This window comes from Amblyomma maculatum, chromosome 4 (genome assembly GCF_055883805.1).
Source record: "Amblyomma maculatum isolate TAMU_Amacu chromosome 4, ASM5588380v1, whole genome shotgun sequence".
Taxonomy (NCBI): domain Eukaryota; kingdom Metazoa; phylum Arthropoda; class Arachnida; order Ixodida; family Ixodidae; genus Amblyomma; species Amblyomma maculatum.
In genome coordinates, this window is record NC_139347.1 from 78,496,688 (window position 1) to 78,638,748 (window position 142,061).

Genomic DNA, 142,061 nt, shown 5'->3' on the forward strand with positions numbered 1-142,061 from the left:
CCAAGAAACGAACTGCACACCAACACTCACAGGATATTCAACATTAACGCAACAAATATTGGATCCCTACGAAACACCACGCGTAGCCATTTTGGTTAACAATGATATGACCGCGATTGATTGCTCAATGACGCAACATTCACACATTTCACACGTTTTGCTCGAGCTCCTGCCTAGAGAAAGAGGCCATGGCAGTGTATTTGTGTTGAATGTGTACAGTCCTCCCATAAAGGGCAAGAGGGACGTATTTGAAGAGCTCTTTCATGACGCCCTCAAGATTGTGAAGCCACGTGAGAACTCTTTACTAATTATGGGTGATTTCAACGCGTCCCATCCTTCGTGGGGCTACAAAACCGAAACTCCCAAGGGCCGTAAGTTGGCCCTAGCTATTGCCCGCACCCAACTGACTCTTTTGACTGAAACCGACCATCCCACCCGTATGGGCAACAGCGTGAACCGGGACACTAGCCCGGACCTGACACTAGTTCGCACGCAACATCCGTGCACGTGGACCAACCTAGAAGAGTCTCTGGGCAGTGACCATTTTATCCTTGAGACGGCGATGCAAGTGCGAGTGGGCCGCATGTCTGGTCGTCAGCTGCGCCTCACGGACTGGGACGCCTTCCGAAAACAAAGAATTGCTTTGAAAGAAGGCGAGCGACTCCCTTTGGCTGAATGGGTGAGACAGCTTCAGATGGATTTAAAGAACGCCACCTCCGTAGTGAAGGCCACAGAAAAGGCACCTGAGATCGACCCGCACCTCCTCCATCTGTGGGAAGCTCGAAGAGGACTTGTCCGAAGATGGCGGAAGCAGCGACACAATCGCAAGCTACGGAAACGTATAGCGGAAATTACAATTGCGGCAGAGCGCTATGCGGAAGAGCTCACGAGTTCCAACTGGCACAGGCTCTGCACAAGGCTGCAGGGAACACTCGGAACGGCCAAAACGTGGTCACTCCTCCGAGGCCTTCTCGACCCATCCAAAACCAGAGAGGAAACCTCTAAAGCGGTTGCCAAACTCATCCATAAGGAAGCGAAAGATAGCACTGCACTGCTGCATGCCCTGGAGGCTCGCTATATACTGACGGGTCCCAGACCGCAATATAGAGACTACCCTCATCAAAATGAGTATTCACCCCTGGACGAGGACATCACGAAATCAGAGGTTCGAGCAGTACTCGCGAGCCTGAGAAGGAGCACTGCCCCTGGGGCGGACGGTATTACATATAAGATGCTCCAGAACCTTGACGACGAATCAATAACTGCCTTGACCAGTTATTATAATGACGTATGGAAGACCGGTACACTCCCGCAAGAATGGTGTCATGCTGACATAAATTTAATTCCGAAACCAGGCAAGCAGCTCGCCCTTCAGAATCTTCGACCCATATCCTTGACGTCGTGTGTTGGGAAACTGATGGAGCATGTAGTGATCCGGCGGCTGCACCCACACTTGGAAACCAACATCTTCTTCCCTGACACCATGTTCGGGTTCCGGCCGCATCTCTCTACTCAGGATGTTCATCTTCAGCTTAAAGAGGAAGTGATCGATCATCCCGGCAGGACCCAGGCCCGTGCTGTCCTGGCCTTAGACCTGAAGGGGGCCTTTGACAACGTGTCGTACGATGCCATCTTGGAGGGACTAGCGAGTTCACATTGTGGTCAACGAACTTATGGTTACGTTAGGGCTTTCCTCATGGATCGAACTGCTACCCTGGGTATCGGAGACGTACGCTCTGAACCGATACGTCTCACTGGTCGAGGCACCCCACAGGGTTCGGTGTTGTCGCCCACATTGTTCAACGTGGCGATGGCAGGACTTCCTCCGCTGCTGTCAAGAATTCCTGATCTGCATCATGCGCTCTACGCTGACGACATCACGTTATGAATCACCAAAGGCTCTGACGGCCACATCCAAGACAGCCTTCAAGAAACAATTGAGATGACACAGCAGTACGCAACTGAGCGCGGGCTTACATGCGCGGCGGAGAAATCAGAACTGCTTGTGATTTGTGCTCGAGTGAGGACCCAAGTAGTCGACCGGGAAATCGACTTGCATCTCGAAGGAATTCCCATCCCTAGAGTGAATCGACTAAGGGTACTGGGCCTGTATCTGCAGAGCAACGGCAGAGCGACCTACGCTATACAGCTGAAGAAGCAATTCGCGCAGGTGGCGCACTTTATCCGCCGTATTTCCGACAGACGTGGGGGGCTCAAGGAAAGAGATACCATGCGAATCGTGCAGGCGCTATTAATCAGCCGTATGACGTTTCACGCCCCTTATCACAAGTTCAATCGAACTGAACTCAATCATCTGAACATCTTTCTACGATCGGCAGTAAAGACAGCCCTCGGACTTCCCCCGTACCCCTCGACGCATCGCTTGCTTCAGCTTGGCCTCCACGATACCGCAGAAGAGCTGATAGAAGCCCAAAGGAATGGCCAACTCACGCGCCTTCGAGACACTAGAGTGGGCCGGACTGTTCTCCGTAGACTAGGCTACCCGGAGCCGACAACACCGCTGCAACAGAGGTACCATGTCATCTCGCCCAAACTGGCAGCTAAGATCAGGGTCGCGCCAGTTCCAAAGAATATGGACCCCGCACTCCACACTGGTCGTAGGACCGCTAGAGTCAAGGCACTCCTGCGCCAGTACACAGGTGTCCAAACTGTTTTATATGGCGGCGAGATATCCATCGGGCACAGACGCTATGGCACTAGCTGTTACGGACGCCAACGGCTCAATTAAGATTACGGGCTCCGTTCGTGGCAGGAACTCGAGCACGACGGCTGAGGAGACTGCCATAGCGGTAGCACTCACCTTCATACACCACATGGACACATGTTACAAACATCCCACCAATCCGACATACACAATAATCACAGATTCACAAGCTGCGTGTCGCGCCTTCGCGAAGAATACATTATCTTTCGAGGCTTCACGCGTGCTCTCACCTATAAACTATCATACCTTTCCCATTGTTAAAATTGTTTGGACTCCTGGTCGCTCCTCCCTTCCTGGCAACGAGAGTGCGCACGCGCTCGCCCGAGCAGCAACCTTCCGGGCGCTGTCGACGGAAGCGGAGGGGGAAGTAGACACCGAGGACGCCAGCACAGTTCCACAGTCTTACACCCACATTACACTATATTACCGCACACAAAGAAGAACTCTGCCACCGCCGCACCCAACACTCACCAAGGCCGAAGCTATGGCATGGCGACAACTGCAGACTCACACGTATACAAATTTGTACCACAAACATTTGTTCTTCCCCACCCGCTACCCAGATAAATGCCCCACCTGCCAACAACACCGACCTACGCTATACCATTCTGTTTGGGCCTGCCCAAAGCCACCCGGCGGCATTCCACCTGTACCTCACCCCACCCTCTCATCTTGGGAAGATGCCTTGTCCCGCACGGAGCTGGCCGAACAACGCCGGCTAATCGAGCGGGCCGAGAGGATTGCCGTGGCCCATGGGTTTATGGACTGATTTGTATTCTTTCTGAGACCGTTTTATTCGCAACAACCCGCAAGACCAGCGACAGCTGTTCTGGCGGGCCTGCAGGATTGAGGCGGCACATGGAGCCCTGGACTGAGGGCTCCACTCAGGAAGGAAAGGAAGTTTACATAATAAATGTTTTTCCTCCTCCTCCTCCTCCTCCTCGTCTCCATCTCTGCAAAAGACAAAGAAGGTAAAGTGGCGCTTAGGACGCGGAGTGTCGCGATTCTCGGATCGAACTACTTTATGGCCAAAGTTTATTCAGCCCATGGCCAACGCTTATCACGTTTGCGAAATTACAAAACTGCTAATGATGAGTCGCAAAAGTCTGATTGCAGTGTATCTGTAACAGGTTTTAAGTGTTCGCAATAGAAATTTAATTACCCAGTTTACTAGTTGGCATAATTCGCTTGTTTTCTGACGTTTACCAAAACTGGTATTACTTTGCCGAAAGAGCAACCTTTTTAGCTCAAAAAGCCAATATTCAGATATTAGTGGCAGGTTTCCGTTAAACGCATACGTAGTATACTGTTGGGAGAAGCGGATCAAATCGGCTTTTGAGAGGTGTTTGGCCGACATCATTTGAAAAATTATTCTGAGACACGCTTTTGAGGGACGTTGCTAAAGCTTTTGGAAATTGTGTGTGATTTGCCTTATATTATTCGGCGATTCCAAGGGCGGCCTTGCAGTCTATATAATACGCCGAAGGTCGCATTATTGACTACGGTGACGTAGTCTTGACGCGTGCGTTCGCGAACCTGAGGGTCATCATGCGTCTTTCACATACGAGCACACAGTTCCCGTACTTCATATTTCTGCGTCCGTCTTCACTAGCCTTGTATACATGAACTCGACAGGATTCAGTTCGAGTTTATTATCTGAGAGAAAGAGTGAGTTTTCAGAAGAAAATACATGGCTAGTCGTTTGCTCCCCCCTCGATTATTTTACCCTTTGCCTCTAGAAGCTGACCCTACTCGACCTTAGTCGAGTTATAGCTACCATCGTTCCACCGCATCACTTCGCTTGTTCTGCTAAACGCGCCCTGGTCGCCACTGGCTGTCGGGCTGTGCGAGAATATTGTGTAGACTAGAAAGAAGAGAACGGCACTGAAATGATTTATTAAAGGGAGGTGGCTATGGTTGAGGCATGGAAGAAGACTTCCTCCATGGGTTGAGGTGCTGGGTGGCAGTGGCTATTCAGGTACAGTGGCCGCCGCCAAGACCGAACTGTCTATGTCAGGGCCCAGCTTAGCACGCCTGGTGAAACCTGGCAAAGGCATGCCTTGCCCGACCGCGGCGGCCGCGTTTTGATGGAGGTGCACTGAAAAGGCGTCTATGCGCTGTCCTATGTCAGTGTATGTTAAAATTACCCCAGGTGGTCGAAATTATTCCGGATCCCTCCACTGCGGCACCTCTTTCTCTTCTTTCTTGCAATGCCACAGTAAAATCAGGTTCGTTGCGTTCCTCTTCAGCGCACTTTAAAGAACCCCAGGTGGTCGAAATTACCGGAGTCCTCCACTACGGCGTCTCTCAAAGCCTGAGTTGCTTTGGGACGTTAAACCCCACAAACCAAACCACAACCCATCTATCCTTCTGCACCTCTTCAAGGTGTTTGTCGATTTGACGGGTAATGTGTAGTTCACATACACAGTGAGGCGAAGGACGACGAACTTGCAATAACAAGACGAAACGTAAAAATGATGGAACGCGTGGCCTGGACTACAGAGCGCCGCGAAGCGATAGACATCGGGTTGGAGATAATGCTCTCAGTACGCTTACTGCTGCTGACGGTGCGTGGACAGCGTGGATCGGCGCGTGAACAGCGTGCTCGTCACGGAGGTGGAGTGGGGGGACCGATGCGTCTTACCACGAACTCTATTTGTTATTACGGTAGCCAGAGAAATTGCGCGCTAAGTTGCCGCAGTTGGCTCCCCTTGCGAGTTTGGTCCGAATCCTGCGGACGTAACAAAGTTTATGTTACAATAAGTGCGATGCGCTTCCAAATTATTCCTACATAAGGTCATCGGTATTCTGTCGTACCAAGGACGTCAAAAACAAGCAGCAGGGCAAAAACTAGCTAGTGCAGCCAGTGGCAGGAAATAAATCTGCCGCGTGAAATTATGTCAATTATTCCTCATTTCCGCGCTCTTCCACACTGCGCATCGGTTTATTTTTGCAGAACAATTAACCTCGGTGTCCTGCTTTTTCTATTCCGCTATGAGGATCATACATTCAGGCGATGCATGACAAAAGGGTTACGCGTTTCCGGAGCATAAGAACACGTGGATACACTTTCCAATAGTATAATTCGATACCGTAATAGAGAAAAGCGCTAACTTGAGACTGAAAAAAAAAAAATAAGCATGCTGCTTAAGCTATCTAGGAACACATTTTCTATCAGTGCAACGTATCTAGAGAAAAATTCTGAAGGAGTCTATTGCCCTATGGCTATTGCACTTTGCAATAATCTCTAAGTTTTTCCTGCCGCCGCACCATCGTTCGCGGGCAATCTTAAGATCAAGATTAGAAAATGATTCACGTGTGTGCCATATCATTTACGCATGGATCTTTATGAATGGTGTATGGGCTGTAAAGTCGCATAGTGACACAGGCTATTAGTGCCGTCGAAGTACCGAGATCTTGGTTGATCTGGGCTACCCGGGGTTCTTAACAAACGAGAGCTGCATTCGCGCAGCGTACGGGTGAGAAGGAAAAACGTCTGTAACGACGCTGTATGCGTACGAAATTCGTCGCGGGAGAAAAGCAAGGGTTCAGATCAGTTGAATTCTACATTAAACCTTGACACTGACGGCGAGAATGCGTCAAACCATCACAAACACGAGATTGTTTCTAGCTTTTTTTTTTTTTTTTTAAGTTAACAAAAAGAACCAGCGTAGCAGTGTGAGCGATAATACCGCTACAGGCAGGACGACAGGCAATGAAAACATTGTTAGCGGATGATGCCCGACCTTAAGTATAGTGTGAAACCATGAGTTTCAGGATCATTTTCTGAAAATGCCTCGAAGAGTGATCATAGACGAATGTGCCGCCATAGTGCATATGGCTCACACGATGAGCCGAAGTGAAATATCAGCAAGAATGGGGCGGTCCGTTTCTATGATCAACCTCATTATTGAGGCATTTAGTGACAAAGGGAGATTGAAAGACGCTCCGCCTAGTTCTCTGCATGGAGCGCGCAACAACTACCGAACATCTGATTGTCGCGGGTTCAATTGATGATCCATTCCTCACGGCGCAAGAAACGAGCAGCGTTCTGCGCTTACACTTCAGTGAGGAGACTATACTCAGAATGCTCCATGATGCTGGAATTCAAAGCAGGGCAGCCTCGACGAAGCTGCGACTTCACCCGCCGCACCGCCGCCAGCAGCTGGAGTTCGTAGAGGCCCACGAAGAATGGAGCATGCAGAATACTGGTGCTACGTCGTGTTCAGCAATCAATCAACATTCTGCACAAGATGGGACCAGAGCCAGAGAGTTTGGCGTTCTGTAAACTACCGGTATACTTTCGATGCGTCATTTTATGCCAGTTGAGTAGGAAAAAAAAAGATACTCGCTCGCTTTCTATTTTTTTGCTGTTACGAGGAACGGAATACATTTGACGTGCGGTCGAGCGGGCGCACAGCAGTGAACGGGGGTACCGTGAGCTACCAGGGCTTAACCCCTATCCACAAGATTCAAGGCAGAATGTCAAGAGAGGTTTAGGTGCCATATGTGTTCGATATGGGCCGTTTCCGGAAGGCTTCTTCTGGAAGGCTCCAATACACAAGGCTTGATGGGTGCGCAAGCTTTGCTGGGCAATAATGCCGTAATGCAGATGCAGTGGCCAAGCCGCAGTCCCGACCTGAACATAATCGAAAATGTCAGGGGCATGATGAAAGCAAGTTTCTGAAGAGGCTTAGGCTCCTATTCCACCATTTCGTACCTGTTTTGGGTTGTCATTCAAGGTGAGTGGCAGCTTCTGCAGGCGGACATAGAGCTGGTGGACGCGTTTTGTCAATCACTGCCGGAGCGCATGAGGCAGTGAAGAGTACTCGTAGTGGAGCCACTCGCTTCTAGATAGTTTTATGATGATGATGATTACCTCTGTCAAAAGGCACGTACCCACGGCGGGGAATCGGCCAGGGTGCATTGAAGATTCTAAATACATATGGCCCAGCACTGGTGTATTCAGATAAAGATGAGTGTTTGACTAGAATGTCGAAAAAATAAAAAGGAAAAGAAAAAGCAATGAAGTCTCACCTAGCATTGTTTTATGAAGTGCTTTTTGCTTTCTTTTGTTTTCTTCCTCACTTAGCCCGTGACAAAAGTACCTAACCTTTTCTTTCCCTTGCTTAGAATCCGGACTATTTTTTTCTTTGAGAGAGCGAGGGTGCGTGCGTGCGTGCATGCATGCATGTAAACGTGTAAATATTAATACGATGTTAACAAAACTATTTCCTAACATAAAAGATTAATCTGAGTTTTAAAATGTAATAAAATTTTTGTGCATAAGATCTCTTTTTTTACTATTGTTCGAAGATTCGGCATTTAAGGGTTTTACTTAAAAGCGCACCACAGAGCCGAAAACATTTGTTACGTCGGCAGCATTTGAATCAAAATCGCAAAAAGCGCGAGATGCGGCACTTTAGCGCGCAATGTTCGGTTCCCGCGATAAGAAAACTGCGAAGAGCGTCGCCGGGGATGTGGAGTGTGCATAGGCGAGCAAAAAGTGCAAAAAGCCCCCGTGATGAGCGCGCTGTCCACGCGACGATCAGGCACAAGAAAGAAAAAAAACAGTCAAAGCGATCTGCGCATCATCTATCGTCAGCCGCCGTGAACATACCGAGAGCATTATCTCGCACCGATGACTACTGCTTCGTGGCGCTGACGGCAGTCCAGGCCACACTTTCCGTCATCCGTGTTAAGTCTGTGGGCGTCTGTACATACCCAAACTCAGTTCTAGTCAACCATATATGGCCAGAAATGCGATCGGATCAATGGTCATCATGAAAGGAAAGGGGATCACTCGACCACATATGGGAATGTGCAAAGTCACCTGGCAGGACTAAAATTTTAACAAAATACACCTGGAAGACCCTTCTGCGAAGCTCAGACCCAAGAAGAGCGCAAAGAGAAATAGTTCAACTGGCCAATGATGCTGCCTGGGTCCAAGAACTACCGACCTGCAACTAAAGCGACGGTCCCACCTTCCGGGTCTAACCCCCGAAGAGCGGAATAGTCACTCTGTTGGACAATCTCTTTCTCTCTCTGGGGCCAAAGAGGTGCCGTACTTGCCGGATGTTGGTGCACGTTGTAGATCCTCAGGTGGGCGAAATTATTGCGGAGCTCTCAACGCGCACCAACATCGCACAGCAAACTGTCACTACATGTTAAGATCGATGCCTGCGGAAAGCATGAGCGTTCGCGCTTGCTGCTGCGTTAGTAGCTATAAGGAACAGAGGAGCGCGTCTTAACGTTCATTCTTCGCAGCCTGCTACATGTCGAAGAGGGAATATTCTGCTTTATAGCAGCAAGGAAGCGGTAACGGCGATCAGCACGCAGCGTATGATCACAGTGGAAGATTTTTATGCAGACCTCAGCTTTCGGCTTCGGAAGGAGACAACAGTATTTATTTATCAAAAAAGGCAGAAGAAAAGGGGGTGCAAAGAAATCTATTAATAAATGAAGGGGGGGGGGGGGGTATCTTCACTTGCGCTTCTCTTTCCCCGACTTGGGCTTTCTTTCTTTTTCATGCCGAATTTGCGGTCGTCTTTCTGTATCTTGCCGATGACCATCATCGCGACTGGTTGAAGGCACGGAAGCGTCAGCGTATATTTGGCCGGATTCTGGCTGTCTAGCGCTAGTACCTGGCGATGATCCTTTCGCAGTCGGCGGGACCCCCCCAGAGGGTTGCTCGGACCCGTGCTTACTATGGTGATGACTGTGGCGGTGCTTCCGCTTTTGGGAGGAACTGCGCCTCCGCTTGCTGCTCTTGGGAACAAAGTCTGGGACTCGCTCGGGCCCATCAATTTCTTTGCGGGGTATAGCAAACTCGAAGGGAGGAATAGAGAGGAAGTAGTAGTTATCTGGCTCTTGCGTCCAGTCGGATTCAGGGGACGCAGTACTGCTGAAGAGCTCGCTTGGCTGCGGAGGTTCGTACTCGGTTTCCGATAATGACCCCTTTTGTTGGTAGTCGGGAACACGGAGGCCTTCGTAGAGCGTGATCTGCTCCTCGATAGTGTCGAAGTCATCGTCCTCTGCAAAGCTACCTTCTCCCGCGAGGCCGTCTTTTTGCGTAACAGGATGAGTCAGTCTCTCCACCAGGCGCCTGTCCTCACTTCCAGATCCGGTGCTCTCGGTCGTTGCGCTCACAAGCGTGGTGCCCTGATATGTCGTGCTTTCCGACGTCGAACTCTCTTCAGTGGCTAGCGGCTGACGTACTTCTTCCAGAGCAGTTCCCTCTGTCCTCGGGGCTTCAGACAAGACGTCGAATGGCCCGCGGCCCTGAATTTCAGCCAATGGCCCCGTTTTATCCGAACCGTGCAACATTGGCTCGCCTTCATGTACACTGCCTTTCGGCTCCTCCGTTGTAGTCGTATCACTCTCCGGCACTGTGCTCTCGACGGCACTGCTATCCGCTAATGAGCTCTCGGGAAATGTGCGCTCCGGCATCTCAACTATCGCTCCAAGATTATCTACCACTTTACTTTCCTCTACCTGGTCATTTGGTTCCCTGGTTCTAGGCGAAGAGACCTTTAATTCCGCCACCGACATTCTATCTTCTCGTGCTGTTGTACCAAAGACACCTAGGCCCTGTGGGCTGCCTTCGCCCACTGGGGTACCTTCTAGGATTTCAACCATTTGCCCCATGTTTTCCGGTGGTGATGTAAGCTCCAGTAGTTGTCCACGTCTCTGGGTTCTAGCCTCGGGGCTCACTACAGGCGATCTACTTTGCATCGGCTGGGCTTTCCATTCACCTCTTTCCTGCAAAGCAGTTTCCTGCGGCGGTGACGGAACTACGTGTTTGGGGCCAATGGTTCCGTATGCCTGTTTGAACGTGCCCTCACGTGGACTGTACTGGCCTACTGCCCTCGTCGTCATCGCAGCTTGCTGCTCGGCTCCTTTTTTAGGCGTCGTGACTCCGTGTTGTCTGTAAGCGCCCTCTGGTGATTTTTGTGCAGGAAGCTCATAAGGCTTAAGATTGTCTTCAGCGTACTCGACCTTTGGGCGCTCGACCAACCTCCGTTCAGGATCGATGTCCTGCTTACGACCTTTTCTTCCTTCGCTTTCCATGCGAGCTGCAGAGTCCGGCGGTGATGTGACCAAAGCCAGCGGATGTTGTTCCGGCTTCGTCGTGAGACCACCACCTTCGGAAAGTGCGAGTGGCTCAGGGGGGGATTTTAACGCTTCCAATGAGACGATTTGCCTCGATGTATCGGTGTGTTTGATGCTGTCGGGCAGACGGGTGTCTTCGGTGAGCTTCATAGCCTTGTCCGGCAGGTACGGAGGCAATGTTTTCGATTCTTCAGGAAGCTCCTGTTCATCAACCTTCACGGTACGTTCTATTGGGAGCAGGGGTGTTACAATGGTGTCACCCTTAAGTTCGCATCTTTTCTCTTCCGCGTTAAACGCTTCCAGAATATCAGTCTCTTCATTATGTGATGGTGTCCCCGTGTAAGATTCCTCGTGAGAGAGCGTTGGATAGGCGGGATGGTACTCTGCAATCTTCCCGCCGGAAGCAACAGGCGAAGTCGTTTTCGGTTCAAGAGCTTTGCCTTCAGTGCTCTGTTCCTGCAGTTTGTTGACTTTTTTTATTCCTGGAAAGGGCATCTTAGTGACAACTGGGCCGACGCGGCTCACTCTTCTACTCCGCACAAGCACTTCTTTTGGCGACGGTATGGGTGACGGAGTTTCAATGTCTAATTGGTAGTCCTTTTCAGCTCTAGTGGTATGCTTTTTAGAAGCAGGTTTTATAGAAGGGCTATCTGCGGTTGGTGCTGGGAAAAATACCTTAGCAGGCGCTGGTGGCTGGAGGGGCACATTAGTACGTTCTTTGTGCGTTTCGCCGGTTTTAACGTAAACTGGTCTACGTTCTGCAATTGCAAGAGGTTCTTCTTCCAGAGGTTGCAAAAATCGAATTTCTTCTCGTTTGGGCATTTCTTCGGCTCTAAATAAAAGTGAGTTTGGTTCTTGCATTGTACCAAACCGTTTCTCGTCCGGTATTTGAACGATATCAACTGGTTCTGGGGTGAGAGAAACTTGCGTTTCTGGAATTGGTGGCAGTGCTACCGCTATTGGGGCAGGAGGATATCGATTTGCTTCTAGAATCGGCCACTCGCCCTTTTCTTGGTGTGTAGAAAAATCTCCCTGCTTTGAAATCTCGATCGGTATATGTTCGCCTCCCATTCGACGTTCATCCATGATTATCTCCGTAACATTCGCGTCCCTCACCTCTTGACTGTCCTTGGCATAAGGCGCAGAAAACACTTGCACACTCTCCTTTGGAGTCGAACGAGCTCCAAAGAAAAACTCGGACTTTTCTGGAGACCCGTATGTTTTATCATCAGACTTCAGCGTACGACTCCCCCTCTTACCTTTCCTCTGTTTTGCTTTTCCCAAGGTGCGGCCTTCTTCCATGGTATTCTCCACAAAGCCGAGCTCTTCGTGGTCAACTTGAGGCATTTTACCGGCTGTCAAGATAGGTTTCTGCTCGTTGTATTCGATGGGCTTATGCTCAACAGAAGTCCAACCAAGCGGCTCATCTTCGAACAGAAAGCCTTCTGTCGCGTCGGGCGAGCACCTCTTTATCTCCTGCTCGCTATCGCACACTGCCCTATAATGCTCCTCAGGGACAACCAAGGTCATCACTGAATCTTTTCGATACTCTACGTCAGTGAACGCGTCGTGCTGTGAAGTATACAGTAGTGGACTAAGAGTGTTTTTGTTATCGGCTAAAAATGGTTCCGGGGGTGTTGTAGTACCTCCCACAACTTGCAACTTTGGTCCATCCTCAACGTCCTCGGCAAAAGGTGAAGTGCTTGCCGCGAACGGCTTCTTCGAAGCTGTTTTCACTTTAGCTTTTTCCGATGAGGCGTAGCGCTCGGAAGGCGGTTCTTCAACGGCTTGCTGTGCCTTCAGCTCCTCCTTTTTAGAAAACTGAAACTTCCCGATGGGCTTTTCTCTGACTTGCTGCGCTTTCTCTTTTTCCAGTGGAGTCGTCAAGGGCGCCTCCAAAGCTTCGTCGGCGTCGAGGCTTCTCCGAAGACGCTGACGCTGCTTCTTGCGGGCTAGATCAGGTTTACCTTTGGCATAGTCTTCATCCGGCTTCGCGGGTGCTTCCTTGACGACTGTTTCATCAGGAGGGTAGCTTCCTGGACCACTTTGCGGAAGTTGCGAAAACTCCTTCTGTGTCTCATCTCCAATACTTTCTTTCTTTTTCCGCCGTTTTTTCTTTCGTGAAGTGGCCTTTGCATCTGTCCTCTCCGAAGGTTTAAATTCTACACGGTGCTCAAAGGCTGTGGCTGGCTTATCGCTCGCTGTAAGTGCGAACTTCGGCCGTTTTTCTTCGACGGCGATATCTATATCCTTAGACTGGGGTTTTTCAGAACGCGCATTTAGATCCATTATATCATCCAAAACCAGGTCACCCGATGACTCTACGCATTGAATAAACCTATAAACGTCAGACTCGGTGAAGCTCTTCTTGGGGCTTCTGCGCACACGGGACGACGACGAATGGCGCACGCGTTTCTGCGCCGGCCTCTGCGGTTCCGGTCTCTGCTGTGCCGCTATCCAGGCGCCGCGCAGGCTTCTATCGACTATGTAGGCGATGCCTGTCATAATGACGACTTCGGCGCAGATAAAGAAGAAAGGTGTGAGTGGTGACGGTGCAACGGTCACGCTGAGAAAGAAGCTCGCTCGGTCCTGACTGTGGCCGTTGTCCACGAGGCATGTGAACACAGCTTCATCCCGCTTGTCCAGTCGGCGAACGACGAGGGTCTCGTATTCGTCGTTGCGCTGGCCGCCGTACTTGAACTTGGAGTTTCGGTAGGCGCTAAGCAGGTGGCCGTTTCTGTACCAGCGGACGGTCGGCTTGGGATATTCGTCGACCATGCACGACATGAAGCCATCGTGGCCCTCCTTAAAAGTCTTCGAGTGGCTGGTGCGGATGGACACTTTCAGCCCGACCACAATCACCGCCGTCTCGTTGAAGATGCGACCGAGAGCGACGCAACTGTAGTTTCCGACGTCACTCGTCTCCGGCTTGTTGATCACCAGCGACTGGTCTTCCTTGTCGAAGGCGTACTTGCTGCCGGACGACGTCAGAGTGGAGTTCTCCTTCAGCCAGACGATCTTCGCCGTGCGGTCGGCGGGGTAGTCGCACTTGAGACGTAGGGTGTTGTTTCCCGGCGTCAGAGTGATGCCCGAGCCCGGGAAGCCCTCGTTAGTGCGAATCGTCGACTCGAACACGTTCAGTGTGACGTCGCTCTCTGCGACGAGCCGCGCGCAGCGCTCGTGCGATGCTGAGCACCTGTACGAGCCAGTGTGCGAGAGCGACGCATTGTAGACGCTGAGCAACGGGCTCGACACGCGGCTCCGGTCGCCAAAGAGCCAGCTGATCTGGGGTTCCGGATGGGCGTAAGCACGGCATTCGAGCTGCACGCGCGCCCCGAGCGGGGCGGCCACTGGACTCTGCGGAGGCTCCAGTCTCACGGGTGTGACCAGCTGCAAGATGTGCACCACCGACGAATCGTTATAGCGTCGAGGGGAACAGCCGTACGCCCCGGCATCGTCTTCGCTGACCCTGCGAATCTCCAAAGTTTTGCCGGCGGCCACGAACCGGTCGTTGTCGGGAAATAGTTCCTCCTCGTCCTTGAACCAGGTAACACTCTCCACTTCCGGAGAGGAGACCCGGCAGTACAGTCGGAGGGATTCGTTCGGAACCTGCGCAGCGAAGTGCAGTGTTCTCTCATTCATTTCACCAGTAGAGAGAGTTATAGAACTCTGCAGCTATCTGTTATAACGCGACAGCGATGGATCGCACGCTAGACGAAAAGCCCAGGGCATTGGCAATGAAATTCCCTGATTGGTCAACACTGCACATTTAATCCCGATTGCTTGCTTTATAGGATTATAGGGTTTAGCACCCCAGGCGACTAGGGCTATGAGAGACACCCTAGTGGAGGGCTCCGGAAATTTTACCACCTGGGGTTCTTTACCGTGCACTGATTGCACTAATTTCGCACAGTACACGGGCGCCTTGCTTCAGAAGCGGCTGCCTTGGGTTGAGCAGCCAAGTATCTTAACCAGCGAGCAACTGCGGCGGGGCGCAATCACTGTTGTGAAGTTTAGAGGCCTATCTTAGAGCGGATAGCAAGCAGGCATGCATTACAGCAACACCTAGCATCTACTGAGTAGCACTAATAATCAAGACCAGTACTCAACAACAATGCATAATGTCCACATTGCAGTGCTAGCACATCAGCTCTTACGATACTTTAGCGTCCCTTAATATCTGTCGTTGGTTTGCCACCAGCTGCAAGTAAAGAATTAGAAAGGCATTTCATTGAATTGGTTATTGCATGAAGGGATGCGCGGTTCAAAACATGGGTTACACTTTAAATGGCCCATGAAAAGCTATTTACTAAAACTAGAAAACGCTCACCAGCAATGGGTGCTCTCCGCAACAACAAAAAAAAAAAATAAGCTAGCTCCATTAGCACCACGCATATCGTCGAACGAATATGATTCTTCTCCCCTTCCCCCTCAAGTCAGAGCACGCCGGCGCACAAGAAAAAAAAAAAAATGAAAGTCGCGACGGCGCTGACCCCGCTTCGCCAGTGGACGCACCCAGGAAGAACCGATGACATCATTGGATAGCCAGGAGCGTAGCCAGGAGCGTAGCCAGGAGCGTAGCCAGGAGTACTTATTAAAAATATTCCTAAATTATATAGGCTCCACGAAGAGGTTTTAAATTTGACTGGAATACTCAAAATGATCACTTCTATGGAGTTATTTCATTAGGGTGCTAACGCAAGTACAGTGTCAGGGGCCCTTTAATAGAATGCATTCCATAGAACGCGGCTGCACTATCGCCTCTCGTTCGCATCATACATTCAAATATTGGTCCCCAGTTAATCAGGTTTAAACCAACAAGCCTCCGTTCCCTATGGACAGTGTGCCCTTCTCGAAATGGCGGCTCTCACACCCTTAGTCGCTTTGGAACGTTACCCCACAAACCAACAAACGAATCATGCAGCCATCTCGCAACGCGTAGGTCCCGGGTTCGATTTCTTCCCTCACCTAATTTGCCCAATTTTTTTTTTCGGCTTAATTACTTTCCTCTGGTTGCATATACCTCACTCAGAAATCTAGCGTAAATGCGAAATTTTCAATGTCTTCCTAAATTATATTGTTCCATAGTATTTGCCCCTCCGGTCAACTACGGCGACCACGAAGCCGGATTTTCTGCGAGAAAAGCTGTCCCGCTAATACTCCCTGAACACTTCCATTGCCTAATTAACCTAAGCTTTCCGTCACGTCAGCCTTGATAAGCAGTGGCAACTTCAAGCATGGAGGCAGCATTTCCTGAACAATATTAATGCTCAAATCTGACACCTGATTCGGTGAATATAAAGCGAAGTACTTCTGGGCATCTGCTGCGCAGCTAACAACCCTCTTTAGCCGCCCTCTGAAAACGAACCCATGGCAGCATCGATGGCTATAGTGCTTTTTTCGGTGGATTTAGTTTAGCTTATGGAGTTTAAAGGGACACTAAATACACCCAAATATGGTATCAAAATCTAATAAACGGCATTTGGTGACACTGTCACCGCATATAATCGAATTATTAATGAGATATTGCGATAAGAAGTTTAGGTTTTGTTTGTTTCTGCCGGCAGAATTCAAACTGTTTCTTCCTACTACGTAGTAGGGTAGGATGACGCACACTATATGACGCAAGAGGAGACTCCATGATTGCTGGCGCGCGGGGAGCGGAGAATACTTCACAGGTGCGTGCGAGTCATGATCTTCATTCGATACACACTTAGGATAGGCGCATCTGCTGCTCCGAGCTCGTATTTCAGGCGCCGCAGGTCCAAAACACTATCCGAGCACGCACGAAGTGCCTGAGACGGAACATAACCGAAACTGAAATGGGCGCCTGTGGCGCCGCCAAGTATATTTTTATATTTGCCTTGCAACATTTACGTTGTCTTTTCGCCATCGTTTACGTTTTCTAAAAGCATGTTATCATATCCGAGACAAAACCTACTACCGCGAAACGGGCAACGTAATTCTCATTTGTCAGCCTCCGGGATCCCTTGCGCGTCGCGTGATTTGTAGTTGCGAGTCCCGGCCGTTTCGGCTGTGGTGGCGATACCTATATTCCTGTTCCTCTTTACTACCTTATAACTGCTCTGTTTTCAGTAAGAGTGGCTTTTTTGTAATCAAGAACTGGCATTCTAGCGATGCACGCTCACTTCATTTTTCTCTTTAGTGTCCCTTTAACGTCCCAAAGCGACTCAAGCTATGAGAGACGACGTCACGGTGGGCTCCGGAAATTTTTCGATGGCGACCATAAGAACTCCCCAAGTCTTTTCCAGCTCCGGCGTCATTCACTTTTTTAGCTTTAGAACTGGGTATCCCCGTCAGCCTATTCTCCTAGCCTAGGTTCCTGCAACCCCGCCTCAGTCTCGAAAAATGAGTTCCATCATTTTCTTCCGCTATTTCACATGCACTTCGACACTAAACTCTTCCAGCAACTGCCAAATCACCTGCTCTAACAGCAGAGACCACCGAGCAAGACATAATAAATTAAAGCCATTGTAGGTCGCGACTAAACACTCTGATCTGAGATTTTCGGTCCTTTACAAAGTTTTGTTGCCTAACAAACCTTCGCTTTATTTTTTTTTTTCTTACAGCGTTTAATCTTCCATGACTTGACGCATGCACTACGGTGTATCTGGTACAAAGAAGATTGGCGTGGAGATGAGCAATAAACGCTTTATCGTCGCTAAGAGTCTGTCTTGATACAGCAGGCTACAAAAGTCGTAAAGCTTCCTTTGTTCTTGGCTCAACCACTGCGCTTGGACGGCCACTCACAAGCACGTGACAGGCAGGTTGCGTCCCAGCCTCGTCCCGCAGGGCCGTGACCCGAACGAAGTGCTTGGCGGGCGATTCGCGCGAGCAGCTGTAGCCGCCCGAGAAATCAGCGTCGGCTGCGTGCACCTCCAGCCGGGCGACCTTGAGGTCCTCGGTGTTGTATTCCGACACGTAGTAGCCCTGCCAAGGGGACCAGTAGCGCAGCGGCAAGCCGTCCTTGGACCACGAGATCTTGGTTCTTGTATCGGCGAAGCAGTAGATGATGAAACTTTCTCCCTCTTGTACCTGCGAACATCGCATGCCAACAAGCCTAGTGATCAATTGCAGCCTATCCCAAAGGCGAATGTTCATTCAAATAAAGACACAATTGCTTATTAACGCATATCCAAGTACAGCCGCACGCTATAGATAGCAGCTACGAGGCAAAGCTCCGTCTTACTTGAAACTCCTAGTGCGGGATAGATGGATGGAATATAGGAGCGTCCCCTTTGAAAAGGGGTGGTAGCAGTAGCTATCATGCTCATTTTTCTCCCTATATCTTAATTATTGTTTTAGATTGGTTAACTATACCATCATTCTATTTATTAAATTTTTGTTTTTACATTACTAACATTATGTCACTTCTCTGCTTTTAAGCCACCAATCTTCCAGTCGTTTTTTGCTAGCTTCCACCGCCGGTTTGTTCACCCGGCCACTGGTATCTCTAAAACCCAGAGCTTCAGGAACAGTGACTGCGCCTGCATCGACTTCCGGATGGATACAATTACATTCGAGTATAATATGGTCAATTGTTTCACTGGAGTTACCACATACAGCACATGCGTCATCTTTGTTGTTAAATTTCTTTTTGTAGCTGTGTGTTCTAAGGCACCCTGATCTAGCTTCAAAAAGTAGGGCACTGCCTCTTGAGTTATCAAAGAAAGCTTCCTTCCTGATCTGCCTTTTCGACTTTCGGTATAATTCCACACTCTGTTTCTTATCCATCGAATTTATCCAAATTTTACCTTCTGTGTTTTTCACCTGTTGCTTAACGCTCTTTATTTCTTCGTCCTTGTGACCAGCATACTTGCTAGTTAGTTTCCTGGTTCTTTTCCTGCATTGTGGTTCAACGCTTTTTAAGTATAGGTATTTAAATGCTTTAGCTCCCCATCTGTTACTGCCGCATTCAACAAAGGAGCGCCATCTCTCGAAACCGGTTGCTCTACCAAGAAAAGCAGGCAGGACGGCTAGCAGATAGCAGGATGAGGCAGAATTTGCCGTCTTTAAGTAGGAACGATGTTCATTAGTCTAATATGCTCAGGAAAATTCCCCAAAGTGCAGCAAAATTTTAATCAGAGATTACTCACTATATAGCCTCCGACCAAACTTAGCTACAACAAATTGCTTTCCAGATACAATATTTCGCAGCCGTATGGCTAACTAAGATTGGGTGCATACTAATCAGTAATTACCCCGGTAATTTCAGCTCTACACGATGTTAAGGGACTCCCTAAAGCCCATTAAACGAATGTTTGTCTAGCAAGCATCTCCAGGGAGTAGTAGGAAATGCATGTCACTTTATAGTCGGTTGCAATCCTTTAGAGCCCTTTTTCAACGCACAATTGGATATTAAGTAAAGGTTCCCCCTTTAAGTTTACTTTTCTTATACCGAAATTTGGCAGCACTCTTGTCAGAGCTGATTACTCTTGGTCACGCGTAGCGTTAACGCGGGAATGCCTGTATCGGCTTACTGTCAGAGCATTTTAAATGAGCCGCAGGGAATCGACGCAGAGAGTGTGTCTGCTAATTGAATTTATCGTTGCGCTTTCTAGGGACACGTTCGTCACGTATAGTGCCATTGGACGTAGTATTTGTGCCTTTTCGCGCATACCCACATCTCGTTAACTTTTGCTTGCAATGCGTTCCTGACAGGCTCTGCGCATCTAAATACTATCGTGAACAGAAATAAGATACCCTGCCATAGCGCACCCCTATTTCGATCATTATTCTTAACTGCATGCGGCCGCCATCATATGAACCATTCCTGTTGTCGAGACAGGCGCAATCAGCTGATTGACGAAGCACTCTGGTGCAGCACGCCGGTCATGACATCACGAGTGCTGTTGGAGATGGCGCCAGCATGCATTTCGGCAAAGGGTATTGAACACCCTAGATCGGCATAGCACGCGCTGGCAGTGGTCTCATACATTTGCTCACGTTAGTACACGACTGTGGTTGCTTGCCTTTAAGGCCTACCATGTACGCGCCTTCGGGGATTGTAATCAGGCTCATTTCCACTGGCGTATCATAAGCCGTCGCCGTTCTCGCCACTGTCGGCAGACGCCACTGTTGCAACGAGCGTCTCTTCTCCCAGTATATATACTCTCACATCTTTTCCAAATCTCTGCATGTGGCAGTGGCTAAACCGGAACCAATCGAGGGGCCCGTACATTTTCACTTTCATTATTCCTCTGTCTCAACAGCATGGTATGTACATACATCTCGGTTTCTAGCAGCCATGATACAATGGACCCACAGTACTCGAATCCGCGGTACATCTACCAACAGAGGCGCACAACTGCTATATCAACGGGTTTTTACGACAGCGATCTATAAAAATATTCCCGTTTATAACCAACATGCACCCTATCGGTCTCCCACTGTCCGGACCGAGTGTATACGTACAATGTGGCGTCAAGTTCAGACCATCCCGCTGTAATCATAAAAGCTACGCGCGGTCTGCAAGGTCAGAGCTTACGATTTCAACGCGGAAACGACATAGAACACACTGCAAAATTAAATGGCAACGAGATGCGCTACTCTCGGCCCTGTGCCTCGCTTATTCACGGCTTCTTTCGCGCCACTTAATTCTGCCCCTGCGACCAGGTTATGGCACAATCTATATCCACAGGGTAGAATGAGACGAAGGCAAGACAAGTCGCCCAGACGAAGACAAATCCTCTTGTCAAAGCGTTGGCTCAGCTTGCCTTGTTTAGCGCTCTTTCGGTCATAGCCACAGGTATACAAAAACATACTGCACAGATGGTTTCATGCGGCTGAACGAGTAAGGTAATTTTCTTGCTTCCCAGGGCAGCTTACTTCCCTCCTCGCTCAGAATACGTAAAGGTAAAAAATAAAAACCAAAAAGCATCATAATCTCTTTGCGCTAAATTCATTTTCAATTGCAACGTGCTCGCCGCGAAAGAAGCGGACACCTGAACACACTCATGACTAGGGCCACATATACCTTTCTCGTCTTAGCTTTTTTCGTGATCTGCACGTTGCAGCACGCTGCAGCTGTTATATTCGACTAACGTTAATACTACTTCTGCCGCTTGGCTGCTGATCCCAGTGTATTGTGAGTTGGGTTCTCATAGCGGCGGCCACTTTTCCTTTCAGAAATGCGAAAAATCCCATGTGCTGTGCATGTTTTAGGTGCGCTTTAAATGAGACAAGGTTGCCTAAAATCATCCCGAGCCATTCACTACACCTCATATCCCTAGGATCACTTTAGAACATAACGCCCACAATTACCCATTCTTAATGGCACTCCATCGGCCGAAGCTTCTCACCTCCTTGTGGCCATAGTAGCTGATGAACTTGCGCGGCCGGCCTCCAGGCTTCTGTTCTGGTCGGCAGGTGACGCCGGCAAGGAGGCTGCACAGAAGGACCAATGGCCACAGGAAAAGACTAGGGCTTGCGTAGGCGAGGCCACTCTTTCCCCTGAGAGGCATATGCGGATCGGAATTGAGCTTGGGGTCCGTTCCACACTGGCGAGGACGTGGCTCCGCTAAGGCGTCTACTGTCCGTGCCGGTCTCCTTCTTCTCTGAGCGTGAGGGCGAGCGCAGCGTGAGCTCGTGGCAAGGCTCAGTTCTTCGTCGTCTTTACGTGGATACGTAGAGAAAGATCAGGCAAGGTTTCGTTATTGAATTAGGACATTTCAGAAAAAAGCTTGTGAAGAGCCGAGTACATCAAGGATATGAAATGGCAGCGTAAAAAGAGAACAGAATCCAGACAATGATGCTCCAGGAATTTTAATGCAACAGCGCCAAGAAAACTGCAGAGATTCAACTATCATTGAGCCAAGTCTCACGAGCGTTAGCCATCGGCCGCAGACGCATGTAGTCGCTGCTGCCGCTTCAACTTTGGCTCGCTTCTGCGTTTGAAAAGCTTCTCGGCAACGGGCTAGTGTAGCTTCACATTGTTCGATGGTTTCGGCAGCCTGTCTCCTCAACTCCTCAACGAGATGGCGCATGCGTATGGAGTATTTAGTTAGGTTAAACGGAGAGGCGCAGATGGAACTTCATGAAGAAGACGATGTAGTATGTTGCAGTTTTACACGAGGCATGATCAGCTGCGGTGATAGCATTGTGGGCACGACGACGAAGGCGACGATGTTTGCCGCACAGTTAGAGATGAAACAATATGCGGCGCCCAGAGTAACTTGACTCTACGGCGCACTATGGCGCACGAGTACGTGACGCCATCTTTTGAACATAAGACGTGCTAGGTGCAGGAATAACGGGAGTAACGCGAAACCTACAAAAAAGGTAACTCTCTAAAAACGACTAGCAAGATGATAGTTTGCTGTTTCGGCCAGTTAATTCAGCTTGGTCAAGCTGGAACGCTGAATGCAGCGATGTTGACACGGCGAGTTCGAAGAGCTCTACGTCTCTTCAGTGTCTGGTCGCGGGGAGCAGGCGCGTTTGTTTTGCCGATAACAACTCCATTAGGAACTGCATCATAATCAGCCTGACTACACCTCCTGCAGGACGGCCCCTTTGAGAGGCTTATCCAATGATTAAACTCGCTTCTATGCCCGGTATACCGCCAACTTGTCACCACAGACATCCCATAATCTCATCCGCGAAACTAACTTCAGCTGCCCCCTTCCTAGCTTGCACCCTCTTGGAATCCACCCGTACCCTAAATGATCATCGCTTATCTTGCCATCTCATTACATGCTATGCTGCCCACACCCACTTCTTGGTTTCGTCTAGAATATCATTAACTGGCGTTTGTTCCCTTACTCACTCTGATATCTTTCCGTCTTTTAACATTACACCTACCATTTTTAAAATAAGGGAGCGGGGGAGGAGGCGATACTTAAGCTCCGCCTTTAAATATACTGTCACGTACACAGTGACTAAGGATACCAATGATAGCAGGGGGTAGCCCAGACACAGTGGCAACAAGCAGCACAGACGCAAACGCACAAGCGACACTTCGTCGTCCTTTCAACTTCGTCCTCCTTTCACACCATCTATAAACGTTGTTTTACACCTCAGTCATGCGCCACCTGGCAACGCTATGTGGCATTACTCCCTTTCCGAAAAAAAAAAATAGAAAGAAAATGTGGACGGCCGGTAAAAACGGTGTGAAAAGCAAGAGAGTGGTCACAGCGGGTGGTCATACGCTATCGGTGGTAGTACGGCTTCAGCCGCACAATGTCCAAGCTGGGCTTTCGACGTTCTGGTTGTGTGGCACCGTCTGGAATAACTTCATAACTGAGGTCACTCCCACGACGCAACACTTTGTATGGTCCGAAGTAGCGGGAAAGGAGTTTCTCTGACAAGCCTGGACGGCGAAATGGTGTCCATACCCAGACTTGGTCTCCAGGTTTGTAGTCAACCTGGCGGTGCCGGAGGTTGTAACGGTGCGCGTCAGTGGTCTGCTGCCGCCCGATGTGCACTCGGGCGAGCTGGCGGGCTTCCTCAGCGCGGATGGCATATTGCTGGGCATCTGAGGAAAGCTGGTCGTCATCTGGGCACGGGAGCATGGAATCGAGCATACTCTGAAGTTCGCGTTCGTAAACAAGTCGAAATGGTGTGAAGCGCGTTGTCTCTTGTAAGGCTGTATTATACGCAAATGTGACGTACGGCAGCACCTCGTCACAGGTCTTGTGCTGCACATCGACGTACATTGACAACATGTCCGCAATCGTCTTATTCAATCTTTCTGTAAGACCATTGCTTTGTGGATGGTCGCTGTGGTCTTGCGATGGGTCGTGCAACTAAGCTCAAATATGCGGTCGATCAGCTGCGAAGTGAAAGCTGTCCCTCTGTCTGTAATGACGTATGAAGGGGCGCCATGCCGCAAGACTATGTTGTGCATGAAAAATTCTGCTACTTCGGAAGCTGTGGCATGAGGGATTGCCTTTGCCTCAGCGTATCGAGTCAGGTAGTCACTACTATCCATTTGTTTCCCGCCTGCGACAAAAGGAAAGGGCCAAGGAGATCCATGCCAATTTGGTCGAACGGAATACGGGGTGCTTTAACGGGCTTGGGAAATCCGGCAGGCTCCTGGGGCGGTGTTTTACGGCGCTGGCATTCGCGACAGCTTCGTACATAGCGTTTCACAGCTGCGGAGAGTCCGGGCCAGTAATACATGTTGCGCACTCGAGCAAGCGTCCGTGAGCAACCCAAATGGCCAGACGTCGGTTTATCGTGGCAAGGTTCATCGTGGCACAATAGGGTATACATCTTTCTTTGTCACATTATTCAATTTTCGATAGTCGACGCAAAATCGGAGAGTGCCGTCTTTCTTCTTGACCAGGACTACTGGTGAAGACCATGAACTTTACGAAGACTGCACAACACCATCATCCAGCATCTCCTGAACTTGCGTCTGGATCATTTCCCGTTCTTTGGCAGACACACGATAAGGCTGCTGTCGTATAGGGCGAGCGTCGCCATAAGTAATGATGCGATGTTGTGTGATGGGCGTTTGACGAACCTTCGAGGAAGAAGCAAAACAGTGCTTGAAGTCCAGCAGCAGTTGCTCTAAGGCCCGCCGTTTCTCCTTTGACAAGTGGCAGTTAATGTCGATGTTGTCAAGAGATGGCTCGTTAGTTTCTACTGCCGTGGATGCAAAACAGACCGGACGTGCGCAACATGGTCAGCGAAAGCGATAGCAGTTCCCGGAAACAAGTGCCGGTGCTCATTAGAAAAATTTGTGACAAGGAGTGCAGCCCGGCCATTGTGAAGCGACAATAAACTTCGAGCAGCGCAAATGCCTTGAGCAAGCAGGAGTGAATGGTTCGCCTCCGCTACAGCATCACCGGTACGGAAATCGTCACAGGTAACTTCCACAAGAGCACTGCTTCGCGGCGGCAGCGAGACGCTCTCGGCGGAAACACGAAGTGCGGCATTGCAAGGACTGCTACTATCTTGTTCGGCAGATTGTCCCATCGAAAATGTGACGAGTCTATTTCGCAGGTCGATAACTGTTCCGTACTCCCGCAGAAAGTCAATGCCGACGATAAGGTCACGGGAGCAGTCACTTAAAACAACGCAACTAACGACGAACGTACGTACGTTAATCTGAATGCGAGCCGTACACATCCCCTTTGGAGTAACTATATGACCGCCAGTGGTTCGAAGGTACACACCTGGCCAAGCAGGGAGCACCTTCCTCAAAACAGTCGCCATGCGACCACTCAAAATTGAACAATCGGCACCGGTATCCACTAATGCATTGGCCGTAGTGCGACCGTCTAAAATAACCGGAATGTCCAGAGAAACGCTTTTTGCTTCCCTAGGTGACGGTACCAGCAGCTCGCGATCGGATCGAAGCGGCGACGACGGGAGGTCTTCAACGCAGCGACTACCAACGGCCTCGCCCCGCAAGGTCGCTGTTTTCAGTTTTCCCGATGAGGGCTAGACGAGCGGCCTTGGTCCTCTCGCGAGGAACCGTGGGTGAACGTCGAGGAGCGCCTTGGTGAAGGGGAGCGGGACTGACGCTGCGAACGAGATGAAGAACGCTGCTCCGCCAGGTACTCCTCAATAACTCGGGGTCGTTGACCAAACCGGGGAGGAGGCGAGTCGATGCGGAAGCCGTGAAGACCGAGGCGTTGATACGGACAATCCCGGTAGAGATGTCCTGGTTCACCGCAGTGGAAGCCAAGCGGACGGCGGTCAGGCGTGCGCCAAATGTCGGCTTTGCGTCGGGGCAGCGGACGATTGTCGAAGTTCTGTACTGGCTGCACCGAGGGCAGCGGAACTGTAGGTGGCGCGAGAATGGGCGGTGGGGAAGGGGGAGCCTGACTCTGCAGGACTTCCGCATATGTGGGACGGTTGTCGGTCCCCGACAGCAATTGCGGGCTCGTAACTACATGCGAAAGAGGGCTCTTGAGCGCCTGTCGCACCTCCTCCCGCACTATAGCAGAAACGGAAGCTGGCGATTACTGCAGAGGGCTCCAGAACTTGCTTAGCTCTTCGCGCACGACGCTGAGAATTAGTTCGCGTAATGCATCGGGATGCCGCTCGGAAGATGCAAATGATTCCGCGATTGTGCCTGTATGAAAAGGTCGGTCATAAGCCACGGCACGTTGTTGTAGCACCCTTTCCTTTGTGGTGGCCTCCGCAAGAAATCTGTTTACAGTCGACGGTGGCCGGGTTGCGCACAAGGCCTGCGAACAGCTGCTCTTTCAAACCCCGCGTCAAGTGCCTGACCTTTTTGTCCTTGGACATGGCGAGATCGGCTCGCCAAGGCGCGTCATGTCCTCGACGTACGCTTGGACACTCTCATTCGGCATTTGGATGCGAGAGTGAATGGCACGTTCTGCATGCTCGCGACGATCCGCGCTAGTGTAAGCCTCGAGCAGACGACGGAATTCCCGTCACGATGTTAACACAGTTAACACTTGCTCTCGGTTCTCAAACCAGATACGGACGCCATCCTCAAGGCTGAAGTAGACGTTCCTTATTTTGGTAGCATCGTCCCACTGGTTAAAAGCAGCGACACGTTCAAACTGAAGGAACCAGTCCTCTACATCCTCAAAAAGGTCCCCATGGAAAGACGTACCCGAGGGGCCTGCAAGGTGTAGTTACAGGCCGGTGCGACGCAGTTACCTGCTGAGCAGAAGCACTGGATGTCATGGCGGCTGCTAATGGCTGAAGCTCCGGAGACAGTCCCTGGAGCCGTCGACTGGCGCGATGCACTGGGGTGTCAAATGGCACAGGGCTTGCGCGACGTCTTGCAGATGGAGATTCTTGCATAGGTGATCGTTTTACCCCGCACCTCCACCAGAATGTCACGTACACAGTGACTAAGGATACCAATGATAGCAGGGGGTAGCCCAGACACAGCGGCAACAAGCAGCACAGACGCAAACGCACAAGCGACACTTCGTCGTCCTTTCAACTTCGTCCTCCTTTCACACCCCAGTCATGCGCCACCTGGCAACACTAGGTGGCAACATGACGGGACAGAGTTAACGGCTGCCGCCCGCGGTTCCCTTTGCAAATCCTCACTAATAAGGGAGTAATTACTCATTGACACCCACCCACCCAAGCGCAGCCATACGACTACAAAGGAAAGCCTATACGCGGTTTTCTCAGATACTTCGTAGTTAAAGAAAAATTCGTCCTGATCCGGGGATCGAACCCGAGACCACCGCCTTTCCGGGGCAATCGCTCTGCCAACTGAGCTAACCAGGACGGTCAGCCGGGTTAGATCCCCGGATCAGGACGAATTTTTCTTTAACTACGAAGTTTCTCAGAGAGCTGTATAGCTTTCCTTTGTAGCCGTATGGCTGTGCTTGGGTGGATATCACTGAAATCTACTCCCATTTGTAAGATTCCCCTGAACATTTGACTAACGCCATTCCCACTTCGAGTTATTGATCAATTCGCCCTGCTCTACCATCTAATCTGCTGGCCGTCCTGGTTAGCTCAGTTGGAAATACAGTGCATAAAACGCGTAAGCCAGGCTTCGCTTTCAAATGTCAAAGTCGGCAATAAAGAAAAAAAAATAGCTCAGTTGGTAGAGCGACTGCCGCCGAAAAGGCAGTGGTCCCGGGTTCGATCCCTGGTTCAGGACGAATTTTTTTTTAATTATGTAGCAGAATGGCTGCGCTTGGGTGGATGTCAATGAGCAATTACTCCCTCATTACAAATCTAATCCACCTTGGGGGATTCCCCTAAATATTTGATCAAATCCCCACTAGCGTACATGCACACAAGTCCTAACAGAAAGGGCCACCGTTAAATATTCTAGTTACCTGAATAGAAGCTAACAATCAAATTTATAAGGTCAAAAATTTTTATGCATCTGGCTTTTGTTTGTGTGTGAGTAATCAGAAATATACAAACTTAACTGTTCAGCGAAGTCACATACTCTCCACGCATGGCCCGTAGTTAGCTACTAATTTTCACCCGTTATCATCAAATGTGAAGCTTCCACCAAGCTTCCCACGCGTCTAATGCACTAATTTTCTGTACGGGGAAAAAATGCCAGGTTTCCTCTCGCTGTAGAGCTTTAAAAATTTATTTGTTCTTAATTATTTCAAAAAGTGGGGCCCAAGACAATGTATGAAGGTAATGTGAGTTCAGGATGCTACACGTGCAACATAGCCACGGCAGATGCCCTATCAAGCATTTCCTCGGAGGTATGTCATTTCATGGACACGCTGTTTGTAACACAATTCAGTACAAGCCTTCCTCATCGGGACTCATGCGCTTGAATTTGAATGAACACACTACGGCTCAATTATTCGGGTGCCGAGTGCAGTACCACGGCCGCTCGATGGAAGCGCACAGGGTGCGGCCTGCTGCGTCGCGCCGCCGTCAATGGGGAAGCGCGTCCTTAGGGAGTTTACAGTTGCGCCCGCTATTTCTTCTGAGGGCGCCACTGTATAGATAGCCACTGTTCGGGGACACGTCGGGTGCCGAGTGCAGTACCACGGCCGCTCGATGGAAGCGCACAGGGTGCGGCCTGCTGCGTCGCGCCGCCGTCAATGGGGAAGCGCGTCCTTAGGGAGTTTACAGTTGCGCCCGCTAATTCTTCTGAGGGCGCCACTGTATAGATAGCCACTGTTCGGGGACACGTCGCCGCCGGGGTCGCCGGCTCTGAGTGCGCGGTTTACTTCCTTTCTGAACGCGTTCGCCTCGCGTCTGCGTGGTAAACGCAAACTTTTTTGTTTGCGCATATGCAAGCACGGTAACGATGAGACGGGATACGTTTGTTTCTTAAGGCGAAAGCCGTTCTAGGCTCATGGAGCGGAAATTTGTATGCAGAAGCTTTGCCAGTAATCTGTGCGTCGCATCTGTGCACTGGTGTGTCAGTCGCAAAAGCAGACGCGCAAGGAGGGAGATTAAGAATGAAAATGACTGATAGTGACAGGTAATCAATAAAAGTTATAAATAGATATTGATAGAGGTAACGACTAATGCTAATGGCTAATAATGGTTAATAATGACTAAAATGATTTGTAATGACTAGTATATCAAACTACGACATGTAATGACCGCAATTGATTAGAAATGAGTAAACGTGCGTAGTGATGTGTGGTAATGACTATAATAGCTAGGCATGACTCATCATTAATGCTCATGACTACGAAATGACCAATATATGAAACGACATGTAATGACCACTGCTGATTCTAAATGAGTAACCTGCTTAGTTATGAGTTGTAAGGGCTACAATGACTACGCAGGCAGACTCATCATGAATGGGAAACGACCAATATATCAAACCATGACTTGAAATGACGTGGCAAACGATGAGAGGCAAATGATAGAAGAGTAGGCTTTCGCCGTCCTCCGCTTAAGAGACATCGAAGAGACCCTCTAATTTTATCTGCTGAGCACGCTTCAGGTAAAGGCAGCAGCGAGGAGTAGAAATGCACTCACTTCCTCTGAAATGAAAGCAGTGCTGAGGATAAAAAATGCAGATGCTGAAGCATAATGCCCTATAAGCTGCCATTGAATTTACTACAAGGGACAGCAGATTGGATTTGTTGGTGATTAATTATAGGTTAACAGTGCAAACAACGTGACGGGAACACAGGAGAAGAAGACATAACCGGGCTAGTTGTGTCGTCCTCTTTTCCTGCGATTCCGTCACGTTGTTTAACCTATTTAGTTACCAGGGAGCTGGCCAATGAACTAGGATTTTTAAAGATGTGTTGTGAAGCAGATGAACGCGATGAGGTAGCACCAGAAGCTTTTCTCGCAGGTTATGTTGCGAGGACATATCAGAAAATGGTACGAATGTTTTCTTTTTTTTTTTATATAAGTATACAATTTGTTCTAAATTTTGCCGCGCTAGTCTGAGCGGCCTTGCAAGCAAAGGAACCTGTACATACAACATTTGTTTATACTCTTGAGACTCCTTGAGCCGATGAGATAAACTGAAAAGCCACTTTCCACAGAAAATCCGGCGTCCGCTTTGCCGGCGGAAAGTCGGAAAAATACCTCTCTGGTAAGAGGCACTTTAGTTGGTGATATGGCCAGACACCTTTGGAGCAATGAGAACACATGACATGTTCAATGTGGCAGGAGCTGCCAAAGTAGAGAGTCAATAAGATGTAAGGGTGAAATGGGAATTACTGAAAGTGGGACGTTTAGATTCCAAGTCAGGCACACTATACTCCTATAGAGCACGTTTGTACGGCTTCGGTAAAGAGGGGCTTTATATAGCTATGTGTAGGGTGCTATTTCATATAATGCGGTGGCTTAAGGCTGGATTCTAATGATATGTGACAGAGGCAGCAATTACGGGATACGGTGAATAAGCAGGTAGCAAAGTGCGGGTACTCTAATGAGGCTTTGCAAGGAGACTTAAGAACCCCAAGTTTTGTTTATCACTACTGGGTTTTTGCTTAATTTATGCGATATTTGGTAATGGTTTTGAGGCGACATGTCAGTCGTGCAAGAGCCTGTTGCAGGAAATAAGAGTCAACTGGACCAGTTACAGGTTAATGAAAACCAAGGACAATGGAGGCTTGATTTACCCTGCAAAGGAAGTAATCAAGCTTTGTCAGCTTACGAGCACCTTGATGAACTCGTGAAGAGGTGCGGCGAAGTAGCAAGCTGTGTAAACTTTTGATTTCATCATTGTTTTCTCACTGTACACAGTACCTGCAGCTAATCTATGGAAACAATGATCGTGCCCATGCTGAGACGCTATGCAAGATATCATTAAGTTGCTGCATCCACTGATAGTGAGCTGGGCTGGAAATGTCAACTCAACAGTGGAGCGACGTTTATGGCTATGGCATAAACCTCTCTCAAAAAAGGTTTTCCGTCTGCGATTGGTAATTTTATTCTTTTCTGTGCGTGGCCATTTAATAAGCGTACTCGGCTGCTCGCTGAATCTCGGCTGCAGTTGCGCTCTGAAGCGTGAACATTCTTGTGATCGCAGCTAAGAGTTTCATAACAGGAACACTCGATGCGCGTTCTTCCATTGAAAATTGCAAACCACCAAAATTGTATGGGTTTGCGAGCAGCCAATAAAAATAGTAAAAACTTTCGGCGCATATACGTAGCACCTTGAGGCAGACCGGCTCTATGAAGCGCGCTTGGTTTGTCCGGTCATGCAAAATGCGGGAAGCCATGACAGATAGCGTTCAGTGTACAAATTTTAAGGTCTCCAACCGAGTCGAAGATCCCAGGTTATTATCTAGATTTAACCTAATAAACATCTTCCTATTTCTACCGTAACATTTGTCAGAATGAGATAGAAAGGTTGGTTACATGTCGCATTTTCACAAAGGTTGCTCATTGTAGGACATTTCTTTATTGGATGGCGCTGGCAGCTTAGAACAGGTTGACATCAATTTGTGTATAAAAGCTGTATGCAGGAATGAGTAAATGGTATGAAAATGACACACGGAATTAGCGACATAGTTAAGTGGTTATGCATTAGGCTACCATGGCAGCTGAACAGCTTCGAATTGTTCATAGCCGGGTGACATTTTCATGTGACAAACAAATTGATCCGAATGCAACATCACGGTAATGCGAGCTCTCCAATCGAGTGGCCTTGAACCACCGTCACATTAGGTTTTTTCGGGGTACACTCCAGTATACATCCTTGCCGAGCAAGCACTAAGTGCTGACATGGCCACACTAGACATGACAGTATTATACTAATTCGTTCATGATGGAAAATAGCACGAAAAAGTACACAAAGGACGGAAGGAAGACACGGACAAGCGCTAAATCCGTGTCTTCCTTCCGTCCTTCGTGTACTTTTTCGCGCTATTTTCCATCATGAACGTTAACCAACTTGCCCAACTTTCGGCAATACTAATTCGTGTTGCCAAATTGTGTGAAGCGGAGCTCTTATATCCTTAAAATAAAAGGCTTCTACCACACCAACGCCTCCCTCAAAGCGCAGCCAGGCGCAGCTCTCCACGCGCGGCTGTCCCCGAACGGTGGCGCCGCGGCGGTGACGACGGGAAGTAGGCGCCTCCCGCCGGTTTCAGACGACGTAGCAGGCCGCACGCACCTAGTGCGCTTCCATTGAGCGGCCGTGGCAGTACACATCACATTTCGCCGGCATGGGTGCCCAGAAATCCTAGACATAGCTGCATCTCACAAAGTATGCCACAGTGGCAGAGGAGCCTTACATCTGTGAATCTATTGAAACGTACCGGTGCGGACAGTAAACGGAGCATGCGATTTCCTCCTAAAATTTTTCACGCGTTGCATAATTAAAACTGCCAGTCGTGGTATGTGCGAACCGGTAGAACTGCCAGTACTTTCACTTGGAATGCGCGATTTTAATTTGAACTGAAAAGCGTGTTCGGCTTGCTCATGTCTGCATCGGTACCTGCACAGTTATCCCCTCTCCACTTCGACCAGCATTAATTATGCTGCTGCATGATAGGCACCCAGACGTCGACAGCTAGGAGCGGGCTTCTGTCTTGTGAATCAGTTTTGTGGCCTGGTATATCAGCAGCCATCACCTTTATTTGTTGTCGCTGTGGCGAATGCGCTTCTACCCGTGTCAACAGAGCGGACCCTGTCGTGCCCACAACTCTGCATGAATATCCCCGGAAACTGTTCTACTTGGCATGCTTTATTCCATTTGAAGGTCGGACACTCATCCTGGTACATAATACTAGAGGTTCCCAGCGGTATGTCAGTTTGAAAAGTGCGACAGCTCAAGCCATCATCGACGTCATGAAGAGCATTTCGCACGTCACAGTGTCCGTCGAGAGGTAAGATCGAACAGTCTACCATTTTCATCATGGGAGTCTGCAACGTCTGCAACCAGCAGCCACACTATGCACAGCCAAATGGTCAGCCCGTGAAAATAATTCGGAGTGTAAATAATCTATTTCACAAAGAATCCTCCTTCGGATATACTGCTGAGGCACTGCGATACTCCAGGTGTCAGTCTTAATTCAGTTCATTCCAGTTCTTGATAGCACAACTGAGAGCCAGACTCCCTCAGTTATGACCGAACTGCTCAGCAAGGAAACTACTAGAAACAAGCCATGTGCGTGAATGGAACCGGCTAGAGTTCTGAACTTAGCTTAAACCCCCGATGCCATGCGGCTAAAACATGGCAAGGTGGTGTCCTGCAGCATAACTGCAGCATCATCTTGTAACATTCGTTTGCTTCGGGAAAGTTAAAGCGGAATTTTTACCTGACGCTGAAGTGCCAGGACATCTATAGTGGCTGTGAGGAACCGCAGCCTGCGTGCACCGTGGCCGTCGCGATCGGCTCCGGCGGCGCGAGCAATGCCGCGCTCCATCGCGGAGGCTACGTGTGTGCAGCTAAATTGAATATCACCCGAAAACTGTCCGGTGGACGGTGACCGAGTTGTATGAACACGTAGTGGCCGATGCCTTGTTGCCATGGAAAACCTAAATTTATTGTTTCAAGGCGAAATCCTTTCTAGGCTCATGGAACGAAATCCCGTGCGCGAGATTTGTGCGCGAGATGTTATATTCCGCGTGATTCTGCAAGATGTGTTCTTAATTTGTCTAGCGTTCCTGCCATCTGCAATCCCACACATGAACGAGCGCCAAGGAACGCCACGCAACAGGAGCGATGGTATACCGCCCAAACAAACTTGCCGGAGAAAGTGGGATAGATACTGTGTCTTTCCTTTCCTGTAAACCAATTATAATTATATATACCACTGCAACAAACGCCGATAAGAGGCAAACGATGAGAAGGAAATGAGAGGTAAGGGAGGCTTTTGCCATTCTCCTCTTAAGAGACATCTAAGAGAGCCTCTAATTTTAACCCCTTTTCTAGCCCGAAGATGTAGAGCTCGCCAAGTTTATAATTCCACCATGGTCCCTTTACTTCCACCAACTGCTTGTTATATCATGAGTAGAGAATGTGGCAGCATTAAAGTCTCAAGAGAACTCGGCCTGCTTCTCATCCTTAATCACTGCTGATCGGTGCTTATGCCGAGCTTGTGCAGGCGCCGATACTAATAGACACCTCAGCGAAATGTTGTCCCCCTCTCCTCTTGCGGTGATTTTCAACTAACTATATATAGACATGCACGGCAATGGATCAATACAGCATCTTTTCAACTGAGTCACAATTTAACGCAAAGATGGCCTTACAAAAAAAAGAAATATGAACCTAAAAATGCAGGCATAAGGCTTTTGTTTTTCTACATTTCTTTTACTCAGTCTTTTGTTCCTGCCTTAGCCCACAATTTTACACTATTTAAAGATCTCTCCCTTCCGTAATTTTTAAAGAGGAAGTAAACAGGCATCTACCTACCGATGGTAATAAAATCTAATGATACTGGTAGGTACTAAGTAACCTCTAATACTCCCACAAAAAAGAAAGTCGATCAAGCATATGTAGCAACTGAGATATCAAGTTAAAAAAATTTGCGTGGCACTTTGGACAACTAAAGTGCCATGAGTCGAAAGCGTTTGTTTGAAACGCCTCTGATTCCTGCTTTACTGTGTCTGTCTCTAGGTCCGTATTCGGAGTTTGCGTCGTTGTCGAAAATGTTGCTCTCTCCCTGGCCTCAAGTCTTTTGATTGGAGGAAATGCTGGAACCGGAAATGGTGGCAACCAAACTGATTCTTCTCACGTTTCGTGTTGGAGGAATCAGGCGTCCGTCCGCTTTTCTACACTGCTTGCCGCACAGTCACTAGGCCACTTCGGCGCCATGCGTCTCACTCACTCAACTGCACCCAGAAGTCTGTCAAAGAAGCATCGCCGCACCTGCTGCCGCCACTGGCGCGCGCGTGCTCCCCACCCACCTACACGTGACGCTGCACCCCCCACCGGCGTAGGTGGTTGCTCAGGAGAGAGGAGGAGTGCGCCGATGTGCGAGGGAGAGGCCACAGCTGGCATCGTTCCAAGGCACGGACGAACGGAGGTAGAAAACAAAAATCACAAACCTCCTAGCTTACACATCCAACTGAGCGTAGAAAACAAAAATCACGAACCAATACTGCACTCCACTCATAAATGCATCCCCAAGCCCATCCACTAAGGCCTTTTTGTTTCTTTTGCTGCTTGCTCATATACCATAGCCAGACATAGGAGAACAAAGACGAAAATAACTAGACATGCTTCGCGGGCACCTCATTTTCATTGCTACAGTTTCTGACGAGCCAATGGCAGCACCTTCCCAGGGACAGCACATGGGCTATATGATGCCAAGCGATAGAATTCGCACGAAAGACCGGTGCTGGCAATCGAAGCGAGGCATGGGAATGTGAACATAAAAAAATTATTTGCAAATTATACGACTCATTTCAGATGAAATTTGTGGCGGTCAGCTGGAACAGTGGGATGAAGGGAATACCACTGTTCCTTACTTTACTTTGCCAGAACTAACATTTTCAAATTTTCTTTTTTCCCGCGCACCATAACCGAATGGAATAACCTGCCATTATCATCCCTTCAGGACTTTGATTCCTTAGAAAAGGCCGTGCATTGATTTGCTGTCTTGCTTGTACTCGTGTATATTTTATATTCATGTTTTTGCACTTTATGCTTTACTGTTTTCTTTTGGAATTATTGCCCCTCCTGCCAGGACCCTTCACTGGGTCTGCAGTATGAATAAATAAATAAATAAATACACACAGAACACAAAGCTGGTTCTAGCTCTGAAGAACCAGCGCTGTGTTCTGTCAGTCTCCTGTCATCCCAAAGTTCAAGCTTAGCCCCCAAAAATGGGATCACACAAACTACAGTTGAAAAATACCATTCCTGAGAGAACCTGCATGTGACACGCATGTTCAGTGCCATTTGTTCTACACAGTGCATGCATCCGATAGGCACCCTTTGAACCCTTTTTCAGGAACCCTTAAACTAAAGCACCACACATTAAACATGAACGGATTGTTCCAAATGTTTACTGAAGTACTTTTCCATCTCTCACGTTGTCCAGCCATATGCTGATGTTGCTGTCTATGCAAGATGTCCCAACCCTGATTGTAGTCTCTGCAGACCCAAGCACGGCACCACTAAATACCACAGCTGCTTGCAGAGATGGGTCTTCCGCACTATAGCTGCTTATAGTGACTCCATCCAAACTCTCCTGCTCAAACCAGTAGCAGCAGCCAGAGATGCGCCCCGCTTGCAGCAATGGTACCGTTCGGACTGCTGATATTTCAGGAAGATCAAGTCCAACATTATACATGTTGATTTCCAGCAAGGTGAAGACGTCGCACAGTGCATGGTGAGGAAGTGTGGCTAAGCATATTTCTTGCTGCATGTGGACCTGCAATCCATTGCAAAAAAGAAGGTAGGCAATAAAAACTAAGTAGCTTTAAATATCTATAGTTTTCATACACGCAGTGCTATATACAAAAGAAACACAGAGGCACAAGCTATTCTGAAGTTTGAAGACAAAGAAGATGATATCAAAACTAAGCAATGCGGTAATGACCCAGCAGTGTCCCACAAATGCGGGACAATACTGCCCGCAATAGAGAAACTCCTCACGCCCATCTTGTTCCTGACGGGCATCTTACAATCACAGAGCTGTGGATTCTCTGGCACATGCATTAAATATTCGTCAACCCTGCCCATTCTTTCTTTTACCATCTTCGACCATCTCCTGTATGCTCAAATTGCCCCCAACCATGATGCTGACCTGGAACATTTCCTGTTTTCCTGAAAACTGCCGTTCAATCACACACACTGCTTCTCCCCCAATGTGGCTGGCCCTGATAGCTTAGGAGCACCTGATAGACCAGTGTCTCTATTCCTCACACATGTTCATTAGCATACAGTCATAAGCTACCACGCTATGTGGTGGTATCTGGCAACTCAGCTATGTCATGCGGTTTTGTCTAATTTTCTCAACAACAACAAATTTGCTGGAGAACGAGGACCTTAGCACTATCGTACTGGAATAGTGAAACGAGTAAAGGCACAGGGACAGATGTAAAGGAGTGAAAAAGCCCCTTTAACATGCGAAATATGTTTGTTTACCTATAGTTAAACTACAGTTACTTATAGTTCACTTTTAACATGCGAAATACGTTTGTTTACAGATAGTTACATACTATTCCCATGCCTACTTGTCCTAAAAGAGCCCTGTGAAGTGCTTGAAACTCAGCTGAGCGCACACAACATAAAAGCAGACACACGAGTTCACATGAGTGTGTCAGTAAAAATATAATGCACAAAAGTAGCGACGTGGCCATATGCAGTGCCAGATATGTAAATCAAAAAATATGAAATGAAGGTAAGCTTTGAGATATAGAATGAAAGTAAGAACTGTGATTCAGTGTAGCCACAAAAGAAGCATTGCTAGCAAGCACCTGTGAGCTAAGAAGATGACATGTCGGTAGTAGCCACACAAACTATACAATATTTACAAAGGGGTGAAGGGAACTGCCATATTGGGGCTCTGGGCTGCTCTCGTAGCACAGGAAAGAGTTGACGACCGCACCCTTTAACAGCCCAGTCAAGCCGGCTTCTCCGAGGGTGATGAAATGATGTATAACAGTGACAACCTTAGTAAACCACAAAAATTGACAGCAAAAAAAAATTTAATTGACAAGCTACGCCCATGTAACTGCTTGTTTCTTCTAAGTTCCATATTATGGGCTGTAAATTCTTGTGTCAAGATGTACCAAATGGCCTGGCTAATTCCTCTCTTGGAACCTTAGTAAGGACCAACACATCTTCATGGTCGTCACTGCAAGAACTATGACAAAATAGACCGGTGTATAAACAATTTTCATTTCCTGACTTAAGCAGGGCCTCATATACCTCTCCATCGATTACAAAAAGCCTGCTGGTATCAGCACACCACCTCACAGGTAATGCCCTCATTGTAAAACTTTTTTTTTTCCAAGCACTCAACAAAGAACCGTGACATCAAAGTTATAATGTTTATTTCCGCTCTTTCCTGCACCCTTGACTTACCCTCATTATCGCTCCCCTCGACTCACACCTACAAGAACAACAACCCGGCTGTCCGCTAGCAATTACTAGCAAAGCTGCGGTGGCAGGCAAAAGGGGATAACATAGGCAAACATGGGCAGAGTACAGCTGCCTTTTTCAAATGATCAGCCTTCATAAAACCTAAAGGACGGGCCAATGGCATACCACGACGGACATTGTCATAAGGTGCCAACCTATGCCCATGGCTACAAAGTGGCCACGCTGCAAAAGCTTGAAAAAACAATTGAAAAGCTACCCCCGTGAGCAATGAGGGTCTGCTGCCCTTAGCCTCCCATCTATGAGCATCAACTAGCCAAGAACAGAGCTACATGGCTGGGGTGTTCCATAGCCTGCACATTGGATATACTCAGGAATGGTACTTTTCGGTTTTTTAACTTTCGAACGTTCTGTTCACTTTCTTCCATGTCTCTAAAACCTTGATGTAGAAAGCGCTAGCTTGCAACAAGGAAAGAACAAACATACATGATTAAGCATTTTAGAACACATCTTTTGTTGCTGTTTTTATCAGCAAACATTATTTTCTCACATTTTAATTTTTTTAATGAAATATATAATATCCCTGTGCATCCAAAAGCAGTGTAGAGTTTACCTTTATCTCCCTTTTTTCTTTAGAACCAGCATCTCATGTAGCAGTATTTCGCACACAAATGGTAATATTAACAAGCTATCCTTGATGATGAAGGAAGCTGTACAATTGCAACAAAAAGAAAAATCTCAAAGTTAAACGATCGGGTCGTGAAAGAAGAAGTTTAGTTCTAAACACTTTGTTGTCACGTTCCGTTTACACTATGCACTAATCGAAAGGACCAGGTTCACGTGCCAAGGGAGTGATGGAACTGCTGCTCAGTTGTTGTGGAAACTGAACGTGCCACTTTTGTGCCATTTACGCGTGGTTCCACACTGGTGGCCACTTGTTACAGTTTCAAAAGTTTTATGTGTCCTTATACACAGCGGTAAAAGCCTACTTAACTATCCAATGGCCTTAAGCCGATGACAAGCTGCAGCAGACGGTGCTAGGCTAGCCAGCAGAAATTAGCTAGCAAGTGGATTCTCCCAAAACGCAACAGCATAGTACGTATATCTGCATTCACGGATAAATGCCTCATAACAACTCACAACTGCAGAGCTAAATTACAAAGATACAGCCTCACTATGCTCCTGATTTCTGTACTTTGGGAACTTTCTCCAGTGACCTACTTTAGCTGCTACTTGATAGCGAGCTAAGGGTGGCATGCATGCCAGAAATACTGACGTTTTGCTGTTAAAACCAATTTTCAAAAATTGAGCTCCACCTACTTTTTTATAGAGTTTATAAGCTCAAACAAAAAATATCCAACCCTTAGACACACTGCATCACAGGTAATAAACTAATGCTAACACTTTTTTTTTTTTTTCAAGCAATCAACTAAGAAGTGTGACACTGAAGGTGTAATGTTAAGTTTCGACCTCTTCTGCACCTTTGACCTGCACTTATTACTATTCCCCCACAACTCACACCTACCAGAACAACACCCCGGCTGCCCGCTAGCAATTATACTAGCAAAGCTGTAATGTCAGGCAAAAGAGGAGAACATGAGCAAGCTTGAGCAGTGGACAACTGCTCCACAATACTATCCACTATATATGTCCCCAATGTAATACCTTAGCCTCTCACTATGGTAAAGCACTCACCTGGAAAACGTTGATATAATCAGCTACCTTGAAGCCAAGAGTTCGGTTGTCTGACACAAGGTGCGACTGTTCTTCTAGTGCTTCACTTTCTACAAGTATGCCACGCAGGGTCACAGAAGATGGCACCATTGTAACATCAGGCTTCAAACAGCTCTTCCTATAACATAAAAAAAAGGACTCTGACAACACTCAGATGTAAAATAGACAACCGCTATTGACATAAGTTGATTCAAGGAAACAAGACCAGAAAAAAAAAAAGAAAAAGAGACTGAGAAAAGAAAAAAAATTGCCCCCATCAGACAGACCTTTTCACCTTAGGCAAAGCTGCAGAAATTAACAATGAATGTTTGAGGAAAAAGAAAATTTAGTTTAAAAGGACAGAATCAAGTATGAAGCAAGAATGATAAAATTAAGTATCGCCCTTTACCAGATATTACAGCGTTACAATGTTAAAAAGAAAATGAGAAACACTAACAGCAGATACAGAATAAGAACAATGAAAAGCCGGCCCAATCTCCCACTACAATCAGCACCATAGTTCATTTGGAAGAAAAGATTCTTTCCTGTTCCCTATAGTAAATTCATTACAACTGCGAGGTAATCATAAGATTCACAATTATAATGACATGAGCATACTCTTGTATATGAACCCAAAGGTACAGAAGGAATTCAACCAAATTACTAAGCAACTCGTATTTGGCCTTACTCAGGCCTCGATCAGGTGGAACGCCAAGAGGTAAAAAAAAAATGTACGGACAAGGCGAACCACAACTGTTAGCACCGTCAGTGATTAACACATAAATTTCTGTGGTGCTGGCTGTATACCACCTTTAGTCAAGAATGTTTTTCTTAATTGTCAGTATAATGAAGGGGAAGGAAGGAATCTCCTAACCACTGTCACCTGGCACATCTGACATGGTAAGTGAAAGCATTCTAGAGCATGTGAGAGAAATACAACGGGGAAGTGAGCAAGGGTTCTAACAAAGGTGAGAGACGGTGAATGTTGGGAGCGACAGAAGCACTGTAGAGTTAAATGCTGCTTGTGACAACAGTCCCAGAGGCAGTGCTCCAATTAGAAGTACCCATCACAATAGAGACACCTCAAGAGGGCAAGTATGCCAATGGTTTAATTTATATACCCCATGCAAAGCGACGACCATGCTGCTGGTGGTGGAGTTGAAAGTAAATTCGGGAGCGGAGCCAGCCGTGTCATCTGCTAGCCGTGTGTTCCTATGCAGTCCTCGCATCATGAATTCGTTTTCTGACACAAACTACGGGGCATCTTCAGCAATAGTTTTTGCTTGGGTAAATGTTCAAAAGCTATAAAAAAATGTGCTGAAGTTTGTGTTTACTAGTCCCAGCTTGGCAAGCAATATGACCGAGAGTGTACTGTTTGAGTTCAGTTTGCGTAAACAAGTCGCTTGTCATTCCTGTCTTATATTTTGATATGAAAGCGCTACAAACAATATTGGCGCATCATCATGAATTTTCTGACGATCGCTAAAACCTGAGTTTAGGTACAGGAAAAAAAAAATGCTTTCCCATTATGATGGTAGCAAAATGGGATCCTCGCAGTACCATGAAAACAGCGGGGATTCTTGGATTTTCCTATGATGAAGGTGCGGCACTTGTCACTGCCGTCCATGTTGGCACAGAAGAAAACAGTCATGCGCAGTTCTGCGCTGGCTGTGTCACGCTTCCTGAAGGAGGATCATCCATTGCTTTTCACGGAAAATCCAGGGGCAGCAAGATCGCGGCAACTATGATGGCATACTAGGAGAACCACGCTAGAAAGACATGCGCACGAACGCTGCTGCATGCCTGCCACAAAGCATGTACGACAACCGCGAAGCGGGGGCCTAAACAAAGCAAATAGGAGAGGATAGTGCAGCGCACCACGGTCAGCGCACTCTCAGAATAGACTGCTCCACCGTGCAGAGGCAGAGAGGACGCGAGGTGGGAGCGCTCAAAGCTTTCCCTCAGAACAGCCGTGCCTAGTAGCGCCTTACACCTTCCCTCCTCCTCTGCGTGAGAGAGCGCTCCGTCCTCCTCCCATATCTCTGGGGCATGCAAGTTTCCCCAGCACACCCGACCAATGCATTGGCTCGACGAGCTAAGTCTCTTTCATTTTTTTATTGTCGCTGCATAGGCGCTGTCGGCATCTCCACGTACATGCACACTTTTGCGGTCGCCGCGTTTCCGCATTTTTGCTGACTTTCAGTGACCATATTCAATTATTATAACCAATAATATAATATGACAGCATTGTAATAGATGGTTTATTTTACCATAGAACACATGGCAAACCTGACGGTGCAGCAGCTGCCCACTGTTATATCCGAAATATTGTTAAAACCAGTATTGTTATAAGTGAGTCTGACTGTAGCTGTCAGCAGGCGGTTGGCAATGCCCAAAAAATCACAGTGCCCTCCTCCATCATCAATCAGCAATATAGAAGCTGCAGAGCTCTTGAAAAAAAAAAAACAAAAAAACAAGCAAGTTTGTGGTGTGTGTGTTTTATTGCACCTTCTCCTGTATTTATATTGTTTGTGTTCACATCTTTCTGTAACTCATATTACACTATGTATCTATCTATTTATTCTCTGTGTTGTTTATTAATGTAAGTTGTGTATATTTCTATTTAGTTGCTTACTGAAGCTTATTTTCTTGGGAGGTCCCACGCGCGGTCTTGTACCTTGGGACCTCTTTCTGTATATGCTTGTATTTTTGTTTGGACTAAATAATAAACTTTTAAAGTTAAATTCAACGGCAGGCAAACTACACAGACTAGAAAGCTGATAATGCATGGAACACATAATCTCCTTTATCGAAGAGCCTTAACCAAACCCTTCGACAACGAATTCACAGAAGGACCAGCAATATACTCGCATCTTGTACATTTTTGCACCAGAGAAATGACCATGACACGGTAATACTCATCTAACTAGGACAGAAAGAATGACCCCATTTCAACTGATAAATAATGCTGCCTTCCTCCTGCAAGAAAATTTTGCACACATAACTCCAATAAATCAAATAAGACAAAAGTGCCTTCCTTGCGCAAAGGCATTTATAGCGAGAGCTGTCAGAACAACATCCACATGTTCTAATTCTAACACTTCGCAACATATCAGCCCGAGATTGGCAGTGCACCTTCGGCTTACCTGAGTAGTGCAATGTCTTCAAGGACACCCTGCCGCAGGAGCCCCGACGATTCGAAGACATTCACGATAAATATGTCGTACTGCGTCCCTTCGCCATTATGCAGCTCCTCCAAGCTTTCCACTGCACTCACTGCCGATTCCAGCCCATGAGCCTTCACAAAAGAGGCAACAAAATCTTTCGAATTGGAGTTTGCTACATAGGTGAGTCTCCAGTTTGGCTGACGCCGAAGTAGAAGCAAGCCTAAGAGTGGAATGTGCGAAGCGTCCAGAATGCTTTGAGCAGAACGGTTCCCAAGCTGTGAATCGAGTTGTTCTAAAATCCGCGCTGCTATGGGTGCTTGACCGTTGATTGCACGAATAACCTCAGAGTCCAGGCTTGTCACGGCCTTCTCAGGGACACTGGTTAGTGAGTCTGACACACAGTGGACGGCGATGTGACCCTGGCAAGATATGTCAAGCCTGACAGCTTCCCCGCTGCGCACATGAACACTTGGCCCTGCGCAAAAAAAGTGAAAACTGGTTAAGCAAAAAAAGAATAAAGGGCACATGGGAAAAAACAGACAGCTTTATTGATACATAAAATGGGAGTGGATCGAGGGAGCTCTAGTTTTCATAAGTCATGCATATACGGACGCTTACATCGTCAAATGCACTAAAAAACAAACATCTGCACCCCGACGCATTGGAATAAACAAATCTTAATCTGCTTGCAAATTTATGCACTTTAAATTGCATTATAGTAGTGGATTATACCCATAATGAGGGAAAGATTTTGCATACACCTTATTAGTGAGTGCAAAGATCTAGGATCACTATAGACACAAATGTGAAGCAAGTGACAGGCATGCTTAAATTAGGAAGTATCAAATGTATTAGTACAGAAACCAAAAAAACAACTGCACCATACTATTAAGGCTGAGTGTATCAGATGATGATTTGGTTTGGCTTGCGGGGTTTAACGTTCCCAAGAGACTCAGGCTATGAGAGACGCCATAGCGGAGGACTCCAGAAATTTTGACTACCTGGGGTTCTTTAACGTGCACTGATGTCGCACAGAACACGGGCGCCTTGCTTTTCACCTCCATCGAAAAGCGGCCGCCGAGGCTGGGATTCGATCCCGCATCCTTGGGAACAGTAGCTGAGGGCCATAACCAATGCACCACTCCAGCGAGGTCGATATCAGATGAGGCAGCATATCTTGACAAATGAGCAAGTTTTGAACAGAACAATACAAAAAAGATCTTGATTCGACCCCCCCCCCCCAAGTCACAAATTCCAACAATTCGAACTAGGAGTGCAGTTCTGACCGATGCCTGTGCAAGTCAATTATATTTTGGGATGCTTTTCAACTCCGAAGGAGCATGTTCACCACAAGGTACAACCCACAAAGCCTACGATCGTCCAATAGACCTCCCCGAGCCTGACTGACGTGGAACAGTGGTACTGGTGTACCTCAAGTGTGCGTGCAATGGCAGGTGTGAGGACAACTGGACGTTGCCCATAGACGAAATGAAGCCCAGCAGCGTAGTTTCAGTTTTGCTTTTCTTAAATTGCCGCTATTCTGTCACTGCCATCAAGTATGCGCACCGACCATTCATGTCATTTCCGACACCGCTTTGCATATCATTGATGTTTTAGTTCTACTTTGAAGTGGTATCATGCCATTTTAACAGCTATGCATATCTCTCTCTCTTGCATCCATGTGCTTCCTCCACTCTTTGGAGTACGCTGAACTGTCGCGTTCTGCCGTGTTCAAAACGCGACGGGGCCACACCTACTGCGTCACACAGCGAGAAGGGCTGTGACCCTTACGATTCTGGAACAACTTTTCAACATTTTCCTAGAGTGTGCGCACAGCAAAGCATTTGATAAAACCGTAAAAAGGGTTTTGTTATCGCTTAGTCTTCATCGCAAATGTAGAGACAAGCACAATCCAGGTGTTTAACAGATAAGATTACCATGGTACAAATGGTTTTCGGCAGCTTTTTTTAGCCATTCGATAATTGAACTTTCGTGTAGTTTAAACATTTTTCCAACTCTCTTGAGGGTTGAATTAATAAAAGTTTCCCACATACCATTAAAAAAAAAAGATAACGCTACATGGCAGCCTTAGATGCAGTAAGACAACAGAAAATTCTTAGCCCTGGGTGACCACAGCAAAGTGACCACAGCAAACAGCAATGAAGGCAAAACATGGGCAGAAAAATGGCAGGAATAGTACAGCACCGTTTCTCAACACGATTTTTGTCCAAAGCACACCTTTTCTTGTTTTATATGCACAGAAACAGTGCTCCGTGTGCAAACAAAGTCATAAATTCATTAAAACTGTTTCCCTCATGCATGCAAAAAGGAAACAAGTGAAAGAAAAAGAATAAAGAAAACTCCAAACACGAGAAGATGGAGCACAGAAACCCCTTCGTACGCCTTTGTGTACACATCCAATATTGTTGCCACAGGAATTCATCCTGTGTCTTTAATTCGAATAATTCAGCTTTCTACTCTGTGATTCAAGTACAGGCAATGGCGCCCTAATGGACATAGCACACAGCCACGAAATCTTCACAGACTCTGTGATCTCCCCAGTTGCCCAAGCCTGACTTACGGCGGGTACAGTACAGCAACTGCTCATATCCCAATGAAATGGAAGCTCAGTGCCCTTCTGTAACAATTAATAGACTCCGCTAAGCTGCTAATCCGTCATTTAAGCACCACCACCCTTGCGATAGGATAACAAAACCACAAATGCCATGTCATTATTGCATATATTAGATCCAAGCTCGATTTGCCAGTCATTCTTCTAGCAGGCACCCCCAATACTTCGAAGCAGGGGTTCTTAAAAAAGGTTGCAGAAACCCCTGGGTTCCGCACATTGCATTTGTGGGTTCCGCGAGCCTCCACACTAGCCTCTACCCCTTTCCTCCCATCTCTTGCAAGCATATGCGGACCAGAAACAATACTTGCTGTGTTAAAACTCATACTAGAACGTTAGATCTTCTTATCCCAGCTCATTCTTCACCACTGTACAGTTAGCATTGGCATCGTCTACAGCTCAAACTTTGGCAGCGCTCCAAGATTCTGTACACCAATAATGCCGTGGCATGTTTACACTCTGACAGGGACCCCAACAGTGGCTCGCCCAGAACTTTTAGCAATGCGTGCCAAAAAACTAAAATAAATAAATAATAAAACATGCGTGCCTCACTGGCCATTTTCAGGGTGTCTTAATGGCATTGGCAGTGCTTAGGCGATGGTTTATGGCCGACCAGCCCATCTGTATTAAAAAGCTAGTGTCTACCGAATTAAAAAAAAAAATGATGCCGCATTGTGGTGTAGTCCTACAAAGCAGCAGACAGCCAATTAGAGGCGCGCAAGCTATCGCGTGGTTGTGTGCTGGCAGGCCAATCGAACACACGGATGTGGTGGGAAGTTTGTCTCGTGACTAGTTTTGTGCACATTTTCTTTTTTTTTTTGGAATTAGAGGGTGTCAGCATGATTAATAGATGGGTAATTTAATGAAAAACTGATCGCCCACAGCAAAAGAACAAATCAAAGCTAACAAAAGTGAACTCCAGTTTTCTGCATTCTTGTCTTGGAATTACAGACATGAGAGAGATGGACATTTAACAAAAGAAAAAAACGCTGATTGCTAACAGCGAGAAAACAAACTAATGATAAGAAAAGTGAACTCAACGAAACGGTAAAAAAAGCAGTAAGGATCCGTTTTCACTAGCAACACCACCTGATTGTGACACCTGTGAGAACCGGTTAGAATTTCAGAGAGTCCTTGTCAGTATTGAATGTTATTGGGATGCATCGAGACAAAAAACATCGAAAGCCCCTGCCTTAAAAGGACACAGAGGACAGCTTTTAATCCTATTACTGTTGTGAGTGAAAATTGACTCTCTGGCTCTTCATGTGTATGTTAATATCTGCCAGGCAAAAGACAGATTTATCACAAAGAAAACTACCTAAATACCTTTCCACAAGCTGACCCAAACTCGTGATTTCCCTACCAAAATGCATGGGTTGCCACTGCCATCCAGAAGTGAACAGTGGTACAGCATAGATCCTGGGATCCACGGCCAAAAGAGATGTTGACACACGCATTTTACATGCAAAACTGGACAGCCATGGCAATGTATGTACTTCCATTACTTTTTTTTTTTTCTAGCTTATAAACCCTTGCTTCTTTCATAGCCTGAGTAGCTTTGACATGCTAAACCCCATACACCAAACCAAACACTCTGTCTTAGGTAAGAATGGTCTTCTTGTGACCAAAATATGGTGTCCTGACAATACCGGCTCACCTTTATCTGTTCCCAGTGTCCCTTTAACTTGCATAAACTTTAAAATTTATAAGGCACTGAGAAGCTGCTTCTGTTTTCAAACTACTTTATATATTTCCTTACGCGTATGGCACACGAAATGGAAATATGTCACCACACATATGTCCACTTTTTTACTTTTGCTACCCGGTGCATCTCAGTGGGCAATTTGGCAAGCCCTCTTCGAAGGCTTGAACAATCATTCGGTCACTTGATTAAGTGACCATGGTTGCCTTTAACAAACAGTCCACCTATGCAACAAAGCCTACAAGGTCCAGGAAAGCATGAGTTCCTGAAAGCGTCATCAAGGTGATCTTCATTACATCTTCAGACAAGTTGACAAAGATGCAAGAAAAATAAAAGGGAACAACAATCCATTTGCTTGCTGCTCGTACACACAGCATTTGTGATTAGCATAAAATCAGGGTTTGACAGTCGGATACTATATTGCAAATTACTGTTCATCATCAAATTATTAGTTTATCACCACATCATTATCACACTCTTTGGCAATAAACAATACAATAATTCACAATAATTCCTGATGTAGCTGAAGATTTAAGCAATATTTGGACCTTGCAACAGGCTTGCCAACCTCCTGTTACTTTAGTAACTGATCATTCATCAGTTCAGCTTGGCTCGGCACTTTTATTTGCAGAATGAATTACAGTCCCATCTCAGGCTTTTGTAAAGCCACAGTGGTACAGTGATTAAGATGCCCGACTGCTGTTCCGGAGTACCTGGATTCGATCCCGACTGCCGGTGGCTGTGTTAACAAAACCAAGAGGTGTCAGAGGTGTCCGTGTGCTGTGGAATATCAGTGCATGTTAAAGATCTCCAGGTGGTCGAAATTACTAGGAAGCCCTCCACATCCGCACCTCTTTCTGTCTTTCCACTTTCATTCCCACCACCATCCCTTCTCTTAAGGTGCAGTTCAGGTGTCCACAAAACAAGTGTGACAGATACCACGTCTTTCCTTTCCTGTGAACAAATTATGATTATTATTATTGTGGCAGTGGACACTGCCTGCCCCAAGCGCAGCGTGATAAATCGAACCAGGCTTGTGCAATCAAGCCATCATGAGCACTCTGCCAAGTTCGTTCCCCACCACCGCAGGAGCTAACGTCAAAACTATAGTCAAAGCATAAACAGGCCGTGATGGTATCGGTGCACACCTTGGCACACTGCCAATAAATGAGCTGTGGACATCGACTAACGCTTTTTTTTTTTTTCAAATTCTCGGTAGCAAAAGAGGACGGGTTCATTATGCAAGTAGGTTGATTATGCGACAAATACGGTATCATTTTTCACGATCACAAGCTGTCTGAAGCCGATTTCTGCATATCGAATTATCAATATATCGAACTATTTCACGATCCCCTTCGAGTTTGATATATCCGGGTTCAACTGTATAGTTATGCGTCTTTCAATTTTGAGCCATGAAACAAGTACATTGTTAAAGCACTTGTTGATGAAATACACAGTTCAACTTAATAAAAGCCTCCCTATTGCACTCGATGCTGATGGGACCAAAGCATCAGTTTAAATAAATAAGTTTTAAGCTAGATCAAATTATTAGATTAGGAGGACACAAGTACGTACAATTTCTTAATTTCTTGGTCCCTCCATCAGTCTTCCTTTAACTCTCAGAAGCAAAAATTTGAGAGACTCATTTATGAGATGTTATGACTTTATGAGATGTTCCAACTCCTGCTCTCCAGCACGACCGCAGGAAATACACAGAAAACGGTCAATACACTAATATCTAGGACTGCGTCAAGAAGCTACATACCCCTATATACAGCTTGCTCCCAACAGGTCTCTGAATCTGGTCCTGTGTCCAGCCAAGTGTCACCAACTTTTAGGCGAAACCATAAACACACAGCATCAAGAATGCCAGACTCGGCACAGAGTGCTTGCACCTTCAAATGAATGCCTCTGATCAGATCTCGAATCTCCTGTGGAAAGACAATAGCAGAGTTCAGAAATGCAGCAAAACAGGAACGCAAGTACAGCTCCTCAAATCTAGGAACTTCTTCATATTTACCAATAACACAGATGAAAGCGCACCTTATGGTTATTGAAGTCCACTGAGAGTATGTGGAAAGGATCCGAGAGTCTCCTGAAGCCATGTTTAAGTCGGCTAAGCTTCTCCGAGTCGTAAGGTTCTTCGTCGGAGAACGCAGCCTTCAGCTCAACATCTCTCATGCCCAAAACATCTTCTAACACCTGCCTGCTAACCCTGAAACACAAGTTGTACAAAAAGTTAGTGTACAAAGTGTGAGTATAGAGACATCAATATGCGTGCTAGCTCAAAGTCTAAAACATCATCACATTTTATAAGGTATAAGCATTCACTATAGCTACTAAAAACCAAGTGGCCACCACTTGGTCATAACTATTATTGGGACTCTGTACATACATGCAGAACTCTTATTTCGTCAGAAACTAAGGCAAGCACAAACAGATGGACACATTCAAAAAGAGCACTCAATTACACACCACTCTCAGCACAGTCCTCACCACTTAGCCATTTTGTGAGTCGTGCATCATTTTACACTGAAGAAGATCTCTCACAAAATGCTTGTGAAAGTGGCCAATGTTTCAACCTTCAACATTATATATGATAGCATCTTCACTGAGAAACTGCTCCATTGGCTGTCCACATTTCATGAAAACTGACACGAAACAACAAGTGTACAATCACAAAACATTATTTATGATAACATCTTCACTGAGAAACTGCTCCATTCGCTGTCCACATTTCATGAAAACTGACATGAAGCAACAACAAGTGTACAATCACAAAAATAACAATAGGAAGCACACTTCAGTGATAGTACTCATCTCATGCCTTACTAATTAAAGATTATTTCAGCAAATTCAGAGGTGCAACAGCTGAAGTAGGTTTTGTAGCAATTTTTGGAGAAGCAAAATCTTAGTTTTGGAGCAGTAAAATTTATACTTGGAGCAGCTCGCAAGAAAACAAAAAAAGCATGTTGCAGCATGAATTCAAATTTTGGACCAGTTAACAAGAAGGATTCGGCACAAAAAAATGACGATGTGAATATCGGAAAGTATGAATGCAATCCATGAGATCTAGCAAGGGCCACTTATTATCGTCGCCATAGTCCCCTATTACCGTTTACGGTCATGAAACTTCTTCGTCACTCTATGGGAGAGCTTGGTACACTGCCAAAAGAGGCCGTACGGCGGCTCTGGCGTCGACTGGGGTGCATGTTTTTTCAGGCGGCAGGAGAGGCGGCCATTGTTTTGTGGCGTGAGCGGGCAGTGTTTTCTTAACGTGGCGTGCGACGAGCTGCCCCTCGGGCTACAGGAGTAATAACAAAAAGGTGTTTCCTTTTTGTTTCCTATCCTGCATCGAACTGCGACAGAAGTGGTGATGTACTATTTCCAGAAAATAAGTTGCTGGCTTCTCGTTGGATGCCCCAAATGTGCGTGTTTGTGAGAAGCATTTCGACACCACGGACATCATCCGGTACGACGAGCTTGCTGTGAACGGTGAGGTTGCGTCTCTGCAATGTGACCAACCCAGGCTGAAGCCTGGCGCTGTTCTGAAAATATTTGAAGGTCTTCCGCAGTATTTGGCCGAGACTAAACCATGTTCTCGGCCATCTGTAATGCATCAGATGCCAGCATTGCAGTTGACCCTTCGGATAACTCCCGCCCGAGTAGTCCGGCAAACGACGGTTCTGATGATGCAGCCAGAGTCAATGCAGGCAATGGTGGGGAGGCCTGTGCATCAGAGCTTGAAATCCTAGAAAAAAGATCACCAGCTGGCATGACAACCTCCCTGCGTCTTCAAAAAAAAATGGAAGAAGAACAAAGACGCACAAGAAAGGTTGTCATGCCAGCTGGTGCTTTTTTTTTTTTTTTTTTTTCACAGGAGCAAAGTTCGGATAAAGCTGCCAAACTTTCAAGATGTCGCACAATCCAAGGTGCGTAAACTTAAATCGGTGCTCCGCAAGACAAAGCGTGAGCAGTAGCAGCGCCGGCAAAAGCTTGCTAAAGCAACAGTAAGCAATCTACTTGACCGTTTTTAGAAGCTTTCGCAGCGTGAAAAAATGATCTTTGACCAATGCTTGATGAAGGCTGGTGCAAAGGCTGCAAAAGCTGTGCGGTATGTGCAAACAATGCTTCTTCTAGAGGCTTGGACAATAACCAACACGACATTTACGCATTTGCTGTGTGCTGCCTCAGATGCTTAGTTTACATTCAACCTTTCAGTGAAATTCCAGGACGATTACTGCTGAGCGCTTCGAAGGATAAAGCCTGGTTAAAGCTGTGGCTAGGACAGCCGAGCACACAAGCTGTGCGAACGACCCAAGCGCGGTGCAAATCTAGTGAGCACCACCTGCTAACTCGACCGTTGCCTTACCGCGCACTATGCAGGAGTAACATGTATGTTGCAAGTTAAGGAACACACCACACCTTTCGGCACAGTTTCAGTCTCGCATTATAAGCATGAAAAGCCCCACACCACAGCCAGATGATCACAGGTGAGGACCGAGCTGTGGCTCTGCTGGCGGCGTTTTTCATATAAGGGTCAGGTGGACTACTATTATGGACCAGCAGCGGATACTTCAAATCAAGAGCAATTTCACTTAAAGTAATAAAAAGAGGAAATTCACAGGCATGAATGAAAGTGTCTCGGGTGCAACTGTATCATACGCCGCCGCAGCAGCCCACTGCTCCTCTGGTAGCCGCTCTTGCCCGCAAACCAAATTTCGGCAGCAGTTTATGACCATTAGAAGTATTGAAGGACTCTGCCGTCGCTTAGTATATTTACTTTAGAAATCCGGCGTGTAACTGTATTTGTAAATAGGCGTTATAGGTAGCGTATAGCAATACCGCGAGCAGAGGTCTGTTCAGCAAGAGTATGCGATGTAGCCATCCTACAAAAGTATGTGACTCCAGAATATGAGTAACAGGAAATGCCCCATTACCTGTGGCCATCCCTTATCCATTGGCTTTCAATCAAGCAGACAAATACCTCCGCTTTTTCAGGAATAACGGTGGCATTGGGTTGGCAGCAAGTACTGAAAAAAAAAAGGAAGCACTAACAACTCAGCCAGGAAGCAGCCTGCAAATTGGCTCAAAGTAGTCAGGACACTGGTAAAAAAAATTGCTCTCACTAAAAAGAAAAAGAAATGGCCGTATTGAAAACAGATGCAAAATATGAAGGTGCTGCCACAGTAGCAGTGACGAATGTACAACAATAATGAACCAATGAAAGCCACTACACTGCTTATGCTACCAAGCTGTGTTGTGCTTCCCACAGCCATAAACTTATAAGAAATATTAGGTCAAACAAACAGAGTGGGAGACGGGAGTGAGTGAGTGAGTGAAAACTTTATTGAATATTTTAAGGGTTTCGCGGTTGTGAAGTCTCCGTCGTCTTCTCTGGCGCTGGCGACTTGAGACTTCTCGTCAGCAAGGGTGGGCCCCTATTCCAAGGCTCCACTGAGTCGTGCTGCATCAGTCGCGTGCTGCACTAAGGCCCTTTGGGTCGCGAGCTCGCCGCTGGTGAGCCGACTCTCCCATTGCTCCGCACTCGGGTTTTCGTGTTGGTGGAATGCTTTGTTGCGTTCGCATTCCCACGTGATATGATAAAGTGTAGGTGTGGCATCGCACCAAGGGCAGGTGGCTCTGTATTGTGTCGGGAACATTTTATTAAGTATGTGTAGGTTAGGAAAGGAGTTGGTCTGTAATCTGCGCCAGCCGGTCGCTTCCTCCTTTGTTAGGGCTTTGTGTGGTGGGAATTCTCACACTAGATTGCAATGTGGTTAGAAAATATAACTTCACAAAGACCACAAAGTATCCAAACACAAACCACTACTGGGCAAACAGAACTATGAGGAATTACCACTTTCACAGTTCAATTTATAATTTTCCACGTGAAAGCTGTGGAGGCAGCTATATTAGGTACAGCACGGTGAAAAACTCAAGGTTACATTTTAAGCATTTCGCATCCTTCAAAGTATACTCTAAAATCACAATCCACCAGCGTTATTACAAACAAACTGCAGGAGAAAGTAATGTATGAAGATACCGAAGTTTCTTTGCACTAGCATTGGAAACCGTGACGTCATCGTGAAATAAAGCCCTTCATCACTTTTGGGAACGAACAAGCAAATTTAGAGATAAATAAATGACACTATCAAAGAACAAGCAAGCCACACTAGCAACCAACAACTAGCCAATAAGGAAAATATGCAGGTACAGAGGCGATAACGCTTGTCTAGAACGCTCGAGCAGTCTGCTTCGGAGCAAATGGAGTGAAATATTGCCAAAGATGCTTTGAAATTGCCAAGGTGATTGTGCCTGGCTTGTTCACAGGTCTCTTCCACTAGTCTTGAGTGCAACCATTATCCATAAAGGCTAGTAGCTTGGCTTCTTTGGGATTTCATTTTATTTCCTGCATACACTACCGCACGAGCACTCTAGACAAGTGTGACTAATCTGTACACAAAATATGCTTCTGAAACATACTGGCAAATTCACAGTTTCATTATTCTGGAGCTGCCAACAGCATTTTATGACATTTCTACGTGCCCAATTCTCACAAGCAGAATCAACCAAGCTTCAGTGAATATGTCACAGGGGCCCATGAAGCTTTTTCAAAGAAGATGGCATATACCTAAAGTGAAGTAAGCCTTGCACTGTTGGCCAGCTGGGAGTCAAACTGTTCAAGTTTCAACTTTGGGACAAACATGGAATGGTGATCAATCGTAGTGGAATGGTGGTGAGCCATTAGCCCACCAGCACTACCTTACCATCTCAAGGGTTATCGATTGAGGTGACAGCATAGTTAGGGTTGGCATTAGTTTAAACAAAAAAAAAAAGCCTGATAAGAGCAGGTTGAAGTTAATTTTTGAAAATTCCATTTTAATCAAAATAGAGTCAATATTCTTGGCATGCAAGGCCTAGGTAGCTGCCAGTTGGGTACGAATCACACCAAGTCAAAGCTGAAAATAAATAAGAAGGGAAAGCAAAGATGTGATGATATAGTGATATTGCTGCATACACGGTGCTTGCCTGTTTTGTTTTCACTAGTTTTTGTGCGGTTTAACATCCCAAATCGATTCGGGCTATGAGCAACGTTGTAGTGAACAGCTCCGGGATGTTTAACCACCTAAGGTCTTCCATGTGCAATGACACTGCCCAGCACATGGGTGCATTGCTTCTCGGCTTTATCAAAAAGCGGCTGCCATAACCAGTAAAGTACAGCATCTTCTTGCCACCTGTCAGCTAAGCACTGCTTGTTTACTATCATTACCTACTTCGAGCAGTTTGCTTGTAAGTATGTCATCCAACTGCACACAAAAGGCACTGACAGAAAACTTTCCGTGTGTGTCAGCAAAGAGCACCATGGCCTAGCTGTGACAATTCAGTGGAAACTCCATCGCTGCCGTCAATACACAGACCGCGTGATGACCCACCTTTTCACTTAGCTCAGCGCGATGACAGAATGATAACACACCAACCTGGTTCTTAGAAGTAAACTTCCACGTGCGTCTTTGTCTGCAGGTTATAGCATAATTTTGTCATTACTTCTTTGATGACAATGCCAAATCCTTCTACAAGCACAGCTGCAAGCGCTACCATTCACACATTAACTACTAGTAAATAAATTGTTCACGCTGACAAAAGCACTGCGATGGACTCTTAGGTCATTATTACTGACACAGGACTGTCACATTAAATCAGCAAGAAAAGCCATTTATTGTCAAGGATTATATGCACTGGGAGAAAAGAGATAAAGAAACTTGCATTCTGAAATGAGCAACAAAAAAAAAAGAATGCGAAATTTCTAAAAATTAAGAACTAAGAACTCCAACCCTTAAACCTAGCATACAGCATAATAGTCTGTTAAAGGGACACTAAGCAGAAGTCGAAGTTGGCCCGTGCCAATAGATAGCCTTGTTCCTATGAAAAGGGGTAACTCACACTGAGTACAGAGCGTTTACAAATCAGAAAAGGCTAAACAAAAAAAAAAAAAGAAGCACAGGTATATCACCACCAATGGCCATTTTGACAGGCAAGCTAAGACAACAATAGTGTTTTTCTTTTCTGCGGATCTCTCGCAATAGATCACACTACTACCATTCACATAAAACCAGTGATAACAATGTCTTTTCACCAGTGATGTCATGAAACTGAAATGAGCGGCAAGAAAAAAATTGTTCCAATGTTAAGTTTAACTTTTTTTCACCAAAAAATAAATTTTTTGCTACCAAATCCAAGTCAATACAGCCACGAAGTGTAGCTAAACAATGGCAAGGGTAGGGCCAACGTACGATTGTCCCACTCTCAAAAGGTGTTCCCAGGCATGGTCCAGGCTCTTGAGAACATGCTCTCCAAACAAGCCACAATCGAACGTCTCAGTAACTGCAAGTGTGACACTGCAAGAGAGCAATAATAGTGTCACAAAAAGAGAAAACAAAGTGGACAGTAGCACGGCTGCACTCGACCATAAAGAAATCAAATCATCATTTTTTCACCTTCCGGCATGTCTTTACATTCTTCGGCTTGCCGCGCCATTACAATATCATCAACAGAGGGAAAAAAGAAATCAAATTAAAATACTGATATCCATGACTACATTTTGCAACAAACTACTTTATGAATTTTTCTGGCTGCAGTGCAAGAAAACCACAAAACCCACAGTTACATCAAACTGCGGACGACATTCCTCACATATCCAACTGAATTTTTGCTATACTAGCATGTAAAAAAAAAAAATCTATCCAATAAGGGACAGGATGACTTCAAGCATTTGTCACAGACCCAAGTCTGTCAGCAGAGGTTGACAGATTTCACTTCCCTCTTTCACATGCGCAATATCCACAGTGGATGCAGTCGACTTGACAGATAGTTGGCAGAGGTTGACAGATTTTACTTCCCCATCAACCCTAAAACACACCCCCCCCCCCTCCCCCCGCTTGGCTACGCCCCTCAAGAAATGCGGTCAAAGTAACAATATCAAGAGAGCCCTTCGTTTTCGAGTAAAACTCATTTCTGCCCAATATTTCCAGCTCAGATGGATTTCTTAAACATCAGGTTAAACCCAATGCATCTACAAAAAGAATGTTTGCCAATGCACACAGCGAGAAGTGCTGCATGGGAACAAGAGACGCTTTTAGTTATTTTGTTGGCAACGTCACACCTCTTTCAGTTGTTGTCATTTATGGGTGCGGCTTTATGAGGGCAAGTTCAGAAAATGTGCTACAACTGAGAAAACAAAATGCAGGTTTTAAACAGGTGACTTACTGCCATAATTTATATAGCAATATCGATTACAGCTCAGTTTTGCGAGGATCACGAGCATTTAAAATGGCCGCAGTTATGTTCAATGAATGTTCTCGCAATATTTCTCGTAAAGGCAGTCAGGACCAGCACCAACATGGATGTGTACACATAAGGGTGGTCGCGCATGCAGCTTAATTATAATAAACGAGAAAGAAAGAAAGACAATTTTCTCAAGAGTGCCTCGGTATTACAAGCCATTTTTTAGCTATTAGCGATGATAAGCAAGAATGACCATTTCATATGCAACAAAAGAAAGCGAATACAAGTATAGTAAATGTTCTCTTGCTGCATAAATTAGCACTAAAAGACCAATATAAAGCTGCTAAAAAAAAAGAAAAAAAAACGATTAATACCCAAACTTGTGCTCCAAGGATAGACAAATAATGGAGCAACTAAAATAAAAGAAGGCCTATTTATACCCAGATTTGCACTCAAAAGATGGCACTCTACTTTTACCAGCCAAAAAGTAACCTCCGATAACAAAATACCATAAATATAAACAGCTAAAGCTGCTTGAAATCTGCAAAAGCCAGAAATTCTATTTGGAAAATCATGCGCAGCATTACTGCAGCAGGCATGGGGATGCTTCGCATTAAGGCAGTGTGAGAAGAGTCCGAAAGTGCATGGAGCCTAGCATACCGTTCTGAGAGGTCACCTGGAACAGTAAGTTCAGTGGAGTGCTTGTTGATGATGTGTGGTTTTGTGCCAAATCCGTTCTCATCAAACACGGTACGCGCCACCTCGCATGATGCGGGAGACACTTCGCACACGTATACTTTGTCTGCACCTGCAGAAAGCGCAAACAAGCTGCAAGAAAGCGTATTGCAAACATGTTTAGCAATAAGCTAACATAGGATGCATAAGCTTCCCTACCGCTCACATTTGTGTATCTCACCAAGTACTCAAAAGCATAGGGTTCTAAAAAAATAAAACTATGGCAAGTTGTTGCCCATCCACCGAAAAACGAGCAAATTATACTGACCTGCTCACTCATCACTTCTTTTACATTTTTTCTCCCCTCCTCCCCCCCCCCCCCCCCCCGCCTCCCAAACAGTTTACGAGTTAAAAATGTGTCTTACAGCCACAATTTGAGCTAGACAAAATTCATAAGAAAGTCATGTACCATAATCTTAGTGCATGCTATAAGCTATATGCACTCAAAATTAATACACAGCCAGCCATCCACTTAAACACACCTCAAAATCCACACTGTAACTGCGACACACACAATTCGTGGATTTTTTGTAAAATGTTTTTGGTCCAAGAACTATGAGGTTTAATATTTCATGCAATACATCAAAATGAAGCCAATTAAACATATTTTAATATGAGGTTTGTTAAAGTGTGTCATGTCCTATTATCAACTTAAATGGCAAAATCAATATATTTAGATAAAATCTGAAGAAAATTTTTAAAGACATGCTTGTACTCATTTTAAAAAAAATTATATATGTAAAGGAGTTTTTAAAAGCACAAAATCTCTATTTATCCAATAGCACATACTTCTGAAAGAGCTACAATTTAAGCTTGTACCGTTCTCCAACTAAACAACAATCATTTTAGGCTCTACAGTTCAGCCCATTGTTGGACGAAACAATTGGGCAAACCCTTCACGGCACAGGCGACATCAAATCCAGCCAAAATAATAAAATGACCCCCCAAGTGAGACAAATATAACATTGGAAACGCAATATCTTTTTAACATTGGCCACTGAGCCTAAGGAAATGGGCCCTGGCAATTAACTAACCAAGGAACCACTATTGGCGTTTCATGCTACATCTTCAAGTCTATGTAGAATGATGAGGCGGCACGGCATGTTTAGAGTCACTGCCACCAATTTTAAATAAGTCACCAGAGGACAGATTTGTCACTTTTCAGGGTGGGTGCCACGTTGGTGAAGGAAGCCATTCACAATTTCCATGCTCTGCTATTTTCATAAACAGTTAAAAGTCACGACGCAGCAAAAAGACAAACTGAAAACAGAATTAAACTCGGCTTTTCTAACTTTAGCAGATCACACAGCAAAGCTCAAGAATGCTACAGAGAAGCTTGAACATGGCATTTTCATCCATCATTAACAGGCTAATACATAATCTGTGTTTTTCTGGCACTGTTTGAAGGAAAGCATCCCACAAATTCCTGGTTCCGCTGATCAGACTGAAAAATTCTGGCCACACAAGAAGAAGAAAAATTTTTCAAGCAATCGAATAGGACTGGGCCACAGTTATATAATGACTATAACCTTGCTGACTAATTAGTACAAGCCTTGAAAGTGGGAATCAAATATGTGCAAAATTCAAAGCAGTCAAATATGTACAATATGTAGAGAAAATGCAACTAAGTAGGCATGCAGTGTGCAAGTTCTCGAAAGTGAGCCAATTTTCCCACTTTTAAGAATCTCCTTTCCCAAGCATCGCAACAACTATCAGAAACAGTCTTTTGTGTGAATGTGACCCTGTGACAACATTTGCCCTCATGCTACCATTAATTAGGGAGGTTCTGAATGGCTCGCTGAAGATCAGAATGACATTCATAGACAAAGGGGGCAGGAGAGCACATGAGGTCACGAGACCGCTGCGAGACCACATGAGGTGATCGTGTTGCCAGGATCCCACAACTCAGGTTTCTCGTGTGAGGCGAGAGGGTGGAGTAAATCGAATCCGCCAGGATCTTTGGATCCTAAGTCTGACACGCTACCCTTAAGCCATGTAGGAACATTTGTACAGCAAGGTTAACAGGGCTTAATATCTATGCCAGGCAGTCTTCCCCATGACGTGGTAGCTTATAACTGTACTCTAAAGAGTATGCGTGAGATAGCAGAGGTACACATTGAGGAATCACTGATTAAGTGAGCAAGAAAGAGCATGTACGCGAATGAGGAGCCGCAAGGGGAGTCATAGACAGGAACCATTAAATGCTGCCGCGTCACGTCCTTAAAAGCGGAGCTCGAGTGTTTTCCCCCCTTTTTTTTTCTGGCTTGCTCTGGTTTATCAGTGGGGAGAAGAGGAGTACTAAAACCGTTTCTAACCCTCCTATCTTTGGTGCAGCACTGGTGATTCAATGCCATTCAATTTTTTTTTCTTTTAACCCTAAGTGTAGACTGTTTCAAGAAACCTCAAGCTGAGCAGGAGATTCTACACTTAGTTTTCCGAGAGAAAAATCGCAACTAGACGAACTAAGTACAGTTGCAAAGCATGTTACCTGAGCCTTTATATTCCCTATATCTGTGAAGCCTGAAAATATTTCCATACAGGAAATATTTGGGCACACCTGCAAGCATTGCCAAATCACGACATTAAATCTTCACAGCCTTCATAGCACGTGGCATTTACATGTGTGAATCATACACAATTTCAGGGCTGTGCGTGCTGCAAAAGCAAGCTAGCGAACGAACATCCGTTAATGTATATCTTTCTGTGTATCTATGCACGAAATTCTGAAAAATTTAATGGTATGTGTGTAGTACAATTATTAAAGGAGCATAAACGCCAAATTTTGATCACATTTGCATTCCTGTTAATGATGCGTTGCATTACTGTATAAAGATCACCATGTGGTTATTGCTTACAAGTGCTAAATAATTTATATAAATTGAATTTTCACATTTTTTTATCAACTTTTTTGGTTTTGGTTTCAACATACGAGCAATAAAGACTGTGACATCGTCGTTTAGCCTAGATTACATAATGGCTGAAAGAAAACAGTAATATAATCGCTGCTTCGTTACATGTTGTGATTTCTGTTCTTGAGGCAGGCTGAGTTTAGTCTTGCAGGGAATTAAAAAGACAGACGATCTACCATTTCACTATTTTTTTACCTCCCGCATCCCCTACACATCACAGCCATCGTTCGGGTGTTGAAACTGAAACCAAAACAGGTGAAAACAGAAATTCAATCATAAATTATTTCTTGATGGAAGGCAAATATCAGGCCCGTGTGCAGTAACGCCTCACACAATATTATCGAGGATAAAACACGAACCCAAAAACTGGTGTCTATACTCCTTTAAGTGCCCCGCCGGGGTGGTGCAGTGGTAAGACGCCCGACTACTGTGCCGGAGTTCCCGGGATCGAATCCCGGCCTCGGCGGCTGCGTTTCGATGGAGGCGAAACGAAGTGGGGTCCGTGTGCTGTGCGATGTCAGCGCACGTTAAAGATCCCCAGGTGGTCGAAATTACTCCGTAGCCCTCCACTACGGCCCCCCTTTCTCTCTATCCACTTTTACTCCCACCTTCATCCCTTCCCTTACGGCGCGGTTCAGGTGTCCACAGAGCAAGTGTGACAGATACTGCGCCTTTCCCTTCCTATGAACCAACCAAACCAACCAACCAAATACTCCTTTAAGCGATAAATTCACAAACCTTAACAGGCCAGTCCCTGCTCCAATGTCCAGCACGTGCTTATGACCATTCTGGACAGCAGCTGCGATGGCATCATGAAATGCTCGATTTCTGGAAATGTCGTTCAGCATTCTAAAGTGCCAACGCTCCACAAGTATTGTCTTCAAACTATCCAGGCTCTCACGGGCAGCGGCGAAGTTTGGGTTGATCTCCAATGCCTTCTGTAGGCTGCACGCTGCTGCTTTTACATGGCCATGCCTGCAAGAAGTCACAGTCAAACATCTATAATACAGGTACCTATCGAAAAATAATGTGGCTACTGTTGTTTGCATCTAAATGATGCAAACTGCCATTGCTGTGCAGTTACATAGTGGCCGTTGGCTACAATACCTAAACTTGCCAGTAACCAGAGCATCAGTTAGCATTCTGACAATCAGTTAGATTGGTCCACTTATGCCTTACTAGGAAGTGCAGTTAAAATAGGCCAACTAAGCTTCACATTAAGTTCCAGAGACAAAAAAAGACGTGCTTAGAATTTCCATTGCTGACTGCGTCAGAGAAGTGATGATGACTGCTTAATGCAGCCCTCTCTAACAACACCTATGTGTGTTGTGCCACGGGCAATGATTTCAAGAGGACACAACTGAAATTCTTCCCGCTGAGTTAGCACACAGGGCTTCTGCAAGAGGTTAGATTTCTCATCTCTAGTTATTTGCGCATAGCACCAAGCCACAAACACCAGCAACCACATGTAGAGTCTAACATACTTAACCAGCGAACCAGTGTGCCTTTCATTGGTTCAATACGTTAGATTCGCACCAACTAGCCCAAATGGTCACATGTAGAGGTGTGGACATAAGTAAAGCTATTTCATTCTAACTGCAATCACAACTTCCTTACCGGACATAAAAGAATATTGTCAATGAGCAAGCTCAGTACTATCTACTGCCAGCCTGCATACACATCTACTGCCAGTTTCAATTCGGCCGTGCAGGAAAAGGCTAGAAGGCTACGTTTACTTCCACCTACACCCGTACCTAGTCCTCAACAGTACCCAACCTGTGTACGCAGACTGCAGCAACATTCTCCTGAGCAAGCAGTGTCGTTATACCTCATGGAAAGTTTGCTGTATGGCTATTGCCATAAATTATCTTTGGATGATCAGGCCGTGATGCAACAACAAACTGCGCAACATTTCAGTTGTAAAAAGGCTTCCAGTATGACAACTGCGGGTCAATGCAGCACCAAGGATTGGGCAAAAAAGCCACTCTCGTTATGCACGCGAACACTGTCAAGATTTCTGCGAATCTACCTTGCAAGCTCCTTTCAAATGAAGCATTCATTAACTGGCAAGCCTGATTATAATTGCTCTTCAGTTGGCAGAAATTACACCGAGCAATGTATGAGCTTTCGAAAATATGACAGCAGCAATAAACAGACAACACCCTCGGACAAGCTCCGTTTCAAAATTAACGGGTTTTCGCAAAGTAGTGCACAGAACGTCGGGATGCTTTCAGGCGTCCGAAAAACATACTCAAATTAATGATCACTCGTTAATGGCCAGGTAGATTTGGTTACTGCCGATAAAGGCGCCCTGTAATTTATCCTGAAAGACTGTCACATCAGTAAAAATGATGCAGCTCTTTAAACAAGTAGCACTCATTCAAGGGGTCCTCGTAACGCTGAGGAAATTTAGGACACATTTATCAGTTTCTATTGTAGCGGCGATTAGTAACACCAGACCAACACTGAAGGTCACTAACCTTAGCAACAATGCTCCTAGCGAGTGGTGCAGCTCTTCGCATGAATAGTACGCTTTCAAAAGCTCCTCGTAGCAATCAAATAGTTCAGTCCACCTTTGCTCAGCTTCCAGTGCCTCGGTGTGCTTACCTGCAAACAAAACGAAGAACGAAATATTGTAGGCTTTCAACTTCTCTTGTGAGCACAAGCAAGGCTTCTGTCGAAAATTCTCACCAACTGCAAGCAGAAACGCCTCTTTCAGGTCATTTTTCGTTGATGGTTGCAGCTTGAAAACGACACAGAAATGTGCGAGAGCTCTGCCGAACTTTCCGTTCTCTATACAGACCTCTATCTGGCCAAGCGAATATTGCAGCATCTTTTTCCGACTTGCTGTAATGGACATTTTCTTGCCTTGCAAAAGCAAATTTCACAGAACCAGAACAGATAAACCCAGCTGCGTAAATTAGCCTACCAACCCGTAAACACCGGCAACTCACGTGGACGATGTAAACAACCGGCTACCATATTGACTTCAACGAAACACTTTCATCCGACCGAAAGTCCTTTTTTTAAGTAACAAAAGAGATGTAACAACTGTCTTGACGATGTACGCTATCAGTTGAATGTAATTTATTGATCAGCTAAAACAAACAAAAATTAAAATTAGTCTATGCCTCTCGCTATGTTCCTAACCGCGGTAAAGTGCGCCGATTATCCGTCGGTAGCGTGGCCGAGTGGTCTAAGGCGCTGGTTTTAGGCACCAGTCTCTCAGGAGGCGTGGGTTCGAATCCCACCGCTGCCATAGCGTGCTTTTGAGCATAATGTTCAATGCACCGTGTTTTGTTAATATGCTTTATATCACAGCGTGTAAAGATATAGGATGTTTTTGTTCAAACGCACAAAATCTTACGTTCAATATGTTTTTTTTTTTTTTTTTTTTTTCTGTGGAGAATCCTTAAATTTGCTGGTATTATTAAATTGCTCGTACGCTATACAAAACGTGTATATTTACCAGCTCGAACAAAAAATACCTGCCATAACCAGTCACAAATAAACAGTGCATTCGGGAGAACGCATGCACGTCTCAGTTTGGGCTTTTCATGCGATTTGCGCGCCAGATATACAAGCGACCTACCGCTGCCATTCCGCGTGCTTTTGAGCACAAATGTTCAATGTACCGTGTATATATATATATATATATATGCTTTATATCATCGGCTGTATGTGTGAAATTCTTGTGTTAATATCACCAGTTTTTTTTTTTCTGGCCTTTTTTTTTTGTGTGTGTGTAGTAAATATTTTAATTTCTTCATGTCTCTTTTTCCTTGTTATTAAATTTGGACACAGTCATATATATCGATTGCTCGTGCGTCATACAATACGTGTGTGCTTACCAGCTCGCCCATAGAACCTGATTAACCAGCTCACCAATAAACAGATTACTCGAAGGAATTCCGCATGAAGAGCTCAGCATTTGAGCTCCGTGCGATATATGCGAGCTCGATATTTAATATAGCGAGAATGAGTTAAGCCGAGTGGACCAAAAAACACATACCCCAGTCATTAAAGAAACGCAGTTAATCAATCTACTCACTTAACCGATCGAATTTCAGAGACGCACAGAGACGTGCATATGCACAATTGGCAAGAAACCCCGCGCCCTGCCGCCTATATGCGTGCTTAAAAAAAAAAAATGCCCCAGCGTAACGAATCAGCGTTAACGCAATGTCAGTGCATGCACGTTAAACAACCCCAGGTGGTCGAAATTTCCGGAGTCCTCCACTATGGCGTCTCTCATAGCCTAAGTATAGTGCTCTAGCACTATACCTAAGTTGCTCTGGGACGTTAAACCCCAGCAAAACCAAACCAAAACCGAATCAGCACTACGATGCCTTACATTGGTTGGGGATCGCAAATCGTTCAGTGAAAAGTCTATTTGCAATCGAGGAAGGGACGGGAAATAAGGCCTAACTGCGAATTCAAAGCAAATTCTTATAACATTTAAACGCTACAAGCGTCATTTGCGCCGAGCACAGCGTTCATCGCAGTAGACAGAGAAGCAATGCTCATTTATTCGGCGGTCCCCTTTCGCGCCTTTTAACATAAGCAAAACACCCTCATCAACAGCGCGCCACCGCGCCCGAGGAACGAACCCCTAGGCTCGTTCCGCACAAAGCCGGCCGGCTTCACTCGGAGAACTTCGGTTTCAAAGCTCCCCTTCACCCGACGTTGCCCTACGCTCTGTACAAAAACCTCCCCCGAATCGCGTGCGTGCGCCAGCGCGTGCAACGGCGCGATCGCAAAGAAAAACGGAGAAAATAAACGCCCCGCGGACTCGCCTCGGTCCTCCCTTTAATCGCGACAAGCCAATGGGATCAGCCGAATCTAGTCACGTGACTCCCCTCTAGCGCCTGCGACAGGTGTTTCCACGCGGGGAAGCCAGTTGTCCAAGCGACGCCAACTCGTAGAGTTTGTGTGCGTGCGGGGCGCTACTGTGACGCGGCGTGCCAGAGAGAATCGTGGATGAGCCTGCAAACAGCTCCGCTATGTGTTGGCATCACTTTTCCCTGCACGAGGTGGCAATGAATGCGCGGTCCGCCGGCTTCAGTCAGCGAGTCTTTGTTGAACGATGACGCCAGCGTCACATTGGATATCCGCGGCGCGGCCGACGCTCCTGAAGTTCGAATCGACCGAGTCAATACCAGGTATAATGTATTCTGTGCTGTTTCTTTACTTACATCGCAGAGGCGTGTGCGAGTGTCATAAATGCCCTCGAAGCTTTCAGCCATGAGCTCAAGCCAGTTTCTGTGAAGCGATGGAATACCGCGTTTATTAATAAACAAATAATTTACGCGCATAAAATGTATCACTGCAAGGTATTGTGTGATGCAGATCGCTTCAGAGCAAGAATTATTTTCTATTTTCTCGGAAAATGAAAGAAAAATCATCATAACCCTTACGAAGTGATTATACGTACCTCATGCCTGCAGAGTGCGCTTTGTTACGCAGCACGGAATGCGTGCAGAGAAGCACGCTGTAAGTTCTCGCTCAAAGCTGATATTTGGATGTGTTTTTCTATTACGTTTGTTTTTCAGGCAGCTATGTCAATATTTTCGTTGTTATCTCTTCTTGGCGCCATTAGCTCATTTTGAACTTGTGATTTTACATACACATGTATGCTGCTTTACGAAAAATGAAAATTGGTTATGAGGAAATAAAAGGCGCGCTACCGTGACCGTGGACACCTCAATTATAGTGTGCTAGAAGAGTATTCTAGTTGACTATTGCTCAACTATGCAATGAGAGAACGGATGAAGGAACAGCACCGTAGATAATGTTCCAGATATATTTCGAGCGTTTTCGATGCACTGACACCGCACATCAACGGGTGTTTTACTTTTTTCCTCTATGTCAATGAGGATGGAATGTGATATTGTGTCCATTTACACTGATGCCGAGCACTGTAACCGCAGTGCTATATACTAACGATGAGTAAATGGAAGGGTTACGACGAAAAGAGGGGCGCCGCAATATTTCGTCTAGCAGCTTAGCAATGCAATTGACAGGTCGACTGATGGAAGATGGTGTAGGAAGGGGGGAGGGGGGGGGGGGGGAGAAGGCGGTAAATTCTAGTGGAAGAAACAGTTGAGCTATTTGTACCGGGATTCTGGATTCGTTCAATTCACCAAGTTTCGTGGACGTATACAAATAGGATTGTAAGGTTGTTCACATGAAAAACGAAACTGCAATAGCGTCTTTCGAGTAAAATGAAGCTCGACTCTACCGCATGTTCATTTGAGCCGGACCATTTCTTTCTTCAGCTGATACACCGCTTCTTGACTTACCAGGCTGCGTCTTTACCGTAAGTGTGTCTGGTTATTTTTTAACTGTTCAGTCTGCTTGCGACACAACTCAAAACAAATCCATGCTCGGTAATAGTTGCCCCGAGTCGGTTGAAATTTCACGCTGAAAAGCGTCATATGTTATTTATGAAAGCAATCGTTTTCACTGGCAGTATTAATTTTTTCACCGATTGCTAGGATTCATACGTATGTTCGTTGCAATTATTCCGATGCTGCAAAGTTAATGTCGGGAGAATCCCGAGTCTTTCCGTCTTTGTCATTCATTCTGGTGAACGAAAAGCTTAATTACTTCCCATACCCTACCAATTTTGACCCAGATGAATTTTGTTCTGTTTTTAGGAGCAAAAATTAAAAAAAAAAAGTTTGCAAGGCACCGGATGTGAGTTAACGCAGTGCACCCACAAGTTCCAAATTTCGCCTACTGCCTTCTTTAAAGCTGAGTTCTTTTTCTTTAAATCTGTAACGCCCCCCCCCCCCCCCCCCCCCCCCCTTCACCTTTTGACATTGCTGAGGCGATCGAGGAAGATGTAAGGTCTCCGATATTCGGCCAGTATAATATGCGCCACTGTTCGATGGCTCTCACGCCTACAGCTGGTTAAGGTATATTTCCCGGTTTTATGGCGCTGGTGTGACACGAAAAAGTGCGAGAAGGTAAAGGAAAGTGATGCAGTGAACTACGCCGAATGGTCTAAATGCGTGATATCTCCTATGACGTCACTGCAACGTACCATGCTGAGTAGTTCAACAGCATTGACGCCGCGACTGATAGCATAGTAACGCCACAAGCTCTTCACCGGAGGAGAATTTTAATGGTGAAACAGTATTAAAGCGACAGCGCTAAATTTAGTTGTTCAGGCAATCCGGCGTTGTTGTTGTGAGCGAAAAAAATCACGGGCACGCCACTGGCAAGTGGTACTTTCCTGATCACCCGATTTGACGTTGATTGGTCGGCGGGTTGTGTGACGTCATGACACCACATGACGAGGCCGAGTTGGCACTAGCGGGCCACTCAGGAAGCTGCTTTGAGATTGGATGCCAGGTGGCCTACCACGTAAAGTGGTAGCTTAATAGCATATATGCAGTGAGTATGAGTGAAATAACAGATTCACAAAATTAAGGAATAATTACGGAATTAGTGATTAAGCGAGCCGCAAGGTGAATATGTACGTGAACGAGAAACCGCCGACGAGAGCCATTCACGCCGTAAAGTCATGTCTTTAATATGGTCTCCTCATTTTTTTTTTTTATATCTACCACCGCAAGGCAGATCTAACTGAATCTCGCGTTATACACTTTTAACCACGTTCTGTGAACACTTCTAGATTTTATACGGGCCTGGATTGCTTCGTGCTGACCGTGAAAACCGACCGACAAATCGTTGCAACCGACGAATGCTGCAGCGACGCAACAAAATCTCCAACTTCTGGCCCCTGAATAATTGAAGCAGTTAGGAAAAATGGCTCATAAAAAGCTTTATGTCCAGATTATCTGGTAGAATCGACGCTCGGGCATAATTTCGTGGAGACCAGAGGGTAATATTTTCGTTCTACCATTCAGCCTCGGCTACATTTAGTAACGAACATCGCAGCGCACGACTTCTAATGCTCTGTCTCTGTTGCAGTCCACTGTATATGCATCTTTTCGTGCAACGCTCCTGAAAGGGGCTCCAGACGACGAGATCTATACAAAAACAGGGAGTGGGTGGGAAAACGCAAATAATTGTGTATGGTTTGGTTTCACTTATTTCCTGAGGTGTGAACTGGCATTCAGCCGACACATGTACAAACAATTAATTCATGTACAGAGTCGATCACACTTGTCTAGAGCTCTCGAGCGGTGTTCTGCAGAGGAATGAAAATGAAATTCTAAGGTAGTTAGTTTCTGGCTACAACAATATTTGCGCTAGCGCTGCCCTGCCACAATGTGAAGTGGACCTCACAAGCAAGCGCGTCGCTCGAGCGGTTTTAACAGGTGTGATCGACTCGGCGCTTTAGACAAAAGAAATCGCTTTTTCAATGTCAAAAGACATTTCAAACGGGCAGCATTGTAACTTTTTCCGCAGAAGGATAACGCCTTATGTCGGCCAGGCTCTAAAAGGAACCTCGAGACCCTCCCTGCCCAATATACAAGAAACGATTTTCTCGGCCCCTCCTGAATAAAAATATTGCTTGCTCATGTGAGTAATTCTTGTGCTAAGGATTTTCTCCGTTTTCGAAATTACTGCTAAACAAGCGTACATCCCTCAAAAAGCTGAACGGCGGCCACTTTTCGTTGAAGGCGAAAAGCAAGGCTCCCGTGTGCTGCGCGATGTGAGTACGTGTTACGGAACCCCAGGCGGTCGAAATTTCTGGAGTCTTCCACAACCGTATAGGCTGAGTAACTTTACTTTGAGACATTATACTACATAAGCCAAACCATCAAAAAGCTGAACTATTGTCCCAAGGGCTTATTTCCTAACGCAGAGATGTCACTGAAATCCACATCAATGTTGCTTGCATGCATTTTCCAACCGTCGACAATGCAGTTACTTCAAGACGTCATTTCGCAAGCAAAAGCCGGTCCTTTGCATATTTTGCTTGAAGGCATTCTTAATATAGTATTACAGCGACTGCAAAAAGAAAAAAAAAAGCGTAGTGAAATTATGCAAATTGAGCACCTTCACGCAACGTGGTGATTTAAGGCTTTAATTGGTTAACCGCGTGCATTCACCGCACGTTCGGAGGCGTTCTTCAAAGCATTATGCTAGTCCACAGCTAAGACTTCACTACAGCGACGCGTTCGACGTCGCCTTTTAATCAGCACTCCGGAGTGCGCGACTGTCATTGCCTTGCCTCGATGTCTTCCCTTTGCATTATTTTTTCAGCCGCAACTCCATATGATACGTGCTCGTCCCATGGCTACTAATCAAGCGAGTGACCAAGCACCGCCAAGACCAGCTATTACAGCGCGTGCATGGCTAACAAATGGTCCACGAAAAGAAGGGGTCTGCAGGTTTTCGCTTCATGAAAAATTCAGACTCTCTCCCCTATCCCGCCTATCCTTTCTCCTCTCCCTTGTCGTGCGAATGGGTGCGGTCGTGGCCATTGCTGAACGCGGTCTCGTGTTCTGACAGAGCCGCGTATGCGAAACAAAAAGATTGGTCACACGACGAGTGCTGTCATCGATCGAAGCACGAACACAGAAAGCGAGACTCGTGCACCAAGGGGAAATACCGGCAGCGGGACCGGTATTTACCTCCCGGGATATCGAACGGTGTAAATAGGGTTCCTTCCTCTCCAGTCTTTTACTTACGTCCCTATCGCCGACCTCTCTGCCCCCACCCGATATTACGTGCGGTGGTATTTTATGCGAACAGAGTCGCAGGAAAAGCAGCACGATGTCAAATTGATCGTCTTGGCACACAGTTTTGTTTTTTCGTCATATGAAAAAACTTCAGCGTCCGGCACTGTGTTGGTCGCGACAGCATTGGTCGCGACAGCATCAGTAATTTTTTGTAAGTTTACATCTAAAGGTTATCTGCGTGGTTGCTCGGAGGCTACATGCGCGCGATTTTTTTTTTTTTTTTCCCCGATTCCGCATGCTTGAGGCTATACTGGTGTAAAAAAAAAAAAGAAATCGTGGCATACTTCTGAAAAACGATTTCAATTTTTAAATCATGTCGCTTCTTCGCAGTTTTATTTGTTTAGCTCTTAATATCGCCGGGACTGTGCAGTCGGCAAATTTGTGCGTGACATGCCCATCAACTGGCATCTTTCACTTATACAAGCTGCTTCAGCGAAGCCCCGGTAAAGTTTAGACAGTTCCGCCATAGCGGAATAGCCGCGTGGCGCGAAGATAACACGTTGCCTTTGCTATTCTTGCCACGTTTTATCAGTGCCATTTGCGGCACAATCGTGTAGATATATTGTATTTATCGTGTTTACCGTACGGCGGTGCTAAAATTAAACTATTAAAAAGAGATTATTTTAGGTATAAAGACAACGTTTGCGGAGTCATGATACTTGTGTGGGTGGATAGCAAAAAGTAAACAGTGTTACATATTTATTGTCACCGAGTGACATGTCTTACAGTCTTAGTAACTTAACTATTTCTGCGTGCGCTCCGCAGCCGTGAGGTTTAGGTTTGACGCGTGTATATACGTATAATAGAATTGGTTGTGTCAAGGTGTTGAGCATAACAGCGCTCTCGAAGTTTTGAACATTTATATGACTATCACTTACGGCAGCTGAAATCCCCTGTTAAGGACCAGGCGCCTGACTGTGCAAGCTATTAATTTAAGTATTTGGTTTGGCTGTCCCTATGTCTCAAAGCGATATAGACTGTCAGGGTTGCCGTTTAAGGCTTTAGGATTATTTCGATCACCTTTGTTCTTAATACGTATATCCTGGAATCGTTCAGTACATGGGCGCCTTGCGTTTGGTCTCCATCGAAACGCGGCCTCCTGAGCTGCAGGAGATCGAACTCGGAACTGGTTCAGTAGTTGAGCGCCCCAACTATTCAGCCACCGCGGTAGGGCAAAGAGGATTTAATTATCGGAATTCAGCTCCCCAAGTTATTAGTTAGCACAAATAACCTATTTTTTTTTTTTTCCGATGTCCGCCACCAGTGGTTTTACTATGCCGTAAAAGTCGTCTTGATATCTCAAGACATCCTAATTTTTTCAGGAGCGTGCGAATATCGGGCTATGCGGTATTAGGAATATCCAAAATCGAATATCGTTATTATGATAGAAATTCGTGCTTCTAGTGATTGAGGATTCATGTATGATAGACGATGACGAGTTAATGAAATCAGTATAATTCATTGATGAATTAAAGAAATGAAAAATGAAACAATTGGAAAAAAGAGATGCAGTGGCGTCAAAATGCTCAGAATAAAAGACCAATATGTTTGATTATGCTAATTAAGAAAATTTAGAGTATGTAATTTATCGACTGAGCAATTTAAGTAATTTAAAAAAAAATGAAAAATGCGTTCAAAGGTGTCAGACTGCTCATAATGAAAAGCCAATGTGTACTGTTTTTAAGTAATGGTGTATTAAAAAAAAAAATGAAAAGTTGGTTAAAATAAAAATAATAAATAATAAGATATTTAAGAACTGAAAAAACATCGTGTATGAAACGCTACTGCGTCATCGTACCGTTAACAGCGGAGCTTACGTGTCATCCTAATTTTTTGTGCTAGTCGAGAAATGGATATTCTAACGTTTCCTAATATTCGGCACCGATGAAATACTACCCACTGCTGTAAATGCCACCACTATTAAAATTATAATCTTGTAACAACTGGAAAAATTATCCGAAGATCAACTTTAAAGTGCCAAGAAAACAATACAAAAGCGTCCTCTTCGCTAATTTGTCCGTCGTTTCTCGCGTGTACCGGTACATTGTGACGCAACTGGGCTTGGAATCCATCCGAAACTCAGAAAAGGGTAAATGCAGCGTGCACGTACCACACTTGATGAAAACACTGTCCTACTATCTGCTTCGAACAATCAAAGCACTTAAACGTTTTTTTGTTTCTCCATACTGCGTTTCGTGCTCAACGCCCAGAGCCAAGGCGCTCGCCTTGTCGCCTTCACAACTCCTCCAGCGTAAGGCCCGCTATATCGTTTTTGTCATCTCGGGAATACGGTAAAACTCACTTGAACAATTTTACATGGGCTCCCGAAGGGGGACTAGGTCGAAGTGTAACCAGCAGTACAAGTGATTTTGTGAATATCCCGTTTATTGCGTGGCGCATTGCAGGCTGTGCAGCTTTGACGTGCGCGCAACGGCACCCGTGGCAGCGGCAGAAACCTGGCTGCATACCTTGAGCGCCAGCCAGATAGTCGATATTGAAAGAAATGTTTCTCGCAATATCCCCGTTCGATTCATAATCGAAAATACAAATATTGGCTCACCGCTACTCTCTTTAAATATTATACTAGCGGCCGTTTTTAAACGCCTTGTATGTGGGTCACCTCGTCATACTAAGCCATCAGCTATAGGCATCAATCTAAAGGGAAACATAAGGGGGTGTGTGCGGCTTTCACTATACATTTCCGAAAAATAAATTCATGACAGAAAAATTGCTTCGAGACATAAAGTAGCTTAGTTTAGAACACGAAAAAAAAACGGAAGAACGCATTATGTGTTATTCTTAAGAAATTCCCGCTTTAGAGGAACAAATCATCTCGGTTTCATTCTACGCAGCCACTGGCTGCCATACAGCCGAAGTAAAAAAAAAAATGAAAAAAAAAATGAAAAACTGCGAAGTTTGTCACAGGATTGATAGTGAGGCTGTATTTAGAAAATAAGCCCCTCCCTCACCGCTACAGTATCGTTGAAAATGTCACAGAAACGTTTGCAAACTTAAACAAGACGTAAGGAGCGGCGGATGAGTTTGACGGAAATAATGAGCGATCAACTCGAAAGAAAGTTCTTCACTGATGAAGTAGAAGTTTTATTGGATATTTTATTATATAATTCATGTGTCTGCACCTGACATGTTCAACAAACGGCACTCGGAGAATTGATGCCGAACTTTCTTGTATCTGCGGACGTATACATATGTAGCGTGACGCGGAACCACCGTGGTTCCGTGTCACTGTGCACCGTGCGAAGAACGCAGGCCGAATATGGCTTATATGAAGCTCTTGAGATAGAGCTCCTCATTCAGAAGGTGCTGCATTCGTTCTCCACTACCAGCGCGGGCACCCACCGGTTTTCTAAAGTCGATTTGAAGTTTTATCACGTTGGTTCCGGCGAAAGGCGTGAAGAAAGATTTTGTGGCGTGACAATCACTGGTCGTGGTCACTGGACAAGACGGTGCATGCAGGATTGAGGAATCCACCGGTTAGCTAAGTTCACTTCAGTGATGTTTCGAAACTAAACCAAGTATACGTTAGGTCTGAAGTGGTCGTTTTCAAATCGCGTCAGAGTGGTGCTTGGTTCTTCCCGGGTCCAATGCTTGGGAGATGGGTCTTGGAACAAATCGTTGATTTGACGGGCCACTGATTCGTTCTGTCGTCAGATAAAACTTAAATGATCGTCGTGCGGTAAAATCCCCTTGTGGCCCTTTTTTAAACGAAGCGTTTGCCTTTCATTCGACTCCACTCTATCACATGCAGGTCATATGTATTCCTGGCGCCCGCCCTGTGTGCATTTAGGTTGGAAATGTATGCAAGCTGCGTGACGAACTCAAGAGTCAAGGTTGATTTTATGACGTGTAGTTGAATTCATGGGTGTTTTTTTTTTGTTTTTTGTTGTTGTTTTTTTTTTGTAAAAATGAAAGTCCATACTTTCTGATTCTATAACAACTTACCAATACCAGCCGACTCGGCTGGGACGTTCCAGTACTTTCCTGTACGAACAGGCAACAAAGACAAAAAAGAAAAGAAAAGAGAGAGAGAAAGAGAGAGAAAGCGATGGCTTTGCAGTACAGCATCCGCCTCTCACTCATGAGGTTCTGGGTTCGATCCCCACTACCACGGGTACCCACCGGTTTCCTAATGGGTACACGGGTCCCTTCGGCCTGGTGCTCGGCTTTTCTAGGGTGAGATGCTTGGTGGGAAGAAGATGAAAAGAAACATCTTTATTGGCATCCTCAATTTAGACCTCAAAGATATCGATTCCGAAACCGTAAGCGCTCTCCCCAATCTTGAGAGAGATCAACCAGACACCACATTTCATTTTGCTATTAACGTGGCGGGGAAAGGGGGCGAAATTTAGGGCACAGTACGAAACGGGTTACAAAGCAGGAGGTAGAGAGTCGACGGTATAGCGCTTCTGAAAGAAAAGCGAAAGGGGCAGCAATTGGCTGCTGTCCACGGTGAAACGTATAGCTGTTCAAGCGCAGCTGCGGCCTAAATACACAATAAAGTGCAACCTCGAGTGGTTTTTATTGTGTGCTCATTCTTGTTGGCACGAGAAATGGCCACCTTGTTATCCGACAGGCAGCAATCGCCATTAAATGGCCGCACAGAATGCACTTTCACATCGACGCTTTTTATGCCTTAATTATTATTACTGCTGTCATCTTTGCTTTATTTTGTCCAGCGCCGCTTTGGCGCCCTATTTTTATCTCTTCTGTTCTTAGCTCGCAGATGACTTCTTGTGCAAACCAGCCTGGCTAATTTACTCTCTATTCAGGAACCATCAGTTTGGATAAAACACAACTGGTACAACCTGAATCAAAACAAATCTATAATATTATGCAGCCGTGTCTCGCTAATACGACCCCCGTTAATATGGATACGACCCCCTTTAATGCGGAAATTTTTTCAGTGTATGTATACCCCGTTAATATCGAAACTCACTATCCTGACAATGGACAAAGGGGAAATGCACAAAGTCCATTTGAGCCTACATATATATTCTTGTGTTAATGGACAGTGATGAGAGCCAAATCTCTACTCACCCATCCAGATCTATCATTTCCTGTACTTTGAATGCAGGTCTGTTGAAGAGCGCAATTAAAGAGTTTAAGGGAGTAAAATATGTCCTTCAAAATATGTCCTTCAATGCCTCCCTGGAGGCCTGTAAGATATTGTAAATAAATAAATAAATAAATTTGCGGTTTAATGTTGTGTGAAGTTCATTGTACCCTAACATTTTCCGTATTGCTGAATGGCTAGAAATAAAACCCTCTCCTCGGCCAGCGCAAAGTATATAAAGCTAGATTCAGTCTCTTTCAACCGACTGAATGTTGATGTCATGTACTCATGTGAGCAGTTAACTCATTTGTCCATGATGCCACTAATCTAAAAGACCACCAGACACGTCAATCGCTCCACATTATTTCAGTCATAATAGATTACGAAGTGATGCGCTTGTAAATCCGAAAACTGACTAATTTCGATTTCATTAGCCACCGCTATGCAAAAAGCAGACCCTAATGATGGCGTACTTTAATTTTCTTTTTCTGAAATTCGTTATTAGGCTTGCTTGGGGACCAAATATCCATATTAACTAGGCATTTGTATCTTCTCAGTCAAAGAAGAAAGGAAATGAAGCAGGTATTTAAGGTGGAAATAGCGGGAATTGCAAAAGGTAGCGATATTGTTATATTACTCTGTATGCGCGGTGTTCAGAAGGCAATACAATGATCACTTCGCCGCAATCCTGCACATCGTTTATACACCAATACCAAGGACTCGAAGGTAACATTCTTTGTCTGAAAAGCTGTATCAGTGGACATCAAACTGCTAGGTTTTAAAGGTCAGAAGCAGCGTTCGGGAACGACGACTATTGCCGCCACCAAAAAGGAAAGCCATTCGTCAGTCTGGCAAAGAGTCCCGCCGAGACCGCACATGTAGACCGGCGCATTATATCTCTGCAGGAAAAGATGCGACTCGCCGCTCGCATGCTGGGCCCGCGACCGCTATCTCGATCGTCGCTCACCGGGTGGTCGCTCAGTGTCGTGCCGAACAAGGGACGAGTCTTGAGGTCGTGGTGTCTCTTCGTCCGTTGGTTACGTGGCGACCGCTACTGTGGTGTCTCCAGCCGGAGACACCGTCGAAACGCAACGGCTTGTCATGTTGTCTATTGCGTGTTTTCCGGGAACTTTTTGCGGATGCCACCATCTGCCGGTCGGGGGGCTTAAAGACCAGCGAAAGCATCAACGTCTTCGTGGGAAGCCTCGACGGGTCGTTTAATGGCGGTCAGTGTCCCGGGTTAGGTTTACTTCCGAGGATGCGCGATGGAAACGTGTAACAGTGTTTCTGAAAGAAGTCTGTCGTGGTACGCAGCATGTCAGGAAGCGGAGTGATTTACACTTATCTACAAAACAGTGGGCATAACTGCCGGATGACTTTGTATTTAGTTTCAAAGTTTTTTCTGCTCTACCCATCAGATTATCCCGATTCTCTGCAGGGTGCATTGGTACACAACCAGATGGGATTTCAAGTCTGGTCACCCTCGCTCTCTTCTGTTTCTCTGCTCTGTCGATATGCAGTCCGCATACGCTCTTCACCATCCGTCCAGGAGTTTATTCAAACTTCCGCGTTTGCTACAGACCATATAGGCCAGAATAAATATTCGCAAGCAACTGGTACTTCTTATGTTTGCTTACTGAAAGACAGTTGTTATGATTGCTGAATGTTACATTCTGTAGTGGTGTAGCGGTGTGCTGAAACGTGTCGTAATTTCCTGAAATCCTTCGTACCGAAAATGAGCGGGTTGTTAAGCGTGCTATAGCTCCCATTCTATATTGCTACCCCTTGAGCGCATGTCGCTCGTAAAGACGAAGCTTTTTCTTTTTGTATATTTTTTCGCCTTCTTGTCGTGCGCATTTAGGCGTCGGCATTTAAAACTCTCCAATAAGGAAACAAAATTGGCCAACATAACCGGTAAGTATGAAAAAAAAAAAAAAAAGAATGGGCCAGAGCCATCCTGCCGCAGCTTGGACCAGCAACGCTCACTGATCGCTTTATTTGTTCACCACACCCCCGTATTACTACTCCCCGCGATATTCTTCTCATCGTCTTCAGTGATTCGACACGCATCTCAGTACGGCTCAGGATTATCTGACTGCGGTGGGCGAACGCGTCGTTTCGACGATGGCTTCCTGCGGGGAGCTGATCCTGGCTTCCACGTTCACGGTAGATTACCTCCCGAGCGGGAAGCGGGAGCCAGAAGCGGCGGGTGGCGGCAAAGTTTGCACGTACGCGGAGGGAGCAGGGTGTGTTGCATGGGTGGATGAAAAGTTCAGGTTGCAAACACATGCGGGTCGCTGTAGAGTGAGAGTGATACAACGCGCATTGAGAAAAACGCCAGTGGCTTGCACCGCAAAGCGTCGGGGAGATGGAGAGATAGCAGCCCCGGTTGTGCTGCTACGCATTCACTGCCTGCGAGTGAGTTAGCAGCAGTGGCATCGGCGGTTATGAGACCGCGAGCGTATAGGAAGCCGGTTCTGGCACCGCGCGTCCTTTCGGGCGCATGCGCTACATGCGCTTGTTGATTTGTGGGATAATGCGCGCCGTCACATTAGCACGCCAGAGGTGTTTCTCCTGTAGGGTGCAAATTACAGCTTGCTGGCCGCTGTCTTTGAAATTGACGGCTGCCGCACCTGCATCTCCGAACCGCGCCGCTTCTCATGCGTGCCGGCATATATAGTTTGATGAGTGCGATCGAGGAATTTCTTACACGCGCAGTGCGTGAACATCATTCCTGCAGCACACACATTCACTTGATGAAGGCAACGTGCTCAGTATTAACGTTCTGGTTTTTTGTGTGCTCTTGCGCGATTGCGCATTTTAAGGTGTAACTTCTTCGCGTCATCACGTATAGAGCAATATTTCTGGCGACGCGCTGAGTTTCGCAGTGAGGGCTATGTATAAGAACGTCGAATAGGCGTGCCGCTTTATAGACGGGACGCAAAAATAATAAAGGTAGAACTCAGTGCGAAAACAAAAACAAACATGAACTGCTAGATCTTGTCAGCACCATTCAAGATCATGCCAAGTTGTCTAATATTATATCAGACTGCGTAAATTTTTCATCCCCCGCTGCGGTGGCGCAGTGATGGCGCTCGACTACTGAGCCCCAGAGCTGGGTGACCCGTGTTGGATCCTGGCCGCGGCGACCGTTGGCGGCGAAGCGGACGGTGCCCATGCACTGGAAGATGTCAGTTACAGGCTAAACAGCGTAGAGGTCGAAATTATTCGGAGCTCTCCATCACGGTGCTCTCCATTGCGACGTCCCTCAAAGCCTCAGTCGCTTTCTCACATTAGTCGAACTTTTTGTTTGTTTAATTGCAGTTTCCTTTCTTTTCCTGTCAGCGAGTTGCCTTCACGAAGATTCTGATGTTTAAGCTGTCGCACAGGAAATTTGTCCACACAAGCCTAAGCGGGATTCAGTACTAGCTGTTTCGAGAGGAAACATTTTCAAGTGAAATATTATTCTTGATGCGTGTCCCTGCTGCTTCTGTTTCAAGATATCAAACGCACCAGTTCCGAGAAACAATCGATGCTCGCGCATATTCATGCACCATCGTAAAGCGGCCCGCGTCGTTTGCTCGGCCGGTTCCCGCCACTGCCTCCTCAATGCAAGACTGCAGCGGGGCTCCCGGAATTCTTTCGCCTTCAAGCTTGTGTTCCCTCAAGCAATGCCTATTATGCACCGCTCTACTATACTCGTGTGTGAGGACGTAGGGTATGAATCGCAAACTCTCTCTGTGTACGCCCGGTTGGCGTATACATGCATGATCCTGCTTATCGCATCAAAAAAAACGAGCTTCGCCTTCGACTTGCAGCCCATGCAAGCGTCCCAGTAGTAGAGGGCCGGGTGACCATGGGGGCCCCTCTTCGTGTGCGCCAGTCGTAAAGAAACGAAAACTGTCAGGGCATTGCCTCCCTTCCCGGCTGTCCGGTTCATGCTTAATCGTGCCTATACAGCGCTTTGTTTTTCGCCTTGTCTTTTTCCTTTTTCTTTTTCTTTTGGGGGCTCGAAGCGGGGAACCTCCAAAAAGAAAGATGGAAATTACGCGTGAGTGGGGCGGACGGAAACAGGCTAAAGAGTGCGAGGGTGGGAAAAGGGGCGTCGCGCGATCCCGGAGATGCATTGATAAATAGAAATTTCGAAACACCTCTCCCGCCGCCGCTTGCAGAGATCCTCGTTTGGTCAACACCCGCCGGCGGGTGCATGTGCGCGAGGCAGGCAGGCAGGCACCCGACGCTACGCCCCTATCGGCTGCCGATGCCGATCTCTTGTCTGGGAGCAGATCCCGTCCCATTCTATATAGTATCTACGGTACATCTCGGCTCTGCGGATTCACTCATGGGGAAACACGAATAGCACATGCCTCATTGGAAGTGAGCCTGCAGGTATCGCTTATCCTTCGGCTCTGACTCGTTTGCGCATGGCCAAAGCACGTGCAGTGTGATGAACTCAATTCAACTACCTGTCGTTGTGGCCTCAGAGAGTCCGCCCCTGAGTGGCGCTCCTATGTAGCACTGCAAATAAGCTTTACGAAATAAGTATACGGGGCTACGAATTTATTCAATCACACGCGTTCTGTCTGCAGGATAGCCAGAAGTGAGTGTGAGCATCGAGACGGAGCTAAAAAAAACATAAACAAATAAATAACAGTCCTTGATGTGTACCACAGACCACACGAGCTTTCTAACCTTCATTTTGCTTCTGTAGACTCCGCGAAATCCATTGTTAGGCCATCGTCCGCATTTTTCCTTCTATGCAAGGCGACCTTGAAGAACTGAATGCAAGAATACTAATAAAAAGGCGCTGCTTTTTTTTTTTTTTTAACTTTACTAGACTACCTGAAGCTTCATTTGCTTGGCGCCTCTCTCACCTGTAGGCGATGATGGATCGCCACTTACGCTTAGACGCCGTCGACCGCGATGAAGCGAGAAGGCGAGAAACGCATCGCTCATCGCACGCGCTTAACTAGCACCCTTCACGAGCTGCGGCTGACTTTTGGTTCTCATCCTTGTTTCTTGCTTGCCTGTTCTCGGAGTGCAACTGCCATTCGGTAGCAGTGCCTCCACATTCACTCAATTGATTGAGCTGGTGTTCCGCGTTAATGCCAGACACTTAATTAAACGTAGATCCTCCTGCACCCCGCAACGAGCTTGCGCTACGAGACGATAAAATAACGATGCGAAATAAGACATCATGGTTAAGAAGATGCTGCGCTCGATCAGTGTTCGAAGTTCGCACCCACCATCAACAATAATTCTACAGACCTGCCAGAAAACCTTTTGTCTACGCTGCAGCAGTGTGTTACAGTGAACGAGGAATGTAGTTCTTAGAAGTCCGTCACGTCTTTGTTCCGTGTAGAAATCATCATATCGCTACACCAGCCGATTTAGCGTAGATGTGCTTTTAACGACGTCAATACGTATAGTCACGCACCTTGCCCCTGTTTCTCCTCATCACTGGCTGTGTGCCTGTTCAAGTGTACACCGACAAGGCCTCGCATCAAGCTGCTCTATATCCACCTGCGCGGTCACGCAACGTGGTAGCGGCGGTTCTGCTGAAGCTGTTCAGCTCAGAGCTACCATGTCCGGCCGTTTCGGCCTTTCTTCATTCATTTTTTTCGGTTGGCGCCCGCTGTTCCTGGCAGCGGGACGCCGAGGTGTTCACGGATGGGGGGTGGCAACTAGGGCGAGCTTCTCTTCGGCTGTGGGTATACGGAAAAAGGTGGGGGTCCTCCCGCTCACAGAAGTCGGCGGGGCGGTTCACCAGGGCCGGCCTCTTTCGCGCTTCGGTGGTCCGTAAGGGACCGCGGAGACTCCTAGATTGTCTAGGGCGCTCTCCGAGGTCTAATCAAGAGCTAGAGCATACCAGACGCGCCGAGCACTTGCGCCGTCCGAGCTGCTGAGCAGTCCGGAAGAGGTCTAAAATTAAAAATAAAAGTACTAGCAAGTAAGTAGCGCTGGGGACACGTTTCAAAACAAAATACAGAAAGCAAGTGGTAAACAGTCGCGCTGAACCTGAGTATCAGCCTCCAGCCCGAGGGGCAGCGTCTGAGACTAATGGAGCTTTTCTTTTAATTAGTGTCGAAACGTCTGCCGCTCGTTATTGAGATGGAATTACTAAGAGCCATGATTAGGCTGTCGGATGACCAAAGCTAAGGTGTAATCTTCTCGTAACTTTTCTTTTCGGGCAAATATATTTTGTTATGCCTACGCAGGACCATCGAGAACTGGTCATTCGAGAACAAGTTACTGGACGGCTGATCCTGCTTCGTATACTTTTCTTTCGCTAACATCATGAACATTAACATGACGAATTCAGACCAAGCACGCACCCAGTATACCTTTCTTTTCTTGAACCTAGCTATGGCGACCACTGCAAACGTAAGGCCGTGCCTAATGACGAACTATAAGCCACTCTGTGCACGCTTTTCTGTACCATCGTTGATATATAGTCTTGCAATATTAAACGGCGACTAGTAGCGCCTAATCACGATCCTTATTTCCCATGCAAATCGCACAATGTTGGCAATAGCAGAAAGTATGCGCCGTTTCCATGTGTAGCTGTAGATTGGCTTGTTCAAGACAGCTGATAAAGGCCGCGATAGCAATGCTTACAGGGAGCGTCAAGCCAGTTTCAGCCAACCAGTCGCCCCGAAGAGCAGCCCCAGTCCCGTCTCTGGTAATAGAACAGAAACATTCAGCGCTCGTCTAGATGGGAAAACTGAGTCTTCAGTTGCTCGCTCGGAAACCGGCTCTCTTCATTATAATTGAGCCATATGGGCCCGCCAGTGCGCAGTGTCTGGGAGCCCACATGGTGTTGTGTAGAGTAGGTGGAGCGCGTTGAAACTCCAAGAAACCGTTCGCAGTCTGTGGCAGCGGTACCTGAGCCCCTGTGCATGCGAGCTTGATAGGAGCCCCCTGGAGTAACTTTGTTCCATGTTTCTCTAGAGTCATGTTATATGGCAGTTGCATGGTTCGTTCAGCTGGGCAGCTGTCTTCTTTCTCTCTCGTTTTTTTTTTTTTTTTTTTTGTTAGCTGCTTAGTCATTGCGGGACATTCTAATTTACATTAGCGGGACTTTCGTAATAGATGTTACGCTTAACTGTTTCGTATCTTTGTCTGTCTGTTCCTTCACTTACCGACTGTCCTACACAGACCCACTATGAAACAAAGCCGAGTACAAGAACTGCTTATCGTCGAAGGCTAAGATGTTGAAATATTCAAGTATTATTCGCACACACAGCACTTTCTCCCAGAATCGCTGTTAAAAAATGCATAAATCAGTGACCACTGGTGAGCCCTTATACTGACTAGGCTGAGGAAATAACAGCAGAGTTTAATTATGGTGACAAACAGCTTTGTTGCTCAGTATTTTTCTTTTTTTTTCTTTTTTTTTTTAAGAAGTCAAATGTCACTGGGCTGGACATACTCGAGCTTCTCTGCCATTCAATAAAAATGCATTTTGATGAAACATACGCACAGCCCACAGCAAGCAAGGATACGTTTGAAGGTAGCCGCAATATTTACTGCGTGGCTGGTATCGCTCACAAAGCAAACACGGCATTTTATCCATTATCGTAAAGAAACGCATTTTCCTATCCCATGTGCTTCCCAAAGCCTCACCATGGAACATGGGAACATTACGATGTTGGCAAATCGCGTTTTAATGTTTCGCTTCCAATCTTTTTTTCTTCTTTTTTCTGTACCTTAGTGAGGTAGCAGTGTAGCTGTAGCAGGTTACCGTATTATGATTCTCCTACAGCACCTGTTCAGTCGCATGAAAACTAAGCCCACGTAAGCCTTGACGGGACTTTGAGAACAAGATAAGGAAGAGATATGTGCACGGGCAAAATCGATATGTCCGGTCGGGCAATAAACTTAAAGCGATAAGCTCAGTAGAAAATCACGACCTCTACGCATATCAGGATTAAACAACGACATGGTGTGTACAAAAAGAATAAAGTATCTATTTTGATATCGGACCGATTTCGTCGGAACGGGAGGACCTGGATTTAGGCTTCAAAACAGTTTGTATCCACAGCTTGTTTTTTCATGAAATGAAAACCAAAATACCAAGCATTTAATGTTGGGGACGAAATCCAGACTTATATGCGCGGTGCAAGCACTGAACGAAAAACTACCGCTCCATTGCCGAGTGTTTCATGCACGCAACAAAATTATAAAATTTGTCCGAGGATTTTTTTTTTTTTCTTCTTCTTTTTTTATCGTACACAAGCGTCCTTCGAGAGCTGCGCCTATGTCCGAGTGTCTGTGACTGTCCCACGAAGACATCGCGGCGTGAACATGATGTCGATCGCGGCCACTTCTGGAGCAGCGCTCGCTTTTATCCCGGAGGGGTCCTGCTCGACGACCGTTCTAAAGTGGCGCTGGACGGACAACCCGCTCGGAGGTTCAAGCACCTCCGTAATTAATTAACACGCGCCCGCCGGCACTTGGCGCTCACCACACGTCTTCTCTTCTTGCCATCTCTGGCCGTTGCTTGCGTCCGCGCGGAGCTGGTGGAACGCACTGAATCATTCTTTCGTTACCCCATTTGCACTCGGCTCGAAGCCTAACTACATATTTCGAGCTCGCGGGGTTCCAAGAGCGGGGTTCGGGGGTGGCATGGTTTGGGGGTGGGTGTGGAGGGGGTTGCCAGTACAAAGCAACGGTGCTCTGCATGCAGAGAAAGCATCAGTGAAAGAGGTGGAGGGGTACACTCCTCCTTTCCTAGATGAGGAGGGGGTGCTTCAGTTATAGTTGGGTCGACGCGGATGCCAGCCGTCCGCCCCCTTTTGGAAGAGGGTGACCGGCCGGCGTGGCGTCGGATGCCCGCACCAGCCAGCGACGACGGGCGCGCTGTGTTTGCCTTCTGCCGCCGTTGGTGCTACTGCTGTCGCCGCTGCTCCGCTGCTGACTCATGCTGGCAGAGCGGCCATCTTGAATTCGACAGTTTCCGTGCGCCGGGAAAAGGGCATAGCGGCACGGACTCTTTTCCTCCACCCGTCGGCCTCGGCATGACTGCCTGCCCCTGTGCGCGGTGAACAGAAATGTGGGCTGCGAGAGGGGTGAGCACTGAAGCTTTTCCCAAGAAAGGAGATCATGTGGGAAGCATTAACCCTTCCTCGACGCATAATCTTCATTTAATGCTGTGCGTTTCTTCGTGCCTCTCGTCGCATGGCTATTTCTGTGCAAGAAAAAATAGCAGCGCCGCCACATTAGTGAACATATGTGGGGTTTGACCCCTAAAAGAGGTTGAAAAGAACAAACGCGCCGAAGAAGCGTCGAAACGAACTCAACGCCCTGGAAGACTGTAACGAACATTGTGGGGTTGGTCATCCGAGCGTGGTGGCATTTCCGGACTCTTCTTTATCCAGACGCGGCTGTACTACCTGCTCCTTTTTTACTCTGTCTGTATACTATCATGTGTATTATATGCAGCTGTAATATACTACTTTTTCTTTAAACTTTAAATGCATTCACTTGGCCTCAGATGTACAAAATGATTCAAGAGAAGCATGTAACTGTGCTGCAAACGTTTTTTTTTTTTCTTTTTTTTTTGTTTTTGCGAGGCGGGAGCCATTAAAAAGCTCTTGCAAATTGGCTCGACTTAGGCTCAGCTAATATTCGAATGATGAACAAATCGGTGCATCGTATCGGGGTACTAGCTCATAAAACGTTTACAGGATGGACCAAAAACAAACAAACAAAAAAGGATAGGACAGGAGTGCGCACCACTTTTCAGTGTTATGTCTTGTTTTAAATAACATGCACAAATTTTTGCCGGCGCGTTCTGAAGTAATCCGTCAGAAAGCCAAGTGGTGCTGACAGCAACATTAAAAAGACATATACTATGTGCTGGTTATAAAAAAAAAATCGAGAAAAAAAAAAAAAGCTACCAGATCGCAAATCCTCAACGTGCCTTCTTGTAGTCCCCCCTTCGAATGTCAATTTTATTTCGTCCTGAATTCCTTCGCGTTAGGAAAGGCGGCTTACCGAAAGCTTGCTCCTTCACTGCTGTCAGATGGGGAAAACTTCTTTGACCTTTTGTATACGCTTACGCGATCATTGTGCGACCCCTCGCCCACTGCGTGCTTGACGGGAAGACGTGAAAAGAAACTGCCGGCCCTTTGTGGACGCCCGATGCGCCAAACCTTATTCTCTGCCCTGGCGTTTCTCCGGTCGGTCGCACGCGAGGGATTTCAGGAATTTATGGGAAACTTCCACCATTCCCGATCTTTGCTAAGTTTGTCCCTGATCTTTTCTTTCTTCACTGTCCGTATTCTTTGGACCTGTCTCCTCCTCGAAAATCTTTGAGGACCCGCGCACCTGTGTTTGAAGATTCATGCTGAGTCGATGACAGGGCTGAGTGGTTTTCGAGAGCGGCGCAAACGTCCTCCATGCCGCTTTATTCATACACAAAGTATAGGGAAGGAAAGTTTGGCTCGTATATGATGTGCACACTTGTGTCCATGCCTGAACTTTTTCCGTCTTCATTCTTTTTTTTTTCTCCCAAAAACTAACTAACAAACAAACGAAAAACTGCGCTGGGCATCGCTCGCAGACCTGCCGTGAATGCAGCTATGGAGAATCGAAACTTCTTCACCAAAACCAGAGCGGAACGAGCCGTTCGCATGAAATGCCTTCGTTCGTCGCGATTCCATTCCCACAGCGGATTCCAGCGGATTTCTCTCGATGCTCCGTTATGCATGTTCAACCCGAAGAACGTGCTGGGAAGTTCGGGTTCTGTCTGCGTCTTCTACTTCTTTTTCTTTTTTCTTTAAAGCATCCGAACGTGATTCTTGTCGCGCACGCTATGGACGGATATCCGAAAATGCGAGCCGAAAAAAAAAAAAAAAAAAAAAAAAAGACGTGTGCCGTGCTTAGTGCTCGCTTCGAGAACTCTCTAATGGCTTCCGATGTCTTTTTTCTCCCTCTTTGATGTAGCCCGAAACTTCTCTGCTCCGTTATTCCCGAAAGAAGATGAGAGGATGCCGCAAATTACGAGCGAGGAACGAACCGCGACTCAGTGCCAGAAAGGAAAAGCGATATGCGTACTTTTCGGGTAGCATTTCTCAGGTTATAGTTTGAAATAAAAACAGCGGCAAGTTAGAGCACGATTAAGAGACGTCACATGCGAGAATATCCGAGAACGAATGTACAACGAGTATGAAAAAAAGAAAGCAAAAAGAATCTGTGGTGTCATTGAACTACTAAAAACTATCGTACGAACTACATAAATACGCACTTGCATCGCTTATACGACGAATTTCTGAAGCACCTCGGAGGCCGAGTGTAATATGCATTTTCTGCAATGCTTAGCCGGACTGAAAACTTTACATAACTGAACATAAAATAGGACGGAAAAGCCTACAACTCTCATGGTCTAACCATGAGCATCGTGCCTCCCCGGCTCCCAACACGCTGTTAAGTTCTGTGATCATTTCTATACTTTCCCTCTGATCCACAAGCGGAACAGACTTCCAAGGCTGATGGCAAATTCGTTGCCTGCTGCAACGCGGTGTCGGTTACATGGGCGAGCGCTGAATGGAAGTGGGGCGATATGCAGCTGGCGGTCGTGTCGAGGAACAACCAAGCGGTTATGTATCTGCTTTTAAGCGTACCGGGCTTGCACGAAGCTGTAAGTTTGGCTCTTCTTTAAGGTCGTGCTAGAGCGGCTGCCAGCCTCCCACTAGTGTGCATTGTGTGTCCCCTCTACTTTTATTCTTTCTTTGGCAATTTTATGCATTTCTGATTATTATTCGGGATTATTTCCGCGTCGTTACCTTTTTCCCCCAGCCCTTGTGCGGAGTCTAAGGGGAGGCAAGGGTAATGACGCTGAAACATTACGATATCAACGTGAAAGTTGCAACAGATACAAATTTATTTATTTATTTATTTATTCATATACCCTCAGGGCCCGAAGGCATTAAAGAGGGGAGTGGGAAAGATACATTGGTACAGGGTACAGTGCAGCATCAAACAACATAGGAGAAACAATAACACGGCGAAAAGTGATAAAAAAAAAAGAGGATTGGCGCAAAAAAAAAAAGCGGAAAAGCAGTTGAGGCAAAAAAACATTTCCGACAGTCAACAATGTCACCGAAAACGAACAAAAAGAATTGACTACCATCTATAAATATAGATTACATACGGCAGTCTTAAAAGAATTTGGGTCCGTAATATCAGCAATGTGCCTAGGAAGGTGGTTCCAACTGACAGAAGTGTTTGGAACAAAAGAATAAGAGGCGTGTTTAGTACGACATGACGGAACACCTACTTTGTGAAGATGATCAATGCGACCTGAAACATATGTGGGGGTAGTTAGTAGCCGGCTCTTAAGGACAGGATTGTGGTAATAGATTTTGTGAAATAGGAATAAGCGAGAAATTTTTCTGCGTAGTGAAAGCGGTGGTAATGATAATGTTGTTTTCATAACGGTAACACTGGAGTTACGGTGATAGTTGGAAAGTATAAAACGTGACGCGCGGTTTTGAACAGATTCGATTTCAGATTCTAGAGATGCAAGGCCAGGGTCCCAGACAGAGGCTGCATATTCCAATTTAGGACGAACAAGGGTTTTATAAAGAAGCAATTTTATTGAACTAGAAGAAAGGTTAAAGTTTCGGCGCAGGTACCCCAACATGCGGTTAGCATTGTTAGTAATAGATTCCACATGCAGATTCCAAGAAAGATTGGAAGTTATGTGCACACCAAGGTATTTATACGAAGACACAGTTTCAAGAGGAGTATTATTGAGGTTGTAATTAGCTACTTCATTGTTACGACGAGAAATACGCATATGTTTGCACTTGTTAATGTTAAGCTCCATTTGCCATAATTTACACCACTCTGAAACTTGGTTAATATCAGACTGAAGAACAGAAATGTCAGAGTCACTGTTAATTTCACGGTAAATAACACAATCGTCAGCAAAGAGACACACAGAAGAAGCAATGCTGTTAGGCAAATCATTAATATAAATTAGAAAAAGTAGGGGCCCAAGTACGGAGCCCTGGGGAACGCCTGAGCCCACTGGAGAGGAACGAGAGTTCGATTTATTTGCTGTCACGTATTGAGAACGGTTAGTGAGAAAAGACTGAAGCCACGAAACGATGTTAGGGTCGAGTTTGAGGTTACTTAATTTGAAAAGTAGTAATTGGTGAGAAACTTTATCGAAAGCTTTGGAGAAATCGAGGAATATACAGTCTGCTATGGAACCCCGGTCAAGAATGAAATGAAGGTCTTGTGAAAAGCATAGAAGCTGAGTCTCGCATGAGAATGTTTTACGAAACCCGTGTTGGGAATGACTGAAGAAAGAATTTGATTCAAGAAAATTGGCGAGATGAGAGCAGATGACATGTTCCATGATCTTACATGGGATGCTAGTAAGTGAAATGGGTCGGTAGTTATTAGGAGAATGTTTGTCCCCAGACTTGTGCAGGGGAACCACCTTGCCCACCTTCCAGTCGCTAGGAACACAGCTACACTCAAGAGATTGTTTAAACAGTTCGGCAAAAATAATGGCACTATACACTTTAGTATTTTTCAAAAATTTTGAGTTAATGTTGTCCACTCCGCATGATGATGACATCTTCAGTTGTTCAATTATTTTTTCTACGCCCACAGGATCCATTATAACGGGGTCCATAACAAAGAAGTCACGCGGTGGGTAATGAGGAATTTCGGTAATTAAATTGTTCGTAAAAGAAGCAGTAAACACATCATTAAGAACATCAGCACACATTTCACTAGGAATTAATTGTTCATCTGTAGTTTTCAGATTGATTGTAGATGGGTCAGTTTTCTTAACCACGTTCCAAAATTGTTTTGGGTTATTTATTAGCATCGATGGAAGAGTATGACTAAAAAATGACTCCTTAGCTTGTTTTAGTGCCGATTTGTATGCAGATGCAGCAGAATAGTAAGCGTCCCATCGGGGCATAGAATTAGACACTTTGGCGGAGCGAAACAGACGTTTCTTTTTGTTTGATAGCCGTTTTAGTGAAGAATTATACCAGGGCGAACAGTTGTTAGTTAATATTTTTCGCAGCGGAACGTAAGAATTAGTCAGGGAGGATATTTTATTCTTATAAAGGGTCCAGTTAATTTCAATTGGGCGGTCATGAAAAGAGGGCAAGTATTCATCGATAAAAGCAGCGAGTTCACGATTAATTGCATCAAAGTTTGCCTTTTGGTAGTCACGGATATATTTAGAAGTGTTATATCGGTGTGGTATCGCGACATTTACTGAAAAATGGAGAATGTAATGATCACTTAAACCTGGCAAACAAGATATTGGAGCAACGATATCAGGCGACGTGGTGAGAACAAGGTCTAACAAGTTTGACGAAGAAGATGTAACACGGGTAGGCTGGGTAACAAGTTGGGAGAAATTAAAGTCGGCACACATGCGCAAAAAACCATCGCACTCTGTAGAAAAAGGATCAACATAAGAACGTTCATTGGACCAAAATATAGTTGGAAAATTGAAGTCACCTACCAAAACAGTAGGAACAGAATTTGAACAAATGACAGAATTTGTAGTGCAGTACCAAATTTTCAACACATTAGCACTTGGTTACATGGAAAGCACAGAACTGTTTCACTCAAGGTGGACACTCAAACTTCGTCGTTAGGAAAAGATTATGGAAAAATAGTTAATTTAGTTTGATTTCTAAAATTTACCGTCCCGAAATTATCATAAGGGAGAGAAAAAGAGGCGTCTAGCAGAAGACTTCGGTATACTAGTAGTACTAGTAGCAGCAAAAAACATTCGTCTTGGAAAAGGCATATGGGTTGGAGAAGAGATAGCTGAGCGAATTTCTAGCTACCACCCGGATCATTAATACGCGCTGACATCGCGCAGTACATGAGAGCGGTTTGCACGTTACCTCCATCGAGACGCAGCCGTGGGGCCTAAATTCGATCCATACGTCATAAGTTGTCATAACAGCTGAGCCACCGCCAATTTGTATATATTTCCTGCTGGGTCGGGACGGTTCAGACCAGTATTTTCACCCCGCCCCCCTCCTTTGTTTCAGAAAGCAGGATGAGGTAATGAAGAAATGAAAGGCGGCTGGCTGTGTCACTATGGATGGGCACCGCAGTTAAGCCATTTCCTAAAGCCGCCCCTCATGAATCAAAGCTCTCACATGCAGCACCACATTCGTTTCCAATCGGCGTCTCCCTGACCAGCCTATTTGTTCCCTTCTTCTCCCGTCTTTTCCGACTCTTCGCAGCTGCCGCCTGGGTGCGTACATCGGCCCCGCCGCCGCAGACGTCGCCGGATCCCAGTTTAGCTGTGCAGGGGACAACGTTGTCCGACACCCATGTGACGCTAGCTGTCTCCAAGAGGAGCGGACCCCGTCTCCGGGACCATCATCTGCAGAGTGCCGGACACTGTCCTCCTCGCCGACGGGGTTCTTCTCCGCGGGGTTCCGAGCCCAGCTCTGGATCGAGGGAAAGAAGGAAGAGGAGAAAAGAGAAAGGCGTCCCAGCGGCGGCGGTGGCCGCTCACTGACGGGGGTGGCCGGCCGGACCGGGAATGAGCCGGGCTGGTCCTCGCAGCCGGCTGCCCCGAGCCTCGTCCAAGCCCGGCGCCCCGTTGCTGCAACTCAGCCTGCTGTTAGTGTTTCTGGCGGAGACGACGCTCCTTCTAGGAAGCTGCCATGCAACGACCGAGGCTACAGAGCCGGTAGGCGACAACTCGTCCACCGAAGCCGCCACTGCGCTCTCAGTTCAACAGCAAGGTGCCACGCGTGAGTGCGATTCCTTGTCTTGGCAGATCGCTGTCTTCCAAATGGGTCGTTAACAAAGCGAATGGGCATTGTTTGCTCAGAGAACGAAACTGTCAGTTTGCTGCCCCTCTTGCTTTCTTTGTTCTTTTTTATGTGTGTCACCTTGTTTACTGCAAGAACCCGAGAAGGAAACCGTTGATGCAAATTACGAACGCTAGGGTGTTTGCCTGGAGCCAACAAATGCTGTGCGAGTTGATTCGTCCGGCTTATGTACACGCCAGGGAGTAAGGCTGAGTCGATCCAGCACCAGGAACAATTAGCTGGTGGCAAGCTCCAGCTGCGTCCAGCTTGCCCTTGTTAATTTCCATGACTGTGCGGCCGCCTACCAAGATGTATGAGTGGCACTTAAGAAAACAAAAAATAATTATTTCCCTCTACCCCTCTCTCGGTGCAAAGAAGTTACCACGATAGCAAAACCCGTCCGTATTCAGTGTATTGTCCAGATTCCGCAGATTTCCCGCACTTATTCTTGTGGCATTCCACTGATATTATCCCGTCTGTGTATAGACAAAGATCTCAAACATGTGGTACGCGGGCAGCATGCAATCCGCGGTGGTCATTGTGAAGGTTCTCACAAACATGTTTGTTGATTTTAGCAGATTAGAAAAAGAAAGTTATCATAAAATTACATAGTGGAGCACAAATAGGACCCTAACATGTGGGACGCCTAGGTAACTTGGTGATCCCTGCTCTAACCAATGAAACTGCCGCCAGTGTCTCTTCAGAATTCCAGGAATGCATTGAAGGAGGGTTGAAATCTGTGTCAGTTGGCACATAGTCTTAGAGAATAAAAACCAGCCAATTGGGACGAGGACGAAGAAAGACGATGTACACACGGAATGCAGGAGGATAGTTATAGGGCGTTGGCTAAGCTTTGTTCCAACAACGCTAGAAGTGCAATATGAGAACTTGAGGAAAGCATGTTTAAGCAATTCGTCGCCGAAGAGGAGTGCATAACGCTTCTTTTCACATTATGAGCGCTGCGACATTAAAACATAAATCAGATTCTTCTTTCCCCGCGTGGGGATTGAGGCTAGGAAGCAAGCTGAACTTGAAACAAAAAGCTCCTTCGGCTAAGTACTTCGAAATTTCACCATAGCTCTCGCCTTTTTTGTTTATCGGCATCCATAAAGTCAGTGTGCCGTTAACAGCTTGTCCAACACGATGAGGAGTATTTAGAAATATTGGCCAGCACAGTGCGCGACTACAGCGCCAAAAGCGGAAGCAGCGTGGCCACGCATGACCATACGTATCAAATGGACCATGACTCGCCAAGCTATTGTGTGGAATTCGTGTACTTTCTAGAAAGTACAAAGGCTGACTATAAGTAAAACTGCGTTTGTGTTTGTCTAGTGCCAGCAGAGAGAGAGATAGAAAAAGAATGTCCTGGTTCTATAAGGGAGTTGCAGCTACGAGTATACGTTGTGTCGATTCTTGAAATGTACTGTGGTTATGCATTTTTTTGTGCAGCGCGCTTGCATGAGAAGTATCGACGTTAAATTCCTAAGCACATAGTCTTCAGCTTAACGCCAATGTGCAAATCTCGGACAATGGGAGATCGCATGCTGTTCTAACGATGATATTAAAAATGTCACCCGAGTCCTTTCCTCCGTCGAATACAATAGCTTTAATTGCATGACAACGCGAAGCTTTATATGGTTGTCCGGATGTCCTGTCGGCTTCCAGGGGGGTGTATAGAGGTGCTTGTGGGCATGTCCGTTTGCAGGGGGCATTGACCGTTCTGCTCGGGCGGAGACCTTTTCACGGTGAAGGGTATGATTTCGCTTTTACTGTCCACTCACTGAACCACGTATGATAACGTCGTTGTTTGGCTGCTATTTCGCGAGTCACGTTTCAGCTTGCGGTGAAGACCGCCTTGCTTTATGGGAGTCGTAAATCAAGCACACGTTTCGCATTGAGCTCGAAAGCCAGCATAGTCACAAGGTTGACTTTTTTTCTTCTTTTGTTTGCGAAATCTGCAGCACCAATTAGCGTAATAGGGAAACGAGTATAGACCCGGCTAGAATTACCATTAGGCTTCTTGTTGCTGTTAACACAGAGACTACAGAGCTGGAGGTATGAGTTGTGTTTTTCGGGATGAGTACTCAAACTCACTGTTTTGGGCTGTGTGATGACTTTTTTTTTTTTTTTTTTTGAAGGCGCATAGTTTTCTCGTGCAACCTTAGTTTGCAGCAGTTAGGAGAATGTAAGTCGAATAGTTATTACTTTTCGAGATTAAATGCGGAATTACGGTCGGAATATTAAAAGCAAAACGAAAAAACAGTTGAGAGAAGCTGGATTCTAGCGTAGATTATATCTACAGAACCTATTTCTGCGGTTTACCGTGTTTCAGTGGTGATGTTCGCATTTCGTTTCGCGTATAGATGATACGCTAAGCAATACGGCGCAAACGAAGTTTTAAGCCACTCGCGATTATGGTAGTTTTATTTTTAATTTCAATTGCAAGACAGCTCATAACCGTCCAGTTTCACTAAGGAACGAATGATTAGACTTTGCACACGTATCCTAAGCGTCCACAACCACGCGGAATATGCGCTAGAGTACTCCCGAGTTGTTGCCCCTCCCGGAGAAAAACGACTTGGGTGACAGGCTCTGACGATGAGCCCGGTCTCTTGCCGGAGAACTTCCTTCGCACAAGCGTGCGGACGTGAGAGTCCGGATGAAGAACCGCTCCGGAAATATACGGCCCCGTCGATGCCACTTTAACCAATTTGAGCGGCCGAGCGCGCGACAAGATCGTCGCTCACTTAGCAGCTCGTCCGGGTGGTCCCGCCGCGGGGCGTGGGAGCGGAGGCTGCAGGGTGCGAAGATGCATTTCGCGGAAAAAAGAGCGCCACTCTCCCGTTTCGCTTGCGACGTTCGCTTCGTGTTGACTGACATGTTGTATTCTTCTTGCGCTGAGAGGTGATTCATCCAGCACTTCATGCGTGGCGACGTAATGCATCCGTGGGGCTACAAACGCGATTGTGTGCGTGTTCACGCAATGAAAAGAACGAATCTATATGAATCAATGAATGAACGAATCAATGAAAAGAACGACTACAGAAAAAGGTCAAACTCTATCTATACCTTCTGAAGAGTGTACATTATACAGCGTGTTGATCATTCATATTTATTTTCCCTCGGAGCCGGAGAAACTCAGGCAGTGGTTGTCAAAACCTTAAAATGAGACTAACAGGGAATGCTGTAAAGCATATAAACAAGTGTCTCGTATATGTGCACAGTGTTAGCTAAGGACTTGCGAAAAGGTTGATTGATCATCCACAGACACAATTTTACCAACAACTTGGCTCCGCTATTTGTAAGAGCATGTGCAGGTGGCGGTGGTGGTGGTGAACTTTTCATTACGCCCAAAGACAGGGGACCAGTCAAAGGACCGGTTGCGCTGGCTTAGAGGAGGTCGGCGGGGATCCCTTGGGATGTTGCGGCCTCCACCGCGCGGTTTATAAGCCGGCGTTGGTCTGCTGGCTCGGAAGTACGCAGGAGAGACTCCAACGTCTCTGGGGTGTTTGAGTTGTCTGTGTTGTAGTGTGTACAAGTCCACGCCTTGTGTATGAGAGTGGCCGGAGTTGAGCAGTGTTTGCACATGGGGGCTATCTGTTGCGGAAAGATCCAACGCCTTTCGCGTACGCGTAAACCGGGATAGCTGTTAGCTCCAGAGTCGATACGACATTTTAGCGGAAACGCATCGCCTCTCGCGTCCGGGAACGTTATGTAGGGCCACTGCCTGCTATCCCCTTCACCATCCGCGAAAAGCATATTTCGCGCACTCACGGTTATACGAAAATAGTTGCAGGATATTTATGCATATTATACTGCGCTGTTTTTCTAAAAGTGCGTACACTTTGTTTTAAAGTTTATTGCGCTGTGGTTCCAAGGGAAATTATTTTAATAAATGAATACCCACACATCGACTACTTAACCTATTAAGTCTAAGCAGACGAAAATGTTCTTGTTGCGATCGACTCCAAAAGGAACTAACTGTCTTTGCGAAGGCGCTCACTGGGAGTTTCGCATTGCATGTATTTGTAATGCAGCGACTCAGGTAGCACGAACCATGACCCAATCTTAGTACCATGTTGGCAATTCTCCCCTCCCAGGCATAGGGCCAATTCACTATCAACACACCATTATTTGCCGATTGTTCGTGCTACATGGTGCTCATGAACCGCCAGGTTGCCCGAAATGTGATCCACCGCCATTGCTACATTGCCGCACACCTAGTTGGCATTCGGTGCTTTGCGGCGAGCAGGTGTCATGTGTCTATATCAGGCTCTAGACTTATGTGTCGCGGATCAAGGAATCGAGCCAGAGAAGACCAATACGCGAGCGTTCGTCTACTCACTTAAACTACATACGCACGTGCTCTCCGCACGCACATGCACAACACGCCGGCTAAATGTCAGGAGCACTGCATAGCTTGCGCATTTGTGAATCATCGCATTAGGTGCACCACAATGCGGTCGAACTGTATGACTTGGCACTTGGCCTATAGCGTCGTCTTTTCCCCTGATCAGCTCTGCTGTTCTGCGAGCCCCGTCCAAGTAAACGGCTCCCTCGCTAGGAGCTATTTTTGTCGGTGGCAGTATAGTGCGAAATGGTGAGTCTCGTATTTAAAGGGCAGCTGCATCACTTTTCGAGAATTCTGCTATAATCAATTATTAAAATCTCTATAGGTTGTATGTAGGCCTGAAAGTGTTTTGCGCTATCATTGAAACTGATGACGTATAACCGACGATTAAAATGTGAGCTTCTCCTCACAGCACTGAAGGACTGCCGATAAGCTCGGTGATGACGTCATGGACGGTAATATTTCTTGTTTTCGTTGCCTCTTTGCGCGCATGCTGCGGTGCCTTTTCTGACGCCACCAAAGAATGTTTATAGGCCTTTGTTTTCGGCAGGCTTGTTTTTACTTCTTCGAAGCAAGCGGTTCTATGCGGGAAACATGCCGGTGACCGTCAATGAAGTCATCTTCACCTCAAACGAGCAACCAGAGTTAGTAGCTCCTCCAAACTTTGTGATATCACGTGGTCTCATTAAGTCGTATAGAAGCCACCGAAAGATCAGTGGTCGGCCATGTCACATGCCAGCTACCACCTGACAGCGCAACTTCAGTGTTTTTTTTTTTTCTTTGTTTTTTTTTGCTCACAACGCCGCTGCCGACGGCGGATTTTCTGTGTGGCGGAAGCTTTAACTCTATCGTGATAAAAAAAAAATAGTTCCTAACCGGACATCGTTCGCTGAAACATTGTGGCATCGTCATGCCACAGTATCACCACAATACACTTTATCCTATCTGATTTATTTTTCTGACAGTTAACTGTAAAGTGTAGGTGTATTCTGAACACTTCCCATTCGAGTAAGTGCAGGAATGGTTCTGTCAACTATTGAAATGTGTTGAGTAGTTTGGTGCAAGATCTCATACTTCAAGTCACATTGTTGGTTGTCATTGTCAATGCTTTAATGCAGCGTCTGTTACAAGATTATATTCCAGGAGAAAGAATATAGGTGGCTCTCTATTTCTGGTAGACGAACTTATCGAATTCTCGAAGACGTCACCTGCATGAGCAATCCTTCACTGTGTTTGGTGTCAGTACGAACCGCTAAAGGTTGGTCGGCGATAGACTTCCAAGTTACAAATTGCCAAGCAGCATATAGTTTCGCGTCGTCGGCTCAACTGGCGGCCAAAGTGTTAAACACCTTGTAGGTCACGTTCCCATGCTCTTGATAGGCAACACGGGCGGCACTACTCCTCGGGGGGAGGTCCGGTTTGCGACGTAGAGGAGGTGTCGCCTGTGCCACCGGTTTACCCAATGGCGACCGAGCAGGAATCCGATGCCATCCTTGCCCCGGAGCGGCTTGTTAATGTGTCCCGTATCACGCAGCGAGTTGACGCACCGCTTTGCGACTCCCATGCCGATGAGCAGAACTGGTTTGATGGCTCTGCTGCAGTCGGCAAGTTCATCCGGCTCCTCTGGGCGGGCAGCACCCTGCGGAATGCCACCTAAGGCTCGCATCATCTATAAGTGTCGGTCTTGTCTCGAGGTCGCATTTACTTTCTCCGTTAATACACCGAGGTGGTCATGCGTCAAAACTACTCCTCTTAGGATACTACTCTTCGAAGTAGACTTCTTGCTTTCTTCTTAATGAGGCACCTTTGGGTCGGCGGGGTAGAACTGTGTCCGTTTATGTCTCGTTTTTATGAGCGTGGCTTACTACGGGCGCGATGTTGACGCTGGCGCGCACGCTGTATAAAATAACGTATAGCCAAGTCACAAGCGATGAGAGACGTGCATGACACCTGTTCATACTTGGCGCCAAATTTCTCTGCGACAGGTAGATCCATGAACAACCAGATTATGGCAACTTTTCCTGTCGCATCCAGCGTGAACTGCCGTCCAGCCGACAGTTGTCATGTAACACGTCAACCCAACGAAGGTTGTTAGCTGCAGCAGGAAACGCTGGCACAGAAAATCTTACAGTCAAGTGCATTGCATCGTAGGTTTATTATTAAGCAGGAAACGCTGGTACGGAAAGGCGTACAGTCAAGTTTAATGCATCGTAGGTTTATTACTGAAACCACTGTGCTAAAGGTGTAACGAATTTTAGGGTTTTGTCGAATTATCGCTTTTTATGATGGAGAAGCAGGCGTTTCCTCTTTGTATTCTTTCAAAACGCTATTGGCGGTTTTAAAAGTGAGCTGCGATGCCATGACCTCTTCGTGACATGCGGTCCTAGTGTACTCTACGAAGTATTAATTCCGTGCATTAGAGTTCGCTGCGTATAAATACATTGCATGAGCGTTGATGTGTCCTTGAAGCGGAAGCGTCGCCAGCCAGCTCGAAAGCGCCAACTCGGGCCGCTCCTTTCATGTGGGAGGGTGACATTAGAATCAGCCTGCCATGACATTTGAATTCACGTTACCCCTGTATGCCGCGGGCAGGAGCTGCCAACTCGGGTCGCTCCTTTCATATGGGAGGATGATATCAGAATAATCCTGCCAGAACCCTTTGCATTCACGTTACCCCTATAGACCACTAAGGCATGTCCATACGGCTTGATTAAAGCGGGACTTTATATGTGGGCTGGTAGCTTACGCTCTTGCGTCATACCCTTAAAGGATGGGCTTAAGTGTCCCCGATAATGTAGCGCTCTACACTGATAGCATGCGATAGAGGAATAATATGTAGCAGGCAAAGAAGCTTCCGCTTCCATCCAGGATTCTAGGTTTAACCAGAGCTAAACCATAACTAATTTTATTTCGCAGAGGACGAGTGGAGGAAAAAAGCGATGGGCTGATGGAAAAATGCGAATTAGCATGGTGGCGTCTTCATTTTAAATGCGGCTACAGTTAATGCAAGTCTCACTGAAAGGCGAAGAATATTTGCCGAAGAAAAAAATAAGCATACAGAAAAAAGAAAAGGGGAGAGGGGGTGCCATGATGGTCCAGACTAGCGTAACTGGGAATGCAGATGCAATATATATTTAACGGGTGCATTCATGTACACACTCATATGTGTTAAAAGAAAATTGAAATTCTGGAATAGTATCAGATATTCAAATTCACTTCCAAGAACACTGCCGAAGAACCATATCGTTTAGTAATCAGGGCACGCTAAGATTCACCTACTGTATACCATGCCAGAATTATTAATTGTTTCAAGCTGTGATGATCGTCTTTATTCAATAATTTGCGCAAGTTGATAGGAATTCATAGCTTACAAGATCATAGAAATACGGAGCACCTGTTGTGCTTCTTCGTCCGCGCAGCTGCGCTCTTGTAAACTATTTATCTTTGCTTTTACCCTATACTAGCATTGTTCATATCACTAATCGTCTAAGTTCATTTGCCTTTATCTTCTGTAAGTGAACTAGAAATTAGCCATCCATTTTTCTATTCCGTGCAAACTTCCACGTCTTTGCGATTATTTCATTTTTATGAATGTGTGGATTGTTACATTTAACGGTCGGAAAAGACACGCGGACTATAAAAGGCTCTGCAGTGTAAGGCTTCAGATTAATTTAAACCACCTTGTTGTTGTTTGTTTTTTCTTTTTGCTTAACATGGACTGGCATGAGACGAATTCCATTTTTCTTTCCTTCTTCAAAACGCAGCCGCCACGGCCGAGATTGAACTCGCGACCATGTAATCAGCAGCCGAATCACTGCCGCGGTGGCCGATTTTCGATAGAGGCGAAAAGCAAGGTGCCCGTGTACTCCCCGGCGTCAGTGTACGTTGAAGAACCCCAGGCGGTCGAAATTTCCCGAAGACCTCCACTACGGCGTCCCAGTCTGTGTTGCTTTAGAAACTCACACCCCATAAACCAACCAACTAAAGACACTGAACCATCGCGGAGGTTTCCGTATGGATTTAAAAGTGTACACTTGCTCATCTCCTTACCCGCCGATTGGCAGCAAAATCATCTGCGTCTTCAAATTTCCGGTGCAGGATTAGGATCGAAATCCGACCTCGGTTCTGATTCACGCACTGCGTCCCCAAACACCTTCCCCTATATCAGTAATATAACGGGCGACAAGCCGAGAAATGTGGCAACATCGCTGAAGGTGAAGGAAATTTCAGGTGTGAGGCAATTGTGCTCCTACGCGCCTCTCGCCCCCCAAATTGGCGGGGGTGATAGTAGGAGCATAATTCTCTATTTTAGTGCGCAGGGGCGAGAGGCACTTAGGAGTACAATTGCAAAGGCTCCTCTGTCTTTCGCATTAACGCAAAAACATTGCGAGATCTGCCATGCCTGGTGGATCCGCCCAACATTACGCTGGTGGACATCGGCCGCACTCAACCAGATGGCGTATGTGTATGGCATATTTACCTATATACTTCGTCTCACAAGATGTTTGCAGCACATGCGAAAGGCAGAGACACCCCGGTCCAATCAGGATCATGCGCACTACAAATATAGGCAATTGTGCTCCTATACGCGCCTATCGCCCCCCAAATTGGCGGGGGTGATAGTAGGAGCACAATTCTCTATTTTAGTGCGCAGGGTCGAGAGGCACTTAGGAGCACAATTGCAAGGGCTCCTCGGTCTTTCGCAGTGCTGCAGATATCTTGCGAGACGAAGTATAGGTTAAATGAAGGAGCGGCGCAGATGGAACTTCATGCAGACGATGATCTTCACTAGAGCGGGAGTGTGTTGTAGTTTTAAACTAGACGTGATAGGCTGCGGCGACAGTCCTCTCGTGCGTGGGCCAAGAATGATGATTCGATTCCTGGCAGTGGCACGATTATTTTTATCAAGTGTCAGTTCGTGCGGACGAGCTCTGATGACAGGTTCAGTTCTCGCATTAAAATGACAATTGTCGGCGGCCTAGCGCGAGCACTGCACTCCGCGACAGTGCCCGCGGTTTTCAAAACGAAGCACTTGCTTTGGAGTGCACTACAAAAGATAAAGCATGAGAATGTCGCTCAACGTCTCCTTGGCCGTAACACTTAATACATTCAACAAAGCTTGCTTGAAATTTCGTCACCGAGAGACTGGAATGTGACGCGTGTTGAGCCTATAGGACCAAGAAATCACATTGAGAACTACAGACCAGTGCGAATCAATGGAACATGTTCTTTCTAAGCTGCGAATTGTGTTGCACCTCATTAAAATATCTTCTACACCCTAGCCAGCACGGATTACGACAAAGTTTCTCATGTTCGACCCACTCAGTGGCTTGAATTTATGCATGATTTTGCCACAGCATTTGATAGACCACTTGCTGATTGTATGTTTCTTGACTTCGGGAAAGCGTATTTTGACGCCGTTCATCACGAATTTCTAATTTCTAAACTGCGTAGCTATAAACTTAACGAGTTCGTCATTATGTGGATAGCCGAGCACCTTTCTAAAAGATAGCCGCGTGGCTGTTAATGATTGTTCCGCCGTTTATATGTTCGCGTGGTCTCAGGAGTTTCCAAACATTCTGTTCTGGGTCCTCTTTTGTTGTTTTTGGTTTATATCAGTGACACTGCTTAACATATTGGGCCACCGGCCAAAATATATGCCGATGACTGTGTGGCTTACAGAGTGATAGAGAATGCAAATGATCGCGAACTCTTGGAAACGACGTATAAAATTGTGTTGTGGTGTTCTAAGTGGAAAATGTCACTCAATGTGTTGAGAAACAAGGAAGTGGTATATCATGTGAAAACTTATGCAATAAATAACGCAGCCTTAAAAATGATGTCAGTATACGGATATATAGATGTCCATGTTACGCCAGAGATCAGGTGGACAATGCACGTTAAGAACATAAAAACTAACGCTAAGGCTGCGCACGTGCTTAGATTTTTTAGAGACAGTTTTTTGCCAGTTACCCGACAGTCTTAAAGAAAAATTATATTTTACTTATTTCCGCTCAATATCAGAATATACTTACCCCGCCTGGGTGGTGTAGTGGTTACGGCGCTCGACTACTGTTTCCAAGGATGTGGGATCGAATGAAAAGCTGGAGGCGAAAAGCAAGGCGCCCGTGTGCTGTGCGATATCAGGGCACGTTAAAGAACCCCAGGTGGTCGAAATTTCCGGAGTCCTCCACTACGGCGTCTTTCATAGCTTGAGTCACTTTGGGACGTTAGACCCCACAAACCAACCCAAACCATCAGAATATACTTGCATGTGTTAACTGAGATGCATATATTGCCGAACTTGTCGATTCACTTTACGAAACAGGGCAGTTCGATTTGTCTAAGGAACCTGGAATAAATATCTTAGAATGCGAACAATTAAACGCGGTTAAATTAGACTGCAATTAAAGGTAGACTAAAATGAGAGAAGTTGATAGTGCGCAGAAAACATTTGTCATTATTTTGTTTATATCATGTACCGCTCCGAAACTGCAATAACTAAAGATTTATATAAACAGTCCCCCATCTTATGTCCAGCAATGACATGACCAATCTTTTTAAAGTTCGTGAAATTCTTTTTAGAAGTTACATGTTCGTCTATACTCTTTCGTTTTTTCGCATACCATTAGAGAATGGAATGTAATTGTGCCACCAAATATTGTTTCAATTGCGCATAATGATAAATTTTACCACGCCGTCAGCATCTAATGTCTGTTTCATTTTTGTAACCCCTTCCCCCCCCCCCCCCCCCTCTTGTATTTTTTTTTGCTATAATGCCTGAAAAAAGGCGAAGTAGGCAACAAATAAATAAATAAGTCATCTTCAGAGCTTCCTGGCCACGAATTGTGCCCCGTCCACGATAGACTGTACGAGCATGAATGGACTCGCAGTGACACGCACGTGGCAGCAGCAGCGGCTTGTACTCTGTAGTAGCAGTTTTTCGGCGACAGGGGCATCGATCTGGTGCGCATGTCTGGTCCGTGCAACACGCACGGGGCCCCGCCCCGCCCTTGCTCGCGCCTGCCGTTGTGACGCCACGCCATGTGACCTCGACAGACATGCACGCACCGCTACACGGCTGCTTCCGTGCGTGATTCATGGATGAGAGACACCCATTAAAGGCACCAGTTAATTCCGGGCGCCATGATTGCACGTCCTGCCGCGCGAGCAGCGAAGCGAGGGAAAGATAAGGCTTCCCTTTTGCAGCGCGCACATATTTTACCGCGCGACATTCACAAGACTCCAGCGCTACCTCATGCGCTTCTGGAAAAACGGCGAAGAAATTAATATCGATCTGTTTAGGAAAGTCAGACGGTCTTAAAGGCATATCTAGCGATGAGACCGCGGTCATTTTGTCTTTATTATGACTACCGCACTGTCTCTGAAAAGATGCGAAGTCGCAGTTGCGCTGAGGCCTGATGAGCTCTCAGTTCAGCGCAGCGGTTGAGCGCTGTCGTCATTATTTCCAGCGGTACAGTTCGTACCAACCTTGGGGATCCCCCGAAATCGCACTATCTCATACGAGCATGCTAGATCGAGATAACCTCTGAAAAGAGTCATGAGTATTTATTTATTGAAACGCACAAAAAGTCGCCAGGAAAATTTACGCTCGAACGTTACCTCAGATGTAATTTAACTGAATCTCCCTCGTGCGTAATCATTCACTGTCGTGAAACGATTCTCCTTTTATCCTGTCTACTGCAGTATCTTGTTATGACGATCAAGGTTCTCTCGTAAGGCATTCCAGGATCTGCAGCCTTTCCACGGTTGCATGTGCCGCTCGGACGTGGACCTGACGTCACTGCATGACGTCAGGTGCAGGCCTCCCATCCAAGAGCAGATAGCGTGTTCGGGTGGCGGCAGTGTCTGAGGCGCCGGCACAGTCGCGTGGATCGCACGCGCGGCACGCGCCGGGCGATTGCCATCTGCCGCGTCATTGGGCCGCCGTCTGCAAAGAGGGGAGTATTCCGTCTCTCTTATTGATTCCCGCAGGACCCAACACAGCTACACAGTTTTAACACGCGGCCAATCGTAACCAGGCAACGCCAACCGAGAGTGGCACGGGTGGAATTCTTTTGTGTCTCAGCGCGGAGGGACGTCGATCGACGTTCGCGTGTGTGGAGTTCGCCAACCCTGCACCACTTCCGCGCCTCTAAACCACTCGGGAAATGCGCGTGCCCTCCACTCCTTGACGCGGCTCACGTGTCCAGCGAATTGCGAGCCAGTTACTGCATATTCCCTTTTCAAAAAGAGAAGAGAAAAAATATTTTATCCTTTAAGTCATTGTAGTACATTATTATTGACGAGGAGGGCGAAGAAGCTGCAGTGGCACGGGCGAAGCGTTCGCGCTGTATAGGTCCTCCATCAATCTTATCATCATCCGTCATGTTCTGTCTTCATCGGCTCGTCGTCGCACAGCAATTTTACCGACGTGCAAAATAACGTGCCGGGTCACTTGAATGTAGCTATATATGTACATCTGACAGCATTCAGAGTTGTCTAGGTGAGCATGCAGGAGGGCGGATCCTAAAGCTGAACGAACCAATGGACTCTGTGTGCATCGTACGAATTGTACAGTTCACCATGAAACTTGCGTCACGTGTAATAGTGGTGAAATTCTGTGTCAAGGTTTCGCACACCTGAGGATAGCGCTAGATTTCTGCACCTGGCGTGAAACAGTATACTAAAGAAAGGTTACTTGCTATGACAAGCGGTTTATTGTTTGCTTTCAAAGTTGTCTGGATTGAATCTGACAGTTCCAATAGATTCGTTTAATCCTCATCGTGGTGTAGTGTGCGGCTCGTGCATATAGCTGAGTGCGAAGGCACGCGTAATCAATGTACGGGATAGTTGCCGCCAGTAGAACTGCCGGTGCAAGGGTGCCGCTCTTTTTTGGGGCCGCACCCATCGCTGCTCGGGCGGCGGATTCGAGAACGCCCCCTCAGCACACGCCCTTGGCATTTGCGGCCTCCACTTCCGAGCATTGATGTCGTAACTCGAGTACGTAATTGCGCCGTAAGTTATTGATTGCGGATCCACCGCTCTGATGACGCAAGTGCGTAACAGTGTATATAGCAGCGCGGTCGCTTTGATCTTGTAGCCCTCTTTACTGAAAACCCGCCTCTGCAATTTCAGTCATGGCTATAAAGTTTTTTCTTTGGTGTCCTGATCTACTACTTTGAGCTATGAGCGGTGTTTCTGCTGCCGGGCCGGATAGTTCGTAAGTCCGAGCACTCGCTTGCATGAGGAGCGTATGTTGCCAGCAAAAGCGCGCCACTATTTGGGCGCTGCAGCCGTGTTAACCCGCACTGCAGTGGCAATGTGATGACATCAGAACGTGAAAGTCACTGCACGTCACTTCCTACGAACCGTATCTCTCCAATGTCGCAGAAGCTACGGCGAATGCATGCATTGGCCAAGGTCCTTTCTCGATCAGCAGAGCAAATGTGTTGTGGCTGAAGGTGCTCGTCGAATTCCGAAACCTTGAGCTCTTCTTATATATCTAATCTCATTCATGCATTTCCTGTTATTGTTTCCTTTGCTGCATTAACATGGCGATCAATCCCAAGCGGTTGAGACTTCGGCACCATTTTTAACCGCTTAATACACCTAATAATGCTTGGCTTGGTTTAATTTTAATTATCATGATTTGTTCTGATTTTCTTCGATTCAGAGAACGCTGTGCTTGGCGCTGTTGTAGCACATATGCATTTCCTGCGCATTCAATTGTGCTGTGCGGTAGTGACGAAGCGCAGCATGGCGTTCCAATCTGTTAACGGAATTGTGGTGGTGTCTCATGCAGCAAGCGCCGCGGCGCTGAGCCAGCCTGGTCCGGCCGTCGACGCCTCGGCGGTTGGCGCCGGCAGCGGTGGCCGCTACAGCTACTGGGTCCGCGGACCCGAGCAGTACGTATCGCTCTCGGGTGACCTGACCGTCGAGTACGGGCTGCCCGAGGTGCGTGGCGCTGCCGGCAGCGGCCCCGCAGGAGGCCTCACAGCGCACGTGGCAGATGCCCGGGACGGCACGGTGCTCGCCAAGACCGACCTGCCCCGCCGAGGGTCCACGGGTCGCGTGGTGTTCGCCTGCGGACTCGTGCACCGCGCCGGCAGATACGCATTCGCTCTGGTCGCCGCCGACGGAGTGAGTGCGCTTCGAACAGGGGCATACTATGCGTCGACCGATTCTATGCCACCACACTACACCACAACTCGACAAACTCTTGCCTCTGGCACACCTAGCTTCACGTCAGAGAGATCTCTGTTGCAAACCACTACTACGGAAGGGGGGAAGGGAGTTAAGGGGGGGGGGAAGAAAAAGAAAAGGTAGTGCAGAGAACTATAAATATGCTGCATACGACCTAAGGACATCGTATGGTGGCTATGGTGGTTAATCGGCCCAGCAATCACATTTATTTATTTAATTATTTATTTTCATACCCCCGCGCCATAAAACAACATTACAGTTGCAGTTGGGAGGGGAGGAGGGGGGGAGGGGGAGGTGATAGGTATACCAGTGAAAACAGACAGCAAACTAGTAAACACACAATGCAGCCGTGACACATCACCAGTACATTCCAAGAACAAAATGTTTACAGAGATGCACCAAATGAATCGCTGGTTATAATCAGCGCTACGTCTTCAAACAACCTTCCAAACTTGGTGGGGGGGGGGGGGGGGGGGGGAACGTGCTTACATGTGCCGGGCATACAGATAATTTCTCTTTCTTTTAGCAGATAGTCAAGGCACAGAGAAACATTGATAGCAGCATAGGTTATACAAATCACGGTTTGCTTTTTTGTTGCTGTGGTAAATGTTTGGAAAAAATGTCTGCAAGAAGAAACGAAAACACATTCTGTTAGCAAAAATGGTGCTGCCCCAGGTCTAATTCATTCAGTAGTCTGGTCAACAAGGAAAATGCGTTAAAGTCGTCTAGATATGTCAACATTAGGCTTTCAATTTGTTTACAAAAATTAGACCAGATTTAATTTCGCCTAAACTTATTATAATTTGCTAAACCACTGTTTGGCATGATTTTGCTTGGTGATTTAGCATCGAAAGACTATAATACAGTCTGGCAAAGTGTTAAACATCACAGTCTGTTTCTTGGGTGAAGGAAGGCGCTGTATCTGTCTCACTTCTCGGGGGATGGTCACCTATACACATACAATTAACGATATACAATTGGAGGTACGATGTGGTCTGCAGCGTTGTAAAACCAAGGTTGGCGGGACATGAGAAAAGAGGTAGACCATGTAACAGGTAAGCTGGGTAACCAATTTCTATAAGGTAAATTTTTACTCTTACAGTTAGGAACCTGGTGACAGAGATTTATCTCCGGCTTTTGCACATCTTGCATGTATCACACACACACACACACACACACACACACACACACACACACACACACACACACACACACACACACACACACACACACACACACACACACACACACACACACACACACACACACACACACACACACACACACACACACACACACACACACACACACACGCATGCTTCTCCTGCCTCTCGCACTGCATGTCCATCTCGTGCCTCCGTATGTTGTGTTGCGGATCGCCCATGTTGGATGCAGTCAGTGCAAGTCAGTTAATGCTCTCGATAATCATATACGCTTCACTGGGTGTGCGGACGGAAGTAAAACTCGCCTCTCGTAGTTCGCACATGACCAGAGTTCTCTCACTTAACTTTCCGGGCTGCAATAACTGTCGCTTTAGCCTTGAAAGTGGTCATATATGCCCGCTCCATCAAAATATTTTGTTCTTCCATGGTATAAACGCTAAAACCAGACGTCGCAACTCCGCGCTATTCAACTCTAGTTAAAGTATCAAGACGTTGCCTGGAATATTTCAGATGTCTGTGTAGTGGACTATAGTCCAACCATTAAACTCGAGACGTGCAAAAAGTAAAGACGTAGCTCATATGGACAGATTGTATTGCATGTAGCAAACAAAACAAAAGACCAAACATTTTCTAGTGCAAACGTTTTCGACTATTTCCTGTGCCTAGCTCTTTCTAGAACCAGCTCATACATAACATAGCACATCATAGATGAACATGCCCATCGAAGGCACGCATATCTCACTCGGAGCCTGTAATACGCTTTGCCCGTCTAAAATTCGCAATATTAGCCCCATACTAAGTTCATATTTCTTGGACATCTCTTTCAATTATGGGGCTACAGCAGAATATTGTAAGACTGCTGTGAGTGTACTGATGGGAATGGCATAATCTTCCGAGAGATAGAAAATCTTACTTTTACTTAGCAGGAAACTGCAAGCGATCCGAAGGGGTATCTTGGGCAAAATAAAAAGACTATTAGTCACCGCAACCCCAAGTCTCTACCATCATCCATTCGTCTCCTCACAAAATTCGATTTAACATTCTTTCAGGCTAGGACATACTTTTGCCGTCATTGGGTTACACCTTCATGTTATAACTGTCTAGAACACTACGCTATAACCACTCTCTCTCTCTCTCTCTCTCTCTCTCTCTCTCTCTCTCTCTCTCTCTCTCTCTCTCTCTCTCTCTCTCTCTCTCTCTCTCTCTCTCTCTCTCTATCTATCTATCTCTGACTGTTTGAATGTGAGTGAGCCATACAATCACCACATTACCCCTACCCAACCCCTAGTTCATGAAGTACTCGGCTCGACTTGGTCCAGTGGCCCTGGTGCGGCAAGCTCGCTGGAACTTAGCGGCTGCAAATGTAGTGCTTTCTCTCTCTCTTTCTCTCAGCGGATAATATTGTTACTATATGGGCCCAGTCTTACGATATCAAAAAAAAAATACAATAATGCATTCATAAACAACGAATTCCCAGCGAAAAACACGCTTCTCCAGAACTCCTGGGCATGCGAAATGACGTCTTATTAGGACAGTAATGCACGGCAGAAGATGCGAGCGAGGCTGGTGAGGGCCAATAACGCTTACATTTAAGAGGCACCTAATCAAGTTCCCACCTCTACGTCATTTATCATTAGAGACCCACAGGACCATCGTAACCTGAGATTAATATAGGCGGGCAACCAAATCACAGCTCTGCTCCAGGGATCATCGATGAACACACATAAGCGGATATAAGCATAATATACATATGCGAATTAAGAAAAGACGCATCATTCTATATGCAAGTATACATACAAAAAGGAACAGAAAAATCGGATGCTGGCGTGGCCACATTCGCGAGCGGTGATAGCGCGCATATACAAGCGCCCGGAAGGAAGAGCAATAAAGGACCGCTCATGAAAGCACGCTTAATACGCACCAAGGCCGCTCATCGATCGTGCTGGCGGTAAGGTATACCACGCGCAAAGGCGTGCTCGCTTCTCGGAAGCCGCAGGCACCGGGCGCGCTTGGCGTTGGCATTGATAAGAGAAGGACCGGCCACCGCTGCGGCCAATCCTGCGGGGACTCGTAAAAGAGAGAGGGGGAGAGGGGAACGTATGGGGGCTTTTAACCTGCAGGCAGGCACGGGGCGGAGGGAAGTGGTCATTCATCAGGATGCCCGTCTCATGCGAGCACTCGGGCTGGAACCTCCGCGCGTGTGGCTGACGACCCTGGGTACTAGTCCTGCCCTGCGATATTTCGTGTGCCATCGGACAAAAGAACGGCTCCATGGGGAGAAAAGTTTGTTCTTCAGCTAGAGTTGTCGGTGAGAGAGAGAGAAAGGCTGAGAGGAGTGGAATGTGTCGCTGTGGTGAGAAAATGAGTTCAACTCTCGGGTCCTGAATTGGACAGGCTGGAGCTATAATCACGCTGGCCCAGAAGGGGTAGAGGCAAATAAAGCGAGGTGCTCTCGAAACCGACGAGGAGAATGTAGTTTGTTGCTCCGCTGCGTTCAGAAAACCGTGAGTACGACTAGTGAGAAAGTAAAGTACAGGTTCCAAACTTGGAAATCTGAGATTTTAATCACACATAGCCAGTTAGGGCGGAGACAAATTAAGTGAATTTACATTTGACCTCAGTGATTACCAATGTACTCGCAAGAAAACATTTTACGATGTTAGTAAATTGAACATTACGTTTATATTAACAGGCGCGCACACGCACCATTTCTCGCCTTCAAAAAACCGGTGCAGCCGTGAAATTCCACGGACGACAATATTGCCCCGCAGCAAGTGAGCACACAGGAGATGGTGTTTACAGTGTTATATCAAAATGCTATTAGATATACCTAAATTTTTGTCGTGTGCAGCTCTTTAGATAAATAAAAAAGACGTTGTGCAGGTAGAGAGCCTGAGCAAGCGGTTTTATACTTTACTTCAATATATGTACAAGGCCGTCCACTCTTAGGGGGAACGCGCGAGCACAGGGCCGCTCTTATCGGAGCGCTAGTGTCCGACCGACTGTGCAACAAAGCTGCATCTCCAGGTTTATCTGTGCTTGCACCACATTGATTCGATCTGCGGCCGCATTGGATAGCACGGCGCCTCAAAGTAACCTCCTCGCGTGTTCACCCTAACATTGGACGACCCCCTACGTAAGTAATCTAGTCATATTTATTAAAGTACACTCGCCAGCTTGTATCTGCACTAGGTTTGTACACCCATCGTTTCTTTGTTCCAGCTCCCCACTCAGTACGCATTGAAACTGCGCGGGCAGTCTCGCAAGTCGCTCTAGATCAGTCACTCTGCTCCACCCATTATGAAACTGGATGCAGCTCTGCACGAGTGGCTAACGGCTCGCACTGCCGGCAATTACACCATAGCAGCTGCCATGAATTCCACCAAGTGAAGGTCGGATAATGATGCTTTCTCTACATCTCTGACCCGATGCTAAATAACACAATATACAGCTTTTGATCAGTAAAAAAAATAAAAAAATAGAGAGGGGGGAGTCAATGAGGTTAACCACAAAGGCATTCTGGTTGGATATCCAGAAACAGAAAAGGAGGGGGCATAAAAGGAAAACAAGGAAAGAAATATGATGATGAGTAAGGACACAAGTTAAGCCGCACAATGTACGCCCCTGATGATAGAAACTGTTTTTATGTGCCTCAGTGAGAACTGCACTTTGCTTTTGCCACGCTCTGAGGCTTTTAATCTCTCTCGGAGTGTGCGAGTAGAACAGCATCTAAAGAACAGCAAAGCATTTGCCTTCCGGGACTGAAGGAATTCACAAAGCAGATTTTTCTACTACCTCTTCACAGCCACATTTGCAGTAGGGTTGTCGGCCATGCAGATACAGAATGAATAAAGGGTTTCACATGAAGTTCTGGCACTTGCTGGCGTATGACCTGCCTCGCAACCTCTTCGCAGGAGACGGTGCTGGCGCGCTCGACTCGAGACACCTTCGTACGGTGGCCCGAAGTGGTGACCCACGTGCCCCTCATCCTGGAGACGTACGGCTCGGACGTGGTGGTGACATTCGAACTGCCGGGGCTGCGCTGCGCGCCGCTACATCAGGACGACTACGGCTTCATGGTGTCGCTGGTGTACCGTGGGGCGCACCCCGAGCCACAGTCGTGGTTCCAGGACACCTTGGTCGACCAGAAGCAGCTCTCCAGCTGGGCCGAACTGCGCAGCCATGACGTTACGCTTGACTGCCAGGCCTTTGACAAGGCCGGATACTACCAGGTGAGCAAACAATGTAAACCCGCGCGTCTCAGCTCGCTGCGTGGAGGAGGAAAAGACGCTACGCGGTTTGACTTCGTTTTTCGATAGGGCCCAAAAAAACCGAGGGCAGTTTTGAGGTCACTTACGGTTTCACCCGCGTGACGCTATACGACTGCATCCAGTGTACACAGTCATCGCTACCTAGCAGGAGCGCACTGTTGCAGAACTTTTATAGAGTGGCAGCTTTATTAACCGGAGCGGTAAAAACGCGGTGCACATTGCTAACCTAAACGATGCAGTTTTGAAGGCAGTGACAGCTTTGCCGTATTCCCACTTGCGATGGGAATGCGAAGGGCATCTCTTCTCGGTTCCTTCGTTCATCAATCATGGGCTTGGTGTAATCCTCCGGGTAACGAAAAATTTAAAAGTCGTACGATTATATACTGGTTCTTTCAACTTGTTCTCACAGGCTTGGAAGCAAAGGGGTAGATGTCAGAGAAGCAATTGCTCCTCCACTGGAGGAGAGTGTGGTAACCACCGTGATCTTAGCCGAGCTTAGAGGCGGAAATATAAAACTGAAGATTAGCGAAGCGACAAAGCAACACATGAATCTCAGTAGAGAGCAGCCCTGCCATGCAAGCATATCTCTGCTTCCCTTCGACATTTTGTACGCGTGTTCTCGTGTTATTTTTATGGTGACAGAAAGGAGCATACATCTTGTATGCAACCTGTATTCTAAATTCTAACCTAAATGCTTGCCCGGCTTTGTGAGTGAATTCATGGCGTTTCTTTTCCTAGCCCAGCATGGGCACACATGCATGCTATATAGAATTATACTTTCGAAGTATATCTATATATATATGAAGGAAAGAAGCCAACAGTCGGCGAGGCCAAGGAAAGCATTGGGGATTGTAATTTATGTCTATCTTTTTAATTTTACTTCTACTTCGATAATCACATGAACTAGTAATGCAATCTGTTCAGGGGAAAGATAATTAAAGGCAAAGTAGAAAAAGAAATATATATATATATATATATAGAACATCCCCGACACTCTGATGTTGTGCTAAGTTACGAGCTCCTATACAGATGTGCACTCACCCGCACAAATTCGAGTTTATCAGTGTTCGCAGACAGCCGATACATGTTCCTATACAAGTAATCTCCATTGTGGCCACGTGACGCAGGTTCGGCTGTCGTGCGCCGACGACCCCAAGCTACCGCTGGTGTCCGAGAGCGTGCCGGTGCGGGTGGTGTGGAGCTCTCGGTACATGCTCAACGTGGCACAGGCGGCCATCTCCAGTTGCCACGACGGCATCAACGTCCTATACCGGTACCCGACCACCTGCAGCAAGTACGCCTTCCCACCCTTGCGGTGTTTTCCTGAAATAAATATGACCGTGTGTCACCAGTGACTCCGCTAATAGCTATAAACGCTTTAATTACAATATACAGCCAGTGGGTGAGAGAAAAGCTTACAGAACTGTTTACTCTGTAAACTGAAATTCAGCGGCAGCTGTGGGAGTATTATTGCTTCGCAATATGGTTGAGGCAAGTAACTGATAGCGACACGCATACATGCATAGCAGTCTTGTACGACGCGAGCTTTTACACGGAGGACACCCTGAATTGTCGCGGGAGTGAAGTCCGTTCAAGGCTGGGGATAAAGATGTCCATAAAAAAATAGGTGAGAGAACGGAGGTCCACAGCGATTGGAGAAAGAACGGAAGATGTTGGGAAAGAAAATGGAGCGATGCTGTCACCGACGTAAATGGGCGAGAAAAACGAAACTTACTCGAGCGAAGTGTTCACCCTTGTCGCTCTCGCCCATCGATATCGGCGCTGCGTCTAGCTAACGACGTATGCTACGCTGACACTAGTGCCACAGGGGCATGTCTTAATCTCTTAATCGCTCAGGCGAGTGGCTGCAAATCCGAAGCGAAAATTCTCGGCGAGAATGAGCGCGGTTGGTAGGAGAAACAAAAATTCTGGGAGCAGTAGGGCAAAAGCCTTTTATGTTTTATTTTTCTGCATTTTTTTTTCTATTTTGATCTTTATTATTTTCTCGTTATTATTAGTTCTTTTTCTTTTTCTTCTTCTTCTTCTTCTTCTTCTTATTATTATTATTATTATTATTATTATTATTATTATTATTATTATTATTATTATTATTATTATTATTATCATTATTATTATTATTATTATTATTATTATTATTATTATTATTATTATTATTATTATTATTATTATTATTATTATTATTATTATTATTATTATTATTATTATTATTATTATTATTATTATTTGTTTTCAGTTTTATATGGTTTTTGGCTTATCACCCAATGTTTAGATACTCTAGCCAATGCTGGCTTGTTATGTGGCTACTCTTGGATTGACTATGGATGTGTGTCGTTTGACACGTTCCTGCGGACGGCACGCATGAGCCAAGAAAGGCTTTCGCCGTAATATCGCAAACAGAAAAACGCGCGAACTTCCTAGCAGGTGCCGTCCCGCAGTGCTAAGAATGATGCGGAGTGCACCCGGGTGTGTCGCTATCGGGAGGCTCGACGTTGGCGTAGACAAAAGCAAAAGGTGCCGGCGAAGGCCTAAAGGGCGGACCTTCAACTGTCGTCACTTCCGTCTCTACACGGTTATCCGGATAACTACACGGATAACCGTGCTAGGTTATCGCCCTGCGTTTACGGCGATTACGGCTACTACGACGCTACAACCATGGGAAAATGCCTTAAACAGCCATCACTGGAGTTGGAGTTGGAGTTAAAGTTTATTTCTTTATTTTACAAGAAAGGGGATGCCAAGGCAAAAGGCGACAAGCCTGACTGGGCCTTGGCTCCCAAAACAGAATGTAATGAGCGAGCCGCGCTGAAGCTTTACCTTATAGTCGAAATCAAGACTAAAATTAACATTTACAAACAAATATATCAGGCGCCTGCATGGTACCTCCAGGCTTTGAGACGCCTTGAGGACGCAGAGGGCGTCTGGTGAAGCGTATACATTCGCACTGTCTATGTTTAAGGCATATATGCTCTAAGCGGCTGCATTCACGATACCATCACGCAAAATCTACCGGCCGAATATGTCCACACGTGTAGCAACCAATAGATATGCTGGACATCGGGTGTCTGTTTATATCGACTGAACAGCGTTTTCCCATTTGAGAACAGTTTGGCACCAGGTACGAACGTTAAATACGATAGCGCTAGTCGCAGTAATGGAGGAAGAGGCCATGTAAGAAACGCGCGATAACCATGTCGAGAAGTTGTTCATGTCACTTAACCCAACTCCATATACGGTAATAAAACATCCCCAATTACAAAACTGCACAATATTTCCGTACATCGAGATGACGCGCGCAAGTGCTATATTGCCCCTACATAAGGTTTGGACGTTTCAGACATACATGCCGCCGATATCGTCCAAATCACTCATCAATGGACAAACGTTTCCTGCAGTTATGAATTGAGGTATCTGTTGCTATGATCTCCTCGGGTGCATTTGTATGCGACTTTCAAGACGTTCGTCTTATCGCCCTCGCAGGGACCGCGACAAGGTTCGGGTGTACGGCCTTCCTGGCCCCCGCCGAGTGCCGGCGCACGCCTCTCCTCCATGGCGCTACCTGTTCGAGCGGCGGCTACCGCGGGGCAAGCACGCGCTCACGCTGGGCTGCCACCTCTTCCCCGAAGCCTACAGCGAGTTCTGTTTCGCTTACGTCAGCGTCGCCCAGAACGGGGCCGTCTTCGAGCTGCTGCGTCAGTGCCGCCCCTGGTCACTGGACACCGGTAAGCCCCACCGTTGCCACAAGTGTTACTGTGCCACTTTGCGTCTGTGCCACACCTTCTGCTTGCCTTAGCGGGTGGAGCGCCGAAAAAACGATAGCGCCTTTAACACCGCCTTTACATTCCGCGAGTTTCATGACGTTAACAGACCGCAACAGGATATGGTAAAGTGTTCAACGCCGTTAGTGTGGTTGGTTCTTTGTCAGAGGAAGGCGCAGTATCTGTATCTCTTCTCGATCAACACCGTCGCTCACAACTGACGGCATACAGTTAGAGGTACATATATCGTCAGTTCTAATCCCTAAGAAAACTAGCCTTCTGATTGACTAGCTGATTGATGCTAAATAGGAATCGAAATGGTATGACAGTGACACCGCTCCGAACGCTGCCCAAACAAAGGTTACGTGGTACGTCACAACTTCGATGCCAAGTCACGAGCGTATAATTTTTTCGACACGTCTTTGTCAAATTTAGGTTACAGCGATGGTGATGGCAACGGCTACGCCTTTTCAACCGAACGAGCTGCGTTTGCGGTCGCGTACATATAATATATGTATTCGCACAGTGCGCCTTTGTTTTCTTACCTGCAAGTGTGGCGCACAAGAGCAAGAATGCACGCGGCAGGAAATGAAGCAATTATTTCTGAGAGTAACCGCCAGTCACATTCGCTGATTACCGCGGATCTTCATCCTGCTTTTATTTTACATCGCTAGCTGTATTAGTGTAGTTTCCCAATTTTCATGTCGCATAGCTGTCGTCGTTGTCATCCCGTCCGCATTCCCCATTCATGTCACGGGACTCTACCCTGACCTCCACCCTCCGGTGAGGTTCAAATTGGGCAACGGAATATGAACCGGAAGTCCTATCCCAGACTGTGATGGAAGAGTACGCTTCGCCTAGATCAGCAACGAATCTGCCAAGTTGTTAAGAGACTCTTAAGATTGTTTATGTTCCATAAGTGGCAGAGCCGACATGTGCAGCCACGTGGGGCGTCATCATCGTGTAAACATTCATTAATCAAAGGACTAATTGTTCGTCTTACCTTGAAGATAAACATCTGCAATTATTGTATTGTTTTTGATTTGGTGCCAAGTAATGAAGTGAAACTTAAGAGACTGCTCTAATGAGGAGGCGACTTGCATCCAACTTTTCAAGAGGAGTGGGACATCGCTTTATGAATATATCGCAGCATGGTAACTGACGTCTGTACACTAAATGTCATGAGGGAGTTAATGTAGACACACATTAAGGAATCAGTGATTAAGCAAGTGATGACACTAATGCAGGCGCGTCATGCCCTTAATAACCGGATGCTGAGCGTCCCTCCAACTTATTTTTCATGGCTGTACACCTTTTGATCACCAATCAGTACCTTGACACAGATGCTCACTTTGCGTTTCTTCCAAGGCACCCCCGGACCCTCCTGGGGCAACTGGACCGAATGGGGACCATGCACGGGTTCCTGCGGTCGTGGGAGCCAGATGCGGTTCCGTCTTTGCGGTCGCCCTGACGGTGCCTGCTATGGCAGTGCATATGACACCAAGCCCTGCACGCTTGCTCCATGTCCAGGTAAGCATTTATATAATGCCCCCACAGCTACTTCAATCCAGAGTCAGAGGAATCTAGCTTTAAATGAATCTTAGCGCTGTTAAGCGCTGCTATCACGAAAAAAAGGAAAGGGGTGGAAATATGAATACCTTATTTGCGTATACACACAATGCGGCTTTATAGTCACCGTGGGTATGTTCAGGCGCAGCGAAGAATAGGGGCGGATCTATGCGTCTCTTCTAGGAGGACGAGGGTTCGCTTTGAATCATGTATTTCTTGAACGTTTTCGTCAAATAAATGGGGTTCAGCATGGTATTCCTTGAACAATTTCAAGCTGTCCAAATTATTCGCAGCCGTAGGCTTTCCGCCGTCCACTATACGGTGTCCTGTTTATCATGAGTCGTTTTAGGACGTTAAACCTCGTAAACCAAAGTCAAACCATCCCGCACCAGAGCTGCCCTCCTCGTTCAGTCATGTGTGTGACCCTCGAAGTATGGCGGGATATTTTGTGGTCAGCTCTGTGACATTGGGTGGCGCAGGGGATGAACCCTCTTAGGATTAGGCTGCGCTCAACACATGTTCTCTCGAAAACATATACCGTAATATCTCTAGTCATTATCCACCTCACCGCTACCTGAAATTCATCGAAAATGTGGGGTGGGCGATACCTCGGGTACAAAGCGAAACAAAATATAAAATATGCATTCCTTATGCAAGCAAATCTGTGAACAGCTTTCGTGGAAGAACTGGGAGAAAAAGTTTGTTTGGCGTCAAAGGAAAATTCTTTACTTGGTAGCATTCACTCGTTGTCCTTGCCGAAAACATTGAATGAAAATGGCTTCCCAAATCAAAAACAATGCTTTCATTCTCCAAAACCTCTCGGGGTTTGGTGAACAGCGAAAATACTCACTGTAAAATTACATCTTAAATAGATCCCTTTAAAAAAAAAAAAGCGCAACGTGTTGCACAGATCTGCTACTAGGATTATGCAGGAGTCGTGCGGCAAATTGAAATTCGACAAAGTATGTGTCTGTATCGAGGCTGCATATCACGGTGCAAAAAGATAGGGGCCTTCTGTCCCTGGAAAATCAGAAGAAAGCGGTAATAAAGCGGTTTCTTTGTGCCTGATTTTCCAATGTTCTAGTTTGTCTTTTTTTTTTTTTTCACTGTCGCGACGGTATTTTTCGCTATTTGCCAGGCCCGCGCTAACCTGTCCTAGGAGTGGGAGATGACTCGGTGGTTTTCACAATCCTATATTTTGCCAAGATTGATATGGGCGATGACTCGGGGTATTATGGTATACGGTCAGACAGCCGTCGCCTTAGCCTAATTGGTAGAACAGTGCACATGGTACATGGGAGTTTTTGGATTCGGATCTGACAGACATGGCGCTGTCTTTTCTTTTTTTTTTTTTGCTAAAATGTCTAGGTTATTAGCGAACTAATTTAGTATTTGACTAACATCATCGCGAGAAGAAAAAGCATGCATTTATGCTTCTTGTTTTGTTTTTTTCATATGTGCATCTTATCGTAATCCTCATGTTCGTGTCCTTGTCTGCCTGGTTACTGTATTAACGCACAACATATACTGCATATCACGGGCACCTTTGCCTTTTAGTCACATTGTTTCGCTTGCCAACACAGCGCTTGGAAAAAGTGAACGAGCGTAGCATCACGTTCGTGTTTCACGGTTTCCTTCCAGGCGGTTTCGAATTTGAAATACTTGGGCATATCTCTAATACCCGATGAGAGTATCACGCACGTGGTCTGTACATATGCTAAAGCTAGCTGCGAAATCCTTCCATTCTAGAGTGTATCACCATAGTTCAAGTGTTACATGTAATTAAACCCTGCTGCCAAATCCTTTCATTCTGGAGTGTATCACCATAGTTCAAGTGCTACATGTAATTAAACCCTGCTGCCAAATCCTTCCATTCTAGAGTGTATCACCATAGTTCAAGTGCTACATGTAATTAAACCCTGCTGCCAAATCCTTCCATTCTAGAGTGTATCACCATAGTTCAAGTGTTACATGTAATTAAACCCTGCTGCCAAATCCTTTCATTCTGGAGTGTATCACCATAGTTCAAGTGCTACATGTAATTAAACCCTGCTGCCAAATCCTTCCATTCTAGAGTGTATCACCATAGTTCAAGTGTTACATGTAATTAAACCCTGCTGCCAAATCCTTTCATTCTGGAGTGTATCACCATAGTTCAAGTGCTACATGTAATTAAACCCTGCTGCCAAATCCTTCCATTCTAGAGTGTATCACCATAGTTCAAGTGCTACATGTAATTAAACCCTGCTGCCAAATCCTTCCATTCTAGAGTGTATCACCATAGTTCAAGTGCTACATGTAATTAAACCCTGCTGCCAAATCCTTCCATTCTAGAGTGTATCACCATAGTTCAAGTGTTACATGTAATTAAACCCTGCTGCCAAATCCTTTCATTCTGGAGTGTATCACCATAGTTCAAGTGCTACATGTAATTAAACCCTGCTGCCAAATCCTTCCATTCTAGAGTGTATCACCATAGTTCAAGTGCTACATGTAGTTAAACCCTACTGCTTTCTATCGACAGAGACGACGCCGCCTGCGGAGAACACCACCTCAACGACACCACTACCGTCGACGTACTGCATCTGCGGCTGCACCCTGACCGTGATCAGGAAGGCCACAGTGCGCTTCACCAGCTCGACGCCGTGCGTGGACAGCACCATCTCTTGGGTGCTGAAACCGTTCTCCCGCGAGAGGCTGGTGACCGTGCGAGTGGCCGATGTGATACTCGGCTCAGGCGAGATATCAGTGCGTGATGGAACGTCTCATCTTGGCATCCTCTTGGCCACCGTGCCGTCTGTGGTCCACGGTTCAGCTCCGTTCGAAGTCACCTCCCTGTCGGGGCCTATCCGCATAGACTTCGTGACACTGACCCTCGCCCGAAACTCATCTCAGGAAGTGGCAGCGAGCTTCAGCATATCCTTCTGGGAAACAAGTGAGTCCTCCGTCATGCTCTGTCTTCACGAATTCAGTAACAGCTCACGTTGTCGACGAACAGCTAATCCTTGTATAAATTATTTCTTTTGATTTGTTTCGTGCTGTATGCTTGGCGGAAGGCGGATGTATCATGCTTGTTGCAGCTAAAGGGTTGATTCACATCCCCGCGACATCATCTGAAGAAATCGACAGCTCTATTTTCCAGTAAACTTGAGCTATCGCACCGGGTGGGGGGCCACCTCTGTTCACATATAAACTGTAAGTTTATCATCAGTGAATTAAGCGTACAACTACACTGCAAGCCACCACAAAATCCCATCCCTCTCTTTCTGTATATGTAGTCCTTACATATAACAGGTCAACGACGATAATAAAGTACAGGGAGCTATTGTTTGGCACGCATTATAGACGTTATCGTTGCGTCTGTTTATGCTAAGCATGCATATACCAACGTTCTAATGGCTAAAGCGAAAACCTTCGATGCCTTGCAACGTGTATGAATTCCCGACCCTTTGCAGACTCAAGCGTGGCGAGCATCACTTCCCACTTCCCGCGCCTCTCTCGCCTGGCGCCGTTCCAATCGTCCGTGCACGCGCTTCTCACGTTCCTGGGCTGCGCGGTTGTCTTGACGGTGGGCCTGCTGACGGTCGTGTACCACAGCCGCTGCTGCCTGTTGCGCCGGCGAAAAGAGCGCAGCTTGGCCTCGGAGTCGTTCTGCTCTGATGGGGGGCTCGACTCGCGGCCCACGGTGCGTCTGCTGGCTGCCGGCTCGCTCACGTCCATATCGGAAGTTTCCGCCGAGGACGAGGAACCGGAGATACGAGAGGCCGCGGCCACTGAGAAGGTTCCCCTCAAGGCGGCGTCCGGAGAGAGTCCCGAGGACTACATGGACGAAGCCTGCCTATTCAAGTCGGTCGGCTCCATTTGTACGGCCTCGGCGTCCTCGACACCGGCGGTACGTATGCCCTTTCTAATTCAGCTATCGTAAAGGCAATATATAGTGGGTCGTAGTATTCGTGCTCCCTGAAAGGCAATTCCTATCGTTCTGAATCACTGATGAGTCGACTCATTCAAAGGCCTCGTTGAGTCTCGCATGCAGATTGCGATCTGAGCCATGAGTGAGTAAGCACTCACATTGCTATCGCGATCTGAGTCATGAGTCCGGGCTCACTGAGATCATGATCTGAGTTGTGAGTACGTCGGCACATTCGGATTATGATCTGAGTCGTGAATCAATCCGGTTCACATTCAGGTCATGATCTGAAAGTGTCCGTACTCACTCACGACGCATCCGGACTCACTTTGAAATAATGATCTTAGTTGTGAGCGAGTTCCTGTTCAAGATGTAATCATAGTTGTGAGCCGCCCGGGCTCAGGCACAAGAACAAGAATAGGAGAGGTGCAAATGATTGAAACGCAGTAGTTGTGTGTACACGAATGTGTGCGTGTGGGTGACGCACCAGTGATATTGGCGCATGAAGAGGGCGAGATTTACCAGTTCCATGTTATCTTTAGCGCATTTCCTGACTGACTCACCGCCTGCCGCACGTCTGAAAACTGCGCATATGCGGACACACTAGATTGATGTACTGGTCAGATAACAGGGTTATACAGAAACTGGGAACACGGCGACCCGCGTACGTTCAGCCCCTGACACTTACCTGTCACCCTCTTCCCAACAGCCCAAGAAGCGGGTGCCGGTGGCCACCGTATCGCCGCAACCCCAAAGTCAGGCGTGCACGCCGCGGCCTTCGCTCAAGCCAAGGCCACTCAAGTCCCTCCTTTCGGTCAACGGGGAAGGCGCGGAGGATTCGGTCGAGTCGCTCGAATGCACCGGACGCAGCTCCAGCGGCCCCAACCGGCGAGTGCCTTTGGGCCTGATGGACCGCGTGGCCTCCGGTTCTCGTTCCAGGGAGGGCGCGGCCGTGACGCTGGCCGCGTCCCTCTCCGAGCTCAGCACGAGCGGCACTGAGGACGGCTTCGAGCTGGACTACTACGACTACGGCTGCCACGATGTGCCGGGGTCCTTCTTCAGTGCTCAGCAGGTTCTCGGAGGTTGGCCGCCATTCCTGCCGCTGCCAGCCGAAGACGAATTGCTCGAGCTGCAACTACAAAATTATACGCTACCCCCGCCGACCGAGACGACGGATCTGAGTATGGTTCCGCATGTGCACGAGTCGGAAGACGAGCAGTGAGCAGCATCGCAGCTAGAATGTGCTCAAATTACGCATTTGTGATGGCGGATAGCGTTTACAATGCAGTGCCTCCCGGACTGCGGTCGTGATGGGGGCACCCATTCCGACGCAGTCGCTTCAGGGAGCCAGTGGAACTGGACGTGTTGGTATGTGTTCATCAGGTGCACAAACAATGCCTATTTTAAATGTGTGCTCGAGCAGAGTCGAGCTGACAGTGCGTTTACGTTAAGTTTATGTGAAGGTGGGACGCTCACGCTAATCTCCTGGACAGCTGCAAAGACTGTGAAACATTAACGCACAATTTTGTATAGCCTTAGTCGCGTGTATATATGAGACGCCAGATGCGTTTTTTTTTTCAGCTATTATCATAGATGCATGTTCCAAGCCACCTTTGTTTCATATGTCACAACACATTCTTTTTACATTTCCCGTGTATTTATGGCTACTGTAAGGCAGGAAAGAATCGCGGAACTTCATTGATTCCTCGAACACCAAAGGCATTTTTTTATTAGTTTACACTGTTCCTTTGTGAATAACCGCCGCAAAATCAGGGTGCAGGTTTTAACCCCACAATGTGAACCAAAGTTTCAAAGGAAAAAGACGCAGGCATAAAAAAATTGTTCTCTTGAGGATGACATGAAAAGGTGCAGTATCGCATAGTGTACGCCATTGCCAGTCGTCAGTATGCGCTCTGTGGGCTGCAAAATTCCTTGTTTGGATCAACACTTCTCGTAAATACGGGTCACAAAGGTTTCGCCATTGTCTCGCACTCTTCATATTGGAACGACGACCTGCTTTATTTTCAAGCATGCGACAAATCCTTCACGCAGTTCTTCGATATTGGTCCTACATGCATCACTCACTGCAAGGTGGACGAGGAGAATCTAGAGTTTGAAGTTATCGCTGCGTGTAGCGAGCCAATCTTGCCCCAGTCGGTCCACCGAGAATATGACGCTATGCATAGTTGTCGAAGAGAATGTAATGTCCAGTCCAGGAGCGTGCTTCCACCTGGTTCTACTTTTTTTTTCTTAAGCCCATCGGCCTCTTGAACAACGTGCAAATATTGTTTTCGCTTATTTGTGACTTTTTTAAAGCCTTTTCGACGCGCAGTTCTTTCTTATTGACGCATCCATAGGTACCTGACAGTATTGCAGTGCAAGGGTTTCGTTGTAGCGTCATTTAGTCTTCGTTGTTTCTCTGTCATTTCACCAGAAAGCCTCACTTCGTTCGGGACGGACGAGACCTTCAGTACGGCTTATTCATTTGGTCACTGTATGTATTACATTCTCTGTTGTTGTTATTGTTACGTTTTGCCAGCAGGGCATTACCACAGTTAGAATAATTATTTTTTTCTTGCTTGTTATTCGTACATAAAAGAGGGGTGTGGAAGGTTACCAATACTCACTTCTGTCCTACAGAAGCGCTTCACAGACGTGCTGAAAATTTACTACTCCTTTCGTCGTGGCCTGTCCATTGAACTCGGATACTGGCATACTCAGATCTTCTACTAGTCATCAACCTCAGCAAGCTGACTCAATTTGCGCTCAGGAGGAAGCTTTGTTTTGTTTCGTTTTTTTTTTTTTTTTCTTGAGTAACACAGGTGATTCATTTTCTTGCGCGTCCAAAGTATTGCCTCTCTTCGCACAGGAATGAGCTCGTGTTTATTAAGCGATGCAGAGGCATGTCCCAACTTTATGTGTGGTTGTAAATAGTAGACAATACTAGTCAATTTTGAAATTCGGGTTTAATAAAAATTGTTTTAGTACCACACGTTTCGTACTATGTATCACCCCTTACCTCGACCACGCGCTGATCTCCCTTCGCCCCCCCCCCCCCCCCCCCTCGTTAGCAAAAGTTGTGCTGTGACGGCGTGCCTTCAAACAAAGGTTGCTCCAATTCTGGCCTGCAGTGTTATGAAATAAACGAGACAGGTAAGTAGCGGTGTTAATAAAGTGTTATGCAAAGAATTCACGAACCAGCAACGCGCTGAAGTGTTACACGGGAAATGAAAGCAATGCACAAGCTGCAGCTTGGCGCGTGCACATTTTTGAAAATGTAAATCATGTGCTACGAATTACCGAAATGTTCCATCGATACGGCTCGCAAGCAGATACATCTCTCTTGCTCCCAAGAAGGTGCTGGATACCACAGGGATCATCAACGTAAGCTTCCAATTTGAACAATTGCAATCGTCTTCGGTCACCCATGGCGTCAATGCTTGCCACGTTAGGACGTTTTATGACACAAACACTCTCAACCAGCAACCAGGAAAAAAAAAAAGGATATATAAAACCAGTATACAACAATGAGAAGATGTGATTTAAGAGGGCAGCACTGACAGCTTGTTTCCAAGGGGGCTCGAACCATCAGGGCATCCTGTGAATAAACGGGCTTACTGTTTCTTTTTATCACGTCATAACTTTTCTCTGATGCCCGAGTTCTACACACAACTTTCACATAGAACACGTTGTGAAAAGACGTTTAGCGCATGAAAAGCTTGCATGGCGCTTTTGTCAGCCAACAGAGAAAAGTTTTGAGAAACCCGTGCAGTATACCATACAGTCATTATGATCAGCCAGTTGAAGTCTCTACGCTTGACAAAGGCATCTTGCAATAATTTCCAGTTAGCACTGTACCGCATATTTCCGAATCTCGTCTTGTCGCATATTTGTATCCCTCGGACACACTTCCCTGAAGTACATCCCTTTAGGCACTAATGCCTTTAATCCCTTTGGGGATTAGGCCTCCTTTGGCATCTCCCTTCGGACACCATGTAATGTTGTCCACAATAAACATGATGATGATGATGGTTAATTGGGAATTAAGGCGAATATGCACTGCGTACCGAGAACAGATTTGTCTATGGAGCGTCCCAACAGTGCACTGAAAACAAAGTAAACAAAATTTTGAACGAGGCACGCGCTTTTAGAGACAGTGACGATGCTAGAATACAACAGCAATCACAAAGAAGCGAAAGAGCTGGCGCTGAGCCCTTAAGAGAGCTCCACTCCACTTTTGTTCTCCAGTACACTGTTGCAGTGTTCTAAAGAAGCCAGCTGAGGTATGCACAGTACCCCGATAAAGAAGCTGTTTAAGTAATATTTTCACTAAGTATAGTGTATTGAAATGCGCTGTTAAAGAAAATAAAACGCAAAAATGACATATTTCGGAAACCGGACACAAGTGCATGGGTGATAAAACGCAACTATATATCAACTGGTTTACTTTTCATGGTATTACGATTTCCAAATGTTTAATTCGAGTATACACATACGTCAGCGATACGTCCGTAAGTCTCACTTGTTAGGTATAAAAATAAGTAGCATACAGTCTGAAATAACGACCTTCCATCTATCAGGAAATCTTCTTGAAGAACACGACGCCTATAATCACGCACAGTTCCGCGATTGCGGGCAGAACGCTGCAGAAGGCAAATATCCACCAGTACGTGGAGCAGTCCCAAAGCTCGACCACGTAGTAGGCTAGAGCTACGGTGGCTGCGCAGTGCGAAGCGGTCGAAATGAGAGCCTGCGAGGGGAAGAACATGGAGACGCCTGTCAGGAAGCCGACCAGCTCGAACACGGTCAGGACAAGTCCCAGCGAGAGCCCGACGATCACCTCCGTACTCTTGGCAGCGTACTGCGCCTCGCTGAAGTCCCGAGGCAGACAGGCCCTCACATTCTCGTCGTACACCCACAGCAGAGTCACCAGGAGCACCAGGTGTGCACTCAGGGTCAGGAAGCGTCCCGGCACAAGCGCGTTGCTTCGCATGGCTATATCGACGTAGCTGCAGCGATCAGCCGAATCTCTGTGACGAGGCTGCTACGGCTACAAATTAGAAAGCCCGCATCCGAAATGCCGGGCACCATGATGCCGGGCTTGCTCCACTGTTGCCATAGTCCAAGATGAGACTGTTTCTCCAACAGCCGTCCAAAGAACGTTATGCGGCGCAGCATGCGACCCGCGACAAGTCAAGCGAGTAGCAACAGCATTGCCCACGGATCTTTCCCATCGCGTATCGGCTTCGTGGGAAACACGTACGGCTGTTATGCATACGCGGTAGCTGGCGTAGAAGCTTACACGGAATGCTCCTTTTCCCGTGCATTCAACGCTGTTACACAAATAAAACGTGTTCTGTAGACGAGACAGCGGCTGAACTCATATGCGGCGAATGACCGCTGCATTCACCGACAGTTTTATGTTGTTGGTTGCCGGCCGCCGTGTCCATGGGAACGAGAAAACGTTCGATCGAAACATTACAGCCATTGAGGCTTCAGAATTACTAGAAATAGAGGTCCTTCTAGCAGCGCTTGGCCTTCTTAAGCGATCAAAGGTTAGATATTTTTCATTTTCATGACTACGGAGTAAAATTGACCGTATCCTTCGGTGTCTTTCGTATGCATTCGTGATGGAGGAAAAAAGTTGTTACGTCTTGAGGATGTGCGGAGCTACTGTAGCAAGCAAAATTATTTGGAACCCGACGGCAAGGCCCGCTTTCATCATGAATGCCTTATTTCGGTTGCTCTTGAATACATTCTGCGACCTTCGAACTAAATAATAATAAAAAAGTTGATAACGATTGCGACTTTGCGTAGCACCAACAGGAGCAGGTGGTTGAAAATGGCTCCAGCTGTGTGCTTAAAAATTTTATTGCAATGCTCTTTCTTGATTAGAGCATGGTATGTGTACAAGAGGCAATACTAATACAGTACCAGTTACAGTGCATGAAGTACAAGATAAACATTCGGAGGGCACTGCAGAATCTTAAGTAAAGAAATGCGAAAACCTGAGCGTTGCTGCAGCAAACGGTACATCGTGCGCCCCTTGTCGAACGCAACCAGCGTTCCGTTGAACACTTCAAAGTTCACCGGCGTTCTACAATTAGTTTACAGGAAAGCAAAAGCGCAGTATCCGTCACTCGCGGAATCCCGCTACTATCATCATCACGGTAGACAAGGAGAATTGTGATGTTCGAGTCCAGGTAGAGACAGGATTGCTGTTTTATGCGAAGCATATTGCTAGAGGTAAACCACAGCCCTTCGTGACGGTTACACGCCGTGCAAAGATTGATTGATTGATTGATTGATTGATTGATTGATTAAAACTTTAATTTCCACCGATTTAGGAGGCCCCCTACTCCCCGCTCCTGGCACGCAGGCCTGAGGAACGGGGGCTGGAACCTCCGCGACTAAGGACTGGCGAATATACATTGGTTATTCGCGGCCTCAGCCGCCAGGCGGACGGCTTTCTGCTGGTCAGCGGGGACATCGCTTCGCAGCAGGGTTACCCAGGATTCTCTACTTTTAATGTGTCCCTAGCGCCCGGAGACTTAGGGCATTCCCAAATTATATGGTCGAGGGTCCCCCTCGCTTCGCAGGCTTTACATTTATCGTTTTTTCTCTCCTCTATCTTGGTGTGAAACAACCAGACAGGGTTCGGGAAATTTCCGGCTTGTAATCGCCGCCAGGCTATGGCCTCTTTATTATTTAAGCTAGGATCCGGTGGCGGCATCAGACGTCTTCCTAATCTATAATTTTCGATTATTTCTTTATAGGTTTGCAAACGTTCGTCCATCGCCTGGCAGAAATGTGGAATGCTACGTCACACCACGTGATACGCTGACGTCACGACAGAGGAGCGACGGGGGTCTTACTCGCGCCGTCGGCTGCGGTTGCACGCCGTGCGGACCACGTGGTATGGTGACGTCACACCACGTGATACGCTGACGTCACGACAGAAGAAAAGTTTAGCCAAGTGTAACCATGGAAAGCCGAGTTTAGCAATCAATATGCTTCGCATCTGACCAGGCTTAACCAAGCTAAGCCTCAGCCATTTTTTTCTAATGATGTCATCAGGGTGATTGACAAGTGAAATTTCGTGAAGTCGCGGACACGCTGGGAGTCATGAGGCATAAAAGGCTTTCGCCTTAATATATACAGTTGTTAACACACATTATTTCATTATAATACATTGAGGAGAAATTATCCTCCCAGCATCTTGGAAACAATAACTTATAACCTTACTGCCAAAGCCAGGCAAAAAACAAAACAAAAAAACAGCGCTTCGAAACCTCCGCTCAGTTTTTCTTGCATCATGCCTGGGAAAGGCAATGGAACGGATGGTGCTCAATCGGCTCGAGGCTCATCTTGAATCCGCAGATTTCTTAACCCCTCAACAAGCTGGCTTCCGAAAGGCGGTCTACTAAGGACCTTTTTTTCCTCCTCAATCACGAATTTGGCCCTCGATCTGTCCTCTTCCCAGATCCAAGACATAGTGGCCCTTGATGTGCGTAAGGACTCTGATATACCTTGTCCATTATCATCTCTTAAACATCCTTGCCTCTACTGGCTGTGGTCCAGAGATGTACTCCTGCACCTCACTGCATTTTTCCGCGACCGTGGCCTAGTTCCGCCTCCGCGATTCCGTCTCCGATCCTTTCCCCCTCACACGTGGCACTCATCAAGGCGCTATTTTGTCGCCCATCTTTTTTAACCGGAATGGCTCCCCTACCTCGTGTCCCAAACCTAAAACATACATTCTATGCAGACGACCTTACTCTTTGGTGTACTTCTAGCTAGGTCTCCTGGAGCATGTAGAGGACAACCTACAGCAAGGTTTCGATGCAGTTATCTTGACAAAGTAAGGCTATTTCCTGCGCCTGAAAAAATCTGAATTGCTACTGATTTCAAAAACTCGCTATCAACGCCAGCATAATCATCTAATCACTCACAATTAAAGATCACACATCGCTCGCGTATCGCCCTGCCGGATCTTTGGACTTCATATCCATGAGTCAACCAATCAGGCCAATGTTTCTACAAAGTTAAAGTTTGCAATCAGCTCACGCATCTACTTTGCCGTATTGTCAATATAAGCACGCTGGACTACGCGAGGAATCAGGCAGCTTGCCCACGCATAAGCACTCAGCAAAATTTTCTGTACAATCCAATACCTTACTTTAACCTGTCACCAAAAGACATAAGATTGAGGTTGCGCTTCATACATTGTACAAGGCATGCTTCTAAGGTCCCTGTACATACGTCCACTGAGTGTATATAGTCTACGGGGCTATTCTTGCTCCTGGGAGACCTCATACAGCAACATCGAGACCGACAAATGGCACGTCTTTCTAGCACCAAACAAAGATATTGGATACTTTAGCAAGTTGCACTGAAACCTATCGACCTCCCTATCATTACCCCTCCTTCCCAGCTCCCAGACGACCTCAGAGTAACCCCCCTTCCAAAAATCGTTGCACCCGATACTAATGCAGGCAGACGTTCCGCTCCCGTTTCCAATCATGTTGATTCATGCATGATCGCCTACACAGATGCATCACGGGCTAACGTCGGAGCTTCTGCTTACTCAGTTGAGAGCTGCTGCGAGGTAGTGACTCATACCTTCGGTCCTTACATAGATCGTCCTCCTACAGCGACTCAAGAACCTGTCAATAGTCACCGTTAAGCGACAGATGCTGCGCCTTTCCTTTCCTGTAAACGAATTATAGAACTACCCGGGTTCGATCCCGACCTCGGCGGCTGCGTTTCGATGGAGGCGAAACGAAGAGGCGCCCGTGTGCTGTGCGATGTCAGCGCACGTTAAAGATCCCCAGATGGTCGAAATTACTCCATAGCCCTCCACTACGGCTCCTCTTTCTCTCTTTCCACTTTAACTCCCACCTTCCTCCCTTCCCTTACGGCGTGGTTCAGGTGTCCACAGAAACAAGTGTGACAGATACTGCGCCTTTCCCTTCCTGAGAACCAAGCTGAACGTAGGTAACTTAGGCGCACTCGACATGGAATCCAAGGAGAGTTTAGCTGCTGGCAAACTGCACAGAAGACTGAAGAAATTTTTTTCTGATCCCAAGATAGTCACTGCTTTTCGCTATGTATATCCAGGCATAGCAGAGCTAAGCCATCTTTAATGTTTTTTGTGCCTTTCCTGGACATAAATGGGGTGTACGATAATGTAAACAGGCAACTCCTGTGGAACATGTTAAAAGAAGAAGGTATAGGTCATGAGATAACAGATTTACTACAGGAAATATACCGGATAACAATGTAGAAACTACATCGGAAGGGATAAGAAGTACGGAAGCTGTCAAGGTATGCAAAGGATTAAGACAACGTTGTCCTCTATCACCGCTGCTTTTCATGCTTTAATATGAAACGGAGGGTACAAGAAAGTAACCTAGGTTTTAACCTGTCATATAGATTTGGCGGAAAGGTGGTAGAGCAGCGCCGCCTCCCCGTTATAATGTATGCAGACGATATTGTGCTGTTAGCAGATAGACAGGAGGACTTGCAAACTCTAGTTAAGCATTGCGGATATGAAGGGTATGCTCAAGGCTTGTTTTAGCGCAGTTAAGTCGGGTCTGATGGTTTTCAGTGGCTCAACTGATCAGGGTCTTAAAATACAACGCCACGAAATACCCAAGAATATAAATATATCAGGGTATGAGTAAACGAAGGATTGGCATACATGGAAAGCATGAGCAATGACTTAGGGCAAAAGGGCGAAGAAATGCCGGGATATTGAAGCATAGGGCATTGTGAGGATACAACAGGTATCAGGTGTTGAGGGGTATTTGGAAAGGAATTATAGTGCCCGGGCTTACTTTCGGAAATGCGGTTTTGTGCCTAAAATAAGAAGTACAGTCGACATTAGAAATAAATCAGAGATCCGTTGGACGATTAGCACTAGATGCCCACGGCAAAACTACAAATGAGGCGGTACAGGGAGATATGGGCTGGGCATCTTTCGAAGTACGGGAAGCTCAGAGTAAAATATTATATGAGGAACGCCTGAGGAAATTGGACAGTAACAGATGGGCAGCTAAAGTATTTAAATACCTGTACGTAAAAAGCGTTGACTCACAATGGAGGAAAAGAACTAGGAAACTAACTAGTAAGTATGCTAGTCACAAGGACGGAAAAATAAAGAGCATTAAGCAACAGGTGAAAAACACAGAAGGTAAAAATTGGATAAATTCGATGGAAAAGAAACAGAGTGTGGAATTATACCGAAAGTGGAAAATGCAGATAAGGAAGGAAGATTTCTTTGATAACTCAAGAGGCAGTGCCCTACTTTTTGAAGCTAGATTAGGGTGCCTTAGAACACGCAGGTACAAAAAGAAATTTAACAATGGAGATGACGAATGTGCTGTATGTGGTAACTCCAGTGAAACAATTGACCATATTATACTCGAATGTAATGGTATCCATCCGGAAGTTGATGCAGGCGCAGTCACTGTTCCTGAAGCTCTGGGGTTTAGAGATACCAGTGGCCGGGTGAATAAACCGGCGGTGGAAACTAGCAAAAAACGACTGGAAGATTGGTGGCTTAAAAGCAGAGAAGTGACATAAGGATAGTAATGTAGGAACAAAAATTTAATAAATAGAATGATGGTTTAGTTAACCATTCTAAATCAATAATTAGAATATAGGGAGAAAAATGAGCATGATAGCTACTGCTACCACCCCGTTTCAAAGGGGACGCTCATATATATTCCATCCATCCATCCATCCATCCATCCATCCATCCATCCATCCATCCATCCATCCATCCATCCATCCATCCATCCATCCATCCATCCATCCATCCATCCATCCATCCATCCATCCATCCATCCATCCATCCATCCAAACGGGGCGCCGCAGGCGCGCTCCGCTTGGTCATGTCTGAGGAGTTGTACAAGTCAAGGCGTCGCTGCAGCGACGTGCTGCGCGCAAACATCGGCGCCGTGCCGAGGAGATAGATGAAGAACTGATTGATTTATAGGAAGGGGAAGGCGCGGTAACTGTCTCACTTGTGTTCTGCGGACACCTCAACCGCGCCGTAAGGGAAGGGAGGAAGGTGGGAGTGAAAGTGGAAAGAGAGAAAGAGAAGCCGTAGTGGAGGGCTGCGGCGTAATTTCGACCACCTGGGGATCTTTAACGTGCGCTGACATCGCACAGCACACGGACGCCTCTTCGTTTCGCCTCCATCGAAACGCAGCCGCCGAGGTCGGGTTCGAACCCGGGTACTCCGGCACAGTAGTCGGGCTTCTTACCACTGCACCACCCCGGCGGGGCGAGGAGATAGATGAAGAAAGGCAAGAGCGGTTGGCTAAGCAACGCGCCTATGCCACAGAATGGCGAGCCCGGCGGCGTTCTACAAGTTCAGTGAGCGAGAGTAGTTTAATGGACTCTTTGAATGCCGAAGAATTGTCTATGAGTAGTGCAGAGCGATATAATTACCACAGAAGAAAGCGCCGTGTAGAAGAGTGTGTTCATCGAAATAAACAAACAGTAGAAACCATGTTGTCTCCAGAGTAAGTCATTAGTTGCACAAAAGGCGAAGCCATGCTAAACCACCAGCAGAGCCAAACGCAGCCAGGGAGGTATTGCTTTCGCAATCACTCAGGCTTAACCAGAGCTAAGCCACAGCTAATTTTTTTTTTTTTTTTTACAAATTCACACTGATCACGGCTACGGCGAAGGGTCAAACAGTGGCGAGGAGGAGAAGCGGCGGCGTACATGCGCAGTAGCGCACGGCGGCGGCGAAAGGTCAGGTGACGGCATAGAGAGTCAGCGGCGACGGCGGCCACCTGCGCCATGCATGACGTCACTCGGTTTCACGCATGCGCAGAAGGGGCAAATCTGGGGCTCTGGCTCACGCAAAGCGCGATGTTGACGGGCCCAGTGAAGCTTTTCGCTTCAAAAAGATTTGTGCCGAATGGTTCAGACTTTTGTGATAAGAATAGTGTACATCATTCCCCTGTCTCAAGCTAGGGCTGCCGGAAAAAAATAAAATAGATGGGAACATAAGACAGACGTATAAAGCAGCATGGGGCTACCCTACTGCACTCCTACGGGAAAGACTTCTTAAATTGGGGGTCACAATAACACCACGGAAGTGTGTGAGGCACATATAATCACACAGCTAAGGAGGCTCGCCACCACATTCACGGGACTATGGGATTCACCAGGATGGATTCACCACTATGGATTCACCAGGACTATGGCATAGAATTCTGGAAAGAAATGCACACGTAAAACTGCCGACCAAAGTGCAGAACACACTCACTATTAAACCACTACCAAAATACATGGACCCTGTTTTCCGTGAAGGCAGCAGGAAGGCAAGAGCAAAGGCTCTTCAAACCAAGTTAGAAGGCTCTGAATACACTGTTTGTGTAGACGAGGTGGAATACGAAGGAGGTAACACTTGTGGTCATGAGCGTGAACGGCTCGGGTAAAACATTACTTGCATATGGTGTTATAAAACAAAGAACTTAGGGACGGCGAAGTAGGCGGTTATCATCACGGCAATGGTCAGTACCAAATCTGTCACAATAATTAGCCACTCGAAAGTCGCTAAAAGCAATTTTGCGAAGGGCATGCATGATCGCCAAGAAATCAGAACGAATTCTAAAATATCAGGACTGGAGAAAAAAGAAGGTGTAACTAATATACGAGCTGGCTCACATTAAAGCTCCAGGTTACGTCAGCCAAGCAGCGAGCCGGGTTGAATCCCCCAATTTCTCGAGAGATGCAATCATATCGGTTCACGGTTACACTAATCACTTTAAGCTAGAAAGGCGGATATATCCTCCACCAGACAAGAAGCTTGACAAAAGGCAGGAGGTAACCTGGCGTTGGCTCCAGACGTGAGCCTTCTTTAGCCGGTCGAAACTACAATACATATATAACCAACATAACACAATCTAACTTGTAAAGAATGCGGCGAGATAGCCGGATACAATAACATGGAGGTGCAAAAAAGCACCGGTGGGAGGTTATACTGGCCAGCTCAGACCCATTGATGCAAGTTCGGGCCGCTGCTCATTTATAAGTTGTTGTTGTGGCTGTAGGAAGAAGAAAAAGAAAATGGACGGGCCTGCTACTGGCTCTGTAGCTGAGCCACCTCCGCTGCCTCGTGCAGACAGAATTGAAAATAGAGAAGAAAGAAAAGGAAGAGGGAGAGAAAGACGTTCCCTGCCGCGGTGGTGCAGTGGTTAAGATGCCCGACTACTGTAACGGAGCATTTGGGTTCGAATCCAACCCCGGTGGCTGCGTTTCGATGGAGGCGAAACGGAGAGACGTCCGTGTGGCATCCAGGTGGTCGAAATTACTCTGCAGCCCTCCACTAGGGTACACATTTCTATCTTCTTTCACTCCCACCTTCCTCCTTCCCTTCCCTTATGGCGCGGATCAGACGTCCCCGGAACAATTGTGACAAATAGGCTTTCCTTTCCTGCGAACAAATTATTTCATTATTATTAAAAATCGCGAAATGACAAGGCGGTGTTAGACCCCATGGTGACGCAGTGGTTAAGTTGCCCGACTACTGTTCCGGAGTACCCGGGTTCGAACGTGACTGCCGGCGGCTGCATTTCGATGGAGGCGAAACGGAGAGGCATCCGTGTGCTGTGCGATGTCGTTGTTGCGACTGTTGCTGTTGTTGTGGCTGTAGCTGTAGGAAGAAAGAAAAGAAAATGCACGGGCCTGCTACTGGCTCTGTAGCCGAGCCACCCCCGCTGCTTCGTGCGGACAGGAGAGAAAATAGACAAGAAAGGAAAAAGAAGAGGGAGAGAAAGACGCGCGCCGCAACAACAGCCGTCGTCCACCACCACCGAAGCGGTGGCGAGTGCAATGACGGCCTACAACAGATAAAAAATCAGTGGCAGGTTAGCCCCCGCCGCAAGCGGTGGTGACTTACCTGTCCCAGCCCCATCAGGGCAAGCTATGAAGAAGGAAGAAAACATCCTGCTACCTGAATCGCTCTGTAAGAGAAGGGAGGAAAGGGGGTGTGAAAGTGGAAAGAGAGAAAGGGGAGCCGTAGTGGAGGGTTACGGAGTAATTTCGACCACCTGGGGATCTTTAATGTGCGCTGACATCCTAGAATATACTATAGCACAGCACACGGACACAACTTCGTTTCGCCTCCATGGAAACGCAGCCGCCACGGTCGGGATCGAACCCGGGAACTCCGGCACAGACCATCGCGGCCACTTCCCGGCTCTCAAGACGGGGGGCGCTGCTGGCGCCCGGGCATCCGCACCCCAACATGGCAAACAGGTGAGCAACTGGGCAGGGATCGCCTCCTCTTCTCCCCAGCCCCCCTCTTCCCCACTCACCGTCTCCGCGCTCGATGCGGAATACAAAAAAAAAAAAACAGATTGACGTGCTCCGGGCACAGAATGAAATTTTACTGAACAAAATTCAAAATTTAGAATAAAAATTGGCGTCCGCCGCTCTGAGCCCGCAGAACTCGGACGCGATGGAGAGCGGTGCGGAGCTGTCGCCAGCCCTCGTGACAGCGATCTCCGCGATGGAGGAGCGCTTATCCTCAAAAATGCAATCTACGATCGAGGCCGCTATGGACCAGATCTTCACCAAGGTCATTACTGCCATTCCATACCCGCGGTCCTCTCAAAACACATCTCGGACAACCCCCGCCTCCTCCGTCGGTCGGGGCCCATTAGGGACGTATCCCGTCCTGCAAAATTCAACCGTCGGATCATTGATTCGGACAATGAGGACAGCTGCCCCGCTCCTGCCGCAACCCCCTTGGTGCCGCAGGTAGCTGGCTCTGGGGCAGCCACTCCCTCCTCCTCCCCTCCAAAAATGTTCAATCATGGCGAGACATCTTAGTCAAAGGCGCTCTTCTACCTAAAATTCGGCAATCTCAACATTAATAACACAATGGAACTGTAGAGGCTTTAAGGACCGCACTAAGCGGGCCAATTTCCGCCTCTACCTTGAAACATTCGAGTCTGTACCAGCCGTGGTTGCCCTCCAGGAGCCAGGCCTGGGCGCCACACTTCCAAATTACACGACGTTCCAACAGGATCCCGCGTCTTGTCTTCTCGTACACAAAGCATGCACAGCCAACTTAGTGGATCTCGATCTCCAACTAGATTATTCCTATGTAATGGTGACAATCCTACCACTCCGCCGCAGGGACCCGCCATTGCATGTACTTAACGTGTACTGCCCTCCCAAACTCAAGCGAGTGACATTCGCGGACCTCTTCAGCCGCGCGCTAAAAGTAGCGGGTCGCGATCCCCTCCTGATCGTGGGCGAATTTAACGCTCCCAGTCAGCTGTGGGGGTATCGCAAGAAGGAGTCGCGCGGACGTAAGTTGGCGGAACTTGCGTCCACGTTGGGCCTCATCCTCCACACTGACCCGGTCTGCCCAACACGGTTAGGAAACTCCGTGACACGGGATACGTGTCCGGACTTAACCTTCACTCGCAACATAAGACACGCAGACTGGCTCAACACCGAGGAAACCCTCGGTAGTGACCACTGCATCCTTAACATTACAATACACACACGCCCGCTCAAACGTCCCACAACACAAGCCCGTATCCCAGATTGGACGAAATTCAGGCAAAATTTTGACTCACTTGATAACACACCCATTTCCGAGCAGGGCTACTCAGCATGGTCCCAACAGCTGCTGACACACCTTCGCTCGCATGAAACACAGATCCAGCTCTCAGAGGCGGTTACGGACGTGGATAACCACCTCCTACACCTCTGGGAAGCCCGTCGCAGCCTCGTCCGCCGTTGGCGACGCCAGAAACATAACAGAAAGCTTAAAGCTCGAATTGCCGAGCTCACCCAGAAAGCGGCTGAGTACGCGGCCCATCTCGCCGACTCCAACTGGATGGATAGATGCAACACGGCCGCACGACAAATGTCTAGCCGCAACACATGGCGCCTATTTCGAGCCCTCATCGACCTAACCCAAACACGAACCGAAACACAGAAACATTTGCAGAGAGCCATGCATGCTTTCTCTGGCAACACGACTCAACTGGCACAGAAACTCCAGGACCAGTATCTGTGTACAGCCCAAGACCACCGTGGATCATCATACTCTTATGCAGACAGAGAGAGCACAGAGCTGGGTCAACTTTTCCAGCTCCATGATCTGCGGGCGGCTCTTGCCAAAATGAAACGGGGCACTGCCCCGGGAAGGGATAAGGTCACCGTCAAGCTTTTGACGAACCTGCCCGACTCGGCATACCAGTCCCTCCTCGACTACATCAATGCGATTTGGCGCGGGGACACCCCCCTGCCAAGCGACTGGAAAACGGCTCTGGTAACCTTTATTCCTAAATCAGGGAAACCAATTGACACATATAACCTCCGTCCCATCTCTCTCACCTCCTGTGTGGGCAAACTAATGGAGACGATGGTGCGGGACCGGTTATCTGAATATCTTGAACAAAAACATGTATTCGCAGGCACCATGTTCGGATTCCGCCCACACAGATCCGCTCAAGATGTCCTCCTGCAACTCAATCGGGAAGTCCTTGACCCACTCGAATGCCCCCATAATGACCGGGTAGTACTCGCCTTAGATCTCGAAGGGGCATTTGATAATGTAACACACGAGATTATACTCACCCACCTAAGCCAGACCGATTGTGGTCTTAACACATTCCAATACATCAAGCAATTTCTCACGGATCGTCAATCCTACATTCGCATCCAAGATAATGAGCATGGTCCTTTGCTACTCGGCACGCGGGGAACCCCCCAAGGCGCAGTACTTTCCCCGTTGCTCTTCAATTTGGCTATGATGCACCTGCCTGCCCAGCTCGATGGTGTCACTGGTGTGCAGCACGCCCTGTATGCCGATGACATCCCCCTGTGGGCCACACATGGCAGCATAGGGGACATTGAAACCAGCCTGAAAACAGCGGCGACGATAGTAGACCGCTACGCCCGCCGCTGTGGTCTTCAGTGTTCCCCACAAAAATCAGAATTTGTGCACCTCCGCCCCTCGTAAAAGTACACAACTCAAATCACTCTTTCTTTAGACAGTGGTCCCATACACGAAGCTGACGAGATGCGGGTACTCGGACTCTACATACACAAACACAGACGGTCAGACACTACATTGGCCAAACTCCGTAAGGTGGGGGACCAGGTGGGCCGCATAGTCCGCCGGGTTTCAAACAAACGCGGGGGGTTGCGAAGTAAGGATCCCTTGCGGCTGGCAAACGCCTTCGTGACCAGTCGGATTCTATATTCGACGCCTTACCTCCACCTACGGAAACAAGAGGAGGATGCCCTGGAGGTTATCCTTCGCAAAATTGTCAAGCGTGCCCTGGACCTCCCCATCACTACTTCAAACAGCCGTCTTATGGCCCTTGGGGTGGTGAATACTTTCCTGGAGCTCCGGGAGGCGCACCTTACAAATCAGTACACGCGTTTGTCGCAAACGGAGTCGGGTCACCGCCTTCTTGCTCGACTCCATATCCAACACACCACACTCATGGAAGACAGGTTTCGCATCCCAGAATTCTGGAGACGCGCCCTCTGCGTGCGACCTCTGCCAGCGAATATGTCACACGAAGATCATAATGGTCGGCGCCTGGCACGAGCGGAAGCCCTAGCCCAACATTATGGCAACAAAACAGGTGTATACTACGTGGACGCCTCCGGCCCTCACCACGGGGGATGGTACACGGCCGCTTTAGTTCACAACAGCAAAACGGTTAACGGTCTCACCTTCAGAGCCCACAGTACAACACACGCAGAAGAGGTGGCGATTGCTCTCGCGGCCTCTCATTCCGACTCAAAATACATAATTACCGACTCGCGAGGAGCCTGTCGGAACGTCAGACAAGGCTGGACTCCCTTACTAGCCTATAAAATTTACTTAAATTGCATACGGGATACGGACCCCGCACGCCGCTACCTTATATGGGCCCCTGCTCATCAAGGTTTGGCAGGAAGCGAGGCAGCAGACGCAGCCGCCCGCGCGCTCTCTCACCGGGCTGTTTTCTCCTGTCTACCCGATCAGGAACCCGATTTTAATCCGGCCTACACCTTCAAAGATATCACGACGTACTATCAAAATTGTCATCGCCTTTACCCCAGCCCATGTAAAGGTCTCAAAAAGGCGTATGAGCGGCTCCTTCTCCGCCTTTTCACCAATACATTGCTGTGCCCGGCAGCCCTAAAACATTTTGACCCCTCCTTTAGTGGCAGCTGCCCACACTGTGGAGCGGTGTCTTCTGACATCTATCACATGGTGTGGGCCTGCCCCTCCAACCCGGCTATTCCCCCCATCCCCAACCCAACCCGGGAGAACTGGGACGCGGTCCTGCTCGGCTGCCACGGCTTACAGGCCCAACAAGCCTTAGTCGGACGCGCCCGAGCGGCGGCAACCGCCACTGGGGTCCCCAACTAAGGACCTCCACCTAGTGCTTGTAAGGACCGGTCCCTTATGGGCCGATCCAAACATACCTCCTGGCCCTTGTGTAAATAAATGTTCTTACCACCACCACCCCCACCATCGCGGCGGGGCAATTATTATTATTATTATTATTATTATTATTATTATTATTATTATTATTATTATTATTATTATTATTATTATTATTATTATTATTATTATTATTATTATTATTATTATTATTATTATTATTATTATATGAGCCTGCTACTGGCTTTGTGGCTGTTTCGACGGTAGAAAGAAGGAAAATAAAATGCACGGGCCTGCTACTGGTTCTGTAGCTGAGCAAATATCTGCACACAATTGCTTAAAATGCATTAAGTATTCTGTGTACAGTGCAGGACCTATTTTTGATAAAATTTGTGTGTGCTCCAAGGAAGGCAGTGGGGGCATTCGTTATTTGCTTTGTTTTTTAACAGATTTTTTTTATTAATTCAAAGATTTATCAGGACATTTTTATACAAGAAATCGCGTTTACTGTGATAACATGTGGTAGATAGCCATCTTACCCTTCAGACCCTTATGCAATTTCGCCTTGCTTCGTTTTGAACATTTAGAATACGCAGCTATCTGTAGCGCAGCTCAACACGAAGAAAAGTAATGCACTCCGCTTCGGTCAGTTCAGGGGACCTTTAGACGCCGCCGTACCGTTTGTGGACGCACGTGTGTGTACTTGGCGTGCTGTTTAAGCCAAGCAGGGTTTCCCCTCGGACATGGGACGTAGTTCCCTCGCGAGCAACGCATGCCCTTTCTGACGCAGCGCGTTTCAACCTCACGCTCAATGCTGAAGTTACTGTCACGGCCGCTCGATGGAAGCGCAGTGCGCTTCCATCGAGCGGCGCTTCCATCGAACGGCCGTGTTACTGCCGTCAAGACACAGCGTGCGTGCGCTTTCAACCTTTATGTGGCGCGTATTGGGACAGCCCCGCGCCGTGTGGTGAACAGACTCGCGTCTTTTATAGACCAACACCGTGTTTACAAACAAAGGGGGCGCTCGCGGCGTCGCAGCCGACTGGGGGTGAAAAATAGGGTTAGCGCCCATAGGAATACATGGAACCGAAATATTTCTAAGCAGTTTTCTCATTTCACGGGGCACCGGTGATGTCGTTATTCGGTACAAAGCAACTATGAACATCCTAGAACAGATCACGAAAGTATGAAATCTCATTAACTAGGCGAAGTATTTTTAAAATACCGCGAAACGTATGGGGGTGCAAGTTGGGAGGGCGACCCGTAGAAATACATGTAAACACAACTTACCGGAACATTTTTCTCATTTCACAGAGCATCAGAAGTGGTGGCCGGTCGTTAAACGTTGACCAGCACTTTGAAGAAGTGTGTGATAAAGTAGGGTGCGTCATTACGGAGTCAGTCTACTTTGAAAACTCCCTGAATAACCTGTGTTTTGAATCCAGACACCGCCAAAAGGCAAGCTGGGTGTAGCGAATCGCGTTCTGATATGCTGCCGCATAGGGTAAATAAGCTTGATAATACTGTCGCTCCAGTGATACGTGCTAGACAGAATTACATTTAAAAAGCAGTTGTCAAACGCCATACTACAATATGAACCGAACGAGATTCGCGCATTGCAGCAGACGACAGCGTATCGGGCGATACCCACCGCGGCCGCGAGCTCCAGCTCCGGAGCGTCTGCTAGCGACAGCGGGTGGTGCATGGTCGTCTGCAACTGTGCGCGGTCAGTTTATAGTGCTGGGAACTGTCCCGCAAGTCGTCATACTTGCAGTACTTGCAAGGGAATGTAGTGTGCCATGCAACATGATGTCAGGGCGTGACACAAGACATTCACCAAAAAAATGAGAAGGGTTCAAAGCTGCTGAACCGAGTAAATTGTTGCGGTAAGTTGTGTTTACATGTGTTTCTATGGGTCGCCCTCCCAACTCGCACCCGCATACGTTTCGCGGTGTTTTAAAAATACTTCGCCTCGTTAATGAGATTTGATACTTTCGTGATCTGTTCTAGGATGTTCATGGTTGCTCTGTACCGAATAACGACATCACAGATGACCCGTGAAATTAGAAAACTGCTTTGGAATATTTCGCTTCCATGTATTCCTATGGGCGCTAAGCCTATTTTTCACCCCCAGTCGGACCACGCTGGCGATAGAAGCGCCACCGCATCGTGCTTACGTCACAGATCGGTGTTTGTCTTTTGTTTGGGATGGCAGGACAGCGCTAGTCGCCCGTCACGTCCTACACCTTCCGAGGAGCAGGGGATGCCTTGGCCTGCCGTGTATCCCGACAGTGGCTCGAGTAATCACGTTAAGGCTGGTGGCGAGGCTATTAGCTCATCCTGTACTGGATGAGCACGGCGCGTCGTGTGCTTACACCCGAACATTAATTACCTCGGTCCACAAGCGAACAGACCTCTGCCTTTTTACCGCGAGGTTGTCGAGATAAAGTCCTCTCGATGCAGACCTGTCAGATGTTAACGCAGGCGACCTACCAGCCATACGCATCAGCAAACTAGTAGCCGTTCGCAGGCTTTCAATTGATGAGCAACGAGACGCTGTACCCAAATGGCGAGCGTGGGCAGCTTGTCGGCTGCCAAATGAAGTGCAAGATTTTGACTGGCTTAGGCGCTGAGGCGTCCTCCCTACGAGACAGCGCCTTGCCAGATGGGGTATTGTACCCAATGACCAGTGTGCCAACTGTGGTGCTCCCGAGAACCTCGCGCGTTTTTTTTTTTTTTCGAATGTGAACTTTTGATGCGCGCGTACTTCATGATTAGCGTTCGCGTGACAGATTGTCACGAGCTTTGCGCGTCTCGCTTTGTCTTTGCGCATCTCGCTTAGTGATAATGCTGAAAATCAGTGGGATACACTCAAATTAATTTTGCGCATGCACAGTTCGGTAGAGGGTCGTGCACTAAGGCGTCGCGTGTCTCAGGAGTTGGCAGATACTGCTGCGAAGCTCCGCATTGCATACAGGGCGGGTTGGCATTCCCCTTTGAAGCGTGCCTGCTGTGACGATTACACAGCCGGTATCGGTGCCTTATTGGAACATAGTCCCTTTCGGAGGCTGCCTATCATGGTAGGCGTTGTCCATCTGCCCATCCCGAGGTGCTTCGATTTGCGCGAACTTACATCCACAGCTCAGCGTTGAGCGGAGCGCTCCCCTCTGCGTCCCATCAGACTCGTGACTATGCATTTCTTTGCGCACTTCAAAGACATGGCGTCTTCGGATAGCACGATTGATGAAGGCGCTGTAGCGCTCCACCTCCGCTGCCTCGTGAGGAAAGAGGAGAAAACAGAAAATAAAGAAAAAGAGGGAGAGAAAAATACGCGCGTCGCCCCACCTTTTCTTTTATTTCCCTCTACCCCTTGTTAGAGGTGGGACCCGGGTGTCGCTGGACGGATCGTCGGCCGCCTCGACGCCCGCTCCACCTCAGGAAGAAGTGCCGCTGAGCGAATGAGTTGGGAATAGAAGGACGAAAACTTGGTTTTGTTTACATTGTTAACAGTAGGAAAGAACTCCGGGGAATAACTGATGCCCGCCCACACACATAGTTTATAGGGACCGTGTTCCCCAGGTTCCCTAGGTGAAGGGCGGGTTCGTCGTCGAGGGAGTGTCCGTATCACTCTAATGTCACTCACTGAATTAACACATTTTAGAGCGCAGCTCTTTGGCGCTCGTTCCTGGGTTTCGCGTCGGCGTCGGCGTCGGCCTCGTAACCAGCGCCTCCCCACTTTCATCACCCAGTTCGAGCCGGCGCTTGGCAACCGAAGCCTCGCAGGAAGCGCGGAGCAGCCGGAGAACACAAGGAAAGGAAGGGAGTTTGGGGGGGGGGGGGGGGGGGGGGGGGGGGGTCGCCGGAGGAAGCGCTAGCAGCGACTGTCTGATGCCGCTGCCGCCGCTAGCGAGTCAAGACAACGCGACCGCGTAGATAATAATAATAATTGGTTCACAGGAAGGGAAAG

At 46.9% G+C, this 142,061-nt stretch overlaps 4 protein-coding genes and 1 non-coding gene across 6 annotated transcripts; 2 read left to right on the forward strand and 3 right to left on the reverse strand.

Annotated features, from left to right (window-relative positions):
• Nucleotides 1–17,505: 17,505 nt before the first annotated feature.
• LOC146191496 (uncharacterized) lies at nucleotides 17,506–21,321 on the reverse strand. The gene is made up of 2 exons (XM_084602010.1): nucleotides 21,160–21,321; nucleotides 17,506–17,893 (listed from the first exon to the last, which is right to left on the reverse strand). The coding sequence occupies exons 1-2, from the start codon at nucleotides 21,319–21,321 to the stop codon at nucleotides 17,546–17,548; spliced, it is 510 nt and encodes a 169-aa protein (XP_084458136.1). The 3' UTR covers nucleotides 17,506–17,545.
• Nucleotides 21,322–35,655: 14,334 nt separating this feature from the next.
• On the reverse strand, nucleotides 35,656–62,842 carry LOC146191497 (protein arginine N-methyltransferase 9-like). Of its 2 annotated transcripts, none has more exons than XM_084602011.1 (11): nucleotides 62,544–62,842; nucleotides 62,333–62,459; nucleotides 60,591–60,827; nucleotides 56,869–57,036; nucleotides 55,218–55,322; nucleotides 51,864–51,956; nucleotides 48,967–49,138; nucleotides 48,689–48,854; nucleotides 42,572–43,067; nucleotides 39,408–39,564; nucleotides 35,656–36,039 (listed from the first exon to the last, which is right to left on the reverse strand). In XM_084602011.1, exons 1-11 carry the CDS (start codon nucleotides 62,710–62,712, stop codon nucleotides 35,671–35,673), a joined length of 2,259 nt encoding a protein of 752 aa, XP_084458137.1. In that variant the 5' UTR covers nucleotides 62,713–62,842; the 3' UTR covers nucleotides 35,656–35,670. The 2 variants fall into 2 exon arrangements, with proteins under 2 accessions (XP_084458137.1, XP_084458138.1); XM_084602012.1 differs by lacking the exon at nucleotides 62,333–62,459 and having other exon boundaries at nucleotides 62,460–62,546; nucleotides 62,656–62,692.
• A 187-nt stretch (nucleotides 62,843–63,029) lies between these two features.
• On the forward strand, nucleotides 63,030–63,111 carry TRNAL-UAG (transfer RNA leucine (anticodon UAG)). Its single transcript has one exon. It is a non-coding gene; the product is annotated as a tRNA-Leu (tRNA).
• A 41,411-nt stretch (nucleotides 63,112–104,522) lies between these two features.
• On the forward strand, nucleotides 104,523–122,466 carry gogo (thrombospondin-1 like protein golden goal). The gene is made up of 8 exons (XM_084600341.1): nucleotides 104,523–104,906; nucleotides 110,047–110,364; nucleotides 111,531–111,697; nucleotides 113,902–114,143; nucleotides 115,548–115,709; nucleotides 118,273–118,683; nucleotides 119,204–119,640; nucleotides 120,368–122,466. The coding sequence occupies exons 1-8, from the start codon at nucleotides 104,523–104,525 to the stop codon at nucleotides 120,878–120,880; spliced, it is 2,634 nt and encodes an 877-aa protein (XP_084456467.1). The 3' UTR covers nucleotides 120,881–122,466.
• Nucleotides 122,467–124,234: 1,768 nt separating this feature from the next.
• Nucleotides 124,235–124,651, reverse strand: LOC146191500 (transmembrane protein 107-like). The gene has a single exon (XM_084600342.1). The coding sequence runs from the start codon at nucleotides 124,649–124,651 to the stop codon at nucleotides 124,235–124,237; it is 417 nt and encodes a 138-aa protein (XP_084456468.1).
• Between the last annotated feature and the right edge of the window lie 17,410 nt (nucleotides 124,652–142,061).

What these genes read in the sequence shown, in the direction of transcription:
- LOC146191496 (XM_084602010.1), bottom strand. Translation starts at nt 21,321, where the DNA reads ATGCCTCTCAGGGGAAAGAGTGGCCTCGCCTACGCAAGCCCTAGTCTT. An exon ending in GCTACTATGGCCACAAGGAG is followed by an intron (nt 17,894 to 21,159) that starts GTGAGAAGCTTC and finishes CGATGTTCGCAG; the next exon opens with GTACAAGAGGGAGAAAGTTT.
- LOC146191497 (XM_084602011.1), bottom strand. Translation starts at nt 62,712, where the DNA reads ATGTCCATTACAGCAAGTCGGAAAAAGATGCTGCAATATTCGCTTGGC. An exon ending in GCAGGGACTGGCCTGTTAAG is followed by an intron (nt 57,037 to 60,590) that starts GTTTGTGAATTT and finishes GCTTTCTTGCAG; the next exon opens with CTTGTTTGCGCTTTCTGCAG. An exon ending in CTTTTGAGAGTGGGACAATC is followed by an intron (nt 51,957 to 55,217) that starts GTACGTTGGCCC and finishes TTTTTTTTTCAG; the next exon opens with TACTTGCTGCCAACCCAATG.
- gogo (XM_084600341.1), top strand. Translation starts at nt 104,523, where the DNA reads ATGGCGTTCCAATCTGTTAACGGAATTGTGGTGGTGTCTCATGCAGCA. An exon ending in CCCCTGGTCACTGGACACCG is followed by an intron (nt 114,144 to 115,547) that starts GTAAGCCCCACC and finishes GTTTCTTCCAAG; the next exon opens with GCACCCCCGGACCCTCCTGG. An exon ending in CGGCGTCCTCGACACCGGCG is followed by an intron (nt 119,641 to 120,367) that starts GTACGTATGCCC and finishes TCTTCCCAACAG; the next exon opens with CCCAAGAAGCGGGTGCCGGT.
- LOC146191500 (XM_084600342.1), bottom strand. Translation starts at nt 124,651, where the DNA reads ATGCGAAGCAACGCGCTTGTGCCGGGACGCTTCCTGACCCTGAGTGCA.